This window comes from Etheostoma spectabile, chromosome 16, assembly GCF_008692095.1.
Source record: "Etheostoma spectabile isolate EspeVRDwgs_2016 chromosome 16, UIUC_Espe_1.0, whole genome shotgun sequence".
NCBI lineage: Eukaryota > Metazoa > Chordata > Actinopteri > Perciformes > Percidae > Etheostoma > Etheostoma spectabile.
The window spans coordinates 27,857,706-27,998,752 of record NC_045748.1 but is presented as its reverse complement, the minus strand read 5'-3'; the positions used below and the strand labels follow the sequence as shown (position 1 = coordinate 27,998,752).

Genomic DNA, 141,047 nt, shown 5'->3' with positions numbered 1-141,047 from the left:
GGGTTGCTTGGAGGGAGAGCGTTGGTGGGGGGTGAGGCTGTATGCTCTGATCAACAAACGACTGGGTTCACCTCTGCTGATTTTTCTACTAAGTTGACTTCAGTAACTGTTTTAGTCGGGGTGGCGGCTCCCCTCACTAGACCCACGTCCCCCCCCCATAAACCCCTTTCCAATGGTCCCCTGAAGCTGAACAGGCTGTTTCTGTGCTTAACCCTTGTGTTGTCTTTCCCTCAACATGAAAAAAACACTTTTGTTGTCCCTATCTCAATTTTTTTGTTGCTTTTCAACATAAAAGGTATTATGTTTTTTGCTTTTTTCATTTTTATTGTTTTTTATCCCCAATGTTATATCCCTTTTGTTGATGTTTTGTCACTTTTTTGACATTTTAGCCAGTTTTTCCAAAGTTTTTTACACTTACTTAGTGTTTTTTTGTCATAGTTTTGTCAATTTTTCCAATATTTTTTCACATATTTCTAACGTTAATCTTTTTTTGAAAACGGGTCATATTTGACCCTAGGACAAGATGAGGGTTAAGGAGCTGTTTTCAACCTCCCCTGTATTAATACATCCTGACCTCGCTCTGCAGTTTATTGTGGAGGTGGATGCTTCTGACTGGGGGGGGGGGAGCCGTCCTTTCCCAACGCTCCCCCACAGACCAGAAGCTTCACCCTTGTGCCTTCTTTCCAACAAATTGTCTCCCGCAGAAAGAAACTACAATGTTGGAAACTGAGAACTGCTGGTCTGGACCGACCATAAAAACTTGGCATTCATCCCAGTCCACCAAAAGACTCAACTCACGTCAAGCCAGGTGGGCCCTGTTCTTCAGCAGGTTAAAAAAAATGTTTTGACATACAGACCCGTCCAACATGTATTCCGTCCCCATGGAATACCTGTGGACATTGTGTCTGATAGAGGCCCACAGTTTACTTCTTGTTACTGGAAAGTTTTTTTTACTGCTTTGGGTGCATCTGTAATTCTGTCCTCAGTCATTGCATTTCTGTGAGCTATTTTTGATTTTTAATTTTTTAATTTCAAATTTTAATTATTTTTTCTTAGGTATGTGTGATATATGTGCAGACCTAGAAGCATCCCTTTGTTGTGTGTCTGCTCAGCGTCCGTCCCCCTGGGCCAACATCTGCCGTGGATAGAATGTGCCCACAACTCCCTGACCACCTCCGCCACTGGCTTCTCACCTTTTGAGGTCGCCCTGGGATACCACCCCCCCATGTTTCTTGCTCAGGAGAAGGAACTGGCTGTTCCCTCGGTTCAGGAGAACCTAAAGTGCCAGATCACCGGCGCCAGATCGTTGCACCTACCAGTGTGGTAACTTGGCTTCCAGTTGAACTTTGTGCCATTTTAGTCTTAGTGTTACATTCCTGGTGCTTTTGTTAACGTGCTGTTTTCCCTGTCCAGACCTACGCCTCCAGACCTACGCCTCCAGACCTACGCCTCCAGAAGCTCAAGCCTTCCTACCTTCCCGCTTGGATTCCAGAAAGAAAATTTGGATCCACCACTGCCTGCCCTCCTCGGCCCCTATCCAGCTCGGAGTCCTCCTACCTTGTTTTTTCTGTCCTCGGCTGCTATAAATACAGAAGTTACATTAAAAGGTTTTTGAATTGTTACTCTGTGTCTGTGTATGTTTCTCTGTGTTCTGGGTCAGAACCTCTGCCTTAACCCTCATGTTGTCCTTGGGTCAAATTGACCAGTTTTCCTATATCAATGTTCTTTTTAACATTATTATATGTATGTATGTATGTATATATATTATTATATATCCTATAACTACCCAATTGTAATTACCCAAAATAACATGATTGATTCTACACAACGCTCTTTGGCAAGTACAAATCTCTACTTTCATTAATTTTGGCGTGTCTTATTCAAATTTGTAGCATTTAAAAAAAAAGGTGGTTAAGTGGTTTTGAAATACTATTGTGTAAAAGTCCATCTATCAAGATACCTTCTTTTAATTTAGTCTAAATAATTCCTAATTTCTGCTTTTTTAACTCAAACAATAGGTGTAATTTCTTATAAATGAGGTTCATTGACCATAAATTCCAAAAATAACTAAAACTAAAGTTAATAAGTTGGTGTTACGTAGTGTTGAAAATGTCAAAAAAAGTGACAACATCGAAAAAAAGCATCAAAAGTGTTGAAAATAACAGAAAAAAACTAAGAAAAAGTTAAATGTAAATGATTAAAAGTGTCAACAAAAGTATTGATTTTCAATTTTGACGGGAAGACCACACATGGGTTAACAGAATTGGTTAAAAATCAATATAAAAGTGTAAAGATTACAAACGGTTGAGATGGAAAACTAATCATGATGCAGTTTTTAAACATCCTAGGATGTAATCTATCCAAGGGTGAGTGTAAAGAGATCTTGACAACTGATATGACAACTGGTCTTGTTAAAACATCAAATTGTTGGCTGTCACGAAGCTGAGTTAATGTGATTTTATCATACTGAATTTGTGATTAAATTCTGCTTTCATGAGCCATAAGTACCTAATTGCAGCTTGCGATCTTGTGCAATGTCTTTAATTAGCTGCTGCACATAATTTACTTTTTCCTCCAAATCCAAACAACTGGTTTTAAAATTCAATCCTCAGCAACACCCGATTGTCCTTTGTAAGTAAAGGTATAGACACATTTAGAATCCCTTTTTTTGACAGGTCACTAGGGATTTACTAGATGGACTGGTGTCCTCAACAAAACTTGTGATAAGGAAAAGTAAAGATATTGGCATTGTTACATAAACTCTACCCAGTATAATACCGACCCCCAATGGTTGATTCTTATGATGTAGAAGACAAATGTCAGGCTCAACATGTCAGGCATGTAAACTTGTGTTAAAATGTGACTTCAACATATACAAGTCATTAAGTTTAAAGATCTGGTCAAATCACACTTCAGTCCTACAAACTTTCTTTCAGTCACCCATTCATTTCTACTGAAGCCTGCATGATAGACAAATTCAGGCATTCAATGCCTGCCAATTGGAAGGTTGGTGGTTCGATCCCCGCCCCTGCAGTCATTGTCGAAGTGTCCTTGGGCAAGACACTGAACCCCGAGTTTCCCCCGGTGCTGCGCATCGGAGTGTGAATGTGTATGAATGTTTATCTGATGAGCAGGTGGCACCTTGTACGGCAGCCCCGGCCCCAGCGTATGAATGTGTGTGAATGGTGAATGTTTCCTGTAGATGTAAAAGCGCTTTAAGCAGTTGTTAAGACTCGAAAAGCGCTATATAAATACGGTACATTTACAATGGTTTAAAAAAGAATAACAGTACATACAGTGGAATAGTCTTTTCTCAAAGGTATTCATGGTGTTGTTTAGTGGTCCCCTAATACTGTATCTGAGGTCTCTTTTAAATAGACCTGGTCTCCTAATCCTGTATCTGAAGTCTCTTTCCCAAAATTCAGTTTGGTGCCATTTCGTAGTATGTAGCTTCTGAGGACTCTGGTTTGTTTAGTGCTAGCTACGTTGGAGCTGTTCTTGGGAAACTGCCAGGTCTTGTAGTAACAGCAGAATCCTATAGTAGTAGCCTAGTAGTAGTAGTAGTTGTAGGCTTGTAGTAAAAGTAGTAATTGTAGGCTAGTAACGTTAGCAGTCGTCGTAGAAGTAGTAGTAGGCCTAGCAGTAAGAGCAGAAGCCTACAGTAGTAGCCTAGTAGTAGTAGTAGTAGTAGAAGTAGTAGGCTTGTAGTAAAAGTAGTAAATGTAGGCTAGTAACGTTAGCAGTGGTAGTAGAAGTAGTAGTAGAAGTAGTAGTAGGCCTAGTAGTAAGAGCAGAAGCCTATAGTAGTAGCCTAGTAGTAGTAGTAGTAGAAGTAGTAGGCTTGTAGTAAAAGTTGTAATTGTAGCCTAGGCTAGTAACGTTAGCAGTGGTAGTAGAAGTAGTAGTAGGCCTAGTAGTAAGAGCAGAAGACTATAGTAGTAGCCTACTAGTAGTAGTAGTAGTAGTAGTAGTTGTTGTTGTAATAGTAGGCTAGTAGTAGTAGGACTAGTGTTGGACCGATATTAGCCTGGGATAGCAGTAGCCTAGCGTGCTAAGTTCGTGAATAAAAGCGAAGACGGAAGTAGAATACGTGAATTGTCTCTAGCTCTACTAGCTCTTCGGTTCCGTGCTCTGTCCCTTTAAAAAATCTCGGTACTTTCCGGAGTTGCTCGGCACTGCTCGTCATCCCCTTTCACTGCGGCTCCATCGCCGAGCGGACTGGCCCGCTGCTCTCATCCGAGACCTCAGTGCACATTGTCGGATCTATTAAACCACCGACGCCGGTTCCCTGAAAGCCTTCGGCCCCTGTAGAAATGCAGGCTATCAAATGTGTGGTGGTGGGCGACGGGTAAGAGCATGCATACAGACACAGAACAACGAGACATTTTGTGTTTTCGGCGAAGCGTCCACGGATGGATGGATGATGGGAGGATGCTATGTAGGAAAAGGGGCTGGGGCTCACCGATGTGTCGTTTTTTTTGTGGTCTGCTCCCTGATGCTCAATATATTTCCTCAGTTATATGCTTTGTAATCGCATTCGGTTTGATCACGTCGTGGCCTCCGGTTCATTGTGTCGGTAGGAGCGGATGCGGGAACACCTACACGCCTCGTAGGCCACTGGAGGCAGGCTGAAGTGCTGATGCACGCTAAGGAATTTGTGGCCCTGTCAGTAGAAAACAGGCCCCGCTACCATAATTCTGCAGACACTGTGCCTTTCTTACTACACCCGGCTATATAGCTTCATGATGACTGACATTTTTTAACAGGATGTTCTTCATTGTCGTGTTAAAACCTTAATATCATTACTAGAATTAGCCATAAGTGTCAATGGAAAGGGAAAAAAATAGGCCTGAGAATGCTGAAACTAAATAATGTTGAATGCAATTTTTTGCATTCAACCTTTTTTTTTTTTATCTCGATATGTGCAAAAAGAGGTTGGTAATTGGGAATTCTCAATTGTCACAAATGACTTAAAGGAGCATTTTGTCCGATTTCACACATCAAGCTCAGTTGTTTTTATTGTAACAGGGAGTATACTACTCTGTTTGCTCTGGAGATTTCAAAAATCTTTAAAAAAAACAAAAACTGATGATGTCATCACCTTGGGTTGTGAAACTATGAATCTATAACAGAAAGCATGCAATTACAAACTAGGAATGGCATGGGTGTTTATCTGGCAGGCTTTGCGTTATTCACACACATTCTCAGTTTTTATCAAAGAAGAGCCATTTCATAGATTGTACAGATTGGTGTAGAAGATAGGCTACATGGAGCTACATGGAGCAAAATTGACCACTGGACTGCTTGTGCAGTTCATATTCACTAGCTTCAAATAGAAAATGTAGTATATATATATATATAAATATATAATCCTTTCTATGGAAGACATCTTTACACGTGACAGGGGCAAAATCACAGGTGGAAATAAGAAAAATCAATGATGGCTGAATTCCATTTAGCTGCTTCAGTTTCAAGGGTCCTGCTATTTTTCACGCTGGTTCACTGTTACACTGTCACGGTTAGTTCGCAACCATGTTATTATTATTATTATTATTATACTTTTCCAACCATGACAAGTCAAAAGGTCTGCGGTTCATAAGGCCTATGCTCCAACTGCCCAGATATTAGCCGCAGCTTGCAAGCAGAGTACACACTGGCCATGAATGTGGAGGCCATCTGTGTGTGTTTGTGTAACAGCTCACACTCCGACTAATCTCAGAAACTCCACTTCTTTTTGGTATTTTTCTCCAATTTCTCATTTTCTCATTAAACATCAATCTACTGGATTTATAAAGCCTTGGGTTGAAACACTTTCGACTCACGTAGCCTATTTTTTGTTGTTTTCAGAGCAAATCTGCGACAACTTGCTTCTTTAAAATTATTCCGACGCTCTCCTGGCTTAATGATAAGTACAAAAGATGAACAACTGTGTTAGAAAATGTCTGGTTATTTGAGAAAAAAAGTCACAGATACAAGCCTGTGGACATAAAAACAAAAGTGGAGAAGCTAACCACGACTACCAGGGTGATTTTCAGTAAGAAAGGTTTTTTTACAGAAGTTAAAATTGCAACAGCAACGTGTTTACAATTTTCTTACAGCTTTGAATTGCGCCTTCTCCATAGCAACAGCAACCAAGGCTGATGGGAATAGTAATAAGTAGAGCCAACCACTGTGGAAAGCTAATTAAGGAATTAAGGGCCATAACATAAACCTATAGCATTGTTACATTATCAGACTCCTGTGTTTCTTTATTGCCATTCGGAGGTCATTATTCACAACTCTATTGTTTTTGAAATAACATTGCAGTCAATCTGAAGACACTTTAAAGAATAGATATACAATATCATGTTGCATTGTGGGAAGTGTAGGATCCAGTGTTTTTTGGAGCTTGACCCTAAACTGGGACTGAGGGTCTCTGCTGCACTGTTTTTGTCCATTCTTTTTTACAGTAAATCTGTCTTTCACTAGTACCCCAACTCTATGGAAGTAAGGCTAAGTCCCTAGAGACATAAAGACATTAACAAAAAGTCTTGTTGTACTTTTGTCTCCTTCCTTCTTGTTATTTTGTCATCCTCTGTCCCTCTCTGTCCTGCTCTCAATCCCAACCAGAGAAACTCACTGACCTCAAATTAGCCTAATGGCACCCTCACACACATTGGCACTGTGTCTCACCACCATTTTCTGGGTCTACATGCACACAAAATTGCTCATTACTTCATGCACGAGCACACAGCCAATACCGATTCCATGCTACCACCAATCTGGCATCCTGCGCCTTGTGTCAGTACAGTACTGTACAGTATAGCACGGGAGGGGTGGTGTGTGTGCTGAATGCTAGCAGGAGAGACAGGTTAGTGAGTGAGTGAGTGAGTGAGTGAGTGTGTGAGTGTGTGTGGGAGGGGGGTATCATAGAGGTCTACTGTGTCCCTCAGGCAACATGAATGTAGGCCAGTGTATGTGTGGCCCAGTGAAAGGGAGTAGCAGCATTTCTTCTTCACACTCATTCGGACAATACAGTCATACATAGAGTCCTACACAGATTTTTGGTTTTTGTGCGTACTAGTGTGGAACTGTTGTACACATTTGTACTCATGTATCTTCTTTTGTCCCTCTCTCTCAGGGCGGTGGGTAAGACCTGTCTGCTGATCAGCTACACCACCAATGCCTTCCCTGGTGAATACATCCCCACTGTGTGAGTATACCACCCTCTGCACATGTGCTCACGCTTATTTGATATAAGCTGGGCTTTCATGTTATAGGGCCATACCATAATTAAGGGTTGAGTGCTATGATAATACGTACAAGCGTGAGTGAGATTTTGCCATAGTGTTTATACTATGGTAGCTTTTAATTTAATATCGCTGGATGTCTTGGACCCTATTTGGCAATGTCATTGACCAGGGCTGATTTATGGCAATATCGTTATAATAAGATTTTCCTGACTGGTTAAAAGTCATATAACCATTTCAATGACTCCAAAGCTGTTAAGTTAAAACAAAAAAAAGGGTTTGACTCAAGGTTGACTTCCTAGCTATTTCCAGGAATTCCAACAGTATGGCTCAGTTGTTCTGTCTCAATGACTACGTCACAACGCTTGTGATATCTATAATCAGTGGCGCCAGCAGGATTCTATTTCACTCGTTCACATATGCAAACTTCTCAGTGAGCAAGTAGGCAAGACAATGAGAAATTGATTCCTGTTTTTTGGCACAAACGTTGTCGATACAACGACACTAAAACACTCTGGTTAGCCCCCTGCATGCATTTCAAATGGGGTCACTGTAACGTTTTACCCAAACCTAACCATAATTTGTCATGACAAAACTGACTGACACTTACTAAAAGAAGTGTTATGTTATGACCGTTAATGACTTGTTTATAATGTTTATGACACGTTCATGACAGTCATGTCACTCTTATGTAGATACCTTCAAGTTAAGTGTAACCAAAGCTACTAAATGGACCTTGATTTACTACAAATATAAATATACTACACTACCTGGTAGGCCTGCAAGATTAATCCTTATAAAATAAAGTAGTGAACTGATCACTTCACTTGACGAGCAAGTTACTTTTTTTGTGACAATTTGGTTGAAAGAAAGCTAAATTTCAGATATAGAACCTTTTTTGAAAATGGGTCAAATGCGACCCGAGGACAACAGGAGGGTTATGTACGTGGCCCGTGTACGTGATTAGAAAGGTATTTGTGATTCGTCAAAGACAATAAGTACCCTCGAAATGTAATTTAGAATGCTGAAAGGCATTGTAAAGGCATGTTAAATAGTACACAATCAAACAATTGTTTTTCCTTTAAATCAACCCCTTCTTAAGAAAGTGTATCATCCTTCCTGTCCAGATACATAGGACATAGTAATACTATTGATCCGTAATTAGTGCTGTTGTGATTTAAAATGAGGTTTTCTCACTTTTGGAACAGAACCTAGATGTTTTGTTTTTTCTTGATCTCTATCCTGGGTATTCAATTCCCAAAAAATAGTTTTGGAAAGTGGATGCACCCTCTTTTTTAACCACATTGTACTCAGTGTAGTATCCGCCTTCCTGCAGCTTTGACAACTACTCTGCCAATGTGATGGTGGATGGGAAACCAGTGAATCTGGGCCTTTGGGATACAGCAGGACAGGAGGACTACGATAGGCTCAGACCACTGTCTTACCCACAGACGGTATTCAAACCACCACACACACACACACACACACACACACACACACACACACACACACACACACACACACACACACACACACACACACACACACACACACACACACACACGTTTCACTCTCAACTAGCCATCTCTCTGGTTCTCTCCCAGGATGTGTTCTTGATATGCTTCTCCCTGGTCAGTCCGGCCTCCTTTGAGAACGTCCGAGCTAAGGTCAGTACGCTGACTGACCACCCCTTCCCTTTGCCCCCCCCCCGTCCATGCCGAGTCTGACCACAAGGAGGCACATCTATGGCTCCACCTGGCTTATCACACTGCTTCCACCAACCTGTTCAGACCTTGGCTTAGAACAGTCTGGACTTTGACAGACGTGTTGTAAGACGAGGTCTGAGCGAGTTCAGACACTCTACAGAGGGAGCGTGACGGCCGGCTGTGGTTTGGTCTGCTGAGCATCATGAGACGCTCTCATATGAAACCACACTTTTCCCAAAGGTCCAACCTCCCTCTGCAGAGTCTGTGTGCTTTATTGTCTGACAGGATTTTATCATCATGTGATGTGAATAGCGGCTACTTTGCCTGAGCATGTGTTAAGCTTCTATCAGACATATCTATGAAAAACTTATTCTAGCTCCACAACTCACAGAGTCTGCTGTATGTCACAGTGCAAAGGCGTTCATTGCTCTGCTTCTGTATCTTCTAACTGTTGTCTTTCTCCTCTCTCACTGGCTTTGTCCTTTTGTATATGCAAATGTCCACGTGTGTTTGTGTGTGCGGTGCACTAGTGGTACCCTGAGGTGAGACACCACTGTCCCAACACGCCCATCATCCTGGTAGGCACCAAGCTGGATCTGCGAGATGACAAGGACACCATTGAGAGGCTGCGGGACAAGAAGCTTTCCCCCATCACCTACCCACAGGGCCTGGCCATGGCAAGAGAGATTGGTGAGGCTGTGTGTGCCACATGCACAACTAGATATGTTTTAGAAAGATTTAAAGCTGTGTTCCATAATTTCATGAACCATTGTACTCCGAAACAATAACAAGGACCCCAAAGCACTTAACTCTCATGTTGTCCTTGGGTCAAATTGACCCCTTTTCCTATGTCAATGTTCTTTTTAACTACCCAAAACAACATGATTGATTCCACACAATGCTCTTTGGCAAGTACAAATCTCTACTTTCATTAATTTTGGGGTGTCTAATTCAATTTTATAGTATTGGAAAAAAACAATTGAAGTGGTTTTGAAATAGTATTGAGTGAAAGTTGACATATTCCAGTCTGTGATTATCCATCAACATCCATTCCTTTAATTTTAGTCTAAATAATTCCTTACATTAGGTAAAATTTTCTCGAAATGAGGTTTATTGACCATAAATTCCAAAGACAACTGTAAAACTAAAGTTAAGTTAGTGTTACGTAGTGTTGAAAATGTCAAAAAAAGTGTCAAACATTGAAAAAAAAGCATCAAAAGTGTTGAAAAAAGGGACAAAAATGTAAGAAAAAGGTAAAAACATCGGTAAAAAGCGTCAACAAACAAGTTGATTTTCAATTTTGAAGGGAAGACAACACAAGGGTTGGAATGCAACTGTAGGCCTGTACTACTGACTCACTGTGTACTTGTACACATTGTAGCCTACTACTGCATTTACCTGACAGAGAACGTTGCAGATACAGATTCTACTCACAAAATAGCACAATTAAAACATGATGCATTAAAATACCCAGCCATTTATCAGAGTTGAAATCTCCACCTTGAAGTAGCCTACATTGTCCTGATTACACGCCTCTTTTTACTTCTACTAAACATTTGAAAGCAGTACTTGTACTCAAGCGTCCACAGGCGGTTTTACCATCCGGCATAATTAAAGCGCCTTGTGATTGTGTTTTTTTTTAAATATATATAGGAAGAAGACATACTTTATTAATCCCACGGGAAGGGAAAATATTAATTTTTTACTCTGTTGCACACATTACACACAGGCCTGAAATACACAAACATGCCCAGGAGCTTCCTATGGATTGCACTACTGCTTCCTTACCATTAATTTAGCTTAAAATAAGTATCACAAATCAGGTGAAACAGGGTGAATCAGGACAGAAATGTGCTGCATTCTCAATTTCAAAGCAACTGCAGTTCTTATTGAAGTAGGACTGATGAGCTGAAGAGGCTTAAGACTCAAAGAAATGGATACACATTTTTGAAAATGAAGAAGAGTCAGGACGTGGTTAGCCTAGCTTAGCATAAAGACTGCAAGCAAGGGGAAACGGCTAGGGGGATTCTGTCTAAAGCGGGGGTGTAGCAGACTAGGTAAACCCAGCCCAATCTGCCGGTGATTTGATTTCGCCCTGAAACCTGTACATTTTTCTACCCTGCTTCCGTTACAAATCTGCAGGGACCAATCACAAACTAAATCATCCACCTGGAACGCTATTGGTCGGGTTTAACACAGCTTTTTTTTCAGATGTCTTTCTTTTTTTTTAAAAGATTACTTTTGGGCTTTTGCACCTTTAATGGACAGGACAGCTAAGTGCGAAAGGGGGGAAAACAAACAGGAAATCGTCACAGATCAGACTCAAACCCTGGACCTCTGTATCAAGGCATAAGCCTCAAAGCATATGTGTGCCTGCTCTACCCACTGAACCACCCCGGCCACCTTCAGATGTCTTTCAACATGGCGGCCACCGAAGCGTAACAACCCATTGATATAGTACATCACCTGGATCGTTGGTCTGATTGGTTGAAGGACTATCCAGTTGAGTAATTTGAACTATGCCTGTTGATCACACCTCTTGTGCAGAGAAAATACAAAGCAGGCTCCCCAGACTAATCAATCTTAAAAGATTGAGCTTGGTCTGGTGATAGCCAGACTAGAGGTGAAGTACTGTGGGAGCGCACCGGAACGACACTCCAGTACTTTTTTATGTTTCCAAGTAGGACTATAGAATATTGGCTGTTTGCATACACCGACTGCCATTCATATACATTTCTTAAAGGGCTTGGGGATCCAATAATCACCCAAGTGTATATCATGCATGCACTGAGGAACATGCAAGAAGACCATTCCACCTTAAAAGTTAGCGGCAGTTCTTGAACGCTCCTCTAGTCATAGAAAACGAGCCGAACAAAGCTGTCATTTATCTGGCGATAGCAATATGTTCTGTGTGGAAGCATTAAGTCATGACTCATTTAACAGCTGGCTCTCTGCCTCGTTATGTTATCTCCTAATGTAGCTCGTTTGTCTGTTACTGCAAAACCTAATTTCCACGAATTGAAGGAAGTTGGCTTATACAGAAATATATACTGCGACTGCCATGGCAACTGCACACACGAAAAACCCATAAAACTGCAGCTCTGACCATACTGCTACATTGATTTGAATGGGAATGCCCTTTTTTATTTCTTATCTAGGCTATGGAACAGTGATTGCATAACCTTAAGAACGAGCCTCAACATCGGCGTGCAGGGGCGTCGGACTGGGGGCAAAAAGGGGGACTGAGTACCCAGGGGAGGGCCCAAAAAGATGCTAGAAGGAATAGCTGAGGATAGCTGAGGGGGGCCATAGGAAATGCCTTTCTACAGGGCCCAGAATTTTGTGCTACGCCCCTGTCAGCGTGCATGTAAATGCATGTGTGTCATAAGTGCGCTCCCTTACTAAAACAAATAGCACTACACCCCTGGTGTAAAGGTAAAAACCATACACCTACCAAGACCTCTAAAGCTCACTAATTAACATGTTATATCGCTGTGATTTTATCTGCACACACAACATCTTAAATTCCCAGTTTCTGGTTTTAGTGGGAACTCAGTGCTGAAACTGTGTCTGCGTGTAACTTCCGAAAATCTTCATTTTTTGGGGCTTTTCCATCTTTAATTTTTGACAGGACAGTTAGGTGAGAAAGGGGGAAGACATGCAGGAAATCGTCACAAGTCAGATTCAAACCCTGGACTTCTGCATCAAGGCATGAGCCTTGAAAGTACATGTGCGCCTGCTCTATCGCTCAACCAACCTGGCCACAGCTTCTGAAAATCTTGCCATGAAAGTGAGCTTGTCAGGCTTGTGCCTGTACAGAGACCAGAACCTGTGCTCACCAACCATAAGGTTAAGATAGTCAGAGACACTGCAAGTGGCTGATACGTCCAGAATGTAACCCAATAAAATACAACAACAAATCAATTCGTTGGGGGATTTTTAAAAAAAATTTCAGACAGAAGAAGCAAAATTGTTGAAGCAGTTCTTGCAGCAAGTTAGTCAAAGACCTTTGCTTACAATAAAATTAAAGCAAAAAAAAAACTAGAATGGCAGGTGCCTTTTGAGTGTCTTTGTACTCTCAATGCAACAAATGGTAGTCATGGGGACAAAGGTGCACATTTTCAGTCTCTTCTTGAATTCCTTTGTGATGTTGCATCAGACCAATTGTTGCAGAAAGTACATGTGCTTGTCAGATTTGGAGAGTTATTGTTGGTCACTCCCCCCAATTCCGATGACGGAAAAGGTTTTGGGGGGGGGTGGAGGTTTCTGACGCTGTTAAAGGATTCAAGAAACACTTCACTTGAAGCCTACTGAGGCCCTAAGCTTGATATATCTGGTTCTTTTTAACCGTCTCCATTTGAGCCCTGAGTGTGACACTGAAAAAAAAAACCTTTTTCCCATCATCCCCTCTTCCTCCCCCAGGGGCTGTGAAGTACCTGGAGTGCTCTGCACTGACCCAGCGAGGCCTGAAGACGGTATTCGACGAGGCCATCCGAGCCGTGCTCTGCCCTCCGCCGGTCAAGAAGAGGGGCAAGAGGTGCACCATGTTCTGAGGAGGAAACATTGCTAAAACACTACACCACATCACCATATTACAACAACCACTACTTCTCTGAGAGGATTTGAGAGAAAACTAGCAAGAGTGAGTGTACACTGCTGAGATTGCTTTCTTTATATTGATGTTTTTTCAAAGCGGTCTATTGGTCTCGTTACCAATATTTAATCCAGTTTTTTTACCATTACTGAATAGGCTCATAGGTTCTCTGTGAAAGACATTGACTGTCCACCTACTTTGTACTCATAGAACCACATCAAAGTTGCCACGAGGGCTGACAAAAGGTTTCTATTACTCGTCTTCATACTGCAACATCTCTTCTTTTTCAGCCATGCTTGCTTGAATTAATGCAGTGTTGACTAGATAGAAAGTAAAACTATGAATACGCCTTCAGGTCTGAAGTTACCCTCAGCTCCTGGTCTAAGATCAGCATGTGGAGACCAAATGCATACTACTGGCATGCACACAGAAATCGGTTGCTACAGACAGTAAATACAGAGTACTACTGCCCTCATTCACTAAATTTCACAAATAGAGCGCGGTGTCTTAAATGGAAATGATGTGGGTTTTCTACAAGAAATGAGAACTCTGGATGAGGAAATTCTGGTTTTATTACAACCTGGGTGTCCTTGTTGCAGTTTTAGCCTTCATTCAAATCAGTAACAATGTTGCACTCACCAGATTTAGGAAGACAAAGTCAGATGAGTAAAAAAAAAAACACAAGAAAGGGCTTTAACGCAACTCCAGTGAATCTGGGACCAGGTAGTGTTTCAGTTTAGAAAAGATGTATCATTGGACAGAGTCAAAGAAATGGGGGTTTAATGGGGGCCCAGTTGCCTTTTTGTTGTATTTAACCTTAGAGGTTAAGATGGCCATGGCTATTTCAATGTGTGCAATGTAATTGATACTGACAGGAAAGACGGACAAAACTATGAACATGTTCCACTAAAAGGAATATGGTAGAGACTTTGCATAATATTGAAATAGCAGTTAGAGAGTGTTAACTTTTAACTCCGGTGTCTCTGAGTTCACCACGCTTTTGGCTTTTTTTCATTTAGCCAAAAATTAATTCAGTTGCCAAGGCAAAACTTATATTTTTTTTGCTGGAGCTTTCAGCCACACCTTGCAGAAGAGTTTGCTCAATTCAAGATTTCACTATGAGATGCGGCTGCTAGACTTAGCTGTGCGAAAACTAGTTCTGTGGGTCATTCACTGGGTCGCTAATGAAGGCCCATAAGATGTGGTTAAAGGCTCTGGGGGGGAAAAAAACAACTAAGTGAACCTTAAGTTGTTTCTACTTCCGAAACATTTCACTGTTAGCAAGTTGGAAACGGTGCATGATCCAATCTGTGCTATCCTTTTATGGTGGGGAAAAAAAAGAAGAAAAAAGATCTGTTTCTTGAACACAGTTGTGTTCTTACTTTGGACGAACATCTGATCTTAGTCAAGTGTCTTTGGGTAACTTCATCTAACTGTGAACATGTGACAGACAAGCATGCCAAACATGGGGGCTGTACAAACCTTGCTGCCTGAGTTCTGCCTCTGGGGGTGGAGTAGAGCTTGCATGGGTCTTAAAATATTCTGTCTTAATTTATCCCATTGTTTAGATCTTGTCTCTGTTCCTGTGTGTGCGCGCGAGAGAGAGAGTGGGTCACGGGCGTGCATATGTACGCTGGTGTGTCTGTGTACGTGTGTGTGTGTGTGTGTGAGTGTGTGTGTGTGTGTGCGGACGAGCATGTGTCGGTATCAGTGAGACAGCTTTGTTTCACAGTTTGGGGTAGTGCATAAAAGACAGTATTGTTTTAAGCCAAGTTTTTAAGTGTCCCGTTTTTTGGTACTATTTCATATTGTATTGTAGTAATACACAAGACTTTTCAACAATCTGTGGACATAAAGAAAGAAAAAAATGGATATTGATGACATATAGTGATGTACAGAATAATCCTTAGAGAAAGGAATGCGTTATGAATATCTATCTACATGTACCTGAATATTTAGCTCTTAAAACTAAAACAATTGAAACTAAAGGGATTATAGTTGCTTGTGTTGAAGTTAGAAATGTTGCTAACAGTGTACAATAAAGGGGCCAATCTTTGTGGGGGTTTGTCGTTGTGGCAAACAGTGCGGATTGCACCTTTATGAAATGCATTTCTGTATGGCTCCAGGTCTGCAGTGTGTCTGTCTCCCTCGGGTGGTGAGACGCAGCACTGCAGCCCGCCCTGTCACGCTGTCTTTGGTTGGCATAGCAAACTGTGTGGTTGAATCATGTCGTGTGGTCCTGCCTAGCTAAGGTGTTGAAAAGTAGATGAGAAAATGCAGCAAAACCATTCTAATCTACTATTGCATGGAAGTTCTCTGGTTATTTGACACACTGTAATTCTTAGGAGAGGTTGTATGAAATGCATTGGCCATGTACGTATGTAATGTAAGCTGACTTGTATACTTGTTCCGACGGTTTGTCTTATTTTTTATTACTTCACGTCTGTGTGGTGAAATATTTCAATTTTTTGTATACTAAATACAAATGTATATGTATGGTACTCCGCATTCTGTCATGATTTGTTCTTCAGTCTGCCTTTTCTTTCCCTTTACAACCCATAACAACATAATAAGTAAAGTACTTATTGCCCAATAGGCTAATTTAACCCTCCTGTTGTCTTCCCGTCAACCATGAAAAAACAACAACCTTTTGTTGTCTAGCTCAATGTTTCAGTCACTTTCTCCAAAGTTTTGGATTTAACATTTCAGTCTTTTTTTACATTGTTTTGGTCAGTTTTTTTCAACATTTTAATTGCTTTTTCTGGCATTTTTGTCACCTTTTCAGTGTTTTGGGTGCTTATTTTTTACGTTTTTGTCACTTTTTCAATGTTTTGGGTGTTAATTTTTTTTTACGTATTTGTCAATTTTTCAATGTTTTGCGTGCTTATTTTTGACATTTTTGTCACTTTTTTCATGTTTCGGGTGCTTATTTTTGAAGTTTTGTCACTTTTTTCAATGTTTTGTGTGCTTAGTTTTGACATTTTTGGCACTTTTTCAGTGTTTTGGGTGCTTATTTGTGACATTTTTGGCACTTTTTCAGTGTTTTGGGTGCTTATTTGTGACGTTTTTGGCCATTTGAACATTTTGGTGTTTTTTTGATTTTGTTTCTACATTTTTGGCGCTTTTTCAACGTCCCATGCATATATAGGGGCCTGTATTTTTTTTAAAGTTTTATTTTGTGCATTTTAGGCCTTTATTTGACAGGACACCTGGAGACTGGAAAGGGGAGAGAGGGGGGAAAAGACATGCAGCAAATGGCCGCAGGTCGGAGTCAAACCCAGCCCGTAGCATTTGGGCATATGGGGGTGCGGGCTACCAACTGAGCTATCTTTGGGCCCAATGTCCCATTTTTCTGATACAAAAAAACTTTGAAAACGGGTCAAATTTGACCCGAGGACAACATGAGGGTTAAATCAAATTCTGGGCAAATACGATACAATAAATGAGAATCGATAGGCTAAATGAAAATTATGCAAATGAGCAAACAAAAATACTCTGGTAAATGTTAAATAGCTTATTACCATTTAAGGTAGGACGTCTTTGTTTGTTTTTTTGTATTTAGCAGTGCTTATGCTATAGTATTGTTTTAATTAATCTGTTTCTTCAAACTAATATATAATGTTACTAGTCATGCGACTATCTTGTCTTTTAAATTGGTAGATTATAGCTTAATTTAAAAAAAGTTTTGTTCAATATATACACAGAGCTGACACAGTTAGTTGATTGGTTGATAAGTGGATCAACAGAAAATACCTATTTGGATAATTACATACCCCAAGTCATTTTTCAAGCAAAATGACCAAACACTCTCGTTGGACTCTCTTGTCCAACGTGAGGCGTTGCTGCTTTTCTTCTGCCTATGTGATTTAGATTGTTCCTTATAGAACAGGCCATTTAGAGACATAACCTGAAAATAAAGAAAAATGTAACAGACTTTATCAATTAATAGAACTTGATTAATCCAAAAAATAAACAATTAGCTGCTGCAAGTCCTGGAAATCCAAAGCTCTGCGTGCAAGGTTTACCTAAGACTGATTTTGGGCACTACTTTTTAAATGCACCAAAACATTTTTACAATTGTCAGCTGGGATCAGCCCCCCCCAAGACCCTCTAACAAGAGGTTACAGGTAATGGATGGATTTTTATATCCATATATCCAATTCTATATAACACACACTGCGTTTTTTCGGCTTGTGTTCCCTACAAACAAAGCAACGTCTACAGCATCTCACATAAAAGTAAAAAAGTGAAGTTTTGTAGAAACCCTGCTATTTGGCATGTGAACCCTTTCAATTGTGACATCTTTTAGGGGGTCCCGACACTGTCATACACGGGATACAGTTTGCTGTATTTTTGTGTTCTTCCAACAAACTATTCAAACTAAATTATAAATCATATGTATTAAGTCAAGATTATGAAAACCCTGTATGTTGCCTCCTATGCAGGAGGAGTTCCATCTTCAGTAACCTCTGCTTGAGTTACAGAGCAAACCCTGCCCTCCCTGCTTGTTGGACATGTTCTGCTATTGCTTTATCAAAATGGCCGTTCTATATATTCACAGTCAGAGGAAAAACTCCAGTAAATTCCTATTTTATTAACAACCATAGACCTAGTATTAGTTAAATACCATGTTTTGCTAAAGTGATACAGAATCCTGTTGGTGCCTCAGCCATTATGATTGTATCCTCTGTGTAATGCAGTATATGTTAAATAAACCCCTACATCATCAGTTCTCGGAGTCGTCTCTAAACACATGTTCAGCCCTCTGTAGATACCAGTAACAGTCAAAATCATTTCCATAAATAGCAAGGAAACAAGCTCCAATATTACATACAAAAAAAACGAGAAAAGATGAGTTAGAGGTTGGCTGAGTTTAATTACTGGATAGCATTGACCTCTATTTGTGTAATGCAGTGAGGTGATGAGACAGGAAGTTGTCGTTCTTTTTCCTCAGAGCAGATGGGGGATGTGTGCCGAGACCAGGCTGGTGTTGGTCAGCAGGCCAGGAAGCCTCCGTCCACCGGCAGAGTGACTCCATTAGTCATGTTGCTCTTGTCACTCAACAGGAACAGGATACTGTTTACGACGTCCTCCACCTCTGCACACAGACACACAAGAACACATCTATGTAGAAAAAAGTGTGTGTGTATACACTAGGGGTGCACGATATATCGACTCAATATCGGTTTTGCAATAGAGATAATAGAGATGCTCCAGCGGCTGCGTGTTGTGATTCATTTTGAGCCTGAATATTTCATTGGCCAGTCGCCCTGTCACGGAAGAAGCAAAAGGACAGAAAAGATAGAGTGCGAACAGCAAAGCGAGTGTGTGGAGCGAAAGGAAAGAGGAGAGAGAAAAGACATGAGTGTGTCTCAAGGAGACGACGAAACTATGGAGACTGAAGAGAACATGTTATCAGCCAAAAAGTAACGCCTCCTCGCCAGCGTGGAAGTACTGTTGTTTTGATGTTCTTAAAATCTATTTTGATGCGTTTTCCCATTACTTTTGTGTTTGCATACAGTATATGTTTAGGACATCGCAATATCATTATTGTAGTATTACATTTTTTCTGTATGGTACAACCCTATATAGTATAAACTGGAGGCATTTTGTCTATACCCATTCTGACAATATGATAAGATAAAAAATAAGATTAACCCGTTGGCTGCTGACTGTCGATGAAAACCATGATCAGAATTGATGAGTCAGTCTAGTTGGAGTGTAACACTGACGCAGATACGCAGAACGTGAACACAACAGGTCTCTCACCGGTTATAAAAGGACATAATGAACCCTATCCAAGTCCACAAAACACATATAGACTGAGGGTGAATCCACATTCCTGAATCCACATTCCTGAATCTGAATCAACCATCAGCCTCCTTTTCAGTACCATGGTATGTATTGGACGGGTGGGCGTGTGGGGGTGTGGGGGTGGGGTGGGGGGTTATAGGTTGGGCTTCCAATCCCTATCCCATTCATTAGCACTAGCACACAGAAACTATTCCTTACCCATCTTCCACTTAAGGTATAAAGATTTGCTGCACTGTTCCATGTAAAATGATGAAAACTATATTTTGAGAGTGATATCCATCTTCTCATCTCACTCTGAAAAAGAAAGCAAATGGCTGAACCCCCCCCAAAAAAAAACAATCTTTCTGATCTTTCACTCAATGCATGCTGGGATAGGCTCCAGTTGGTATAGATAATTGATGGGGATTTTTTTTGATCAACCCTTGTGTTGTCTTCCGGTCGACCATGCATTTCTTTGTTCTTTTGGGTCAAAATGTAAATTTATTTATTTATTTTTGAGTTTTTTCCAACATTTTTGTCACTTTTTCTCAGTCTTCTAATGCTACATAATTGTATAAAACACCCAAGCTAAATGAAAGTAGTGAACTGATTATTTATTTTACCTGGAGAGTAATGGTTGTATAAAATTGTGTACAAACTGCCCTAAACAGAGCTGCTAGGTTTTCTAGTTCTCCACCACTTTTCTTATATAATCAAATTGTTAGGTGTGATGAGGTTCATTCTCTGTTGACTAGGTCAGCTGATGATGGCCAGAGGATGTCACCACGCCCAAATAATGTTATAAAGAGAACAGTTATTTTAGTGCAATCAATCATTAGAATAATTGCCCACTGAATATCAGTAAAATGAATAGCACAGTACCATCTGAGAATTGTGAGTGAGGAATAGACATATTTATGTATGAATGATTAATGAATGTTAAACTTTAATAACCTATTCTGAATAATTTCTGATAATGTTTAAAATGATTTCTACAATGGTTAACTTATTTTAGATTGTCATTTCAGGAAGAGTAGTTCGTCCCACTATGGTAACTAATGGGGATCATTTCAACAATAAACAATAAACCCTCCACCTTTTTTCTTTTTGATAATTTGACAACTTTCCAAAATAGGTCAAATGGAACCCAAGGACAACAGGAGGGTTAAAAGAAAGAAACGGCAATAACCCAAAGCACGTTTTTCTCCCATACTGGAATGTTGTGTGGACTGGCCAGACCCTCCTGCACAGCCCCGTAAAGGAAGGTCTGGCAATGCAAGACTATATCAATAGTGATCTGAAATGGCATGTCGCTGTATTACAGAAGGAAGAAGACCACAATCTCCTGAGATCAGCTGCGGCCTCCTATTATACGTGGTGTCAACATAATGTACTGTATATATGCAGCCAAAGTGTCTGACCTGCGAAGCGGCCTAGAGGGATGCGGGACGTCATGGTCTTGGCTTTTTCGGGGTCACTCCAGCCCAGGCGACCCATCTCAGTCATCACCACTGTGGGGTTCACACTGTTCACACGGATCTGATCAGAACACAACACTGGAACTTCATTCAAGAACACATAAACATATCTTCTTCTTTTTTTTTGTCACAATTTTAATATGTCAAAAAACACATTGGACAGTCAAGGCTCTGTATACGTAATATAAAAACATACATGTAGGCCTATATGTGCTATAATATGCATGCTAAAATAAAAAGAATGAAATGAAAAAAATGAGGATACAGCTGCAACACATGACTGAATGAAAGTGCAGGGTAGCAGTAACATTATATCTATACAAAAAGATGCATTTGCATGAGAACCCTTGGCTCCTAGATAAAAAAAGTATTTTTTAGTGACAAAATCATGTTGTTTTATTCTGCACCAGCAATTACATGGATGTGCACAACATTGTCTCTTTTTAAACCAGTTGACTTCATAGTCACTCCTTCACAAGCCTGCTGTGCTGAACCACATGACGTGAATATAAAGCTGACATTAAACATACACTGAAATACATTGAAGTACTCAAGTACGTAAAATCAGGGTACCTCAAAATTGTAAAGTACAGCTCTTGAGGGCACTTAGTTACTTTACATTAAACAGCACAAACAAGTAAAAAAAACGGATTTTGGGGCATTTTTAGGCCTTTATCTTAACAGGACAGATGAAGACATGAAAGGGGGGGGGAGAGAGGGGGACAGGCAGCAAAGGGCCGCAGGTCGGAGCCAAACCCACGGCCAGTGCATCAAGGAGCAAACCTCCATTTATGTGCGCCCGCTCTACCAACCGAGTAACCTGGCCACATTAACCGTGCTCATTTAATATTCTTCATTAATACTGTTCACTGCTCAGTCATTATAAAAGAGACTCTATGTGACTTTTGCTGTGGCTACGAGTATTTGAAATTCTGGGATTATGCTAAATGCTGAACCAGTGTAGCGGTAGAGAACAGACCTCCACATGACCCTGTATTAAATTATTTATTTTTTCGCAGCAAAAAGCGGATGCTTCTGTTTTTTGTGTCATTATTTTGTACGCTCGCGATGACGCTATCACGTTACTTGACATCCAGTGCAAAACCTTGTCAAACCGTTCTATTGCAGATGAAACTATCAAAACGCCTTTAATAAACAGCCTTTAAGCCTTGTGTGCGCTGACTAATTTGCCATGCAGTTTACACACACTAGTCAAAATTGTGTTTTAATGAAAACTCAACTCCTGCCAATTGCCCCTGGTGTTCTTCACGTCTTTTGGAAGAAGGAAATTAGTCAGTAACAGGTGAATCAGCTTAAAAAGTGAGTTTTCTTAAAGTGCTGTGTAGCGGATAGAGACTTTAACCCTCATGTTTTCTTTGGGTCAAATTTAACCTGTTTTCAATTTTTTTTTAAATCTGAAATACGGGATGTTGAAATAAGCAGCAAAAATGTTGGAAAAAAAAATGACAAACAGTTGGCGAAAGCGTGAAACAATGTTGAAAAAAGCAACGAAAAAGCAACCAAAACATCTGGAAAATGCTAGAAAAACGCTGAGAAGGGACAAAAAAAAGGGCCTATGTTTTTTCCGCTGTTAACGGGAAGACAACGACAGCTTTAGTGCGTAACTTTTTGATATAAATGAACGTCCGTTACATTCAAGTCATTGTTGAATAAGTTGCTACAAAGCTAATCAAGCCTATTAGCTCCACACAACTCTCTCTGGATTTCTCAGTATGACTATTTTCAGAAGAGTGTGTCAGCCGGTTACCCCTTCAGGTTTTTGGTAATCCTCCGTGTCCTCCTTGGCTACTAGCAACTGCGTGGAGGAGGGAGGGGAGGTGGGGGGGCGCGTTCACGGAAGGCTTGTATCATGTGGACGTGTCAACAGTTTTCAGTAAGTGTCCTTACTTAGAATTCCTCATAGGGGCGACAGAAACTACTCTGTTTGAGCCAAAATATAGTCCAAATTAAAGGCATTTGTGATGCTGTGTACGCGTAAAAGTACCTGGTGGGGTCCCAGCTCAAGAGCCATCACTTTAGTCAGCATGTCCAGGGCTGCTTTAGTGGCACCTGAACAATGACAGGAACACAAAGAACACAAAAATCTCTTACCCCATACATAGATCTAAGAACTGAAATCCCTTTTCTTCTCCAAGGAAAGGCTCCAGGTGAATGTTGGCACATTACTCACAGTAGACAGCGTGGTCTCGGAGGGCACACTGTGAGGCCTGGCTGGACACGTTCACGATGGAGCCTCCTGATCGTCTGGCCTTCATACCACGAGCCACTATCTGACCACAGAGACAGAGATCGGTTTGATTCGACAGAAGCAGTTAGATGAGGCAGTAGGGGTGCATGATATATTGACTCAATATCATTATTGCGATATCACGTGCAAAATTTTATCGAAAGTGTCGCGATGAGTATGCAATATTTTATTTTGTGGCGTGCTGCGTCCCGTCCGTTAACTGTGTGGCTTAGTTGTGTTGGATTTCATCATTTCATTGGCCAGTCAATGTGTCACTTGCGCAAGTTAGTACACGTCAGTGCACGGCGCCGCTACGTGACAAAGCCTATGGAGCGTACCACTCGTGTGCATATTTCGACAGAGTGACGGCGTAAGTGAAGAAATACATTGAGACGACAAAACGGAACGAATCATAGAAAAGAAAGAAAAGTTGTGTTCTGTTCTCTTTATTTTTTTATTTTGTATTGTCCAACCAGTACATGTCCTGTTCTTTGGACGTGGTCCTTATTTATTTATTCATGTTGGACCAGTCCAATATGACAGCCCGTTAAAATAAACCTTGTGTTGTAAGAAAACTTGTTTTGTTTGTTATGAATCTATTTTGGTGCGTTCTCCCGTAACATTTGGAATTTTACATATGTTTAAAAAATCAAAATGAATATCTACTGTATATCACAATATTCATAATCAATATCATAATATAACATTTTGTCAACCTGTGAGGCAGATATTTAAATTGATGCAGGATGCTCAATAGCTTGTTAGGATTGTAAAGAGACAGTAGATACACTGCTCGTCCATCCCCTTTGTGTTTGATTGCTAGCTTGTAGCTAAGCTAGCAGTCATTTAAAAAAAATGTTTTAGCTATCTATGATAGTTTAATTGCTAACGTTAGCTCAAAACGTCATTCAACTGACAACCTTTGTTGTGTTTGATGCTTACGTGTAGCCAGCAGTGAACCAAATTCGTTAAGTAGATTTATTTTTACTGTGTTGACATTACAGAAATCTCTCGTTAGCATCTTGTATGCTACTTGTCGCAAAGTGACGCACTCACAACTCAAATCTGCACTCGCCTCACATTGGGCAGTGACAATCAGAACGCCCTAGCTTGGCTCCGCCCTCCTACATACAGTAATTCTGCTCAATTTTCATTTTCAGTACAACGTCTGGGTTTGTGGTATATTTGCGGGTTTTCTCCGGTCCAATCAGCGAACAGACTGAGAGTGATGATGTTGAGGTTGTGCGTTAGTTTGAGTTGGAGTTTCTGTAATGAAAGATGCGAGCGAAGCCATTGGGTCCATGGTGGCAACGCTGCCGAATATCCAGAAGTCAAAGCCCGAGCAAGAACAATATTTGCTGAGTTGTGTTAGGGGCCATGATGTTGGGTCCCCCCTCACTACGGGGCTTAGGAAAAGTTAGATTTTCCATCTCACTCCGTTAGTGGTGAAGGAGTTGGCTAAGGGGAACGCTAGCGATGCTAAGCTGACGTCACGTTGGCTGTTTTTTTTTTATTTCTGTAATCTAATCAAATTAAAGTGCAAACCGTTGGTCCAGATGATAACATACAGAAAAGTACACTAAACACACACCGAAAAAGGCACAGGTCACCTTTTCCACAATACTTCCTTGTAATTAAATGTCTCATTCCAAAACAAAGAGAGGAAATAGGGCAAGGAAGGAAACACGACTAAAACAACAACCGCAAGAACAGTGTCCGCAGCTCATAAACAAGACACACACAAACAGACAAATGCAAACACAAACAAATAAGATTCATTGACAGGGAGACCTCATTAACATTTGGTTATGGCAGATCCAGAGTGGCTCTGGGCAGATCCAATAGTTTGAAACTTCAACAGAGGACCCACCTTCAAGGAATTTAACACTTGTCAATAGAGAGACTCTCTCTCCAGACTCTCTTGACAAATAAAATGTACCAGAGTCTGGTAGGACCGGGATAATGGACCATAGCCTGGTAGGACTGGGCTAATGGACCAGAGTCTGGTAGGACCGGGCTAATGGACCAGAGCCTGGTAGGACCGGGCTAATGGACCAGAGCCTGGCTTGACCAAGCTGAAGCATTGACTTGAATGGCTGTGCTCAGAATGCAGCGCAGACGGGCCCGGTGGAAAATAGGCGTGAGGTTACCAGTAATGTTTAGATCAGCCAAACATCTATTACAACCAAAAGATTAAAAAATAAAAATAAAAAATGGAGCCAAGAAAGCAGGGCATGCAAGTGTAGTGATCTGAGCCGTTATTTTACCTGAGACACATGGAGTACAGCCTTCACGTTCACATTAAATGACCTGGGGATGAAAGACATCTTAGAACATATATTGTAATAAACATAACAGGGTGCCATATGATGAAGTTGTTGATTGAAATTGTTTTTTTAGATTATTTTTAGGGGGGATGTTTGCCTTTGTAGACAAGAAAGGGGGGAAAGAGAAGGGGGACGACATGCAGCAAAGGGCCGCAGGTTGGAATCTAACCTGCACTACTGCGGTAAGGACTGAGCCTTAGTACATGGGACGCACTCTTAACCAAGGGAGATACCAGGTCGCCCTGAAATTGTCGATTCTGATTCATATCTAATAATAATAATAATAATATATTTTATTTATAACGCACTTTTCATTCCAAAGAATCTCAAAGTGCTACACAGGAGAATAATAACAATAAAAACAATCAGCACAAAAATGCTTTCCTGAATAAAAAAGTCTTCAGTTCAGCTTTGAAAGTGTCCAGGTTCTGTACTGCTCTCAGGTCACTCGGGAGCTGGTTCCAGAGCCGTGGTGCAGCTGAACAAAAAGCTCGGTCACCCATAGTACAAAGCCTTGTGGTGGGGACCTGAAGTGTGTATCTTCTACATTGGGTTAAATCCCATGACTATCTGCTTTGTCTTACTGTTCAAACTGGTCGGGTGTAACATCCAGAAATGGCTGCAGATTGGCACAGGCGGCGTTATTCACCAGCAGATCGATGGGCCCGACCTCCTGCAGGGCCGCCTCCGTGGCCCCCCAGTCTGCCAGGTCCACACACACCGGGGTGATGGACGCACACTGTGAGAGGAACCAAGAAGCAGACATGTTGGCGCAGATAACAGAGGAGACAGAGCTTCCATTGTTGATATTAAATTCCAGATTGGTGCAAAATAAATAGATAGCGTCTGAAAACTCTTCCTTAAGACATGTAATAGAAGAGTAGAGTGATAGTGCTTAAATACAAATCATGATGACATGATGATCCACAGCTGTTTTTGGAGGTGTGTCCATGACAGTGTTATAATGTAACAAAGTGCAAATATTATGTTACGTTATTGATATTTCTGGAAACTTTCACTTCATTACATTTCACAATACATTTCCCATAAGCATCCTCGTTAATAAAGCAGTTTGGCGAAGCATGGCTCCTAGATTACGAGTTAATGCATGCTCCATTCCATGACATACATTCCTTTAATTTTAGCTTAAATAATTCCTAATTTCTGCTCTTCTAACTTAAACATTAGGTATAATTTCCTATGAATGAGGTTTATGGACCATAAATTCCAAAAATAACTGTAAAACTAAAGTCAATGAGTTAGTGTTACATAGTGTTAAAAATTAAAAAAAGTGACAAACATTGAAAAAAGGGACAAAAACATAAGAACAAGTTAAAAACATCAATAAAAAGCGTCAACAAAAATGTTGATTTTCAATTTTGACGGGAAGACAAGACAAGGGTTGAACTACTTAAACAGCTATTCTGTATGGATTTGTCTCTCCGTATTTATCGTTTATTCTTATTATAGTTTAATATGTTTGTTGGTATGTACGCACCTAATCACCGAGGCAACTTCAATGTACTCCCACTACTGTGGCAATACCAGCTTTCTGATTGTGATGCTGATTATGAAATTACCAAATGTCCTCTGAATTGAAAAGGTCCTTGTGACCGAAATGGCAAGTGTGTGCGGGAATGTTCTTTCTGTTTTTCTTTGAAAATCTCTCTCCTCCCTACCATCCATCACGTAGAACTTGAAGTCAAAGTGAGCGGAGTACCTCTTGCACCAGACTGTTGAGGTCAGCCTGCGTACGTGTGAGCGCTGTGACCTTTGCCCCGCAGCGTGCCAGAGCCAGAGCCGTGGCCCGGCCGATCCCTGAGACACAAAGCATCCATAAACACAAAGACTCATTACAGCGTGGAGCTGCTGCCGTGACACCAGAGCTGACGTACACACACACACACACACGCACGCACACACACACACACACACACACACACACACACACACACACACACACACACACACACACACACACACACACACCACACACACACACACACCACCCCACACACACCACACCCCCCAACAAGCTTTTTCTATTCCATTTCTCACTGTGTTCCCACTGACAAGACTCTTTGAGGGTCTGCAAATTCATGGCATGCCTCGATCAGTCTTCCAAAGTTCCCATGCAATGTCATTACAGTTTTTAATTGATTTTTTTTAATTGACATTCATTTTGATAACCCCCAGCTTTCATCAGGTAATGTTTTTCATGGTGAAACTTTGATTTAAGTCCCAATATTCAGCATTTATAAGTAGTACAACTAAGGGCGTCACTTTGGTTTCAACATTGGGAGGGGGGTTGAGATGAAATTTTGAATGTCAAACACTTTATTTTCTGCATGCTAGTGGATTTTCCTACAGCAATTTGTGCCTTTTTTCATTATCCATTTAAGGTGTTAATGTCTTTATTTATTTAAAGGAAATCATTTTGGCTTTTTAAGGAGGGATGCCCTGGTCCGTTTTGATTACTGGGGGGGGGGTTGTAACCCCCCATCCCCCCTGTAAATTACGCCTATAAGTACAAATAGTTGACAAATGGTTGATAACATTGTAAGCAACCGTAAGGACAGTTTGAGTGTGTTTTACAGTACTTTCCACATTTATAACTTTGAAGGACATGTTTTCTTTCAATTACACTGTGTTTTATTTTGTTGTCATTCAATTCCTTTTTTTATCAAGCACCAATCATAACCATTGTTTCTCCAAGACCGTTACAGATAGGGAGTTCAAACCACATTCTAATTACAAAGACCCAACAATTCCAGTAATTTCCCCCAAGAGCAAGCATTTAGTGCGCGGGGTGAGAAAAACTCCCTTTTTGGGAAAAACCTGGGACAGACTAGGCCTTTTTAGACGGAGTCTGACAGCGCTATTGATCTTTTGGTTGTCCCTATACGTATTGAGTCTTTATTAGACCTTTGTGGTCCCCAAAAATGATCTAAGTTTTTTTTATAACCTTTTGGGCCCTACTGTATCGAATTTTTTTAACCTTAGTGGTCCCCTAATATGTTCTGAAATTTCTTTTTAAACCTTTTGGTCCCCCAAAACTTATCTGTTCTCTTTTATTTGACCTTGTATCCCCCAAACGACGAATTTCTTTTTATGACCTTGTAGTCCCCAATAGTTCTAAAGTCCTTTTATATAACCTTTGTATCCCCCAAAACTTACGAATCCTTTTTCCTTTTGCCCCCAACGAGGAAGGGGGAAACCTTGCCCCTTAACCTCAAAGGGGAAACCCCCGCAATCAGACACGGGGCGCAATGCCAAAAATGCAAAGCGAAAGGGCGTTTCACAGTTGAACTGCAAAAAAAAACTTTCCAGTCCCGCCTGGTCGGACAATTTGGGGGGGGAAAGGCCCCCGTGTGCAAAGCTGCGATATGTTCCGTGTCTATGAGATGCTGGGTCTCAAAGCTCACCGGGGACACCCAAAAACCCTTTACTTATTACTTGAAAAGGTTTAAAGAGATATTTATTGAAGCTGCTTTTGAACTACACAGAATGTCTTTTTAAAAAATTTTTTAAAATTTTTATATAGACCTTAGTAGTCCCCTAATACTGTATCTGAAGTCTCTTTTATATAGACCTTAGTAGTCCCCTAATACTGTATCTGAAGTTTCTTTTATATAGACCTTAGTAGTCCCCTAATACTGTATCTGAAGATTCTTTTATATAGACCTTAGTGGTCCCCTAATACTGTATCTGAAGTCTCTTTTATATAGACCTTAGTGGTCCTCCAATACTGTATATGAAGTCTCTTTTATATAGACCTTAGTAGTCCCCTAATACTGTATCTGAAGTTTCTTTTATATAGACCTTAGTGGTCCCCTAATACTGTATCTGAAGTCTCTTTTATATAGACCTTAGTGGTCCTCCAATACTGTATATGAAGTCTCTTTTATATAGACCTTAGTAGTCCCCTAATACTGTATCTGAAGTCTCTTTTATATACCCTTAGTGGTCCCTAATACTGTATCTGAAGTCTCTTTTATATAGACCTTAGTAGTCCCCTAATACCATATACCATAAGTCTCTTTCCCAAAATTCACCCTTGGTGCAGAATTACAACCACTAGAGCCAGTCCCACAATGAGCTTTCCTTAATATGTGCAATTTCTGAGTCTGTAGCTTTGGAGGATGAGAGGGGGGGGGGGGGGGGGGGTCAAGGTGGAGGCTGGGTGTGTGGCCTTGACCAACTGCCACTTTGCTCATTTGAAAGCCATGATATCTCTCTCTCATGGGTGGGCCAAATTCTCTGGGTGGGCAAAGCAGAGGAAGGGGAGGTAACCTTGCCCCTTATGACCTCATAAGGGATACCCAGCAGATCAGACAGCGGAGCAGCAATGCACAGAAAATGCAAAGCGTAAGGGCAGCTTCACAGTTGAACTGCAAAAAATAACTTTCCACGTACCGTCCTGGTCGGGACAAGTGTGTGGCGGAGTGCACCGTGTGCAAAGCTAGCGCATATGTTCCAGTGTCTAATAGAGATGCTGGAGATCTCAAAGCTCACATGGACACCCAAATACCTTATCTTATTACGTTGAAAAGGTTTTAAGAGATATTTAGTTGAAGCTGCATTTTGAAGCTGACACAGAATAGGTCATATTTAAAACATTATTTAACATTTATCTATTTATTTGAAAAGAGCTATTATTTTGTCACAAGTTGTTGTTATTCATTACATAAGTTAATGTGTACCACTGAGGCATAATAAAGCATGTTCATTAACCTCTGAGAAGCCGGTGTGAATTTGTGTTTCGAAGCCTGCCTAGTGTCTCTTTTTTGGAAATCATATATGGTCACCCTAATTTATTTCGGCCTTTATTTATATTTGTATTTATTTACATATTCCTGTATTTGTTTAAACATTTATTCATGCATGTCTTTATTGGAACTTTTCTCATGTTCTGTCCTCCACAGGGCTGAAGAGGATGGGATTTTTAAAAGCAGCCTGGTGGTGTCAGTGCAAGCAGTGAAAACGTCGTGTGTGTGTGTGTGTGTGTGTGTTAAGTGGAGGGAGCCTTTACCTTTTCCTGCTCCGGTGACTAGAGCTCGTTTCTCTGCAAATGAAATCTCCATGGTCGGGTCGGGTCGAGTCGAGTCCGCCGAGATCAGCTGCAGGGTTACAAGCAACAACACAGACATGTTACAGACCGAAGAGAAGCCCTGCAGCGGTCAGGACTGGTCGATCTGCCGTCAACTGCGCTGCAACTTCCTGATCTTTCTCTTAACTCTGCATCCATTACACTAAGTATACTCAGCTTGTGTTTTGGGGTTCTAAAAACAGCGTGGAGGTGGTTAGTTACCAGAGCAGCAGACAGAGCGGCCGCCGGTCCGGGCTAAAGGAAGCTGGGTCTCGGGGTTTCGGTGTTCCGCAGGGCTCAAAGATTAACAGGAAAGTTATTGGTTTATCTTCCAGGTCAATCCTGTACAGGGTCCAACATTAGCACCATCTGCTAGCCAAATGCTGGTAAAACATGCAAGTGGCTTGTAGATTTGCTTCACTCACCAGCCATAAATGCTATGGTTATCTGTTGAGTGGCAGGTAAAATTTGAAAATTCACTATAGATTTGGCTGGTAGACAAAGTTTTGGACCCTGGTCCTTTCTAAAGAACAGTCCACCCAAATATCATAGGCTAAATGATCTCTCTCATATAACAAAGTCTGTATTTTTTAAGTAAGACATCGGAGTTTGTGTTTTAAAGTACAGTATATATTTTATTTTTACTTACTTTAAAATACATATTTCACATGTGGCCCTAATCCTTTTCTGTACTACTTGTATTTACTTTTGGTTTATTTGTCCAGGTAAATTACGACCAATACAATACAATGGAGGAGAGGGGGCTTAAATCACCACAATAATCCAGAGGCCTCACTATTAACATTGGGACTAATTCTTTAGTGAAAAGTAATGATGCTTCATCAAGATTCATCTTCATCTTCTTGTTTAGTTATGTAGGCCTATTGATCTGATAGTTTCTAATTTTACTCAAAAACATTCAGATTATAAATTGCCACTGTAAATGCCACAAATAGGAACTTTATTTACTTTAAGTACCTAAGTATAATTTTCCAACAGTGCAACGTAAGAAAAACCTCGTCAGACATACGTGCTGCAGATAGACATGTATGCTTCAAAACTGAAAAGAGGACTTATCACACAGCATACAAGTCAAATTATATTGACATTCCCCATATTCTTCATATTCAAACCTACAAGATACTGATATGTTTCCTATTTAGATATTTTATGCAAAAAACATTTACATCCTATTGGTATGATGATCTAGTGACTGAGAAACACGGTTAACTTGTAACACACACCACACACACACGCGCACACACACACACGCACACAGGTTTGGTTACATGGTGTTGTGTTCAATGACCCAAACAAAACAGATGCATACATTAACTGCAATATGCTAGCAATTCAACAATAAATACGATTGACAATGCAGAAAGGGTTTATTGTTATTGGAACAACACAGTAATACATAAGTGGTAGGGGCTTTACAAAAACACTCCCTCTCAGTCTCACCCACTGACCTGCAGTGGAACACATGCTCTGGATTTTGGATTCTAGTCTTGTGTGCAAAAGGTAGAAGAGTGTTTTACACAAATGCTTTTTCACAGGCAGAAATACTGTCGCTGGTTGGTGTAAACAGAGTGGGTGGAGCCAAAGAACCAGTCTATTGGAGGACATGTCAGCAAAAAATCCAAATAAGGAACAGCGGTCTTGATATTTAGTAAAAACAATTGTCACAAGGACTTCCTTTTACAATTATTATTATTATAGATGAGTATTTTATAATTTGGAGGGTCAGCCGAGAATACTTAAAAACCTACAGTATGGCTGTGACTAGTAAGGCATTTCTGCACTTCATGTCTAGATAAGGCATCTTTTCACATGATACTGTAGCTAGAAACATGACTAAGCATCTATGCTGAGACTGAACTGCTTGCGCTAAATGCTAACCCGCTCAAAATGACAATGCACCCTATTCATAAACCAGACTAAGAGTCTGGAGAGTGGTTAACACTAGGACTGCACAAATATCGTTTTGTTTTAATCATCATTGTGATATCAAGTGGTGCAACAAACACATTGTGAAAGGTTGTGACCTTGATTGTTTAAGTTGAAAGAAAATATCAGTAGAAAATCCCCCTTTAAAATATATCCGTCACTTTACTTTAGGGATGCCTCAAATGTTCAATTTGTTCAATAAAAGAATGGTGATAATGATTTCCTTTCATTTGTTTAAAATGTATTGCAAGTAATATCGTTATCGCGATATTCAACGTTATCCTATTCCACATATTTTCCTTATATTGTACAGACGCATGTGTGTCAAATTGAAGGTCATAAGTTGTGTCAGATAGCATTTAGGTCTTGCTTGTGTGTTACCGAGAAATTTAATCTCATTTTTGTAGCTGGGCACCATGACTTATTTTAAGATATTTCATGTGAAAATAACTTACTACACTGGCCGCCACATTTGCTTGCAGAAGAATGCCAACCCCCCCAAAAAACAGGACATTTTGACCTGATGGCGGTGTTAAACAAAAGTCCAAAGGCCATGATGATCATCAACACTTCCTGGGGACCATGAATTCACACACCAAATCCCATAGCAATATGTTTGAGATATCCTTTGGCTCCACTAACACACTGCCTTTCAGCGTGGCTCTGCCTTGAAGAAGCATGTCGAGCTAAACTACAACCTATCTAAAGAAAGGATACATAATGAAGTTCATTCACATTTACACCAACATTGTTTCATGTAACTAGTCGGTAACATACAGGAAGTGACAAGAACAAAGTAGTGCAAAACCATAAAGATGGGCCTGTTAGAAGTAGGCTAATATAAAGAAAAAAGTATTTGGCTGAGAATACGAAGACATCAGAACACTTACAGAAGACTGAAATAACTGCAATACAGATTCAGCATACAAACCTTCCACAGAGATTTTCTGTTTATGGTCATATCAAAACATCGATTCAGTTCATAGACAGATCTTAATCACAATCTTTAAAAGTACCTCAACAATCTTTTATTCTAAAGAAACAATCTTGATTTTATATTGACTTTGGGGAAACCTGTCAAAAGGAAAATAATAAAGTGGTGAAAGGACATTAAAGGATCTGACACACCAACCAGACGGCCAGCCGTCCGCAGAAAAGTCAGACTGAACAGTCGGCGCCCCGAGGTCAAAAAAAAGAAAAAGTGCCTCGGAACACACCGAAGCGGCGCCGACTTGAGCGTACGCTCAATGTGTTCAGGAGACTTAATACGTCTCCATGACAGCAGGCGGGGCTAATCTGTATTGTCGCCCAAAAACTGAAAACCAGAAATGACGGAACATCTGTCTAGACCTCGTAAACACAGAGCATGCGGTCGTCAGTCACTGTTTTCATCAGAGTGTGTTGATAGTGGTCAAGAAGGATCGTTGTTGTCATTAGTTGCTGAACGGAAGAGTAACAAGTAATGGCCAGTAATAGGAAGATACTGTCAACTCCGGTTTTCTCATGCACTGATTCGCTAGTGAAGGGCTAGCACTCCACCAATCAGATTGGTCATTGAGTCTGACCGCCCACCGGCCGATTCAACGGGTCAAATCGGCCAAAATGAACCCCGACGGCGCAGAACACACCGAACAGATTCGAGTCACCGACCTCGCCAGACTGTCCGACGGCCGATTATCGTGTTGGTGTGTCAGAGCCTTAAGAGACGGTGGTTTGTGACAAAGGACAGTGAGGCCTTTCATTAAACACTCAAACATCTATGCCTATCTCATTAACAGAGTAGGGAACTCAGGGCAGTGGTTATACTGCCGGGTTCTTCACACTGTAGCATTTGGCTGAAGTGGTTCTCCACTCAGCGGAAGAAGCATGACACTGACATGCAGAGTGAAGTTTCAGAACCAGTTTTTGTAGACGGGTTATTATTGGTTGCGCCAAAGAGCCACTAGATTCTAAAGTACTTGTTAGCTATATGGCTAACATGAATGTCAAAGCAGCAACTTATTTTTATAGTCATTTAGAACTACGGGGAAGCTTCAGATTTTTAGGATTATCCCTCCTGTAGCCTTGGTCACTAACCTAGCCCATTTAAAGTTAAAACACAGTGGATGGACCCAAAGGATCCAATATTTCCTTCATTGAACCTATGATAAAAGGCAGGAAGTAGAAAAGGTTAAAACTAATTCTTTGACATGCATCACTATAACTGTAGATATGCACGCTATTTTTGAATACTTTATATATATTTTCCTATCCTTTAAGACAACTAGCTTGCTTAGCTCGAAAAAGAACTTTACATCTACCTTTAGCAAGAGTGCTAAAGTACTGGCTTCCATTTGGCCTACTTCCTGTCTCCATCCGCTGTGAGTTAACTTGACCAGCAGAGGACCACCATGTGCTGGTATACAGTCTGTTGGGTGGTCAAGGGTCCAGACGGAGACACTATTTGGTGGCGGCTTAGCTGGGCATGGATTTCCCCTGGTTGAATCATGAACACACAAAAAAAACTGCCTCTCTGAAAATAGCTCAAAGACAAAGGACGTGTCCTTTAACTTTAGGAGAGAAGTTACTGAGTTCCACAGAGCTTTGAGATAAGAAACATCCAACTGCAGTGAGCCTCAAAGTGAGCCGTCACAACACACCACATACACAATAGCGGACGCAATGCAAAAGCTGTTTTTCAACATTTGGCCAATTCGGCAACTAGGGTGCAGTGCTGGATCCTGACTACAGTGGCAAAGCCTATGATAGGATGTCGAAATAAAAAAAATAAAAAAAATTGTTTTCTCAAAAATTAAGTTGAAACATTTCTACCTGATGGCCATGCCAAAACCCTTCCCAATTTGGAAAAACATTTAACCAGATCCCGGGTATCTGTTAAGAACCATTAAAGGGGTTTAGTTTTTAAAAAATTTTTAAAAGTAATTTTTACTTAGGGGTAAAATAGGGCTCTGGCCACAAAAAGGATTCCCCCCCCGGGGGAACGCCCCCCGGGGTAAACCGAAACTAATCATTCTTTGGGTTTTCCCTTTTATTTGGATTGGGGTTCGGGGGTTTTTACTTTCTTTTTTGGGCAAATGGGCTTTGCCTTTGAGGGGTAAAAAAAAAAAAACCCCCCTGGCACGGGCTTTTGGTAAGGTTAGGTTGATCAGCCATCCAAAAAATGACAAAAATTGCCTGGTATATTTTTTTTCAGCTAAACCCAAAACTTGAAAAAAACCAGGGCCCGGGCGGAAGCTTTGGAAATACATTTTTAGCGGGTTTGTGAGTGCTGCAGGATTAAAAACCCAGCGTTTTCAGTTTTTATGGGGCGATTTTTCGGTTTGGGGGGCCCCCATTAGTATCGGGATACAAAAGGCAGGCACCGTCGTGCCCCTGGAGGGGAAGAAAAGGCATCAGGGAAAAATAACTTTCTCCAGGAGCAAAGGTTCAGTGCCCCGGATAAAAACCCCTTAAAAGGGTTTCCTCGCACCCCAAAAAAAAAAAAATTTTTAAGAATGATCTTTTAAACAACAGGGTTTTAAAGGGTTTTTTAAAACCATTTGTGCCCTTTTGGACTTGCCTAAAAAGGTTTTAACCCCAAAAATAAAATGCAGAGAGCCCAAGTTTCCCTTTTATAAGAAAAATTGTTACATTTACACTAAAAAAAAGGAACGGCCTACTCTTGGATTTATGAAATGTTTTTGGATCTTTTCCCCCAAAAAACCTCATTTTTTAAAAGTTAAACGTAACTCTATGGGGAAACCCTCCCAAAATATGCAAAGAGGGAAACGTAAATTTGTTCAGACCCTTTTTGGCATGAAGTGAGTCAATAAAAGCGATGTAATTCCGTGATACCGCACGGGGGACCCGGGTTGGCGCTTTTTTTACTTTTGCGAAGAAGCGGGCCCAACGGTCACAAAAAAAGGGGCCTCGGGGGAAACCCCAACGCCACTATTCGGTCGGTAAGTAAAAGGGTTTTTCTAATTAAATCTGTTGATAAAGTCAGCCAAATGTTTTTAAATGTTTTGAGAGTTAAAAACGTAACTTTAAATAGGCACCGTGAGTTTTCTTTGCCGCGTTTTTATCCCCCTTTGTTTTATTTGAATTTTTTTGGGTTTTTTCGCGGGACCCTTTCCTTTACATTTATTTTGCGGTTTTTCATTTGTTTTTTCTTTTAGTTTTGGTTTCCCAAAACTGATTTTTCATTTACATTGGGTGAAAATTGCACCGGACCGTAGCTTTTGGAAAGTTTTGGCCTTAAAAAGCGGGCCTTTAGAAAAGGGTATCAGCGACTTTAAATTTGCACGACGACAAACGACGACGACCGGCGCCCCCCCCCCCCACCCCCCCCCCCCCCCCCACACACACAACACACACACACACACACAAACACCTTTTAAATTTGGGCCCAAGGCGCGGATGGGAAAACAAAAAACCCCCTTTGGGGGTCTGCCGTGTAAAGCGTGGTAAAGGCCCTAAAAACCCAACGAAGTGAGGGCCTGCCACTACTTGACATGCCTCCCAAAAACCCCCCCCCCTTTTTTTTTTGGGAACCCCAAGCTGCTGGCTTTGCCGGCCCGCCCAGTGTTTTTGAACGGGAAAACTTTGGTTGCCCTTTTTCCCACATTAGAAGGCAATAATCCCCTTAATTTTTTTAAATTTTTTAAAAATGTTTTGTTTCAGTGTACCTAAATAAAGTTGCCAGTGAGTGAAACCCCAAATTGTTTTTTCCTTGAAATATATTTTTGGTAATGATAGATTATTTTTTTTTCCGGTTTTTGCTTCCAGAGTAAGGGACCTCAATTTTTTTAAACCGGATTTTATTTGAATGGATTCTTCATTTTTTTTGGGGTGGCCGGAAACCGTTTTTCCCCTTTTAATTTTGTTTTTCCATTTTTAAATTTTTAAAATTTTTGGTTTTTTTTTTTTTTCCCTTTTTTTTTTCCCAATTTTTGTTTATTTTTGTTTTTTTGCCAATGAATAGGGCTAGAATTAATGTTTTTTTTAACGTGAATGTTCTCGGTTTGAAAAATTTCAAAAAACCGCCCTTTTTGTTTGCAACGGAGGTAAAAAAAAAATTCTCCCTACTAAGTTTTTTTAAAAATTTGGTGAAAGTAATGCTTGCTTTTTAGGTTGGGGTTTTAAAATTAATTCCATAGCAGACCCCAGATAAATTAACCATGAAACATCCCAGGCCTAAATAGGGCGGGAAGGTATAGTTTTGTTTTAAGAAATGTCTTCAAAATTCTGTGAAAAATTTTTCCCATTTTTCAAAAAACCGCAGGGGTTTAAAGGGAGCACCCCAGCCATCCCTTAAAAAAAAAAAGGGGTTTTTGCAAAGGGGCGGGGGACCCGGGAAAAAAAAGCAAAAGTCTACGCCATGAGGACAGAAAGAACCTTAAACCCTCTACATTTTTTAACTAAAAATGGATCTGCTTCCCTTTAGGCCCAAGTATAAGTTTTTGGCAGGAATTGCAAAGGCAACTCCCCTTTACCTGTGAGTATGATTACTGAAAATTTTTAAATCATCCCTTCCCTGCCCCACTTTTGGAATTTTTTTTTTTTCAAATATAAAAAACTTTAATGTATATACATTCACCCCTGGAGTTTATAAAAGTCCAGCCCCAAACAGGTGGGTCCTGTTTTGTTTATGGTTATGGGGTTCCCTGCTAAACTAAAGCCCGCCCTATGTCCCTTTTTCTGTGCTATTTAAAATTTTGAGTTCAAAAAATCTTATTTTCTTTTTTTTAAAATTTTTTAAGGATGACTTTGGGATCCCCAAGAAGGGAGTCCCACTTTAAAGGACTGTTTCTATCTGAAGGGGAATCCCCCCATTTTGGGGGGGTGGATTACCCGGTGAGATTAAAAAAAAAAGGGGGAAAAAAACCCTCCATTTTTTTTTCCCCAAAAAGCCCCCCCCATATAAAATTTGGAAAAAAACCTTTTTTAAAATTTCGACACATTTTTCCTCTTCCATTAGGGAAAAAGGGCATTTTTTTGACAAAAAATTTCCCAAAATTTATTGAAAGAAGGAAAATTCCCACCATCTTCTACACAACACTGACCCTCCCGGGAAAAGGGGGCAAAAATTTGGGATTTAAAAACCCGGGTTTTAATGATAAAAATCCAAGAACATGAAAAAAATTTCCAGAAAAAAAGTGATAAAAATTCAATCTTTAAATTGTTTGTAAAGTTTAAAAGGTCCTCTTCATTTAAATTGGAACCCTTTTTTCCCTTAATTGACCATGTTTGGCAGCAGCAGGGCATTTTTTGGCTGTAGTATTTCCCCCTATGCTGCTTCATGGGTAAAAATAAACTAGCAATTGCTCCCTTAATTAAACCCTTTTTTATTTTTAATTTATTTTTAAAGCTTCAAGAAATTTTTTTTTATCTTTAACCAGGACTGACTGAGGCCACTGGCTGAGTGCAAAATGAAAACGACAGGGGGAAATTTGGGCCCCCAAACAAGGGGCCCCGGCCAAAGACTTTTCTTTATGTTGGCATCAAACATCGAGGGGTGGTGGTTTTCTTCAAGATTTGGACCGGCATGGCCAACAACAGCCTTGTTTTTTGGGGCTTTGGTTTCTCTTTGAAAAAGAGGGGATCCGTCACAGCTCCGTACACTTTTTGAAGGGATTAAAAAAGGGTTTTAAAGGAGTTTTAAGGGACTTAATCTCAAAAAGGAAAACCCAAAATTAAAGGGCAGAACCTCCAGTAAAAAAGAGCTCACTGTTTTTGGCCGTGAGGGGGGAAGGGTTTATTTTTTTTTACGCCTTGGGGGACGGACCCCCTTTTTTTTCCCCTCACAAGACTTTGATTGGAACATTCTTCCTCTTAGTTTTTTATCTTCTTTTCAGTGAAAGGGGTGGAAAAAAACCCCGACACAGTTGAATACTGCCCTCAGGGCCCCTGTGAAAAACCCGGGCCTTTAGTTTAACAGTTGCAGTAAAGATTTTTTTAAAACTTCTGAATACAAATCCGATTTGGTTTTATAGGGAAAATTTTTTTTTGTGTGCCAGCCCCCATTTTGGGACCAAATGATGGTTTTAGTTTACTGTGTAATTTAAAAAACTTTTTAAAAAAACCCCTTTTGATTAAATTTTAAGTTCAACCAAAGGGTTTCCCTTTCCACAACAGTATTGCTTAGATTTTTGACCCCATCCTTAATTTTTATTTACAAAATTTTTTTCATTCACAAAAAAAATTGGTGGGCCTTTAAAGGTTTGGGTTTTTTTCCCCCATTTTTTTTAAAAACGGCATTAAATCAATTTCCTAAGAGTTTTTTTAATCCTCTTTTTTAAACAAGCCAAAAGTTTTAGGGTTTAATTCATGGGGGGCGAAGCAGGCGTAACCCTTTTTTAAAATTTACCCGGTCTGTTTTGACACTTAAACCCTTGAAAGTTATTAATACCAATTTTTTTGTAGTGTTGGGGAAATTTGGCTCTTGAAAAAGGTTTTTGCAAAATGCAAAAGTAAATGGTAAAAAGGGTTTTTTTAAAGATTAAAAAAAATTTTAAAGAGACGGGATTTTTACCTTAAATAAATGGGTTGCCCGGAAAAGGAACTCATGTTTTTTCATTTTAAAACCTTTTATGTTCCTTGAAAATGTTAAATTTAAAAATTTTTACTTAATTTATCTCGACAATTTGAGACCTTGACCCTTTTGTTTGTATTTTCCCTCAAAAATGGTTTTAGAACCCCTTTTTTAAAAAAAAAATGTCCCGTTTCCATTTTGACTGAGTTGGGAAAAAACTGAAAAAAATGACGTTCTTGTTCCTGTTGGTTTGGTTTTTCAGTAAAACGGTTTTGTAAGGGTTTCAATTCTTTTTTGGGCACGGGGAGTGGAAATTTAACCTTTTTTGTGAAAGGTTTCCCATTTGGTTTCAGGCCCAACCCTCTTTTGAGAACAATACAAAAACTTTTTTAGTGCCCAAAAAAATGTGTAATTGGGAAATAGAATATATATATATATTATGAAAAAAATGTGTAGTATTTAAGTGACCAAATAGTATTGGAGTAAAAATTATTGAATAGTGTTGAAATAACGTGATGAAATTGTGAAGGATTAAAATGTTCCAAGAGCACAAATTACTTTATCAAAACATGTTTCAATCACCTCGGTATCAACACAAAATACACAGGTGTATTGAACATGATACCTTGTGTTATTTGACTCATTGTTTAATCTGCTGCCAAAGCAAAACAACTGTGTGCAACCAATGTCACACTATTGAATTAAGTTAATCCAACATGTTATTTTTTTTCAGTGTAGCTCCATCATAGTCCAGGTTGATGTGGAAGAACCTGACTTCAACCTCATCCAACACAACTAGAACGCTGACTGTGAAACCGGCCTATATATATTTTTCACATTCTGCACTCAATCCATTCAGCTATTTGTATCCATTTGTTTTTTTATTCTAAATGTTTAATAGGTTTGTGCAAAGTGCAACCTTTTTTTCTGAATCAGTTGTCCACATACTCCACATGCAGTGTACACTGCAGAAGGATAAACTAAAAAAAAAAGAATTGCCGGTGCAACACAGATGTCTTCTTAATTTATAGTTTTTTACATTTTTTAAGGTGCATAACTGACTAAAGTTTTGATGTAGAGTTACATCTTCATCAGAGTCCTATCATGAAAACCTCTTACAAATATAAAAACAAGACAAAATGTTACAAAAAACTAAGTGCCAACTTAGTACCATTAAAAAGCTTTGATCCCTGGTGATACCAATCCTTAAGATTGCCTCAGAACAATGCTAATGTTCATGGTACCAGAGGTTGATCACCTCTGTGAATCACAACTACTTTACATCCTTAAATATGTTAAAACAAATCATCAATATTATAAATATTTTGTATTTTTAAATTACCTATCGGCCGATGGGTAATTACTATGTCACTTCCGGAGTATTCCGCTGATTTTTTTAATACGTTATTATGGTGCATAACTTACTGGAACAAAACTGAACCGATTCTCTGATATTAACACCTGCAGTGCATTGTGGGATATCGGCTTTGAATGCGCCCTGTTTGAATAATATCTTAGTGTTCTGTCTTACCGTAATATTTCACCGGTAATAAGACCGAAATAATAATATAAAGAAATGAATACCACGATAAACATCTACATAAATGGTGATAGATGTAACATAGTTTTAAAAATATTAACAAACAACAAATCAAACCAGCTTCCCTGGAAATAAGACAAAAAAATAAATAAAAAATACATATAAACCATGATAAGATCTCGTGAATAAATGTTGATTATAACAGCGGTTATTGGGCTAAAAATACCAATAATAGCAAAGCTGTACAGCTTCTCTGCTGCTGACTGGTAGAAGGAATCGTGATGTGATCATGAAAGATGCTTCCCATTGAAATACATTAGTTCAAAAAACGTGCTGACCATTAGGCCTGCACGATTAATTATTATAAAATCACAATCTCGATTCATCCTGTTCACAATTTCATTATTAAATAACTTCTATTTAATTTTACGAGCCGACAGCATCACAAACGCTACTACGTTCTTATAGGTTTTAAAGTGCTCCAAGCGTTGCAATGCTCCCCCTTCCCTTCATTGACTGCCGTGAGTCTGGGTTGTTTGTTGCTTGAGGAACAGAAGGGCCATATTAGTAGTATCGGTAATAGTTATTAATATGCCTACCTCGTGGGGTCCTCAACCAGGGAAAAGCCTCCAACAATGCTGACCACATTTCTTCTGTTTTTAAAGCCTCCGAAGCTGAGAGTCACCTGCCAAACGAACAGAAAATGCACACCGTTAACTTTGGAGAGAGCAAATGATGAAAGGAGCTCAGGAAAAAACACAAACAATAAAAAATAAATTTAGATGCAGACATTTTCATATGAAAAGTGCCAGGTAGTCAATCAATTAAACGTAATTTAATGACAACACTTAATTTATTTAATGGAAAGGATGACAGACTGACATGTACTGTAAGGGTGCCACCCATGGGGTGGCAGTAGCTCAGTCCCTAGGGCGTTGGTTTGGGAACCGGAGGGTCGCCGGGTGCTCTTGAGCAAGGCATCGTAACCCCCTGCCCCCAACTGCTCACTCTGACATCTGTCCATTTGTGCATGAAGAGGTCCTGAGCATGTGTGTGTATTTCAGGCCTGTGTGTACTGATTACTAACAAAACAGTGTGTAAATTGTAATTTGGGGATCAATAAACACTATAAATTATGACTTATTACATGTGCTGGGATTAAGCGAGACGGGTATGGCTGCAGCCTGGAGCGTCCCATGTCATGCCGTCCCGTCTCATGCCAAGGTGTGTCCAACGGTAAATTCAGAGGGTCAAAAGTACGAAGTCGCGAATAATTTTCCAGATGGAATCACGGGCAAATTTGTGACCAGTATTTTATTCTGAAAAGTAGAAGCTCGGGGACGGGACCAGGTGGGATGGCAGAAGGATTTTTTTGCCTAGTTTGCCTATAATCTGCATTTATTTTATAGCCACACATATATTTATTTATTTATTCATCGCATAATAGTCGAAGCGAATTTATTTTATTCCAGATGCGAGCTTTTATTTTGAAAAGTAGAAGCTCGGGGGACGGCATGAGACAGGACGGCATGACATGGGACGCTCCAGGCTGCAGCCATACACTCTTGGATAAAGCCTGACATCGGATGTCCCTGACTTTCCGCTATCTATTTCGTGGTCCACCATGTGGGTTAGCAACGCCCAGGACGGTTGTGATTGGTTAAAGAAAAACAAACAAACCGGAGTAGTTTTTTTACTTAAGCGGTGGACCAGATCTGGCAATCAGAGGCTATACTGTACACAAAACCACACACTCACCTGATCCAGCACCGTGTCTGTGGGCAGCTTCGGTAGGTTCTCCAGGTGAGAGTGGAAGAGGTGTGTGTGTGTGAGGGTCACCTCCAGCAGCGCTTCGATGATGTAGCCGATGGTGCAGTCGTCTGGCAGTCGGATCTTCTCTGCCGTGCTGATAAAATTCCCCAAACTGAAAGCAGGGGACACAGTTTCAGCTTGCGAAGCCTTTCAAAGTGTGTGTTCACACCAACAACAGCCGTTTACAGCAGCCTGTCTTAAACGTAAAGGTACCTTTAAAGGATTTGGGGCCTATTTTTAAGGAACCAACAAGTCAGATAAGGGGTTCTTATATTTACTATGAAGCCACACAGAGGTTTTGAACCAGCAAACAAAGAAATTGTTCGAGTCAATGAAAAGTGTATTTTTGGACTCTGTACGACTGCAAAATATTGACAGTATCATGTCATATTGACAGTATTATTGACAATTGGGGGGTAAGCATTTTTTATTTTCCTATATCTCTTTCCGTAATTTATTTTTCAAATGGTAGCCTATTATAGGCGCCTATACCTGGTGTTCCAGAGCTGCACGTGTGCCAGACTGCCAGTAGACTACATCCATTTAAATTTAAACCTTGCAGTTGCTGCTAAGTGGAGCGTGTGAGCGCTGATCGCGGTTACGTGTCAGTTAAACTTCTCATCTCCAATCCTATCTGTATTTGTGAGAAGTGGTGCTATCCCGAGTTTGAAGATTATTATTGAGTCAATAGACGTGTGTGTTTGTGTTGGCCACTGTCCATTTTTTAAGAGGGTCAGAAGTGCATACATTATTATTATCATTTTTTAGCTCTACGTGGTTGATTTCTCGCGTGAAAAAGTCTCAGAAGTGAATTTAGATGAATTAACAGACGGACAATGGATAAAGTTTCCAGTTGTTGCTGCGTAATGCACGCCATCACAATTGAATTTTCTGATGATATCGTCCGTTGGCACAGCCCTACTATCTATAGGAACACATCAGGGTAAAATGTAGGATTTTGTTGTCTTATTTGGGGTGTTGCAAATTAAGGATTAGATGGTGATATTCTAGTGTGAAGGCATTTTTGGGATGGTCCAGACTTTTGGACCAAATACAGCTTACAGACAGGGTGGTTCTTACTTTTTTTTTGTTTGTTTTTTAAATCACAAAATGCAGCGAAGAGAGTACCCTGGCATCAGAAGGTATAACAGTTTGAATTAGTTCAAAGACCAGGTGAGTGCCTGACCTACCTGGCCCATGGGCTCATTTTTAGTGCCAGGCCTCTGCTGATACAGAAACCTGCTCCACCTGTGGCGAACCAGAACTTGACAGACACCTGAAATGAGACAAAGACAGACAGCTGTTAGGGCTGTACTTGCCTAAAGAAGTTTGCTGCTTTTGTGGCATTGCAAAGATTTTGCTTCATTGGTTTTAGTATGTGAAGCCAGAATCTCTTAACAAGGTACAAGCAGACCAACCGAGCCGTCACTCTTGACCCTCTCTGCAGCCTCTATGGGATGATCCAGGCTGGGTCGGCCCAGGTAGACATCCTGGCTGTGGTGGTAGGAGGAGAGCAGCCGCAGCAGGCTGGGCAGGATCACATAGTTATCATCATCCACATGGCAGAACCACCTACAGCACACAGGGGGACAACAGAAGATACATGAGTACAAATGTATACTGCAGTTGCACACACACACACACACGCACACGCACACGCACACGCACACACACAGTTAAATGTTTACCAGTTTTTTGCAGTTTAACTAGTCTGTTCAGATCAGGTCCAGATGGCATTTAACTCACTTTTTCTGAGACTCGATGAATTTATCGTACTCCACAGACATCTTGCAGCACAGAGCCTGTCGGGTGTGAGCTGCTGAGCAGTTAGTGTTGATGACGTTAGCCCCTGGTAAAGAGACAGCAGAGGACAGCACAGTTCAGTTCCATGCTGTTGTGTATCTGCACTTAAATGTTGGTAGCAGATGATTCACATATAGTACATAAGCACTGGCGATACAGTACATCATAAATGTTTACATTCTTCTTCTGTTTGCTTGGTTTGAAAAATGTGTACTTGCAGTCAGCTTGGGCAGTGTCCAGGCATTATTAGATAGCAGGTTATTAAAGACATCCTCAAGGTATGATTTTCAATACAGTCATAAATACAGACTTTCTATTAAACTGATACGGAGATGCTGTAATGAGGCTGGGTTTCCGTCAGTGTATTGTATTGCAAGTGTGTGTGTGTGTTTATATATATATATATATATATTATAATATATATATATTATATATATATATATATACACACCCACACACACACACACACACACACACAAACAAATACTATATACACACACACACACACACACACCACACTTTATTTTTGAAGTGTCAAATCTCAGGACACTTCACAGAGTACATCTGATACACAATTACACACAATTGTGTGTGTAAAAAGTAGTCAGCAAGCAAACTCTAAAGAGTAAGCTAAAAGTAATTGACAAGCCAGATACTGTTATTGGCTAGCTTGCCCAAAATGTTAAAAATAAATAAATAAAAAGGATTTTTGGTGCCCTACCTATTTCCTATTGTGGATTATTGCAACAAAGGGTTGTGCATGTTTACTCTGATTTGCTGGGTTAATACATAGCATGGCTACACTAAAACAAAGGAACATTTTGAACTCAACACTTTCATTTCCTGTTAGGATTGTCGAGCTTCTTACCTGTTCTCATCCTCAGCTCCTTGTCCTCAGCGTCAGTGAATATGTAGGTCTGAAACAGACAAAAGATGCTCTGTTAAAAAATGCAAGTACAAGCACAAATACACACACACACACTCATGCTCTCCTACTGGGACACAATAAAGTGATCCATTATTTTCTTTTAGATGAGGACACGTGTGCAGTTGCGAGATGAGGAAGCCAAAATCAGACACACAGACAAACACAATAGTGCCAGACAGTTGCAATAAAAGTAGTAGAGGAGCACATTTTCACCGCACAACGCTTAAACTGAGTGTATCTTTTTACCAACAAGCGCGCCGTCGGCAAGGAAACAAAATAAGTTGAGAATAGGGCTGCTATTTGCTATTACGGTATGTTGATTGGTCAAAATGTCTTGACTCAAAAGGTATTTAGTTCCCTGTTGTAAAGGAGTGAAAAAATAAGAAAATATTCACATTAAAGAAGCTGCAGTCAGAGAATTTTGATGTCTAAGCGAGTCATCTTTGCTCTGGTTAAATGATAAGTGAATTGCATGCTCATTATTTTTGCTCTCGTTTGTCTTTAGGTCCTGTTGTGCCAGAGTTTTTACAGAGAAAAGACAGTTTTGGGCCGGTGTGTTTGTTCAGTGATCATCACTCTCATTCCATCTAGATGCCAGTTTATGTAAGAGCCTCCGATAGTGAAGGGTTTTCCACAGACCTCTATATGGACAGTTAGTCGTGTACAGTGTACATCCGACAGAGGTAGACAAGCTCAAGCAAGGAGGCAGGCATTAACCTTCACTCACACACACACCACACACACACACACACCATCTTATGACACGGTCAAGGCTGGTTTAACCTTTGGCTTCTATTAAATAACCACTAACTTTTTATGTGAACGCACAGTCTCTACACAAACCACACAGACTGGTGGAGTGGAAGTGCTACGCTGACATATTTACATGAAAGCAGCTCTCAGTTTTACAGGCAGTAAACACGAGGGGCAGACTTTACTGACCTAAGAGCAGTAAAAAAAAAAAAAAATGGGAACAGGCCTGTACTGCCTGCCAGTAGTGGATAGTACATGGTTAGTTAAAGTTGACCACTAACATAGAACAGACTCAGGGCCAATTCACTGTTTTTTGCAGCTTAGGGGGTCAAAGTTCAACACGGTTCAACTTTGACCGCAGCACGCGCAAGAGCTGCCGCGGTGCGCTATGACATGCATTCACGTGGCGTGAATGTTTGAGGTCATACAGAGACCTCGGACGCAAAACTATGCTGGGGTGCATATATCCATCATAATAGGCATGCCAGATGTGTAGCTAATTGTAGCCTTTTTAATTTAAATCATTCAGGTTTGTTTAAGCTATGCAAAATCAACATGGACATGTCTTCACTGAAATAAAATCAGAACATGTTGCATTTTTTTCCTCAGTTACTTTGGTTCAACACTTGACGCAGATGGGATGTGCATTCAAATATTGGCTCATGTATGATGTAAATGTAGAAAGTCCTGCCTATTTTGCGCTGAACCCGGCGGCAAGCACAACAAATACGTTTTGGGAATAGGACGCAACCTAGCGGCGTGTGAATCGACCCTCACAGTGGAGCCCTTTCACTGCCGACCTGGCCACAGAGCCAGTATGAGCCGAGTTGCTGAGCACCAACTGAACTGGAACATCTCCATCCTCTCTGACCGTAGCATTTGTGGGTGAAGTGGGGGCAGAGTGCTTCTGAAGTTAAACCTCCCTCTCTCCAAACTGAGGCTCTTTGTCCGGCAGAAAGACTTACTAACTGCTTTTAATAGCTCTCAATACAGAGCTGGTCACAGTGCGATCTGTGATCGGTACTTTAAACTTCATATGAGGTACTTAGGACTTCTTTAAAGTACAGCCTCTGTTCATTTACATTTGACTTGGTTGGTTAAACACCTTGAAACAGGAAAACTGGCCATGGAAAGCTGGCTGACTCTTTTTGTGGTGGACAATTTATTTTTTCCACCCCAACCGCTCAAAATACAGCAGAATCAGTTCACTGAATTAATTTAATGGTTGACTGACAGAATTAACTGGCCACTATTTTACTTACTACTGCCCTACTACAACCTTGGGACCGTGGTTGCACATCAAAGCCTTCTATCTCCTCTACGTCATCTGTCAAATAAAGGTGAAAATGCCCACACACAACCTACACACACACAAGTTGTGAGGAGTAGCTGTTTTTTTCTTGTAAGTGATAGTGAATTGCTATTTTTTTACTTCAGTTTAAATATTGTTCACTGTTTTCTGACCTTATGTAGACAATGACTGATCATTAAAACTTTTATCCCAGTTTCCCGTAAAACAAATTCTCAGTGTATGGACGTCTGCAAAGGTTGCTGCACCACGTTAAAACAAGCATATGGATTGATACATATGGAGTCCCAGAAATGTAACAGACCAAATTCCATTACAGGCTCTTAAACCACCCATAACGTCTGTGAAGGTGTGGTGATGTGATGATTGATTAATATCTCCCTGGCTCCTCGGTTAATTCATTTGGGCGCCCTGCTGAAATATGTTGTGGTTTTGGAAGTTGGACGACGTAATGCCTATTTGCTCTATTGGTCGCTCTCTGAACAGTGAGTTCTCGAAGTTATTTCAAGATTCAAAGTTAATTTTAAGGTTCTCTGCTTAAGGCTAATGCTTTGTCATTCAACACACAGGGTTGCACAACAAAATGCCAGTCGTAGTCCCCTTATGCAACACAAAGAATAAAGAAAAAACATGGGCGGGTTGAAGAGTCTTACAGGCTGAGGAAAATGGAAAAAGGTTGATTTGTAGGCTGGTGGTATGACAGTTGATAATTCTCTATCCTTTGTCAGAAGGCCCCAGGGTGAACAGTAAGTGTTGTTTTTTGGTATTCTTTGGACTCTGCGCAGGCACCTCACCTAACCTAGATCACTGATGCTTGGGAGATGGGTACCCATAATGTTCTAGGTTGTTTTAGTCACCCGCTGCAGAGCCCTCCTGCTCCTTTAAGTTTGAGTCCGACCTGTGACAATTTCCACTCCCTCCCCACTTTCCCACCAAGCTGTCCTGTCCATTAAAGGCGAAAAAGCCCCAAAAAATAGTGGAGGTGTGAGATAATCATGTCAGGTTCTCTGTGATGTTGATTCCCATTGATGTATACAGGGGTGTGCAAAAAAAAAAAAAGCATTAATTTCAGCTCACAGAACACAGGAGATCCTGGTCCACCTTTAGCGTTGCCTCACCAGTTATCTGCAGCTGTAATGTTACGCTGCTTATCTTCTGTGACTGTAAACAACTTTAATAGGAGTGGATTCTGACACAAGGCGGTGTCATAAATGTCCTGTGGTTCCACTAAATGTTAGTGAGGAAAACCTAACGGCATCACAGTGGAATCTTTGATGGAAATGTGGCAACACCCTAAAAACCACAACAAACACAGGGTGAATGCAGGCAAGAGCCAAATCCATTAGCACTAGCATCCCTGTATAAGCCTAAATCCATTTATAAAGTGGGGGACGTTGTCGTGAAGCCCTGCTGCTCTCTGTGTCTTGCCTCTCCCGGTCACCACAGGAGCCGGTACATGCTGCAGGAATGTGTTTATATGAGAGGTGCTTATTTATTTAAAAGATGTGCTTGGAATTTTATGACCCGCTGTCAGTATGCAGCTGATAGCTTTAATGATCACAACTTATGAACTAGAACTGCAAGCGGTAACAGGGTCCAAGCCTCCTTGCGCCAGTCACCCCCAATGACCCAGGGTGCGTGCAAAAAACGGGACCCAAAGAGTAACAGTGGGAAGGCAAACGTCTGTAAATATTTACAAGTGTGAGTCGCAAGGTCTGCGGTACATTGTCGTTGCAAATAACCCTTTCACACTGATTGAGTAAAAGGGACGAAACTGGTCTATGTTGGCTAAGGCGCTCCCTAATGACCGATCTTCGCCAAATTTTATACAGTGCCTCAGAGCAGCATGCCGAACACACATCACACGTTTCATGTTGATGGCATTTAATGTGGCAGAGATATCACAATCACAAATTTCCCATTTAAATGCATTGAGTTATTGGCTAAAACAAATATGTTGATTATAACGGCCCACTATGTTTAGAACAGAACATCGTAGTGGGATGGTGAATTATGATGTGCTGTATTTATATAGCTACTTTTCTAGTCTTGACGACTACTCAAAGCGCTTTTACATCATACAGGATACATTCACCATTCACACACATTCATACACTGTGGCCGAGGCTGCTGTACAAGGTGCCACCTGCTCAACAGATAAACACTCACACACTACACACACTACGATGCGCAGCACCGGGGGCAACTCGGGGTTCAGTGTCTTGCCCAAGGACACTTCGACATGGGACTGCAGGGCCAGGGCTTGAACCACCAACCTTCCAATTGACGGGCAACCGCTCTGCCACTGAGCCACAGCCGCCCCATGATCTTGAGTTCTTTGCAGATAACATTTAATTTGGCCGAGATATGATATGATATGATATGCATGTGGTAGCAAGCTAGGAAGATTTGTTTGGTCGTCAAATGCGCATACATTAACCTAGCAAAATTCTTTCCATAAGTTTTGGTCAGGTCCATCTGGAGATGCTATGTACCTGGTTTCGTACAGATCGGTCACACGGCCTAGGACGATTTTGAAAAAGTTGTGTTTTGCGCATTGCAAAAAACATTTAAGCAGACATGGGCGTGGCCTATATCATGCTGTTCAGCTTGATTCAAGGAACACGTGAATGTAAGGTTTTCTAATGTGCAATGTGTAATGTGGGAGTTAAACGCAAAAAAATAGCGCCACCTAGGTCCATGACCCATCTACCCTATTGACTTAAGTGGTGGATTCAAATGTGGGTCCCATATGCCATGCCCACTTTGACCAATCAGTACCCCACTGTAGGTGTGGCCTCAGGAGTGGCCCTAGATCATGGTCCTCAAACTCGTGGCCCGGTGGCTCATTGCGGCCCCGGGGATGAATATTATTGTGGCCCCTACTTGCACATCAAGTTAAGTGTTATGCGGCCCGCGTTTGAAACTTTTTGTCATTGCGCATTGTCACTTATGGGCTACCGTAAGTTAGTCTCGTAGACAGCGGCGTAACGTTGTCAAGCTATCTAATACCCTTTGTGGCAAATGCCGAGGTTTGACAGTGTGAGTCTGTTGTTGTGAAATGCACCAACCATATCAATCTAGGGGCTTAAAGCACCGGCAGTTCCGCGCCCTTTTTGGAGAAATAGAGGTTTTTTTTGGAATACTTGATGCGGCCCAGCCCAACCCAGACTCTACTTCCAGCGGCCCCCAAGTAAGTTGAGTTTGAGACCCCTGCCCTAGATGGTACCCTCCAAATTACATTTAAAAACAAAAAAATCAGATGAGCCATTGATAAGATATATTTTTTTTGTACTTGTAGCGCCCCCTAGTGGCCAATTTTCCATAAATGTGTAGGGGACCTGGAGGGTCATGGCAAACAAGAATCTTAAGTTTTGCGTATTACATTTATTATGGTCGACATATGGCAAAGTTGGTGTTTTCATAGTTAGCGACACACATTTGTCAGCGCGTTATTTGTGCAATTATTATCCTATAAAAATTATTTTCGTAACTTTGTGTCAGATCAGACTAGAGATGCTACGATCTAGCAGAAGTTTGGCAAAGTTGGATTTCAATAAATCACGACGTTTCACACAAAAAAGTCTAGGCAGGCATGGGCGTGGCCTTTATCAGGAAATTCAGTTGGATCCAGGGAACACAAGGATTTGTGGTTTTGGGAGTTATAGGGCCTAACACGTTTTTACTTCTATAGCGCCACCTAGGTCAATTGTTGCGTCTGAGGTCCTTGCAGGGTTCTGGACCAGTTCTGAAAATGCCCCCTCCATGTAAGGTTTAGGCTGTAGTGAGAGTTTTAAGCAGAGAAGAAAAATGGTGTGAAAAAAACAAAAACAAATTCCTTAGGAAATTCCTTGGACCCTAATTGTTAATGGAGGGTTTATAGCTTATGTACTGTACCACACCCCTGGAAGCCATATTAGATGGTTCAGCTCTTGTGTAACAGTGGTTATGAAGAGTTATATTTCTCATCTAACACAGAATTTAGCAAACGCATTTCTTAAGGTGGAGTATATGTAGGAATCCTCAAGTTAAATGCAATACCTTTAAGACTTTTTTTTAAAGCCATTTCCATACATTTTTAGGTTACATCCCCTCCTTTGTCAGACCAAGTGAGTGTTACATATAGGCATATGAAATTCACACTGTTGAGCCAAAACAGCACAACACATGAGCTGGCGACATTGTTTGATACAAACGTGATGGAAAAAAACGCAAGAGGTGGAGGCATTATTCGGCAGAACTAATTTTATAGCTGCTGAGATTTGCATCCCCTGTTATTTCAACCCAAAAGACAAAAGAAGTTTGCCAAAATATATAGTTAGTTGGGTTTCTTTTTTTATCCGCCGAGAGATGCATGTTCTCATGTCTCAGCCCAGGCGAGTTGCAAATGCCTAAAGCTCACACACACACAAGAATAAATTGCCCAAAATATGTGTGCCTTCTAGGCCTCGAGAGACAAATGTTAGGGTTAAGGTTAAAAACAGCAGCTATTAATACTATTCTGCTGAATTAGGAAAAATATTTTTAACACTACCAATTGTTTTGTCCAACAAACAGTCCGGCTCTCTAAGATACACAGAAGCAACAATTTGAGAAGCTAAACCTCCTAATCCAATATTGTTCTTGTTAAATTATTAAAATTATGAATTGATTATTGGCAATAGTCAATCAATACCGGCAATCAACGTATCCTTTTAGCACTATGGTATTTGATTCACTTTGTATAACTGTTATATCTCTTGAGATAGTCCAGCCCTACTGTGAGCACAGCTCAGTTAAGGCCACATCATACATACATAAATAAATAAATAAATAAAATCCAATCTCCTCACCTGGTCTTTAGCTTGGGAAACCCAGGTCTGAATCAACAGCTCCAGTCTGGACTTGTGGTATTTCCTGGTTGTCTTCACTGCAATAAAAATGTCCTTAACCTCTAACCGGTCCCGTGACTTAGACCCTGAAAATTGACCACCCTTTCCTCCAAGGAGAGGTACCGTTTTGGAGTCCATCCCCCTCTTGGGACTATGGATATCATTCCTGGTACCTTGAGTGTCAAAGGATCTCCCCTGCTCCGCTGAGTTCACGTTAGGCTCTGTGGCAGAGTCAGTTTCACCTGCATGGACAGACACTCCAGGAACCTCAACAAGGTGTGATGGGACTGCCTTAGCGGGTCTGACTTGGGGTCGGGGCTGAGGCAGGTCCACATGCCGCGCCGGGGGCTGGAAGGCAGGGATGAGCAGAAGCAGGAGGCCGCAGAATGCGAGGGAAAACAGGAAGCAGAATTTGCTAACACCCACTGAAGCTATGTGCATCCTGACTGGCCAATGGAGCGGGTTCATCAGCCTCCAGGGCTGCAGTCACTTCCAACACCTCCCTGTCCCATCCTCACACCATCACATGGAATTCTGCACAGAAAAAGGGAACGTTTGATCAACATACAGTACAATATATAGACCTCCAATCATACTCTTAGAGCTGTTACAGAGTCAACGCGTCCGTACGCATACGTGTCCGCAGGCTAGCAAACTGTGTCGTCACAGTTTTTGTTACGCGATGCATGCAATACTATGGGTTGTCGGTGGGGGCTACATTGCAAGTATTGTAGATTATTTCAAGTATATGTTATATTTACAGAAGAAGGTTTGAATAAATGTAAATGTAAATGTGCTGTATTTATATAGCGCTTTTCCAGTTTTAACAACTGCTCAAAGCGCTTTTACATCTACAGGATACATTCACCATTCACACACATTCATACACTGTGGCCGGGGCTGCCGTACAAGGTGCCACCTGCTCATCAGATATACATTCATACACATTCACACTCCGATGCGCAGCACCGGGGGCAACTCGGGGTTCAGTGTCTTGCCCAAGGACACTTCGACAATGACTGCAGGGGCAGAGATCGAACCACCAACCTTCCGATTGGCAGGCAACCGCACTACCACTGAGCCACAGCCGCCCCATACAACAGACCGTTTCTGCAGTTACCTCATCGTATTCCCCTACACCCCCCCCCCAACATCATCAGCCTCCCGTGGCAGTGAAAGGAAGCTAAAGCGTCAGGCCGATTATAGATCCAGGATCTAGGATAGGCTGCAGGAAATACGGCAAAGAGAGGGAGGGAGAGAGGGAGATAGAGCAGGTGAGGGAAAGAGAAGAGTGACATACACACCACTTTTTCTAATTACCTGTGCCATTTTTCTACAAAATCTTACTGGCGTTATTTGTTATGTTCACAAAGTTCAGTAGCCTTCATATGAAAATGATTATACCACTGTCACCATCCAATGTTGGATAGACTTTAAGTTCAGCAAAAAATAAGCAATAGGACACACTTCTCTTCAGTTGCCATTTTGAACGCAATATCAGCGATCTCTGCTACCCCGTTGCGTGAGCAGTGTATTGCATTCCACACGTCGCCCGTGACGCTTGCGTCCACTGAGTAGACTATGAAAGGAAGCGCGTCACTCGCGTTGACTCTGTAACGGCCCTTAAGATTAATTCAGCACCTCAAACAATTCTATTCTTTGCACTTCAGCAGAGGGCAAATACAAGTTTGTTTACACGCTCTGATGTTGAAAAAATATATATTTTGTTGTCATACTGTGCTTCTGAATATACCTATAGTCTTGACCTGCTCTATTATCAAAAAATATGGCAATCTCACTTTTGTCAATAAGGAACCTTTCAAAAAGAGAGCGTTTCTAAATATATGTGCCCTGACTTTTAACAGGTATGAGCAATTGACCAATTGGCCTGAACCAAATTATCCGGGATCAACCGGTCAACACAGAGACATGATGGAGTTTCATGCTCCATTGACCTTATTCTGATAGCTTCTTCACAATAAAATAGTATATTTATAGTGAAACTCACTATAAAGCTCTGTAAAGTCAGGGAACTGCAGATTCTGCCTAATTCTGCTTTAAGCAGCTATAATAAATTTTTATAGAATAATGTGAAGTCGGAATTGTTGGTTTTAATTCACGTGTGGTCTTCTTTAGCCCCCCACAAAATGAAACGTTTCAGTTAAGATGTGTGTAGTCTATATCCTTGACGTTCCACTTCCGGGAATGCTCCGGTGCCATGTGTCCTGCTTTCTTTGTTGAGGACTATGGTTACCTGCTCCTCAGATCTCTGCAGGGTAAATCAAGACAGCTAGTTAGACTATCTGTCCAATCTGAGTTTTCTCTCACACGACTATTTTGCAGTGGCTCTGTGGGGAGCTTAGCGCCGCCCGTGACGATTCTGATTGTTTAAAGAAATGCCGCTAAACCAGAGCACGCTTTCCTCCCATCCCTCTGAATACCGTGTGGACTAGCCAGACCCTCCTTCAGCGCGCTTTGGAAGGTCTGGCAAAGCGAGACTAAGATGTGTGTATTATGTGAGTGGTGATCAGCGCAATCACAAACTGTTAACAGTTAGTCTCAACTGTGAAAGCAATGCACCAGTTTCTAGTCTATGATTTGATATTTTTATACATTTTCTCACTGTGTCCACTTCGTATCAACTCCTTTTGTTTTTGAGAAAACTTTCAAACACCCCATTTTACAACTCATTGGAGCTTACCTGCTGTTACGTTCCCCCCAGAATAACCCCCACCACATATCTGTTTCCAATACTGGTTTCTGTCCCCTACAAAAGGGCCCTGTTCAGTCCTGAAATGGATGACAGGAATCCCGATTGACCCCCCCACCAGCAGACAGGCTTTACTCCTGCTGGTTAGTGTTAATAGATTTATTTCACATACAGTCTGGTTTTGTAGGAGTCATCAGTCAGAGCCAGCAGTTTATCAACGAGTTCATAAGAGTGACATCTGAGAGCCAGGCCTCCACATCGACTGGAGCATATGAACCGGTTGCAGCAGGCACACCGCATCAACAGGGAGGCTGTCTTTCAAAGCTCAGGCCAGTGGATGAACTGACTTGAGAAGTATAAATATAATACTTCTTAAAGTGCCCATATTATTCTCATTTTCAGGTTCATAATTGTATTTTGAGGTTGTACCAGAATAGGTCTTCATTTTTATAAAACACCATATTTTTGTTGTACTGCACATTGCTGCAGATCCTGTTTTCACCTGGTTTTTTTAGGTCTCAGTTTGAGCTACAGAGTGAGACATCTCACTTTTATACTATCTTTGTTGGGAGTCGCACATGCTCAGTAGTTAGGTAAGATCCCATCAGCTAGATAATTCTTTCTCCAACTTTGGTCAGTCCAAAGCAGGGTTAGCTGGGAGACTTCTTCTAGACGAGGGCCACTTGTGGAATACCTGCAGATCAGCGACAGGAAGTAGTTCTTTTGGAGATTATGGTCAACTAGTGGGTGTTGTAGCCGTGGTTTGCCATTGAGAATGCGCTAGTATGCTACGGTTAGCCACCTCGTCTCGGCTAGTTAAGTAGAAATCCGTGCAGATTTTGAACAGCTCACACAGAGACTGAAGACAGAGGGCATTCAGAAACCGGATCTCACCCGCATGGATAGTTTTTTTAAGTCAGTTCTGTGTAAAGTCTACGCTGTTGCTATGTACGTAGGTACGTGGAGACACAAACCTACGCCGGACTCTACGCTGTAGCCTGACGCACACTTCTCGAAAAATATAACTACACGTCGCGGCGACGCACATTGCTCGGCCGTGGCCTGGTGGCGTTGCATTTCTACCGACTCATTGCCTGTTTTTCCTTCTCCATAAGCAACATGAAATCAAGGAGAGAGTTAAATTTCCCTGCTGCAGATTTCCCAACGAGACACTTTGTTTCTCTCACAATGCCTCTAGAGTCACTGCTCGTTCCAAAGCTTATTGCCATCACTCTCTCCCTTTTCCCTCGTTCCACCACCCACTCCCCACACACGTGCCGGCTCAACGCACAAGTATAAAGTTCAAGCCACTTCCGTAGGCTACGGCAAAAGCTCTGCATTAACCGGGCACAACCGAAAATCGCGCTTTCGTCCTACACGTAATGTGTTTTTTAGGTTGTTTTGCTAAAGCTCTCTGTCCACACTGAAACGCTGAAACAATGTGAAAACGGTTCAATCTCTTCTCTACAGCCTATTTAGATCAAACAAATACTCAATTAATATATTAACAGACAGAGTACCCAACTGAACACATTTTATTGGCTTAGAATCGCTATTGGCAACAATTGCTAAACACACTGCAAACTCACGGTCCCTTCTTCAATGTGAGTACACAAATGTTGAAAATGCCCGTCCCTAGTAGCCGTGATAAATTAACCTGAAGCTAATGCTTAGCTACCTGTTGAGGAGGAAATTAGCCACCTCTGCATCCTTTTGGGCTCTAAGCTGTCTCAATCTTTCAAGTACATCTCCAATATTTACCTATCTCTGATGGTCCCGTTTGTGTGTTTTCTGCTTTTATCCTACTACTAACGTTACAGCTGTAGCGCACTGGGTTTACGTTTCTACAGGTAGATCTGGCAACCCGGCCTGGCTGTCAAACTGGCTAACACACTGGCCAAAACACAGACAGAAATTCCCGTCATGGAATGGAAATTACAAAAAGGAGAAAATACTGGCAATAGCGTTGTTGTCAGAAAATATAGTATTTCAACTTAGCATGTTTCCTTAATATCTGACTGGGGTAATTTTTTGATTTATTACAGTAAATTTATTACACATAGGACCTTTAATTCCATTTTCCTGATAATAATTACATACTTTTCAATGCAGGACCTTTACTTGTAACAGAATATTTTCACAGTGTGGTATTGGAACTTTTGCTTAAGTAAAGGATCTGAATACTTCTTCCCCCACTGAAAACAGGTTTAACAACAACTGTGCTGCCACATTGGCTACACTGACAATTACAATGTGTAAACACAAAGAGAATTAGAGCCAATAGAAAGTTCCCTTCTTTTTTTTTACTGCCACAAGTTCACATTCATTGTTTCCAATAATCAAAACAGTAAGAAAAAATGAATTTTTTAACCCATTTCGTGGACGTAATTATGTTTTCCTTGAGCAAGACACAGATGTTTTAAGTTTTTTTAAGGGTGCTGTTCTGTAGCTGACCTATGACCTCCAAAATAAAAAGGATATGGAATTGTGAAAGGACTAAGCAATAACTCATAATACAAATTATACTAAAAAAGAAAATTATTTCTAGTGTGCCTAGTGCACAATCAAAGTTTATTTGAAGTGCTTCTAAACTGAGCCAACATCTAATTGTTATCCCATTGTAAAGACCACATTCTCCTTTACATACAGATTTCCAACAGTTTTTAAAGGGCACCTAGAGATTTATACAAGCCAACTATGTCTCCTGATACTTTAGCCATTGCATTTAATGGCAACCTTAAGATAGCTCTGGAAAACTTGCTTATTAAACAGCTGTGTTACTTCCATTTAAAAATGCGAACATTTAAGATCGCCTTGTTTATAGGCAACGTTACATACAGTATTATTATGTCACAAGTGGTATTAAGAGTCAAAGAGACATACTATTGAATTCGGCAGACGTATTTCCCAGGTTTTCTCATGTTATCTGGGTTACTGCTTGACTAGCAGCGTAACATTGAAAATGTGAGAACTCTGAGAGAAACCGTTCCAAAAGTAGAATTTGCATTCAATTAACGTATATTACATCTATGACGAGTAGCATAGTTTTAATTCCTAACGTTATACATGTTATCGTCTTGTTATTCGGGACGCAAAAAGTCAGTCTTTGACGAGCGCTATCTAAATAGAAAGATTTCCAAATGGAGTTTGGCGTGGTGAAACAGCTTTGGAAATAATGGCATTGGGACCTCGCTGCAGCACTTACCATAACATTCTGGAGGACACATTTGACGTTATTTTCCATTATGACGAGGACGGAAGCATATAGCTTTTACTGAAAAGCAACTAGCTTACAGGAAAAACAACCGTTTCGAATGGTTGAATGATAACCTGAATGCCACCGGATCCACTGCTCGACTCGCTTTCTTTTTGTTCCGACGTGACTTTAAATTTACCGTTCGGCGGTTTTCGTAGGTCCTATTCTGCCTTTTCGGAGTAGGTCAAGTAGGTTAGCGTTCAGGAAGTTATTAAGAAGCCTTAAACCAGCATACGGTTACTTTCACTGCCAGCCCTTCCACTTCTAGTTAACCAAACATTCCACAAACCACTAAAACTCATGTCGGAAAGCCGTGTCAAGCTAGCCATGATAATAAAGTTGCTATTCTGGTCACATCTTTCAAAATAAAAGATCATCGTCGTCAGAATGGCAGAAGCCAGGCGGCCTGAGTTTTATACGGTCAAGAAAATAAAACTTAAACGGTGGTAACTTTTTATAACAGCCTATTGGTAGGCCCGTTACAAATAAAAACGCGTAGGTCTTATTTAGTAAAAAATCTTATGATAATTCACAATGTACAGTAGGCCTAGTCTTTGCACTTTATTACATTATTGTTACAAAATTGTAATTAGGCTACATAACTAAATTATTTGTTACAATTTGTTACAATTTCACTCAGTCGTATTGCCCATTTATTTAACATTAGGTTATTTTCTTTCTTTTATACGTTCATAACCACCATTTCGGCCAATACGATACTGATAATGCCATTGTTTACAAATTAAATGTCAGACCGCGACCACGATTAGGCTGCAATGCCTAACGTTTTAATGTTGCGAAAGTGTAATGCTTTTATTCTGAAAACCATCCATGTCTGCTATTGATTGATATTACTTTCGTCAACTTGACGCAGCCTCAGTCACTGCTGTATTCCGTGACTAGTGTTTGTTGCTGAAGTCAACTCCTTTCAGTCGTAGCTCAGCGCTCTCTGCCGGTCGTCGTAACCCAGTGTCTGCTCGGATTTTGCTTGAATGATGGAAACAATTCCGACCATTCTGGTGCCTCAAGAGCAGGACTAACAGATTTAAAAACATCTTCTTTACCTGCGCCATCAGGTCCCTGAATTCATAAAGTGTGAGCGCGTTATAATGTGTAAATGATGAATTGCTTACTTCTCTCCTTTTATTGTCTATATTTATTATGCACTGCAATTTCATTGCAAACCTAATGTGCAATGCCATCTAAGACATCTAAGAAGATGAGAACTATATCACAAATCAATGAGACATTTTTACTGCACACATGGGTTTTAAAGTAGCCTATATTTAGAAGTGTGTGTATATATAGGCTAGTGGCACTTCTACTAGAAAAAATCCATTATGAAATATTTATTTGATTTGTTGCTTTCCAACAATACTAACATCATCACAAATACTACATAGGGCTATAGGCATGCATGTAACATTTTGTAATTTTCCTAGTAACATACTCCATGTGTTGACACAAACGTCAATATCTACCAACAAGTAGTGTGTGTGTGTGTGTGTGTGTGTGTGTGTGTGTGTGTGTTGTGTGTGTGTGTGTGTGTGTGTGTGTGTGTGTGTGTGTGTGTGTACATTTCATGCCTGTGTGTAAAGATTCCTAACAAAGTCTAAATTGTAATGTCCCCACTGGGCATCAATTGAAAAAAGAAGCATAAAGTAAGTATAAATTTATTGATGAACAGTTTTTTAAATTTATTTCTCTTTTAATCTGATTGTAGATTACTATTCACTGTTTGTGAGGTATGCAGCATCATTGTGCCCAAAATGAATTCCTCCTCAGGGACAATAAAGTGTATCGTATGTCTTATTTCTCTGTGCCATATGCAGCTCCGTTATTGTCCAAAAACCATTCAAAACACATTGCTGAGTCACACTGTTGCACTGGGTGACATGTTCCTTCCTTACCATGAATCCTTAGTGTAGTTTACTTTGACTCAATCCCACATACAAATACTCATTGGAGTCTCCCGCCTTTTGTACCTGTTGCCTCAGGTGTGTGTTTCACTGTGTCTAACACTTGATGGGATGCATGCAGATTTTCTAACAGCTCTGATCACATCATGACAGTGCTCATTTTGACCACAGCTGCTTGTTAATTGGTGAAGCATTATGCTGCCAGCCAGCCAATTCCTGGTTTCCGCAAGCGTCCACGTGATTTAAAGTACTGTCTGAGCAAGGATTCAGAAAAATCTCTGTTTTGGTCTGTTTGGGTGGAAAACAATGTGGGATTGGCTCTAACTGTCCTTGAGTCCCTTGCAAATTAGGCTTCATTTTTTGAAAATGATTTCATGCAAATGAAGTTTGAGTATGTTTTCCACTAGTCTGTGTTAGATTGGGACCAACATTAAAAGACCTCTACTGACCACTACTACATCGAAGGATAAAACCATTCCCCTTTCCACTAAGCAGCGCACATCAGAAAAAGGTGTCCTCATGTCCATTTAGCTGATGAGATAATCACATTGAGATTAGTCTATATCAGCGACATTCCACTTCCGGGATTGCACGTTTTTCTCCCATCCCGGAATGCTGTGCGGACTAACCTGACCCTCCTCCGCAGCACACAATTAACCACAGTCATTCTTCCAAAGCTGACCAGCCAGCCTGATCTGTATATGAAAAGATTTTCAAAACAGAATAATGTGTGTCCATTTGGAGCTACATTCATTCTGGATATCAGTACATCACATCAAGATGGAAGTACTGGCAACCTAGTACTAGCTTGTTGATTCCAACATCTGGTTGGCGTCTAACAGCTTTCACCAACTCTTATGCAACACAGAGTGCAGCTGCTCCCAGGCCCAAAGTATGGAGTCAAAATGCATGAGTAGTTGGTAAAGAGAGTGGAACAATAAGCACTCAAACAATATATTTTGATTTGGTTGACCAAATCAGAACTTAAGGAGCATTAATAGTTTTTTTGGGTAACAATTTACTTGTTTTCTACATAAGAGTGACATGACACAGTCATGAACACATGATCCCTAACCATAACCCATAACTTGTCATGACAAAATCGAATAACACTAAGGGAAAAGTTATGTTGAACATTTATGACTTGTTTAGGTTTTATGACACGTTCCTGACAGTGGCATGTCACTCTTATGTAGATACCTTCAAGTAAAGTGTAGCAACAAGCTGTAAATTGTAAAATAAAATAAAAAATGTTGACATAAAGTTGTAATAGTGAACGTGTTAGTTGACCGTTGCCTATTCACAAAGCGGGTGTTTTCATAAAAAAATAAAAGCTGCCTACTGTCCTTGGAAGTGAGTCATGAGACTGAAATAGAAACAGTTAAGTTGTGAAGTGTAGAACCAAAACAATGAGCTGAAAGACACTAAAAAGCTGGGAGGAACTCCAGAGTTGCTGATAATTCTGTGCGTTTGTCACTATGAGCAACTTCTTACATTAGACAGTAATTTGATCTATTGTTAATATAAAAATATTGATTACTGCAGCTATAAAAATCAATGAATACAATGTTTGGATTTGAGACAATTGAACCCAAAAGTACAAATCCCAAGCCCACTAAAAGTAGTTCTTTACATTGAAGCTCCAGGCAGGCAAGAGTACAAAAGCCATAAACTAGGTAACAATCCATAGTAAAGATAAATGCTGGAAAGCTAGGCAAAAGTACTGAGACAATCTGGCAGGAGGCTAGTGGAAATGAGAGGTTGATATACTCTGGAGCCAATGAGAGAATGGAAAACAGGTGTGGGGAAGATGGAGCAGGTGATGTGAAATGATGGGTGATTGATGTTGAAAAAGCATCTGACAAGTTATGGAAAGCAAGACTTCTCATTTGAACTAAGTCATTTGGGTATAAATAGAAGTAAAAGTTGGTACATAATATCTTAATTAGTACTCCGTTGCAAATGGAACTCCGCAAGGTAGTGTATGAAGACCATTGTTGTTTAATATAATGATCAATGACATCTTTGAACAGGTTGAACATAATGTAGGAAAATCCCTTTTTGCTGATGACGGGGCTCTTTGGGCTAGTGTTCGAAACCTGGAGTATTTAAAAAACAAATCTATCTATCTATCTATCTATCTTCTATCTATCTATCTATCTATCTATCTATCTATCTATCTATCTATCTATCTATCTATCTAGCAGTACTGTGAAATTATTGGGGTTTTATTGGATGAAAAGCTGACTTGGTGTCAATGTATTAAAGTGAAAAACAGCCGATTGGGGAACAAATTGGGCATCATTAATAAATGTATATAGGGCGCATATGAGAGCAGTACCTAGGTACTGAGCAATTATGGTTGCACAGCACACGTATCTGCAGCAGAAACTATCTCCAATCACCAGTAGCTGCATTACAGATTGAAATGGTGGACATGCCACTGCGGATTAGGAGAGTAAAGTTTACAATGATGTATTGGATTAATTTACAAGGTCATTGAATATTTCATCCTACGAGGATCATTTAGCAGGATTATTGGAAAAATAAGTCCAATTTGTTTTGTTTTGGGTGGACAGGAATTGTAAAAGCAGAAAATATAGGAAATATAAAATATAGTCCAACAGTTCCATCATCAACTATTCCTCCCTGGTTGTTTGTGATGCCATTAGTAGATTTAAATATCCAGCAATTAAGAAAGAAGTCTGTGCAGAGATTATACAGGGAATATAGTACAGCATTATATTGAGCAACACTTAGCAGAGAAGATGTTGATATTCATAGATGGTTTGGAGGATCCTGATCCTGGACGTACTAAGAAGAGACCCACAGGTCATTTATCAATTTATACTGATGCACTTCTAGTTATTATACTAGCATTGGAATGGTTGGAAGAAAATAACAAAAGGAATGCACTAATTGCTTTAGATAGTCTGGCAGCGCTTACAAGCATAAAAACAGTAAACTCATGCAGATCTAATTTTTGGAAATACGTAATTTATTATACAGAATGTACAATAAGAAAGTGAAGGTTTGCTTTGTGTGCTTAAGCATCAAATGGAATTAGTTTGGCAAGAATACTGGGACATAAGAAGAAGAATACATCTGTATAACATTCAAAGACATTGAGTGAGGAAGATATTGGGCAGAAATAGAAGAGAAGTTGCCATTTTTACACGTCTCAAGATAGGACATACTGGACTATGTAAAACCCCTCATAATAGGTCAACACCCAACTGGTAGATATATACAGATGAGTTTGTGCAGCATGTGGTGCTGGACTGTAGAGGCTATGAAAAGGAAAAGAAAAAACTGAGACTAGCATTAAGAGAAGCTAAAATAAGCTTTACTTGGAGATGCAGCATGGGGAATGCACGCTCATACTATTACATATTTGAAGGAAAAAGGGCTGTTAGAGAGAATTTAGTTTAGTATATCCTCATTCAAAAGTGCCCTCTAGGGTGCCTTTAAATGGACAAAACCTGATCTAGGGTGCCCCTCCAGTAGAGAAAACATGCTGCAATGTCCTCTAGCCTGCCCTTAAATGGAGACAGCATAATGCAGTGCCATATTTCTGCACGCGTATGCCCCACTGCATGCAGCTGGTGCCCGTTTTAATTTTTTTCACCCCTTTCCCCTCAGACAGCCTCAGACTGACACTACTGTCAGCCACAGAGAAGAAATCCTAAACCAAAGCACATTTTCCAGAGAAAAGTGGAACTGCATCTCTTCATAGTTTTAGATTAATCTACCAACCCTGCTGGACCAGCTCTTAATTATGATGTTATAGTTTTAGACTGCCAGGGCACTTCCTTTGACACACACAAGTGTGATCTAGACCTACTTTAGCTATAAAGTGTCTTGTGATTTGATGCTATAAATTAAATTTTATTTAAATTGAATGGAAATTGAAAGCTGTGGAGAGCGTAGGTAATGTTGATCTGGTAACAGTACACACAAAAGCATGGCATTATAACAGCAATTTTTCAATCTTTCCATATGTTGTCAGACCCATAATAACAATCTGAGCCTGTCAGTGGCACTGGACCAATTTCAAAAATTGTTGTTCCCATTATTCACAAAAGCTATGGTGAAATAGGCTTCATGTTAAAAAATATGCAAGTTTGAGGTCCTTCATTTTATGCCATGTAATGCCTATTTTCCCCACAGTTTTTTGGAAATTTTAAATCATTTATAATACAAACTAATTGGCCACAGAGTGGACATGTGACCTCTGGCGAGAAATGGAGAAAAAATAAGACAATGGATGAATCCCCAGGTCTTTTTTTATTATTGATCACAAACACGTTACCTTCAACCCGTTGGAGGGGTTTTTTTTTGCGACTTTTTCTTTAAAACCCTTTTTAGAATCGGGACCGAAATAAAAAACTTTTCATTTTAAAACACTTGTAACACGCAAAAATTATAATTATTCCCAAATAATTTTTTATCAGACGGGACATGATCTTTTGGGGGATCCAAACGGACGTGTTTGGGCAGCCAGCCCCCTTTCCCTCTTGCCCTGAACCTTTAATGGGGGGTAGGACCAGATGGGAGTAAGTGGTGAAAAACTATTCCCAAAATGATTTTAAAAGGGTAAAGCAAAGGATTGGGGGAAAAAGTATTGTACAAAAAAAATAAAAATAAAAGAGGAAAACAGTTTCAAAAATTTCTTTAATGGGGTTCCCTTTATCCCCCAAATTTTCGGGAAGCCATGGAAGGGTTTTTAAAACAATTCACTTTTATATATTATTTTCACCCCGAATGGGCGGGGGAAAGGGTTCCCAATCCACAAAAAGAGGGGAAACAGGGTCCTTTGACTTTTTAGTGATTCAAAAATGGGTTTACGGGAAAAAAAAAATTATAAAAAAAAAAAAAAAAAGGGACAATAGGAAAAACCGAGAAATGGGAGCCTGTTTGCCTTGGGAAAATGAAAGCTCAGGGGCCGATCTGGAATTTTTGGGCCCCTTATGAGGCCAAAAGGGGAAATTTCCTCTTAAAATTTCCCCAGACTAAGAAAGGCAATACTAAGGAAAGTCATTAGGGACTTGCTTAGGGGTTTTGTAATTTGCCCCAAGGCTAAATTTTTGGGTTTTTTAAAAGGGGGCTTCAGTTTTGGAAAAGGGGTTTTTTTAGGAGACCTAAGTGCCTAAAAGTCCACTGAGGTTATATGAAAAAAGCATCCAAAGAGACCATGTCAGGGACCTTAAGCATGTGCATAGGAGAATTTAAAAAGTTTCATTTGTCATTTCATTTTCCAATAGTTAAAGGGGTTTTGTCCAGAAAGGTTTACAGGTTTCTTTTAAAAAAACCCCCCTTTATTTTTGCGCCCTTTTTTCCTCGGTGGGGTTTTGAGCTCCTGTTTAGCTACAGGGTGTCATTATCTCACATCTATTTGTCTGACTCAAAAAAGGGAAACAGGGATAGCCAAATAGATAATATGGCCATAATTCATTTTATTAATACTTGGTTTGATTTAAGTAACTGCGGGATTGGGACACTGTAAGTCAAAATTGAGATAGTTGGTCTCGAACTTTAATAATTAAGCTTTGTTTAAATTTTCCCTTCCAAAACATTTCAAGACGTTATGTTTCAGATCCCTTTTTGGTAATGGCCTACAATGAAATTTTTTTAAGCCTTTAAAAAGACCCCTTTAAAAATATGGTTAACAAGAAAGGGATTTAAATGACACCAATACTGGTGGAAGAGTTTTTGTATTTTTTTCAATAGTTAAGATTTGCAATTTTTTGGCTGGAGAAAAGAGGGGCAGTAGCGAAGTAGCTTAGGTAAAACAGAGTTTTTTAGAGGTTTGGGTGTAGATCTCTGATGACAGGTCCCCAGTTAATTCCCATAAGCAGGTGGACTCTTTAAAGTTTTCCCCCCGCCAACGTTGCGTTAAATACTGGGGTTCTTTCACAGAACTCAGGATTTTGGTTCCGTTTGTCTGAATAAACTCTGGTAGATTTCTGTGGACTATGGTGAACTGGTCCTCAGATCTCTGCAGGGTAAATCCAGACCGCTAGCTAGACTATCTGTCAAATCTGAGTTTTCTCTCGCACGACAGCGGCTTCATGACGATTGTGAGTAGATTAAAGAAATGCCATAAAACCAGAGCACGTTTTCCTCCCAGCATGTGGATGGTCTGGCAAAACCAGACTAGTCTGAACAGACACCACTGAACCACACTGAGAAAACTTGGTTCCTAACCCTCCAACAAAACTATAGTGCAGTTTCTTAGGAGAAGACATGAAACCGAAATGCTAAGGTTTAGGGGTATAGACGAATCCAGCAACTGATTTATGTTATCAATCACCTCTGGAGCTGCCGTTACCGCGGTGACAGAGTAGAACTGAATTCACTGACAGTGAAAGCAGAGATGGGTTCATCCCAGCCAGCAGTCTGTGTGAATGTGGAAGCTATTCAGTCACAAAGCACTGGCTGGCCAGTATTTAAATAATCAAACTCCGTAATTTCTTGAATTGTGATCAGAAGAAATGTATAACTTAATAGAAATCGTAAATCCTAGATAACTTAATTTAATTTAATTTAATAAAAAAGGGGAATTTTGTCCAGGAAACATTACTAAGCTGCCAGCGAGGTGGCGGCTCACCAACGGCCCATTGTAGGCAGATCCCTCGGCCTTTTGATGACAAGCTGCTTAGACCGTGACCCAAACATGAGGATTTAATAATATTGGAGATTTAGAAAAGTAAAAATAACTTCATGGTTGGAGCATTTTAGTTAGTCTTAGTTTGTTGGAGCGGTGATTAAAGCAAAGGTGTCTAGTCCTGTGTTAAAACTGAGCTGAACTTAAATCTATATTACAGGCTCCACTGGACAGATTTTATGGAACAAGCGCCTAAAAAGTCCAGTCCTTTGCATATGTTACAGTGTTAAAGCCGTTACTATATGTTAGGTGTCATCGGAATAGTGACGACTTGTCTACTTCTGCCTACAAACCACATTTGTCTACAAGAACACAGACCGTGCCAAATGTCTTTGGTAATGGATGAATTTGAAGGAAAGCTGGCAGATGTTATTATAGAGAGGGGAACATGCTAAATGTTGAATACAGTGGTGGTACTGTGCCACAGCAATAGAAGCTCCAGTATGGGTACAGCTTGGCACATGTGCCTTGGAAAAACCCTTTACAAGGACCACATTATAGCTCATACACAATACAAGTTTCACAAATGACCACTAGAGGGTGACAGAGGGCTGCATTTGGGCTCATGCACACAGCGCACGCACACACAAACACATACACAGAGGAGGGAAGGCTGGGGACCCTGCTGAGGTCTGATCACTCGTCGAACCGTCCATCCAGGATGCTCTCAAACGAGAAGGGGAAAAACTTGAAGCCCTGGCCGCAGTAAAACTTGTTCTGGAACTCCACCCTGAAAAAGGAGGACACAGGAAGAGATTGGTGGTGAGAACTGTGGTTTAACAAGTATGGTTAAATATATCAACTCACCCGCGTATTAAGTGTTTCCGTCAGGAAGTAACAAATCAATAGATCCATTTGACCCATACATTGATTATATAAACAATTTTTTTTTTGTATTTTTTGTATTCTCAACTTGTATATATTCAAATATTTGTTCTTGTATTTTTTCCTATTATTATTATTTAATGTATATTGTATGTATGTATATAGTGTCCTAGTTTTTCATTTATATTTATATTCTGTGCTGTGTGACTGATTTTGCTACTGCAACACTGTAATTTCCCATTTTATTGGGATCAAAAAATACCTATCTATCTATCCATCTATCTATCCATCTATCTATCTATCTATCTATCTATCTATCTATCTATCTATCTATCTATCTATCTATCTATCTATCTATCTATCTATCTATCTATCTATCTATCTATCTATCAAATGAAATAAAAAAAAAAGTTTTTTCTCAATATACAGATCAAATACTGGGGGGGGGATTATATTGCTTTGTAGTCATAAACGTTGTATCATGCCCTTACAGCTCCACATTTTTATCATTTTATGGCAAAAACTGCCCTTTACAACACATGGAGTGTTTCTAAGTGGTAGATATAAGACTCTATATCTACCACTTATAGGGCAATAGGTAGGTAGGTAGGTAGGTAGGTAGGTAGGTAGGTAGGTAAATTGAAGCAGAAAGTTTGTAAAATGATATAATCTGACCTCTTTTTCTCTACTGAAAACCAACATTGAGCCCTACTACTTGAGCCGTAATCGGCCAGGTGTGGTAGGTAGGTGAGAAAGTAGATGGGGGTTGAACACAACTAACACTGTCAGTTTTCATGTGTACAACCAAGAGCAAAACCATGAGTGTTTTAAGGAGTAACTGCCTATGTGTACACAATTATCCCCATTTGTATATGTGTATTTGCACTTCTGCCTTAAGACATGGTTCTGTGAGGCTATGAATCAATGCGTTCATTGTAAAAAAGAAAACTGAAAGATGGACAAATGTTGAGATTGAAAGCTTGTTTTTGTTGATTTAAGCAGGTATAATGTCTACCGGCCTCGACATATTGTATTGTTTTCACCTTGTGAGTCTGTGTGTGTGACATCATGGCAAAATGTGGTCCTGGAGGCCAATTTTATTTTCCAGGATGGCAAAGTCATGACCTGCTTTACTCTGTCTCTGACTGGCTAGGACTTGTTGTCTTTGTTGGTTGGGATGGTTAGGTTTAGGCATGAGGAGTGATATTGGTTAGGGTAAGAATACAAACCAATCAGAGACAAAGTAGGGCGGGTCATGCCTTCGCCATCCTAGGAAAAGAAACTTTGCATCCTGGAGACACCTACTGAAGCTCAAACTACCATAGCAGTGTCCTTGCCAGGTGTTTTCATTCCTGTCTGTCTGTTTGACACATCTTGTCACTACAATTGGTAGGTAGGTAGGTAGGTACTACATTGAGATCAAAATGAAGGCAGAGTTTGAAGATGGGTGTGGTCCAAGCATGGGTGGAAGCAGGGAGACTTTACGCCCTAGGCACAACTTGGCGTCGCAGCTGTTGTGATCCCATTGCAAGATAGTCTCTAGTTTAGCATGTTAGCATGCTAACGTTTCCTAATTAGCACTCAAGCACAGCTGAGCTCAGGCAGTAGTTTTGCAGATGTTTGGTCAAAAACTAAAGATGGACAAATTAAATGTTGACCCGATAATGGCGCTTAATGAAAAGTCAAAGGATCCCCAGAGGTATTGCAAGTTATCCTGAGGGAATATTACATTACATTCATGTCATTTAGCTGATGCTTTTATCCAACGGGACTTGCATTTGGGTGCTTTCAACCTCGAACGTGCAAACTCCAGACAACAAGTAGTAAGTTCAAGTACATTACCTTAAAATAAGCAAAACTAAAAAGAGCCATATGAAAGTGCAGCTGTAAAATTATAAATAATTCTTTTTGGTGTAGTGGGATGAGATGTGTTTTTAGCCTTTGGCGGAAGATGTGTAGATTTTCGGTCTTGATGTCATTGGGGAGCTCGTTTCACCATTTAGGAGCCGGGATTTTGTTGAGCGACACAAATGTCTGAACCAGATTTCATTTCAATTATCCATTTTATTTATTGATTTAATTATTTAATTTTAAACAAAACTGGTGGAGCAAACAATTGACCAGCATTGTCATCCCCTGAACCAGGCCACTAAAACATTTAAAGTAACTATGTAAGATTTACTACAAGAGGACAACAAAAAAAAAAGTATTTTTCCAAGCTTGGGCTGATATTGGATACCTACAGCTTACTAGTTCGAAATACTGTTACCTTACAATGACACCCTGGGTGAGCTGACTTAATGTCTGACATGCCCAAAACTCTTTATTCTGATCAGGTAACTTTACTTATCTGTACACTAACAGACCCACAGATGTGCTAACGATTCTTTTATGAATTACTTTGACTTTTCGAGTCAAACCAAAGACAAAACAAGACAGGAAGACACCAGCAGATGGTCTGCTAAAAACCGGGAGAGTTGGCATGTAGGATTCAAGGCTAAAGTTCACCTTCAGTGATAATATTCTTATTCTTGCCAGGGTGAAAACAACCAAGGTTGATAAAAACGGTCTCTTATTTCTTTAAGGCAGGGCACATTCCATTAAAGTAAGTCAAAGTAAAATCCTCCTATACAACAGTGGAATTATTCTCTGCTCAGCCCTGTGAAATGGCTGATAGTGTATAAAAAATAAAGATGAAAACAATACCAACAGATCTGTCTTATCAGCACTCCATGACTGTGACTGGCTGATATATGTCTTTAATTAAATACCACTGACAACCTTGTTTGTCAGTGAACTCACACCCATAGAACTCACACTAGTACAGGTTGTACCGCAGAGTACTGGTTCACTCCAGCAGAAACAGGAGTATTGTTTCCATGTGTTGTCTGGGCTCTGAGGCTCTGAGCTTGCTTGTTATTCTGCTGATGTAAGATTTTGAACATATTTTGTTCAGCGAGACTCATACTATAGTGTTAATATAGTTAAAGTCACACTCTTTTGAGATTAAAAGTTGCAACTGTTGACAGGGCTGGACTGGGGTAAAAAGTCAGCCTTGTACTTTTGAGACCCAGACCAGCCCACCAAAATCGGTCGGACACCAATCATCCATGCCCTCCCCTTCAACACATGTTCATACCCGCAGGGTTCAACATCTGTAGAATGGTAGATTTGCTTGACTCATCAGCCTTTTACATTCACTAGCCATTTGGATGATGGCCAAAAAGTTCACTTTGAACCCTGCATACCAGCCCCTAGTACTCTCGATTAGCTCAGTGGTAAGTAGGAGAGTATGACTGAGTCAAAAAGGCTGCCTGGCTCCTGATGGAAAGATGGCAAAAGTTTAAGGATGTCCACACAAATTCCTGGCCCACTGAGAAATCTCCCAGTACTCCCAATGGCCAATCCATGCCTGACTACTAACTATTTTAATCGTTAATAAATCACAGATCATGAATCAAAACTCAATTGATCAGTTATTAGCATTAATGAAAACAACTTTTTGGCTGCCAGTGGCAAATGCCATTCACTGATTTGGACCGATTGACCACTTAGATTGGACCAAAATCCATTTAGCAACGACTTATTAATGACTCAATAACATATATAGCTGGATATTTATTGATTAAAAAACCTAAATAAATGTATTTTTAACACTTCTAACTGTAGACTCTTTAGATTCTTAGGAAGTGAGAAACCCATGGAAGTCTTTCTAAATGCAGGAACACACATTTCAGGCTTTAACAAGCTTCATGTTCCACAGTGAACAGGCTAAATGCTAACCAATAAGCTAATAGAAAGCTCAGCATGTCTCAGAGTCAGACATTTACATACACATACCAATCAGACTGCTTCATAGAGGCTTCAATAACGCGTCACTGATACCTCTCCTATGTCTCTACCAATAAAACTAGACTCTGATGTGCTGCCTGCTCATTTGGGAAAAGTTGTTTGTTAAATATGTGACAAACTTTATCAGTTTTAGAAATGAAATCCATTCTGGGGTCTTTGGTGTTTTAGATAAGAGGGGAGTTGGAAACACATGCAGAATGCTAACAGCACTTACTCAAGTACAGTTTTTGTTCATATCCGCCCATTTCCCCCAAATTTGATTATGAGGTTTTTAAATTAAGGGGTTTATATCTTAAAATGAAAAGGTCATCCCACAGAGACATCAAAGTTATTAATATTTCACAATGATATCCTTTTTGATAGCAGCAATAATCTTTCATGAGTGTCCACTATTTTGTAAAAAGGGTTAGTTAAGTTCAAGTTGAATTTGATTAAGTAAAATCCAGTTACAGGTCGTAATAAAAACTCTACCAGGGAGCTGCACTTCATGTTCTGATTTATTTGCTGATTTATCTGCCAGTGTCATTACATATTTATTTCTCTGACTTTCTTCTCTGTAGAGCACCATGTTTTCAGAATTTTCCTCAGCACACTAAATTTACTTGCATCCACAGTTAGGATACTGTAATTCCCAAAATCCAGACAACTTCTGATGTCTTCATCTAAGAGGAAAAAAACTAAGGGTGGATTTTCAGTTCCTGCTGGTTCCTGGCCTCTGTGAGTGAGGGGAGTGCCCAGGAATGTCTCCCAGTTGTGGCAAATATTTGGCCTGACAGAGCTGTGAGAGGGCAACACTTAAAAAGAGGAAAGAAATGAGAGATCGCTCATCTGCCTTTGCACACAGCTTTGGAAGTGGAAAAAAATGCTCGTACCTATCACACACTAAACTTGACTTACTCTGGTGTTAGTGTATGTGTTTGTGCAAAAATCTCATCAGCATGTGTGTGCGAAGAGCAGACAGCAGAGCAGAGGGTCCAGGTTGACTGCTGTTTACTTTGAACATGACTATTTTCCATTCCCTCACCTCAGTGAAAAATACTCCACTAGTCTTTTTAACCTTAGCGGAGACCTGTTGAGCCGACACACTGCTGCTTTATTAACCAAGTGCCTCACATTCATACAGTGGAGCCTGAGAGCTGCCCAGTATAATCACAGCTTCTTTCTGTGGGCCACTGGACACTTAAGCATTCACTTATGTTAGAAAAGATCATTGATTGAATCACTTTTAGTTCTATTCATGTAATGAACTTTCTAATTTGAATTCCCTGTCAATGTTGCAGCTAATTTTTAAAGTTTCCCTGTGTATAAGAACTACATCCAACCAACATTGGATTTTTAAAGGTGATAAGAATAGCCCGCGATTCTTTACATTTGTGTATTGTGTATTAGTCCGTCTCTCAATGCTTTCTGACTTCTCTACTCGGTCTATAGCTCTCAGCCACATGCCCCATTGGTTCCCACTGAAGACATAAATCATTATAATAGATTTAAAAAAAAGTTGAGTAAATTCCTAAAACCGCTGGTCACTGTTTTTTTTTTAACAAACTTTACTCTAACAGAAGGAATTATTGAGGACAATTTTCAGCGGTGGATTAATCCACATTTGGTGCGGATTTGGAGGGTGACAAAAATTTGACTGATTTATTTCTTTTTTAAATATCAACTTTAGATGTGGATTTACAGTTAATTTTAGCACGAGGACATATGAGAAAAAACCTCAACCAAGAATTGATGTAATAACTGCTACAAATGTCAGGGTGACATCAGTTTAGGGCACTCAAATACTTAAATAAACTCATCGGATCAACATTAAATGACCTATTTTGGCTTCATAACTGCGTGTTTCTGCTTAAAGGTGACACTTTTGCACCCCTGAAATAAATCATTTATTATTTTCTTTGTTATAAACAAATATGCAGTGATGATTGCTGGCTAATATGCATGTTGATGTTGTCCATTGTAAAGTCTAAATTTGTTCATGTGATGAGAGGATACGATGTATGGCAGCTAGTTTAGATGCAAAATCTGTCAAGACGGACTGAGTACACCGAATGCCTAATGGTGTGTCTGCTTGTTTCATAACTAGTAACTAGCCTGCACTGGGGCCCCTCGTAACTATCTTACGCCACTAGCAAGAAAGCTTTGTACAACACGACCTCCGGCCTGGAACACAAAGCTGGCCCATGTGTAAGGCAGATAGGTGGGATTATACAACACATAGTGTAGATTTCTTGGAAGAACAACACAGTCTAGATAAAAGACAGCTGAGATCATATTTGAAAGGTGGTCAGATCACTTTCCACCAGTTTACATGAGCAGTAGACAGACTGAGCACAGACGGCGAGTTCTCTTTAAACCTACTTACAACAATCAGTGGAGAGCAGCATTAACACCATACCTCTGTCCAACAAAAACACACAGGATATTCTCTCCCTGTTTATCCATCTCATAATCATGACGTAAGGCTCTGTGCTCTGAGCAGGAACCAGACCAGAAGGATTAAAGGAAACACGCTTGTTGCTTTCACTTAATAGATTAAAAAGGAATGGTCTTTTAAACAGAAATGCAGCAGGGTACACCTGATCTCCACTCTATTTTGTCACACATGAGCCAATATTAAATGGCTTGTTAGTGAGAACAGACAGAACTGTTTCAATGCCAGGCAACAGACAGACCTCTGAACTATGGGAGGCCTGAATAATATCCCTCCTTTCATTCCACCCTAATATATCAAATTGTATTTTTGTGCCACTGTAAAGCAGGACCAAACACTCAATTCCAGTAATAGATAAAAAGGTACCAGAATTGCAGGACCATTTTTTGTTGTCAGTATCAATCTCATGTTGCATGGACAAGATAAAAAGCTGAAATTTTGGTGACAAGTATTTCACTGTGAAAAACCCTCACTCCCTCACAGTCTGAAGCTACATTTTAAACCTGACACATAGACAGCAAAGCTGTCCCTGTGGGCTTATAACTGTGGAATCAAACAATTATCTACTCTGTTCTGAAAGGGATGTTTCTCTTGTGAAATACTGAGAGTTTATGATGACGGGCCATCTGGGACATTATTTACAATTACCTCACAAACATACAAATGAAATGCTCTTACACACTATACTGAAACCTCTCACACACACAACAGTGTTGCTCATAAACACTACTGAAATGCTTTGATAAACACTACTGTAACACCTTACCCACCACACTGAAAAGCTCTCATAAACACTACTGAAAACCTCTCATGTGCAATACAGAAACGCTCTTATAACCGCAACTGAAACATTGTCATAAATGTTACTGTAACCCACTCATGCACAACACTAAATTGCTCTCATATACACAACAGAAACGGGAATTCACTCTCACTTAGTGTGCATTTCAGTATGCTTTGCACTTTTGCTTATTTGTTAAAATAAAAAAATTTGATTGCAAAAATAAAAGTTAGGCAATTCGGTGTAACAGTAAGGTGGCTGGGAATTCATTGTCCAGAATTCAAACTTGGATCTCCCGCATGAAAGTCAATGGTATTACTTATTGAGCTATTCAGATATTGTAGGTAGTAAAAGGGGATCTTAAATTTATGTATCTAAACAAGCCCTTATTTTATAGTAATACAGCCACTTAAGAAACTGTTTTGCTTGTTTCTGAATTCCTCCTTAATTCAGAAAAACAGAGGCAGAAATACAGAGCTCTGTATTTTTGGAATTAATAAGCCAATGACTCATTAATTTAGAAAGACAGGGCCTGTTTAGATACATGAATTGCAAGCTCACTTGCAACGAACAACAACTTAATAGCTTAATGGTTAATATCACTGACTTTCATGTGGGAGGCCCAGGTTTAAATCCTGGGTTGGGATTTTTTCCCAGCCACCTGTTCCACCAAATCACCTTCCTGTTCAACATAAAATCCTCTCACACGCAGTACTGAAACAGACTCATAAACTCAACTAAAATTCTCTCATAAACACTACTAAAACACTTTCATAAACACCACTGAAACGCTTTCATGAACACCACTGAAACACATTCATGCGCTGTACAGAAATATTCTCATTACACTATTGAAAGGGAATTCCTGTTTCAGTTGTGTATATAAGAGCGATTCAGTATTGCGTGTGAGAGGGTTTCAGTAGTGTTTATAAGGGCCTTTCAGTATTGCAGGTGAGAGCCTTTCAGTGGTGTTTATGAGAGTTTCAGTACCATTTATGAGAGCATTTCAGTATTTTTTAAGCAAATCATTTGTGTTTGGGTGTGAGGTATTAGTACAGTTTGTGAGAGTATAATCTTTCACTAATATGTATGACAGCATTTCACTAGAGTGTGTAAAATCATTTCACTTGTATGTGTGTGAGTTAATTGTGAATAATGTCCCAGATGGCCCCTTATAATTTATCATCCTTCATTTTCACAACAATGTCTTAAAACACTTGTTACTGAGAAGAAAATGTGTTCATTACTGTAACATGATCCATGATAACTGCTGCTATTTTCTAACATGTTAAAATGTATCCTAATAGCTGTAAATACCTGCTTTTTATGGAGTATAATTACTTCATGGCTGTATCTTACTATGGTAATCCTATAGTGTGGTCCTGTGGGTAATCAATCTTGTGTCAGTGCAGTTTACACTGGTGCAGGCTGGATAAGCAGGGTGGAGGTGGTGCTGGGAGGCGATGGAGCTGGAGGATGTTAGCTTATCTCGAAGCCTGTATGCTCACAGTTAAGTAAACCTGATTGAGCCAGGAATGATTCATTATGCTAGCATTCCTCATGTGCATTTAAAACTAAAGAAGTGCCGTTTTGGCAGAGATACCTGGTTTAAGAGATGAACAATGACAGGCTGCCGGGTGTATGCTTTCTATAATGTTCTATTAACAAGAGGGTTTCTACATGTGATGTGTTCAAGTGCTCACTTTGCAAATACACACATATACAGAACATGTGGAATGTTTGTGTGTGGGTATTTCATATACAGTATACACTGTATATATTTATGTGTGTGGTGTGTGTGTGTGTGGGTCTAACCAGTGCAGACGCAAGGCATGCAGGAAGGCTGACAGCCCCTCCATGATGAGCAGGATGGCAACAGTGAGGGTAGCAAAGGCCGAGAAGATGATAGACAGGCCGAAGAACCCGCCCCCGCTCCGAGAGGCCAGACCCAGGTGCATCACCATTGTCCAGAGCACCTCTGACAGCTCTGCACACAACACACACACACACACACACACACACACACACACACACACACACACACACACACACACACACACACACACACACACACACACACACAAACACACAAATACACATACACAGACAAGATATGACAAAGATAACAACAAGTTTTAGATCCAAATACTCATGTCAAGCATCTTTGAATTCATTTATTGAACCGATGTACCTACGGTATATTGTCAAATAGGGTACAAAAAGGGTCTGTATCTACAACCCCTTTAAATAATGTTTTACAGAATTTGTATCATACAACTGTGTGTGTTTGTGTGTGCGTGTGTGTGTGCATTCATGCATGCTTTTACTCACGTGCATGAGCCAAGCTGAGGGCCCAGAGGCGCAGGTAGGATGCTGTGTTGGAGATGCACCCCAGACAGTACTCTATGGTGTGGATGGCCTGGTTGACAGCTACATCACCAAAGTCAAACTGTGATGGAAAGATCAGCTGGTTAGCACACACACAGCAAGGGTATAGTATCATGGTTGTATAAATTTTTTGTTGTTGCTGTTTTGACATCTAGTGGCCTTGAGCCAACAACTTCCCTAACCTCCGGGCCACCACTGCATCCACATCCAACTTGAAACTAACTTCTGTCTCTGCTTCTTTTAGTAGCCGATGTATCTGTATTTTCCATGGTCATAATAGGAGCCTTAATGAGGCTCTACTGTGTTTAAGTATTACACTTGCATACATCTAAAAACATTCAAAAGTGGTTGAAATTGGTGCAGCAGAAGCCAAGCACCAAAAACACTGAAACACACAAGCAACTCAATAGTATTTTTCATTAGACCCTTCTTTGACAAATAACACCCCCAGTTGGTAGCGTGTAATAAATGTGTTTTCGGTCTCCAAAACCCAAACCAACATACCTGGCTTATGTCACTTCTCAGAGGTAACATAGCTTCTCCAGAGCCACAGAAGACATTGCGCAACTGTTTTCACAGGCTAGGTAGTACTAACTGCGAGTAATTTGACTTTGACATTTAAAATTGATGGACAGCCCCTTCAGGGATAATGTTCTTTTGTTTGCAACTTTGGTGCAATCACTAAACTATCTCCCTTTAAGAATGCATATTTCTGTTTAGTTTAGCTTTCACTAAAACTACAATTATCTGTTTGTCTAAATCAATCTTTTAAGATCCTGTGATTGTTTAAATATAAAATCAGTATTGATTTCGACATATTGACTACAATAGTAAACATTGCAGGAAAAAAGACTAAAACAATAGAATTTCCAGGATGTCATTACTTACAGGGCACATACTTCATCACAGCTTATCAACTGACATTCGTAAAACGAACACATTACTGTCTACTTAACATTGAGTGATGACCATCACCCAGCTGTGCTATTCAAACTGTGTCCAATAATAATAACTGTATCGTCAGCATGGCATGAACCATGGAAACGACTTGGAATGGAAATTCCGTTTTCATCCTAATGAGCGGCTGTTTTGACCTTTGACCCCAGCCGGCGCCTTTAGCTCTGATCAGGCAGAAAACAAAGAGCAAAGACGTCTGGCTTGAGCAAGATCACAGCGCAGGGACTTGTTTGTGTGTTGTAAAGCCAACACAGTACCTCCGTTCTCCCCTTCCTAGAGCAAGACTAGCCTTTCCTGTATTATGTGGGCAGGGAGGGGAAACATGGGAGCCTATTCCTCTAAGTTTCTCTTGTTGGGTTTGGCTTTGTGCTGGTCCGGCTTCCTCTTTCCATGCTTCTCTTTTGTCCTTGGAGCTGTGAAATAGAGTTCATGGAAGCAGCGCTCATTGTTTCCATTCAAAGGGCCTCCGGCAAAAGTGGCTAATGAAAACAACACTGGCTAACGTGCCGTGATGGCAAAATGAACGGAGGCCAGTGCCTCTCATCAGAAAAGTTGTGAACAAAAATTTCAGCTGAGTAGAGTCATGTGATTTCCCAACGTACACTTACATTGGACAAGACTTAGACTTGATGAAATGGGTAAACAACAACAAAGACAAAATACAGTTTTCAGCATCCACACATTTCTTTCACACTGATTGCAGGACAAAAGAAAACTCAGGTGCAAAGGTAAATTACAGGATATATATGGACTATTTCAAGAGCAGAGCGGTTGAACTTGGACTTGTGTCAGTCTCGAGATTGTTATGACCCAGACTTGTGTCAGTCTCATTGGCCTTGGTCTTGTGGATGTTTTGTTGCCGATTTGACTTGTCTCCTGGCTGTTTTAAGTTGGACTTGTCTCCGTCTTGTGGGTATTTGCCTTGTAATTGTGTTTTGACTCGTACTTGTTTGGATGGAAACACACTTTAGAACCGCCTAATCGGACACAGTGACCATATTAAAAGGCTAGTATATAGTAGTATGATTCGGTCATTAAGGATTTTGAATGGACACTATTTTGTCTATTTTGTTTTAGACTCATTATGACTCATACTCAACCCTGATTTTGACTTGATCATCTCTGGATCTTGAAACTGCTCATACTTGGATTTGTCTCAGATTCTACTGGTCTTGGCATCAGCTCTGTTCAAGGGTACCCTCCAAAAATGTGTATAGTAAAGGCCTTAACCTTAACCTTGTTTTAATAAATAAATGTCAAGAAATTCAAAACTGTTGTCATTTTTATTGATACTAGAAGAGTGATTTAGCTTATTCTGTGTTGTTTCAACACATTGGACTTGCCACAAGACATCTTGCTACCAATTAAAACTGCACTGAAAACAAATGTAACTGTTGCATCTCAGCAGTTCTTTTGCACTTGTAAAATGTGTAGAATGAGTCTCTGACTAAATGACCCATAGTGGGACTTTTTACAGATTTACAATCACACACATAAACATGCCTGGTGCCTGGGGGTGGACAGTGGTTTAGACAGACCAACCAGAGTCCAAAGACAGAAAGACCACCACTTGGTACTAAAGGCACACACAGATCAGGCAAGAAAGCATCCAGACATGCTAATGAGATACCAAAACTCAGGCTCTTACCGGCTCTTCTTCCGCGTGCTTAAAAGTAAGCAAAGGTCAAGGGTTAGTAGCAGAATTCAGGAATTGAATCGACCCACATGGTTGCATCCTAATTTTACCATCATTTTTTTACAGTTTATTTCATTACTTGGATTAGATAAAGCTTTGGGCTCAGGTTGGGCTTCCTTTTCGGTAGTTTCAAATGTATGATATGATAAGAAATTTCTCTCTTTCTTTCTCTGACTGTTACAATCATCTGCATCCATTTGTGTCGTGTGTGCAAATCGTTAGCCTGGTAACCTAAGCTAACAGTCAATAAGGGATGAAATAAAGCAACGTAGAACTTTAGGTCTTCGGTCAGGCTCGTATCTCTAATATGGCACCACCTGGTGTCAGCTGGTTGGATCTTAAAGACTAGGTTCAGATGTTCTTGTTATTACAATACCATGCCATACTGTATGTATGCTGAAAGAGTTATGGATCACTGTAATCAACAGAAATCTAGTGTGTATTTTCTAATGCTATAGTCTTTTAATACTATATTTCTCCTTTGCATTTTGTTGTTGAGCCACAAAGGATAGTGTGGATACAGTACGCCCTAGATGTCACATGTAGGTTTGCTGCCAAGACACAGCACAATTACACGGTACTGCCAGGATGAAGATTAATTAATAGATTAATTAGACTGAATCAGATTGTCAAAGCCATATATTACCTTCAGCTGAACTTCAGAATGTCTTTTTAAACTAAACAAGGGTTGTGGATTTTGACCCCCTCTCTTAAGGTGTAGTCTCATTACAATGGTACCTCTTCATAGCAAGTATGAACTGGAGGAACTCTAAGGTGCTGATCTTATTCAGTGCTACAACAGCTTAATCTGACTATGAATGGAGGAATCTCTGTATGTATGTTTGCATGTGTGTGTCTGTTGTCTTCCAAATAATACTGTATATTCAATCTACTCCGCAATATGCTTCCTGGGTACCCAATTAACTTGGCGTTTAAAATTTGGAGCAGTTTGGACAGCGTTGGATATTAGATAAACACTGTGTGTGTCTGTGTATTGACTCTGTCTGTGATTACTTCACATTTTAATTGTAATATTTTGTGAGTAAAATCTCTGTCTGCAATGTTCTCTCTAAGGTAAATGTAGCCGTACTATGTTTTCCTCTGAAGTAGAAGTACACAGTAAGTCAGTAGTATACAGTGTGGTTGCATATTAAGTGCTTTGCGGTGCCTTTGTAAGTCATTTTGGGATACAATGGTTCTGGAGAAAGCTGCAAGCAACAATACAGGAGGCCAAGCAATCAGCCCGTTCCAAAAAGGCACATTTTGAACGGGCACTGCAGTAATTAAAATGAACAGCCAATTAAAATTCCCAATAACTCATTATAAGTTCAAATGTCAGTGTATTTAATTACACAATTTGAATAAGCCAGAAAAAACACAAGAGAAAAGGAGAAAAGACAGACCTTACATACATGCATCAGTTTACCTGGATATAAAATGCCTAGTATTTACTAGTAAATTGTTTGACCTGATGCTCTTACAACTTACTATTCAATTAAACATTCTGCAATACAAAGATGCATAACCCTCTTGATAAGTCATGGAATATCATACACTTGGAATTATAATTACAAAATGCAGTCTTACATTACAGTTATGTAAGATGTTATCGCAACACTAACGCTCAAAGATTTATGATGCAAGGAGAAACCAAACCTCTGAGTCACAGATAGAAAAAATCTAGGGGGTATTTTCATAAATTCCACTCGCTGGTTCTCATGAAAACATCCTCACTGTTTATGTTTCTGAAATGGAAAATCCATCTCTTATGTGCTCCCTCCCTGCCTTGCCTTTCCCTCTACACGCTGTTGTGCCCCATCGCCCTCATCTCTTTTTACTAGTAGGAGAAAAGCATGACAATTGTGATTCAGCATGATTTTAGATAGTTAGTTAATTTGTTAGTACGTTAGTTAGTTAAAATATCCATAAAATGTCACTATTGACCAGGTTTTTTGTTGGTCAATGGCGCAATCACTTCCTGCTGCCTCAAGATAGCAATACGCCAAGAATTCACCTGAACACACCTTCCCTGTAAGACCAGCACGCCCATGGGCGTACAGATGGGCGCAGGTGCATTTGCAATTTAAACGACGTGGGCGCTGGACGGTCAAAAAAAAATAGCGAAGACACTTGCATTGGGCTTTGGGCCGCGCTGCACCGGGTGCAAGATAAGGCCTAACAACTAATGAAATGATCTCTGGTTGCAGCTCTACACCTATCACTCCCTATTTTTACCTTTTGTAGTACATTTGATATTGTATTAGCATACTAAGGGAAATATATAGTTCCCTGAAAAAAGTCTGTTGTTTCTATAGGTTTGGAAAACTGTTCATTTTCAGCAAATAACGTAAAAATCTTGGACTATCTCAGTGCCCTTCTTCATCTGTAACATACAGAGAACACAGCAAATAGTCCATATATTATAACAGAGCATCATAATACTACTAAAATCAAAGGAAATCTCAGGTCTGGAAGAGGGTGGAATTAGAATGAAGTCATGTTTGGTGATATTGAATGAGCTCACCTCATCTCCTTCCTCTGAGTGTTGGGAGAGCTGGTCATGGTCCATGATGCCAGCCTCGTCCTCCGTGGGTCCGTTGCCCACCCGCACCCCTCCGAACTTCTGCGTGCCCTGTTGGGTGAGTCCGGTGCATGATGAGGACACGCCTGTTTGCTTTAAAGACTGCTCTAGATTCTCTGCAGCGGTTTCTTCCCTCTTCTGGGACTAGATACAAAAGCCACAAGAGCTGTGTCTAGCTTAAAGCAAGCCTTGGAACGCTTTCTTCTTCATTTACTTCTTTTTTTTAAATAAAAGGGCACCCAGTACAGTAAGTGAAAAATAAAATTCATCCACCCCTTTTGAAACAGGACACTCCTCACTGGTTGAGTTGAGCCTCAACAAACACTGTTAAAGACTCTATTTATAAAGTATAGCTTGTAACAGTAACTATATAACTTTAAATGGCTAAGATTACATTCTGGTCTGAATTTGACTACATTTCCGGTTGGGTCATTGAGCTACCAGCAACATCCAATCCCTTCTAGAATATGGCAAATTAAGGTAAGCAAACTATTATTATTAATTTTTTTTTTTAAATTGCATCACAACAATATTAATTGACAACCCTTTTTTGAAAATGAAACAAAAACAAAATAAAAAGTATCTTTGAAATCAAAAAGTATAACAAAAAGTATAACAATTTTCCAACAACTATAATATTAAAGACAAAATAATTGACTCAATTACTTTTAAATACAAAATCGGACCTAATCTGCATGCATCGTTTGCTGCTGATTGGTAGAGCAACATACTGAACCACCCAAAATCCTAAAAGGTTGGTTTGCTTGACCTGCTGCACTGAAGCGTGTTCAATTCTGTAACATTATCTCTCACAATGTAACGCAATGTCAGCTAATGTGAGTAAACCACAAATGCGTACGTGCAGAAAACAAGCATTATGATAAGCATAGTAGGAACATTAAATGTTACATAACATACAAATGGCTGTGGATGTAAGATTATGTGGATGCTTAGAAAACTTTAGTCATAGATCTATTAGCGGTATTGTGACTATTATTGCCGCTGTTCATCGTACCCCCAACCGTCAGACAACCATGAGCCTGGGTCGGTCCGAGTTTTCTGCCTAATAGCCGTGACACACCAACCAGAGGGCTGACCGTTGGCAGAAAAGGCAGTCTGACTGACTCCCCGAGTTGGCCAAAAAAAGTGCCCCGGAACAAACCAAAGCGATGCTGTCGGCAGCTGATTGGACGTCAGCGTCACGTGGGTCTGGTTTCACTGGAAATTCAAAGCCAGACCGTCATGGCGGCTTGTTCAGACTCCAACCTCATATTTTCCTGAAATTGTTCACCGAAACGTGTTTTTGCCGGCAGTGGCCGCCTTCCGACTGAGCATGTCAGGTCTGCCAAAATGAAAACCGCCGCCCCTCCAACGGATGATTGCAAAGAACACACCAAACAGACTTGAGTCACCAACCTCGCCAGACTGTCCGACGGTTGATTATCGGGTTGGTTTGTCAGGGCCTTAAAATAAGTTTTTCCTTACCACTATAATCAACTTACTAAAATGTAACAAAAGCTAATACAGTTTTGTCAACAGACCAGGTGCCAATATTTACAGTAGTCGTGTTTCCATCTAATTGTAAAACAAATTTTATAATATTGCAAAAAAGAAAGAAAAAGAAAATGTGAATTAGGAGCATTTCTATCAATTGGCTGTGAATAAACCACACTACGCAAAGCGTAGTTTTGTCACACGTTGACATTACGCATGGTTGCAGATTGCAAACCGGCTTACTAAATCAAAACGTTTAGAAGCTAAGTTCTTTGGCTAAATTGAGAGGAAAAGCATTGTACAAGGTGGCCACCTGTGCAGAATACAGGGTTGTGGCAGCGTGACAACCGTTCACCGCTGTTTATACGCTGTGTGCGCGCCGTACGATTCAAGCAGTTGAACAAATGCGTCAATTTACCCGAAGTGGCTGTGGCACAGGCTGTAGACTTGTATACTTGTGCCACAAATGTGCGGCGCGCACTAGATGGGACCCATATCCCGGCATGTGAGTTACATGTTCGCTAAGTCACAACTTATTTGGCAAAGCTCCCATTTTGCGTAATAACTGTTTTTCAAAAAAGGCAAAAACCACCTTGAGCGAGAAGTTTTTTTCCTCAAATTTTGCCATTTCCATCAACATTTTCTAATGTGATACTTACAATTTGCACATAAAAAATACGTTGATGGCAACATGACTAGTGACTGGCACTCTACTTACAAAGTTAATATGTAGGGCTGTTCTCATGAACATGGTAAACACAACCATGGATTATAATTAGTACTAATCTTTAGTCCGATAGTTAGTCTGATAGGACTGCAGTTTTTTGAAGTTTAAGACAACCAGTGAGAGCAATGAGGCCATGAGGCTTATTCATCAGTTATTTCGAGTACTTCATATTTGCTGGCTGTTCAGCATTTTGGATAAGAACTGTATAAATATATAAATTGAATAAAAGTGTACAAGTGGTAGAGCTTTAGCTGTTAGGGTGTCCTTAGTCTGTGCATTATTTCTATAAAACTTTTTACTACAATATGAGCGTTTCCAAGGCAGGCTTTAACCATTTTTCATGGCAACACAACCAACCACATTACACAATACAATGCATTGAAATGAATGGCAGAATAAGAGTAGAAAAAAAAGGTTATACCAAAGGTTATAAATGTTATTCATCAAAGGTGGCAGTAAGGTTATAGGTGGGGTCAGAGCCACATACCAGGTGCTTTTTCCACATGTGCTGACGCCGAAGCACCATAGTTTTCACAATCAGCATACAGGGTACACATGCAAGGGCAATCAGCACCAACAAAATCTGGATCCCCATCTACAGATTCAAACAGAAAGAGGTTAACAAGGTGTTGGTCATGTGTAGCAGTGACCAGACAATGCTAATTTCCTAAACATATCCTGGTGAGGGCTAACTCTCAGCTGGTACGGAAAAAAAGACAGCACTTTCTTTTGTTTGTCTCATTCTCAACTTATTACAAGCAGTTACAGTTACATTACAGTTATTTGTTGTTTTAAATATAAAAAGTAATATTCTGATCTGAAGACATAACATACAGTATATATGAATAAAGGCTGACTGATTACCTCTATGCTTACAAATTCAAGCTGTTAAAAGGAGACTTTTATGCAAGATTGTTCTCTGTGGATATAATCTTCTCATGTATACATGCATTTACTGTTCATAACCATGTACTTCACATGTTGATGGTATGGGGGTGCTTTGTTGGTGCCACTGTTGGGGATTTATTCAAAATTGAAGACATATTGAACCAGCATGGCTACCACAGCATCCTGCAGCGACATGCCATCCCATCTGGTTTGTGTTTAGTTGGACCATCATTGGACCATCATTTAGTGCTAAGTGCTAAGCCTTTCTGAGAACTCCTTCAAGACTGTTGGGAAACCATTTTTGGTGACTACCTCTTGAAGCTCATCAAGAGAATGCCAAGCGTGTGCAAAGCAGTAATCAGAGCAAAGGGTGGCTACTTTGAAGAAACTAGAATATAAGACATGTTTTCAGTTATTTCACACTTTTTTGTTAAGTACATAATTCCATGTGGGTTCATTCATAGTTTTGATACCTTCAGTGATAATCTACATGATTATTGATTTCATAGTCATGAAAATAAAGAAAACGCATTGAATGAGAAGGTGTGTCCAAACGTTTGGCCTGTACTGTATATATAGTAACCTATTATTTGAATCATTTAATATCTATTCCAACATAACGCTGATTCTGGTTTATCTGCACAAACAAGAGCAGGACATAAACACTATGCTGGTAAATTGTTGGTCTGACTAAATGGATGTGGTCCTTTGGAATAAACCTCCCTTTGGCTGACTTAGTTTGTTGTCATTTTTCATCGTTCATTCTCCTTTCCAGTTTATTTTATTGCTTCAAGGGAGTGTGAACAAGAAACCTCTTGATGAGGGCTGGGGGATACCTTAATAACTATAAGTAATCTTACATGATTCTGAGAAAATTTACTGATGATTGCGTGATGGTATTCTGTACCAACAGCCAATCACATTTCAGAAACACAACTATTTCTAACCAATCATATCAGGAACTGACACCCGTCATGCCAATATAGTCATAGTAAGGTTGGTTGAGTTAGCTGAAGACGCCACATGTTTTTGTTTTGGTATCAAAAGCCACACAGATGGAAGAGATAGAAATATTGTAGGTGTCAGCACAAAAATAGCAACAACAACAGTACAGCACCCTAAAACGTTGAGAGCTGTTGTGGATAAAAAGTTATTGGGAAATTGGTGGTATGGTAATATTTTGCCCACCCCCCATTTGGCCACACAATGGTTGAAACAATCCAAAAAAAAGGGCTTGGTGACTTAAAGTCCTGTTTGGAAGTGGAAAAGTTAAACATCTGTTTTCTAAATGGAACACTTAGTCCAAATCCTTAAAGTCTTTTCTCTTGTAAAAGCAAAACACAATAAAGCATAATTCTGACCTTTGATTAACTTGTCAATTTTAGAATGGAATTGAATGGCATATTGCCGACCCTTGTGGCTGATGGGAGAAAATAACCCACTACCACTGCAGTTGAGTGGTGTGTACAGCTGGTAAAAAAGTAAGAGCAGTTGTCATCAACAGTAGATGTATGGGTGTTTTATTGCCATCAGCCACAGAAGCTGTAAGACAGAAACAGAGTGGGGCTCAAACGATGCACTCGCAACTCACTTCAGTAAAAAGGTGAGATTGATGAAATGTTTTCAAAGCTGTGTATTACATTTTTTACAAGAGAAAGGTTTCATATGATTACCTAATCCCACCTTTCAAAAAGTGTTGCGCACAATGTAAAGCATCAATGTGAAGCTTTTGTCTACACACGAAGATGAAATGGGGCTAGGCTACTCATAGTCCCAATTTGGAAATGATTTTGATAAAAAATAAAAAACGCCATATCACCCAGCCCTAATCTCGACCTAGAAAATGAAGATGGAAAACTTAGACCAAACTAGGTAGTATGGTAACTAGCAGGTAAACTAGCTGTGCAAATGAGTTCTCCAACAATATCTCCCTCTGACTTTTATATGTATCAAGAGCCTGAATGTTTTATACTCAAAGCTTAACTCCAGCTGGAGTAGAGCCAACAAAATGTAAAACATTCCACTGTCCTAATACTTTGCGGCTGCACTGTAGGTCTGGTTAGCAGAGTAAATGACATCACGGTAGTTTGAAAGACTGCCCTTTAACTGAACATTCTGAGTTTATGTCTGCAAGAATAACTCCTATAACTTCCAGTGCTACTGTTTTATAGCTGACCTCTGACCAGAAGAAAAAGTAATGTATACAGTATATGTAATTACTATTACATAGTAATATATACAGTATATGTAATCACCTGATGCGTTCTGCAGCTATGCATGGCTTACAAAAATAAATAAATAAGGAAGGCTTGTATTTCTGTGGCTGTGTGTGGTGTCTTTTTAATTGCTATGTGTATGTTTTAACCTGTATTGATGTTTTTTATTTATTTTTGTTGCTTCATCTGGCCAAAAGACTAAGGTTGAAAATTAGCTGACACTTGGCTAACACTGGCACATTTACAGAAATGTTGATTAATGTGTGTTGTCCTTTATAAATAAAAAATAAAAAATACTATATAGTATATATATATATATATATATATATATATATATATAGTATATATATATATAGTATATATATAATATGCTATTATTATTGTTTGCTATGAGGGAAGGGCAGGAAGCTAGGAGAGGCAGAGGGGCGGATGATGGAAGGAGCACCTGTCCCCTGTAGAGGGGCTTGTTGATGGGGTCGTTGTAGTTGAAGAGACACATGTTGATGAAGTGGATGAGCAGGCTGGGTGCGTCCTTGGAGGTGGCGGCGTCATAGGCTGTCCACTTGTAGAAGACCAGCAGCGCGAGGTAGCCAAACAGGCTCGCCATAAACACGATCTCTGGGATGAAGCCCAGGAAGATGTTCAGTGGCTTCTTGAAGTACCTGAAGTCAGTTAACAACACAAACAAACAGCTATGTTGGTGATGGAGAGTCTAGTGTGGCATTTGTCGAGCAGTTTCACTGATTGGCCTGCAGTGAAAATATAATGAAACAGCGGGTGAATTTTTATATAGTGTAGCACTGGAACTGTCAACTGTCAGAACAGTTTCCATCAAGGGTAATCGTTTCATCACATTCCATCAGTGTTATTGTATGCATTTGTATTAATATCATAACAGTCTTTCCTATGGAATGAGAGGTTTGTAGTGGGGGCAATGTGGGCATTGTTTTCCTTTGGGATTTTTTTCTTTTTGCTTTAGCAGATTTTGCCATGGTGTAAAACATTTTCATCCCAAATGGAATTAAGAAAATAGAAAAATGGAGAGAGACAATCCAAGAATATTATCTGCTTGTTTACACCATCCTTTTTTGTGGACATATAGGCAAAAACCTCAAACAATTTCAAACTACATAAATCCTGGCATAGAACATGTATGGTACAATTTGCATGCCAAGTGATGGCAGGTCTGAGTAGTTTTAAGGCCTCAGTGGACTTCAAATGAAGTTTGTTTCAGATCGTCTTCCAATAGCATCTGCCCATTCTTTGTAGGTTTAAACTTCTCTCTCAAGCTTGTTTTTCTCATTCTTAACAGAACAATTTTCATCACTTTTTGTGCAAACAACCGAGGAGAAGACTGAAGCGTGCACCATTATCACTATTTGTATGATTCATCATCTCGCTCCTTTCTTTATTTTATGTCTTTGAGTGTGGCCATTCAAATCAGCTTCAAACCCTTTTGCATGTAGTAACTAAGTAAAAAAACTGAGAAAGACCCAATGGTTTAGGTGTTCATTTTCAGCATTCCCGTTGAGTGTAATACTTACAGGTGGTTGAAGAGACTGAGAGACACTCCAAACAGCATGTGGATGACGCCCAGGATCACAGACATCTTCATCTTGAATGAGTTGAGGAAGGTCAGCTTGTTTGAGGCAAGATTCCAGATCTGCAGATATTACACAACAAGCTCAAATTTTTGAGACCAACCAAGGTGTGACTGTCCCTTATTGCTCTTTTCTTTTTGTGTTCTAACATTATGCCAAATATATAATTTTCTCCTTTTTGTTAATTATTTTAGTCATTAATGCAGATGTCAATCTGTAAAAACAGCTCACAAATAAGTAAGTAAGTAAGTAAAATGTATTTATAGCATTTATAACAGAGTGCTTTACATAAAACATATGGGATGCTACTTTTTTTAAAGGCTCATTAATGTCCTATAACAGAACAGCAGGGTACTGTAGCTTTTTAGCATCCATTACTCAAACAGGAGGAAATGCATTTGTTGGGGAATATTTTCAGCGTAGATTCATCCACATTTGGTGCTCTAGTGAGTATTTGGGGCCGCAGGGCGGTGGATTTGAGTTTCATTCAAAATAAACTACAAACCCAATTCCAGTGAAGTTGGGACGTTGTGTAAAACGTAACAAAACACAGAATACACATTTTCAACCTATATGCAATTTACACTACAAAGACAAGATATTGAAAAACCTCACGCAGTTGTTCACAAAGTGGTGAACCATCCTTGCTTGTGAACTTTTTCTGTAGATGCTCCTTTTATACCCCATTTACCCGCTCACCTGTGGAATATTCCAAACAGGTGTTTTTGAGCATTCCTCATTTTCCCCAATCTTTTGTTGCCCCTGTCCCAGCTTTTTTGGAACATTTTGCAGGCATCAAATTCAAAATGAGTGAATATTTGTAAAAAGCAATAAAGTTTATCAGTTTTATCATTAAATGCCTTTGTAGTGTAGTCAATTGAAATCATTGTATTCTTTTTTAATTTTGATTTACTCAACATCCCAACATCATTGGAATTGGGGTTTGTACGCTAACATGTCCCCCAGTGCAGCAGTGTGGCTGTGATTCTTACCAGAGCAACAACTGCCAACTACTGTTTTTGTTATTTTAGTGAGGGTAACAGATTTTACCGGGTCAATTCCAAGAGGATAAGGCCCGTTGAAGACACCAGGAACTGCTGGATCTAACTGTAGAACTGCATTTTCATCAAGTGTCTCATACCTAGAACAGATCAGCAGGAAATGAAAGAATGTATTTTAATAAAGCAGATTATTTACTCGCTGCAGGTTTTAGAGGGAACAGCAATACATTTTAGAAGATGAGTCTACCACACAGAGTATTTAGATTAATAAAATCACATGTATGTCAATAGTATGTTATATGCTTAAAGAACAGAGAATGGGTGGATAACACCTGAATGGATCTGAGTGGTGTAAAAGGATCCTACATTATCAAACACAAATTAATTTCCTGACACTATCTGAATATTTTGGTCAGTTCTCTATATGCTCAATCTGTGACAGTTTATTTTACAGGTGTATAATTTCCAATTTTTTTCCTAGGAAGTTTCTTTGAAAATTAAGTCAATGTTTAATTTAGTTTCTAGCATAGCTTAAAGACAGAGCACAGCCAGGAAGACTGACTATGCAAAACTGTGCATTGTTTCTTGACAATCGACAGTTAAAGGGTAACTAGTGTTTTTTTCAACACTATTTTCCTGTTTTGGTGACTAGGTGACTTATGGGAACAACAATCTTTAACATTAGTCCAGAATTAAACTAGACTGCTGCAGTCCGCAACAAGCTATAATGCAAGGTAAAAGGCCAATTGTCCAGCTAGTATTTACGTCCACAAAAGTGCTTGTTTTTTCCACTGACAGGCTCAGATTGATATTCTTGGAGCCTGACAACATTATGGAAGGATCAGTTTAGATTTAGACCTTTAAAACCTCTTTGAGACCTTTCTGTTTAACCAGAAACTGCTCTGAAGTCGCTAAACCCACCAAACTCCATTTAAAAAAGCAATACTTTTAGCGTGTATAGAGCCAGCACATTTTCACATGTAAATTAGTAACTGTGTGTTTATTCAACCAAAACTAGAGTAGTGATGTTGGAAAAGTGGAAAGACTAACCAAATGTGGCTTTTCATAGTTTTATTTTGTTTCTGTTGACTTTAAATGACGTGTATTTTACATAGATTGCATATATTAACAGTCTATGGTATTTTACGATGTTTATTTACATGGAGTCTGATGTTTTTATGCTTAAAAAAAGGATCTTACTCTTTAACTAAAGGGTTGACCTCCATACAAATCCTTTCCATAATGTTGTCAGACACTTAGAATATTAATCTGAGCCTGTTGGTGTCAAAACAAGCACTTCTGTAAAGGTAAATACAAGATGGACTTACGTACATTGTAGCTTGTTTAACCGCTGACGCTCAAGGTTGAAAAAAATGTTTTTTACCCATCCAAACAATTTTTTTCTACAGTATCTTTCTGTTTTTGTAAAGGCATAACGGTGCCAAACCAGGCCAAACTCACTATGACAACACGTCAGGTAAATGTTGTTTTTACATTTATGTTTGTGTTCAGATTAAACAAACATGTAACATGTTCATTAGTTTATTACTTTATGCTAAGCTAGAATAAACACGCCCAGACTCCAACCCTGTACATGTGAGATTGATATGGGATACATGATAATATATGATAGATATTAATATTTCCCAAGATGTTGAAGCATTCCTTTGATATTTTTTGAAAATTTTCATGGAAAATTTAAGAAAATACCAACCTTAGGCATGGTGCTGAACTTCATCTATTGATTTGTGGTAGATAAAGTAGACTAACTTTAAGAAAACATTGGTAAAAAACAGGGATGTGGGTAATCTCAAACAGTATCACTGCAAGCAGAGCTGGTGGCTGACTTACGTCCAATTTGCTCCTTTGGGGCCAAACATGGGCCTAACGCTCCATCCAGAGCCGAACATGTTGAGTGACTTGGAGAAGCAGTCGTTGTAAATGATTCCGGTGTAGACGGAGAACATCCCCATCAGGAGGATGATGTAGCGACCAGCAAACACCATGTTGAACATCTACAGAGACACACAACAACTTGGAAATATAATGTGTTTCTAATTGTGGAGTTTGAAAGTTTTAATCAAGGCTTTTTTTCTTTATATCTTACTGTACCTCGTTGTCACTCTTCTGGGCGACGAGGCGACTCTCGCGGATGACCAGGTAGAGGGCAATACAGGTCATCAGCAAGCCGTGACCCATGTCTCCAAACATCACCGCAAACAGGAAGGGGAAAGTAATGATAGTGTATGGAGCTGAAACAGGTGACACAGAAAGGGACCATCACACAATGAGGCTACAACAATCAAAACCACTCAAATATTCAGTAAGTTGAATATCAATCAGTATGGACTGTTGAAGTGTCTACAAAAAGCTGAAAATGTTTTGTAATATCAAGGACTTCTCTTCTCAGGTGCCGAATGTCTGGTTCATTTTTTAAATAGCAGTTGAGCTACTGCCAATGAACAGAAGAACGGAGATAGGAAAGGTGTGGAGCAACAGTTCAAGCAACTGCAGCAGCTGGTGAGAGACGAGTCGACAATTGATTCTTCCAGCAGACATTTCACAGCAAAAGCTTACCAGGAAATGGAGGGAGTATGCACTTATAAAGAAGCTGAAAGGTTTTTAAGCGGTTGTATTATTCATGGTAGCCTTCATGTTTTCAAAAAACAACAAAATGGAAGCCACTTCAAAATAATTAGGGAAAAAAAACAGTATTACTGTTCAAAAAGAAAAACTGAGAACAGAAGGGGAACAGGGTGAAATTAGAAAGAAAGCACAAACATTCAGAATATTTTCATAAAATAAGATCTTTTTGCTGCTACACTATTACAAGTGTCTGTGATCATTAATTTATATGTTAACTAATATGAAGAGTAATTAATTAAAATAAAGATAAACAAATTCCTGTATAACCTGGATTGATTTCCCGGTAGTTCCCGATGCCGTAGGCATCCACAATGTTCTGGAAGCCGGATGTGAACTTGTTTGTCTTATTGAAGGTAGGTGGAGTTTGCTTGGTCTGCATCCTGTTGAGAATGGACGGCACTGTGGAGCCGCTCCTCTCCTGTCAAATAAAGCCCTCACTTATCAGTCAAATACTGCCCATGTAAAAAGGGTAAGACCAGATGAATTAAAGAGGCCACCACTCAACCTCATGGCAATAGAAGATAGAATAGATTTTCCCACTTTAGCGTGTAGCTTAACATCGGCATGGCCGCATCATTTGCCCCTGGTTGACGTCACGTATGCTACATCTATTAATTTTACGGTCTATGCTCATGACCTTAGAACATTCATGTAAATTAAAAAAGTAAGACTGCAATTAATACTGTATAAATACATATGGTTGGGTTTTTGTTTTGGCTTTGGCACTTTTCTATTCAATTTTACCTTTTTTTTTGCAGTGATAGCACCTGTACACGCATTTGTATGACTGATACATGATTGTATTGACTGTGGTGCAGTTGTTTTACAATTTAGTGGCAGGAACTACAGCCTTGTGTGTTATCAATTCCAACAGCCTAGCTAGACCTCTCACCCTTTGTACTGTGTGATGAACACAGCACTTGGTGCCAAGGATTCGGCAAGTGTTGAAATAATATAAAAAGGATTGCAACTTTGTGTGCTAATTTTTGCAAGCTAGCCTTCCCAGCTTCCACTGTCTAAGTGGAATACAAACTTAAAAGCACAATGGGTCCTCACAAAGGCTGAATGATGTAAAAAAGACAGTCAGCTTAGATCAATAATTGTCATCATTCATAAGAGAAACAGTATAATGCTCTCTCCAGTTTGCACTCAGAAGATCTAGGCTTAAAAGCTAGCTAAAGAATTATGTGCAAATGTAGTATATCCTCTTCTGAAATGCAAAAATATGCAGCTATAGGATCAACATCATTTATATTTGCTTTTTTTTTTAAAGTGAGGAGAATTGACATTTCAGTTTAGCTTTATACCCATATTTCTCCAGCAGCAGCCATATTTATATTATTTTACAAAGTTGCTGTTGTCCATACAAATAAGACAGTGTTTCTTACAGTTTCATCACAGAAAAGGAAAAGCCAAAACATACAAGTGTAAGTGTATCACATTATTGTTCTATCTTGCAGTACTTGGTGCAATTTCAAATGTGTCACAACATTGTAATTTCCCCTTGCGGGATTCATAAAGTATACATTGTTATTATTATTATGAGTGTGGAGTGACAGTTCACAACAACAGGAAGCAGAGCCACAGGGAGCTTTGGATAGACAGAGTCAATAGAGTCTGCATTTTACTCTGGTAGAAGTAAAATTGCTGGTAAAAGTCAGCCAAAATAAAAGCATACGATAGGTCAATAATATCTAAAACCATTTTTTAATTGTTGCCCATGATTTTACAGTTGCAATGTGTAAAGCAGTGGTTCTCAAACCTTTAAACAGCAAAGACCTCTAAACTGACACAAATTAGACCGTGGGCCCCCATCTGATAAGACTTTGTCACAGGGTCCCCCACCTGATAGAATTTCTGCTTTTAGATGTTTTATTACAGAAAGTGAAGAAACACATGAGCAAAATAGTCATTAAATCTGTCATTGGGCTACTCTTGGATGAAATTATAGTGAAAACTAATTATATCCCTTTTTCTTGGGGACCCCTGGAACCGTTCAAGGACCCCGTTTTTGAGAACCACATGGGTGTAAACAACAAGAAGAGAATAATATGTGATACTTACACCACACAACAAAAACAAGAATATTAAATACGCAACCAAACCAAAAAAACAACAACAACAACTTACCGTCCCTCTTCGCAGAGCAAACTGGATGGAGTCCAGGTCTGAGACAGGACACCACACCTCAGCAATCAGACACTTCTGGGTCACGTCGATGTTGCACAGGTTGAGTGTGTGGTAGATGGCCTTCATCTTCCTCACCTTGATGAACCACACCCGCATGGTCTTAGAGGCGGCCTGGAGTACTCGCTGACGGTGGTCCTCTGTTTGGTTCAGCACCTACAGTAGACGTGTGAGCGATTTGTTTTAGATTGTAGATCCTGGTCCAGTCAACACAGGATATATGGATAGTGTAATTCTTGACAGTGTCATAGGTTCACCTGAGGTAAAATGTCATAATGACATGAGTGGCAACCATAGCACAAAGCCTGCTGCTTTGAAATTTTTTATAGTTTTTTAAAGTTAAAGTTCATTTTTCACATGCTGTTTTTTTGTGTTCCACCTGTGTGTGTTGTATCCAATGGCCTTTAAGACTACACTTTTTGCTTATTTTTTATTTTGTTATATGAACATAATGTGAGATACACATCTGGAATGTGTAGTATTTGTGATGTATTTATTAGATCAGAGTAGTTTTTCTATGTAAGCCTGAGTAAAATTCTCTATATGGTATAAGAGTGTTGCCTTTGGTTGGAAGGCTGAGCCTACAGCAGACCTTTCAAGCAGAACCTGGCTTTTTTCCAGGCTTAATAAGGGCAAACTTTAGGAAACCACAACACTATGAGACGGGACTAAGGTCTTTCACAGATAAGAACTAATGCACAAGAAAACACCAACATCTTATGTAATTTGGAACACTGACATCCTGTTGTGTAAAGTTCCTGATTAATTTCTTGTTTAGTGAGCAGTAGTTTAACAAAGAGTACAAAGACCCATTGAAAGAATGAATTAATTAATTGAAAAAAAGAACAGAACTGCTAATGATAATTTGGCTTAAACAATAAGCAGACTTTACTCCAAGGTCAACCATCTCTATAAAAACTGACTCTTACTTTACTCGATTTACATTTTTTGCCAACCTGTTTTGAGTGATATAATGTGTGACGGGAGCTAAAGATCAATTATAGCGACAAGCGTACCATCTGGAGGTCTTCGATACGGCTGTTGACTCCAGCCAGCATTTCCTTCCTCTCCTGTGGGGTCTCTGGACATGGGTAGAGTGAGGCACGGAACCTGGAAAAACCAACAGAGTCGGCTCACAACATCTAACACATACTTTACTGTACTTTGTTCATGTTTCCATCATGTTTCCTTCTTTCTTACTCTGTTTATTTATGATGCACACATGAAAGGGTGCACATCTTGCATGGTGGAATTGAAAAAGGTACTCCAGTGATATAGTTGAGCACTTCAACAAAGTTGGGGACATGCAAGTGACAGATAAAAGAGAAAGAACTAAAAAATATCCTTACTAAAAAAACAAAAATAAAAGGGTCAAAATCAAAGCAGCAGAGGCTGAAATAAATCGATTTTTTCTTGACATGACTCAAGTTCCAAATACACTGGATCCTTTATTTATCATTGCTAGAGCTTTTCTGTCTGGTAAACACTAAGCTTGTAAAACAGACATTATAAATACGTAGTCTCTAAGCCCAACCCAAGATAACCACGTGTTAAATCAATTGCCCTGTTGTGACATCAAGCAAAAACCACCAAAGCAATACTGGGAACCTCAATTCGTTAAATGGCTGGACGTTAGCTCCAAGAAAATGTTGACGATATACCATTGGTCAAAGTGTAGACCATTCTTGTCCCTTACTTTCTATGGTCTATTATGGCACCATGTCCCCTTGTTTGCTAGTCTGGATAAACAGCATTTGTATGGATCCCCCTGTAGTTGTGAACCAATATAGTCCTTCCTATTTCTATTCAGCTTGAAAGTATTGTAGCCATCTTCTTCAGTAACACCCACCCCTCACAGATCTTCTTCACCCTGTTCTTCAGCTGGTCACCTTGGAAGAAGATTATGAACACTGATTTGTGGACTTGGTCTCCCTGTTGGGAAGAGAAGAGGTTTTTAGAAACCTACACCAACTTACACAACTCACAGATGAGTCGTGTATCTGTTTCTAAAATGTAAAAATGTAGGACTGATTTTAGCTTGCTTCTTTTTTTTCTTCTTCTTAAAATGTTACTTTACTAGTTGCTATGATTGTGTGTCATGTGTGCTGACCGTGGCGGGGTCTTCCAATGGGTCCTCAATCTCTGCCTTCCTTAAGAAGACGTTACCGCGACACACTCTCCACAGCATCCTCTCAAAGGTCGGAATCCTCTCTCTGCTGATAACTCCAGCCACAAACCTGCACAGACAAAAAATACAAGTTCTCCAAGTTGATAACCCAAAACAAACGGACAACTGTATATACGCAGTCACACTAAACGGTGGCAAGAAGGACAGGTTTTTGTTAAAAAGAGTGATAAATAAATGGAAATGACCATTTTGAATCATACTTGATCAGCAGGCTAGCTAACTAGCTTAATTGGATATCTTCCTGATATTATGGAAACCCAACACAGTGGTAACATAGTATATAAAAATGGCAATGTTCCAAATAATGTTTGATACATCATAGAGCACAATTCTATCTATCCAGAAATGCACAATGGTGACCAGTGTTGGGCAGTAACAAATTACTTAGCAATATATTACTGTAATATTAATACAATCCAAATTAACGAGTAGTGTAAGGGATTACAATTTCCAATACCGTAATTATATTACTGTTACTAATCCAAGTAATACTGCATTACTGCATCACACAAATGTGATTTGATTATTGTCCCAGGTCGGCTTTCTTGTATGATGACGTGACGTGTATGCTTGTTGTAAGGCAGGTCAGGGCCAGGGCAGGTCACGTCATGTGGCTAGCCAAAAAGCTATTCAAAGGATGACAGAGAGAGAAATACTTGCAAGAGCTGAAAGTAGTGTCATTATATAAAGGCTTTGATCCGTGTTGGTTACTTTGATGACATCCACCATGTCACTGTGAGCAGAGCAGGGCAGCGTCCCTCACTGGAGTTACTATGGTTATGGGGATCTGCGTTAGTGCTGTAATCAGGCGCTAAACGTTAGGCCCGACAAGGACTGAACCCGACAAAAGTACATTTTGATTGACAGCTTTTTAAAAGCCCAAACCCGTTTACAGCCCTACATTATTCAGATGTACGCACGCACACAGCTCTTTTGCCTTTTGTCAGGAATTAGTCATTTATACATTTATACATTTTGACATCAATTAGTTTAAAGTTTTCCACACCAGACTTGGCTTTCTTTGAGGTGCAACCAAAATGTAATCACCAGGGGCCAGCCTCCGTTTCACCTCCTCAGCATTCATTTTTGCGCTAATCACCTGAACGCTCATTTACCGCGCAACCCGGAGTGCAAGCCCAAGCCTGGCCCGAGCTTGTGTAAAATGATAGAAATTAAGGCCGAACCCTTCGGGTCCGTTGGGTCTTCCTATATGGGTAATTATTGTTCCAATAAAGTAGAATGAATTCTTAAAGAGCTCGAGGTTGTGCATTTGTTTTGTGTGTTTTTATAGGGTTTTGTTTTGTTTGTTGTTGTTTGGGGAGAAGTAAAATAGCAATGTAACAATTAACGCAACTAATTACTTTTAATACTAAGTAACAAGTGTTCTTGAGTAACCTGCCTAACACTGATGGTGAAACATTATATATTTACATTCCTGTCAATGGTTTCCCTTTGTTACACAAATCTACATGTGGTAATAAACCAAGAAATGCACTAATGCACTATAGTCATTTTTCATTGCTAGTAAATTTTCAAATTATTTGAAGTAAAACACTGTTATCTGAATATATGGCTGCTTCATCTGCTGAGGGACAATACATCAGGACAAAATATGACAGATGTTTTAAATAAATCACTAAGTAGTTGAGGACATCCTAATGACCCCCAAAATGTGTTTTTATGTGATGTAATGTCTCATTTGAAATTCGTGTGAGTATTTCAGTATTTGCCAAGAGAATGTGTATGAAAATGTAAAATATGCCTTACCCCAGTCTGAGCGGGGCCCCGCGGCCCCCCTCACTGCCCTCCATCAGAGCTGATGACTCCTCCAGCAGGTTGGGATCCTCCATCTATCAAAGACATTAGGATGACCCCTATTACCTTATTTAGGGAAGCACATTAATTGTGCGTCTCAGAGGGTGAAATGAGCAAACCTCATCAAAGAACTGCTGTGTCCGATGGAGGATGTGTTTGAGCTCCGTCAGCTCCAGGAAGTTCTTCTTCAGGGCTTCCTGGTTGGTGTTGATTTCCTTCAGTTCGTTCTCCAGCTTCTCAAAGGTGGCCTGCCAGTCACAATCAGCAGTATAAATCCCACATGCACATTGTGCTGTAACATGTACGCATCATCACATATACTGTACACAACCACCAATTCATGTATAGCCATTCAAGATTTACTTATTTATTTGGACTACTACATATTTGTTTACAATTTACATAAGCACTTGACTTATTTCAACTGGAAGTGTGTGTACACTATGTGTAAAGTATGTGTACACATACTTGACCAATAAAGCTAATTCTGATGAGGTGGAGAACATAACAATCCATACAATTTGAGCTTTGAATTTCTATCCCATTATCTCTACATGTTAGGCCGGCCCCTACACTGCCTGTTTTTAAATCCCATCTTAAAACACATTTTTATTCTCAGGCTGTTAACACACTATGATGTCCTTTTGTCTTTTAAACTGGTCTTAAGTCTTTCTATATGGGCGCACACTCTACCAGGTGATCTTGCTAGCTGCCCATGTTTTGATTGTACAGCACTTTGGTCAGCTGATGTTGTTTTTAAATGTGCTTTAGAGATACATTTGGATTTGGATTTTGATCCTCTTAAATCAAAACCACAAGTTATTTTAAAAATGAAACCCTACGCTGGACACTATGTGTGACACCTCCAAGCTCAGTTTCTTTGGCTACTCTCTTTTAAAGCCCTGGCAAGGGCCATATAAGCAGTACGTCAGAAGACATACTTTACAACACAGAGCCACAAGAGTAGAATTTGGCCTGTCTTGTCATGCTGTGGGTTATTCTGTGTGGGGGGTTTGTGGATTATCGACCATGCAATTGTTTTTTTACCTTTCTACCAAGTCATCAGTATACATGGGTAAACTCAAAGTCAGAGGTGTCAAGTAACTTACTTAAGTAGAAATTTTGAGTTCAGAGTTTTTACTTCTACTCCTTATATGTTCACACAATTATCTGTACTTTCTACTCCTAACATTTTAAAAATAGCCTGGTTACTTCTATTTCAGTTTGACTTGTTTTTATTCCGGCTTGTCATCGTTCAAAAAACACCAACCATTTACCCTCCGAATAGAGTGAATTTGATTGTGGTTGAATATGAAGTATAAACATCTACCATTCCAACACCCTATTGGTTTGTACGCAATCCAAACACAAATCATGTCACACTCCAGCAAGGAAATATTTTTTCAAATTTTTGTTGATTTCTTTCCTGCGCTTTTTGACATTTAAAAAAAAAATCTTTTTCCTATATTTTTGTCACTTCTAATTTTTTTCAAATGCTATAAAATTAAAAAAAAATAATAACAATGAAAGTAGTGAACTGATCATTTATTTTACTACATACATGCAAATTGGTAGCTGGAGAGATGCCAGTTCACCACCTGGGCACTGCCAAGTGCACGTGAGCAAGGCACCATTCCCCCCCCAAACCGCACAGGGCGCTGGTCCAGCACTGGCAGCCCACTCACTCTGACATCTCTCCATTTCGTGCATGAATAGGTCCTGAGCATGTGTGTGTGTATTTCAGGCCTGTGTGTAGTGATGCTAACAACAAAACAGAGTGTAAATTGTAATTTCCCCACTGGGGATCAATAAACAATTTAAATTATGATATTATTATAATTAAATTATTATTTAAGTAGTTTTGTAACAGTACTTTTACGCTTTTACTTGAGTAAAAAGCTTGAGTTGGTAGTTCAACTTCTACAGAAGTCTTTTTCAACCCTTGTATCTATACTTCTACTTAAGTAATGAATGTGAATATTTTTGACACCTCTGTTGTAAGTCATAAAATACATGCTATCAATATAGTAATGATTTATGATTTGATGAGCGATAATGACTGATGATGTATTACCTCTAGATCGATCATGTCCCTGGGGAAAGGGACCTCTGGATTTTCTCCAGTGTCAACAGTTGGGATATTAGCTTTCTTGATCTCCTTCTCCACAAACCCTGTTCAGCGAAGAGAATCAATGATTCAATACCTTACCAGTGTAAAACTGAGTTCTTTACATTTTTCTATATGAGATGAAAAAAAAATCATCATTTTCTCATTGACACCGCTGTCATTTAAAAAAATGTTTTACAGGTGTACTACAGGTTCTCAGGCCTGGGAGTGGTAAAGTTCACTCAATACATACGTAAAAACAAGTATATCCAAATCACATTTACGTGGGTTTACGTAATCTGAAAGGAGCAGTAAATTGAAGATGGACTGAATCATTCAGTTGGTAGGAACTACACTGTGAGTTTGGCTGGGCATGAATGTTACACGCAATTTGTCTCATTACTTACTCAGTTTCCTGTCCATCTCCTCACATCTCCTCACTTCATTCACAAACTTGCGCTGGAACACGTTAACGTCTGGATTCAGCTGTGGGTGGACAAATGTATCATTAATACATGTGTAATTTCATTGAAAAGAAAGCAAACAGGTAATGCCACATGTCCTCTGTGGCCTGTAACACTATCCCTGGCTTTAACTACCAGCTGCAACAGTAACACTGATATGTGTGTGTGTGTGTGTGTGTGTGTGTGTGTGTGTGTGTGTGTGTGTGTGTGCGTCTGCAGGGGCGTCAGACTGGAGGGAAAAAGGGGACAGAGAACCCAGGGCCCAAAAAGATGCTAGAATAAATAGCTGTTGATGCAGGGAGGGGCCCATAGAAAATGCCTTTCTACAGGGCCAGGATTTTGTGCTATGCCCCTGTGTATGTGTGTGTGTTGTGAGATTAGTGCAAAATGTCCTGGAGACACCAACTATAGGGGGAACTACCACAGAGGCAGTTTTGAGTACTTGAGCCAAGTGTTTATATGTATGTCTGTCTGTCTGTCTGCGGTCAAGTTTTGTCACAGAGATAGCGTCACAACTGTGCAAGATGCATTCAAGAACCTTTACAGGTTAAGATCTTAGTAAGGAAAGAGAAATCTTCTCACCGCAAGATGGTTTCTAGTTTAATTAATGAGATTATTTCTGCCTTCAGAGGAGCTCTACCACCAAGAAATGGCATGATACTCACATCTCTAAACTGGACCATGCCCAGTTCTCCCAGCTCACTGACACAGCAGTAAGCTGCCTCTGACTGGAGAAAGAGCTGGGCCAGGGTCATCTCCTCGCTCCTGAACAGTTCCCCCATGATGAGACTTGCACTCCACCACAGCTAGAACAAAGAAACAATGCACCTATAGGAAAGGAAGTCATTAGTTTTAAATATATTTTTTTTAAAACTGTGTATTCATACATATTTTACACAGGAAAAAGGTCAGGTTGAAGAACATCTACAAAACCTGTATTTTTCTTAAAGAACTGTTGTAATAATTCAATACAAATATATATACAGTATACAGTACTGTATTGTAGTGTCTACAAAAAAGGACAACACATACTATACTATACTATACTATACTATACTGTACTACACTATACTGTGCAGTCCAGCCTGATGTAACAGAGTAGTGAGGGTGAGTAGAACATACAATAATATAGGCCTACTATGCTATTATACCACGCTAAACTAAAAGTATGTACACTGTGTTGTATTGTAATCAAGGCAAGATCAAAATCACAACAAAGTAAGCAACTGTACTGCTGAAAATGGCAATCATCTTTTATAATCGATTAATCTGCCAATTATTTCCTTGATTAACGTATTACTTGTTTTATGAAATGCCAGAAAACAGTGACTCAAAGGTCACATCTTCAAATGTCATGAATTTTTTGAATCTTTGCTTGAAAAATAACTGAAATGATTTAATGATTGATTACAAAAATAGTTGAAAATAGATTTATGTTCTTTAAAATTGACAATGATCAGCTAATTATTTCAGCTATAGGCAACTGCTCCAGTGCTTCATTATTTTTTTAATTACCTGATGAAGATGCCAAATTGAAGCTCCTGTAATTTTTCCTGATCTTAAGACCCTTTCCTGTAGCTGTGCCCTTTTTTATTCTTAGAAAATTAATTGACAATTGACAATAATTGACATTGACATCAATTAAAGCACCAGAGACATTAAACACCATAAGAATCTAACACTGGTCAGAGAAAATAAACTATTGAACATATGAAACAACACAGTACGATTAAAATATATTTATAGACTGGCAATTGATATAGACGAACAGTACTGCTCTCATTATACAGCAGTCCAATATCCACGCATTACTCATAGGCTACAGTAGCATAGGTTTAAGAAGATGCGTAAGCTAAATACGGAGAGGAATATGGCGCTTATGGCCAAGTATATGGACAAGCCTTTATAGAAATAACTCATACACAACGCAGAGACTAGCCTAGATATTACGCTACTGAATTGCGAGCCATTAATATCATTATAAAACAGTTCTGCGTTCTAAAATCGAGCTTCTCGCGAGCCTAAGCTAGCACGCGGAGCATCGCGGATGTCGCAGCATCTCCTGCTGCCGCTGCCCTTCACTGCTCAAGGACGCCATGATGCTGCTGCTGGAGTCCGGCCTACAGCGACGTTCAAATAACCTATCTTGAATCGTCGAATTAAGGTTCATAATTCCCTTACTGGCACAAGGCTACGTCTGAAACACAGAAAGGACTAGTTTTACATTAAAGAGTCTTAAAATAACTATTTAGGCTACTCACCTGTGTAAGATGCAGCTGGTCAGCTCTCCGGCCTCCTAAATGATGGATGCTGAGGACTAGGGCGGTGCATCAAGTTACATACAGTCGGCCGGAAACATACCCCAAAATAAAGAATTCCAAAATAAAAGCAAGGTTTATTTACTTGACATACATTTTCTTTTTAAATGTGATCCAAAACAATAATCATATAAACGCATATCAAATACTTTGTATTAATAATCACTCGCTGTGGTGCATTAGGTTGCTCACAATCATGATTATAGAATATTTTGCATTGTCCTTTACGTTTTGAAAATCTAAGCGGAAGCTTGCTTTAAATAATCGTCAACTTGACAGGTTTGGTCCAGGACTTTTAATCATTGTATTTTGATTTTTTTCAGCTTTGTTTATCAGAGACAATGCACACAAATAATGCATAAAAGTAAAAATGTGCCAGAATTAGCCTGGAGGTTATTTTACATCAGCTGTCCCTGGACTGTGACCCCTTATGAGAGGGTGGAACAGAGCATAAAGCCCCTTGTGGTATATTTGTGATAATGGGCTAGGCTATATTGATTATACAGTATATTATATATTTTATAAATAAAATAAACTATAAAGCACACAGGAAGTACCCTGGAAATCCAGAGATCCCACGAAAGCACAATTTTTTACAGTTTTTTACAGTCTGTACCAAACTCTGATTAGATGATTATCATGTACTAACTTGTGCCTGTGGGATGCTTATGACACCTCATTTCTTATTAGTACCACCTAAAATAAAGTGCCACCCAAACCACTCGTCTAAGCGTTCTGAGAATAAGGTCTACCAGATGTGGTGGAATAGTCCACAATTGGCCAAGCGTTGAGTCCGTACAAACAAGATCCTGTCTAATTTTTCCCCTTGCAAACAGCCACAGCAGAGTTTCACTCCCTCTAAGTTCCACATGGTGCAGGGTTTAAACCAGGACACTGGCTGGCTGCCAGCGAGCAATTTTGAGAGCATGGAACTCCCATAATGCACATAAATTACTGGGGCAGACTTCTATGAGAAACAGCTTTAATAGCTTTCTGCTTCATTCCGGGTTGCCATGTGGTTTTCATAATTTGTACATATTAGAATGTTTTTTCCAAGTGTTTGCTTGCTGTGCAGAAGGAAGCAAAACATGCCACTTAGATGCACATAGAGTAAATATCGAGGTAATGACTGGTAGGTGCTCTTCAGAAATGGCTTTCCATGGATTCCAAATAAGAGATTGACTCTTTAAAATCTTTTTCCAAAAATATTTCTCTCCTGCTGGATACACTGACCTTTGATACTACTAATACATAAAAAGACAGTGCTGATAACCCAACAAACAAACAATCACTTTTTACTGTCCATTTTGAATCAATGCCATTGTCCAACGGCTTAGTAAAGTGGTTATGTTGAATCTTTTTCTTTCTTAAAATGTATAAAGCAGGGGTGTCAAACTCAGTTTCCCTAAGGGCCACACTGGAAAATCAGAATCACAACAAGGGCCAGACATGGAGTTTATTGACATGCTTGTTTTTAAGTGAAAAAGTCAAATATTTTGACTGTATTATTGTGTGTCTCATATACTGTAGTTATCTCACTTACATGTTGCGCCTCATAAAGCCCAAAAAAGTTTGGCAAAAAAAGTTCAAAACTGTCAAAAAAAGTGACAAAACATCAAATGCGCCAAACATTTCGAAAAGTGGCAAGACATTTATTAAAAGTAAAAAACATTAAAACAAAGTGCCTAAAGTACTGAAAATAGCACATAAACCGCCAGAATTGAATCAAAGTTGTCAACAAAAAAAACACCAAAAATGTAAAAAAAAAAAAAAGAAATTGGAAAAAGAAAAAAAAAAACAGTGGGCCCGAATTTATTGGGAACCTATATTGAATTGTGGGCTGGATCAAAACCTGCGAGGGGCCGGATTTGGCCCTTGTTTGTTGACTAAAGTACTGTACGCTCACTATCGAGTAAGTCTAGCATTGGTGAGGTTGTATTGGCTTCTTTCATGCGCGCTAATGCAAACAGTTTACAGTACGCCTGTTTTGTTTTTTCAAAACCTTTATGTATTAATTTGTCAGTCTACATAACGCATACACAACGACACAGCGCTATGTCAACGCTGGAGAATGAGCTGACTACACCAATTTATCATTCTGGGCCAGGGGGAAAATTCTCTAGCTTGTTTGCATTTCTTTAAACAGATCACAATCTTCTTGGGCGGCGCTAAGCTAAGACAGACGATAATAATTGATAATGATTGATAGCACAGTGCCCCTGCAGCTACATCTAAATCTTTATTCATTCTATGAGTTGAGGCGGCAAAAAAACTTTTGAGGCAAAAACGTATTTTTAGTAGTAACATAATTCTTGATTAATGCATTACATGAAACAGTAGGAAACCTCCTACACAATTTAAGGTCAGTGGGTGGATAGAAAAATTCTAAAATGGCGTTTTAATTGTGCTTTGCCAAACTATGCATGCACGAAGCCTTAAGGATTAACCCTCATGTTGTCCTTGGGTCAAATTGACCCGTTTTCCTATATCAATGTTCTTTTGAACTACCCAACTGTAATTACCCAAAATTACATGATTGATTCCACACAATGCTCTTTGGGGTGATTTTGATGGGTTATTTTAGGGGGTCTTATTCAATTTTATAGCATTTGAAAAAACAATTGAAGTGGTTTTGAAATAGTATTGAGTAAAGTGACATATGCCAGTCTGTGATTATCCATCCTGTAATTTTAGTCTAAATAATTCCTAATTTCTCCTTTTCAAACTCAAACATTAGGTAAAAATTCCTATAAATGAGGTTTATTGACCATAAATTCCAACAATAACTGTAAAACTTAAGGTAGTAAGTTAGTGTTACGTGTTGAAAACGTCAAAAAAAGTGACAAACATGGGAAAAAGCATCAAAAGTGTTGGATAAAAAAGACAAAAACGTAAGAAAAAATTAAAAACATATGATAAAAAGCGTCAACATGATTGTTGATTTTCAATTTTGATGGGAAGACAACACGAGGGTTGAAGTCAAGTGGGGCAGCTTGCCTGTCGGCCTGCTGCAATTTGACTGGCTGTTTGCCAAATACTCGTAACTTGCTCAAGGTTGCCAAACGTTGTAATATATGTTTTAGAGAGGATAGTAACTGGTCACCATGAATAATAGTGACAGTTCTTTGTTGACATTGGAAATAGTAGTTTGACAAAATAATTTTAACTCAAGGTCTACTTATTAACTTTTTCCCTGAACTCATGACCACATTTCATGGCCTTCATCAGTGAATGGCTTGTCATGATAGCAACTCCATGACTACTGGAACAACAACATTCGCTAATGAAGATGTAGTCAAAAACTAGGAAGGACTTTAAGTTATTATTTTTTGTTATAGGTCCCATGACATGGTGCTCTTTGAATGCTTTTATATAGACCTTAGTGGTCCCCTAATACTGTATCTGAAGTCTCTTTTAGATAGACCTTAGTGGTCCCCTAATACTGTATCTGAAGTCTCTTTTATATAGACCTTAGTGGTCCCCTAATACTGTATCTGAAGTCTCTTTTATATAGACCTTAGTGGTCCCCTAATACTGTATCTGAAGTCTCTTTTATATAGACCTTAGTGGTCCCCTAATACTGTATCTGAAGTCTCTTTTAAAATAGACCTTAGTGGTCCCCTAATACTGTATCTGAAGACTCTTTTATATAGACCTTAGTGGTCCCCTAATACTGTATCTGAAGTCTCTTTTATATAGACCTTAGTGGTCCCCTGATACTGTATCTGAAGTCTCTTTTAAATAGAACTTAGTGGTCCTCTAATACTGTATCTGAAGTCTCTTTCCTAAAATTCAGCCTTGGTGAAGAATTACAGCCACTACAGCCAGTCCCACAATGAGCTTTCCTTAGTATGTGCCATTTCTGAGTCTGTAGCTTATGAGAATGAGAGAGGGGGGTCAAGGTGGAGGCTGGGGGTGTGTCTTGACCAACTGCCACTTTGCTCATTTGAAAGCCATGATGTCTATCTCTCATGGGTCGGACAAATATTCTGGGCGGTCAAAGCAGAGAAAGGGGAGGTAACCTTGCCCCTTATGACCTCATAAGAAACAAGATTCCAGATCGGCCATTCCAGAGCAGGATACCCAGGGCTCGGTTTACACTTATCACCATTTCTAGCCACTGGGGGACCATAGGCAGGCTGGGGGAACACATGTTAATGTTAAAAAAAAACTCATAAAGTGGCATTTAATGCCATGGGACCTTTAAACCAAAGGTACTAGTTCACTTCTAGCAGCAAAGTACCCAGATATTTCTCTGTGTTTGAAAGAGAGACATTCCAAATGTTAATTTTACAGCAACACCGTAGAATTCATCAAAAGATAATTTTGATGCCAGTTGAAGCTTATTTATGTCCTTTTCCTTCCTGGTGTCTTTTATCCATTATAAATCTGACAAGCCTTCAATGAACTGAACATGCTCTGCATAGAAGGGGGAAAAGAGTGGAAACAGGAACAGATCCTGTCTGACATTCCTCCTTTTGCTGTGCCTGAGCTTGTATACAAGCAGATCAGTGCGGCTCTGCTCTAACTATTCCAACCATGCCGATGGGAAAAGGCTGGACCAAAGGGGTGTGTTACTGAATCATCGAGGGGCTGGACCTACCAGCTGGAGTTGGAGTCTCACTGGTATGTGTGTGTGTGTATTAAAGGAGGAGATAGGGAGGAGTTTAAAGAGAGGGGGAGAGTCCAATGGAAAAAGAGGGGAGTGGAGAGAAAATACCCTGCCAGCTGTAGCTTGACTGGAGGGTTTCTCTGCCTGGTGTGGGATTCACATCCTAACGCTCATGTGGTAACATCCAGCATCGCTTGGCTCCCCCTGCACGCTGGCCTGATTCCAGGGATTTGAAGTAGACAAGAGATACAGACAGAGATAGAGAGTGCATACACGCTGGAGAGAGATAAGTAAGAGGAGGGGTAAAGAAAACTGTCGAAGAAGAACCAGTGGTTTATCAACTGACTGAACACTACAAATCCACTAACATGGCAGCCATGGAAGCACTCCAATCCACAAGTGCCCTGCTAGAGCCTCAAACCCTCACCGAGATCTCAGACGATGAGGTCAACCTTCCACCCTCAGACGACGAAGACGATGCCCTTGCCGCAGTCAAGAAAGAGCTCTCCATCATGGGTACGGATGGGGACGCGGCGGAAGACAAGGACGACGCAGTGAAGCTGGACACACAGGTGAACGGGGTCATGGTGCTGTCTTTGCTTGATAAGATCATCGGGGCGGTGGACCAGATCCAGCAGACCCAGAGCGGGCTGGAGGCCAGGCAGCAGGAGATGGAGCGCTCGGTGACCAACATTCAGGGCGATCTGACCAAACTGTCCAAGAGTCACAGCACCACGTCTAACAGCGTGAATAAGATGATGGAGAAAGTGCGCAAGGTCAGCATCAACGTCAAGACGGTGCGGGCCACCCTGGAGAAGCAAGGAGGCCAGATCAAGAAACTGGAGAGCAACGAGGCTGAGCTGCTCAAGAGACGCAACTTTAAAGTCATGGTCTACCAGGTGAGAGAGTGAATGTGTGTGTAAACACACGTGTCAGTGTGTGGTTGTGGTTTGTCTGTTTGAGGTGTAAGGCAGAGTATGTAAATGATATGGCACCCTATTGGTTCAGTGAAGGGTGTGGCCCTTGGGTGAACGTTTGGGCTCTTGAATGGGAATGAAAGTCATCTCAATGCCACATCCCTTTTTTTAAAGACTAATTAGTGAACAGGAAAGTGTTTGCCAAAGATGTTTCTCAATTTGCTGAGGTGCAGAGGATTTCAGGGAGTGGCTAGAGTTACCTCAAAGTGTTGCTAGCAAGTGCTCAAATAACAGGCTGGACTATGTCTCATCACTGAACCCACAATACCAAAAACATACCACTCGGAAGGTAATGCCATCCCAGAGTGGATAATATTTATCAAATAGGAATTTTTAAATTTTGACCTCTCACTTTTATACCTTTTGACTTTCTCACATAAGCACCCATGGTCAACAAGAATATTCCATATATTTAACCTTTGTATTGTCTTCACTTTGAGACCCTGTTGTATCCCTCGGGTCAAACTGACCCGTGACTTTAACAATTGAGATAACACATATGTTTAGGGAATGCAATCAGTCTCTACTAGAACACAATTAAAAATGGAAGTATGATTCGTTATTTGTCATAAGGTTATGATTCATGTTAAAAACCCACCATGTGATCATTCTTATCTTGGAAAAAGTGGTCATATCCAGAATAGTTTACTGAATTGAGTCAGAAATACATGTTTATCACAGAAAATAAGGTTAGGCCATTAATTTTCAGGTATAAAAAATGTATACTTACTCACTTATTTTTCTTCTTGTAAAAATTTGAAATGGGTCAATTTGACCCAAATACCATATAAGGGTTAAGTTAAGCTTTGATTCTTGTACACTTTATGTGAAAAATATACCCGTACCCATAACTAAACTCTTACATGGCAACCATCCGCCCTAACCCCCTCCCTATGATTGCTGTAAGGTAGGAAAACTTCATTGATTGGAATAATGTCTGTGATCATAATCCAGGCAGAAATTACCTTCAACAAATTAGTAGTAATTAACATGTATATAAATTGATACACATCCACACATATGGTAACAATTACTGGATACATTACTCATGTTTGTATAAAGGAAAACACTTCCAGTCATTTTCCAGTTTGGTATGTAATACCTTTACCATACCTGTTAGAAAAAAGTATCTAGATACAAACAACGTCTGTTTTCACATTAACTCTTTGTGGCTGTGTGTAGAAGTACAACCATTTGTTTTAGCCATATCTTATTCTTGTTAACGTAATTCATTATGTTCTTTAACAAAATACCAAAACATTGATCATGGGTGTATTTCTGTGACTGTAAACCTTCCAGATGTTGCTCTGTGCCAACCCTGCCCCACCCTAAATCTACTGTACATTGGTTCAATACTCAGTATACACTAAAGGTGGCTTCCAGATATTTTCCTTACAAAGCACACTATATATAGGACTAAAGAATTCAAGCCAAGCTCGCCGGCTGCCTAAATCATACGGAATCCATTCGCAAAGTCATTTCACTCTTTTTCTTCTTTTTTTTTTTTTTTAAACATAGATGGAAAATACCACAAGGACGCTCAAGGACCTGTTTAAGGCTGAGGGGTGGTAGCAGAGAGGAAGGGACAGGAGAGAGGAAAGCCCTGAAGGGCAGATGTTTCATTTGAAAAGACAGAGAGAAAGCTTTTTATTTGAGGGGAGTTGAGGAGAGCCCCTGTTTCTTTTTTTAGCCTCTGAGGCTGCTGTGTGATGTGTAATAGCTTGCAGCTTTTTGCACAGTGGCGCGAGACATTCAGAGTTTCCACTCTTGACTCAGACATCATGGCTTAGACCGACCTCACTCTCTCCTTTTTCTTGGTCTCTTTTCCAGTTGGGCAAAAGTCAAATGAGAGCTCCATCTTAAGCAACCCAGACTGTCTGACTGTGAATGCGTATGAGTAAATGCTGTGTTTACACAATATATTTGGCTTCCTTGACCTGGCGTATTAGTTTCCATTCATAATGATCTGCAGATGACCATGTCACAGCTTTTAGCAAGAACATTCTAATCTCTACCATCACATCTGAAAGAATCTGATGATTCTCAAAGATGATAAATCAACATTTTAATGAGTATCTTAAAGCTGAGTGTTGCAAGTTTCCAGTACAATCTTCTTGGAACACCACAGAGCGAAAAACAAAACGGGTTGGGATTTTGATAGTGTTAGCCAACTGCTTAGGCCCTGTGGCAAGAGAAACTCCCCCTGAAATGCCTATCTCTGGCTCCCTCACTAACTCAAAACACTGGCTTAGTTTATTGTTGCCAACTATGACATAATGTCAGATTCATCTTCATTAAAAAAGCAAACCACAATGTGTTCTGTTTTCAATTTTCTGTGCTCCTCTGTTGCCCGTCAAGGGCAGATTCTTTCAAAAGCAGCACCAGACAGTGAAAGACTCCAACACCCCTTAAACTGTGGCATTATCTTTTTAGTTTTTTGTTAGGATTTATTAGTAACGTTGACTTATATCATGAACAATGGGTCCATCATTGCCACCCACAACAACCTTGTAAACACTGTGGATGTACAAAGATGTCTGTAGCAGTACTAATAGTGGTAGTCAATCAATCGAAATTGAACGAAAATCAGGAACCATGAAATACAGTAAAATACAGTAAAATGTATTCCCATCAGCTCCTTGATCTTGTGCATGATTCAGGTCAGTTCAGGTCAGGTCGGCATACATAAGAAGAGTCACCCGGTTGAATGGCACCTGCACGCCAGGATCCTGGGAAAAGGACACCACAGCTCCCGACATCACAGCTCCTGAAATCGGTGTTAAAATCCTCCACGCTTGCCTCTGTAGCCCTGTAGAAAATCAGAAATCTGAACATAGTTTTTTTGAATACACCCTTCAGTTTCAAAGCAAATGAGCAGCAATTTTCTTCTTTTGTTCACACCGGCTGTGTCTACCTTAGCTAAAGTTTTCTTATTAGCAGAGTAGCAATGTAGCAGTAGTCGTAGGCGGACCGGCTAACTGGCAGTTCTGGCGAATGCCAAAAAGACTGGTGAACTCAGTTTGGGCCACTGAAAAAAAAAAGAAAATGCAGCAATATTCATATTTTTGACAAAAATATGTAAAAGACGGCTGCAGCAGCCTGCAGCCAAGCGTCTGGTGAATGTCATAATACGTTTTAAATTTGCAAGCATTTCCATTCTATTCTAAGATGGTGCCATGGTAGTTAATTCGAAGGTTTTAGGAACTGCTCCAGTGTGTGTATTATTTTATTGTGAAAGCCTGTAAGTGCGCCTCATGCTCACGGGCCATAATCTCACATGAGCCTGGTTTTTGCTATTATAAAGCAAATAATGTCCTCGGCAGAGAAGGGCCGGAGAACAAAGTGTATCTTTTCCATAGCTCTTTGAGGCTTTGACCAATGTCTTTTCAGGGACACTGGAAGCATTATATTACATTTTGGGCAATTAGCAGATGCTACTTTCAGAACAATGTAAAACAATAAATAGCTGTATGTTTGGCCTTACTCCAGCAGCATTTTATTTGTTCTCAAAATGGTCTGGGGATTTTCTGAGGCCTTGATGTTGAATGTGTTCAGGGGGGATAGGAAAAGCGGGATTAAGGTTACATAGTTTTAATTCACATGGTAATATTAAAAAAGAACTACTGAATACATTTTCATTCCCACTAATAGGATCTCCCATTTACAGTGTTGCCTTTTCAATAAAAAATAAAAAAATCAAATTCCCATTTAGGGGTCCCTTGGTAATAATCTTATCCACTGGGGGTTCATTAGCTAATATCAGTCTATTTTCATATGTTTGTGACACATAGCAAATCATAATATTTTCTGATTCCAGATATTTTTCCCAAATGCTTCTCACTTTTCACCTTGTGTCGGGCAGGAAATGAGTTTAGGTTCAGACAATCCTGATTTACACTCGTGCTGTCTGTGCCCCGAGGAAAAACCCCGCCCGGGTGCTCTGCAGATAATAAAAACACAATGTTACTGAATCATGTTTATCGTCACATAGGGCCAGCTCACACAGGGAGGACACAGCACGAGGGCTTTGTAGTCTAACGTAGGCTGTTTAAGCTCTGCTTTATTAGCGGCTGTTGGCCCACCAGTCTTCCCTCCCCTCCCTCCTGGGCCCCCTTCACAAGTGTGGTCCTAACCAGGCGTAGACTGATGGGACACATGACTTTGTTCAAAACAACTGTACATATGTATATATACATTTGAATACATAGTTCTAAACGTTTTCTGGTAGTCTACGGCAAGACTTAGTGACCTGATTCTACACAAGCATTGTTTCTCCCTGGTTTCAATTGAGTTTTTTTCATTATAGGATTTTTTTTATGGCATTGTCATATATCAAATTACATTCAAATCAGAACCAATTGTGATTGATGCCATCGAAGCAAACAATATCACATAATGCCACTGGACAAGCTACTGTATGATGTGTAACACAGCAGCAGATCTGTCAGCACATCTGTTGGAAGTGACTCTCTCCCTGTTAGCATGAGCAGCTGTCCTCCTCTGTGGATTATGTGTGTGTGTGTGTGTGTTTGCGTGTGGGTGCATTTGTGTATGTGTGTGTGTGTGTGTGTGTGGGTGTGTTTGGCTCATTTAAGGCTGAATATCCAGTAAGCCTGTGATCTACTCCCTTACATCTGTGTTCACTTCCTTGACAGCTGAGGCCATGTGTTGCCAGATAACAGAGCTTACAACACGTACTGAGGATCCAACCTGGAATGTGACAACTCTACCTAACAGTGTGGGAGAGAGAGAGAAACAGAGGGAGCAAAGCAGAGAGATAAAAAATTTAAATGAGCATTAAAGACCAGCTAAAAACTTTCATTAAAGAGAATATAAAAACAGCTGAAATAGAAAAAGACAGGTGTGCAAAACAGGAATAAAAGGTTCAGTGCATGGTATGAAATGATAAATGACTTAAGGCAGCATCAAATGGAAAAGTCTTCCAGATTGTTCCAGATACTGTATGTGGTGCTTAAAAACAGTAGCCAATACGCTTTGACCCAGGAACAGAGAGCAGACTTGGGAGGTCTGGATGGTTTCTAACGTAACAGCAGATCAGATATGTGTTTTGGCCCTATCCGTTAATATTTTGAAATCAATTCTTTGAGAGACAGGAAGCCAGTGTAAAGACCTCAGAAGAAGGAGAGACTGTCCGACAATGTGTTCCATCATCCATGTCCGTGTCTTCATTGCATCTTCTCTATAATGGCATTTTTTTTTTTTAACCCGCATTCGAATACATCCACTTTGGAACAGCTATGAGCACTTTCGCCGTCGACATGTCATTAGACATGTTGTGTGACTTGGTTCATTTAGGGACCATACAGTATGGGGACAATTAGTGTGTAGATCAGGTACATGCCTGTTTGTTTTGTCCCTAGTCTAGCTTTGCCAGACCTTCCTTGACAGTGCTGTTGAGGAGGGTCTTGGAAGAAACAGTCTTTACTTGGACTACATACTTTGTAGTGAGAATAATGACTAACTAAATGACCCATGGAGCATCATCCATCTCTGTGAGGAGGGTGGAATGACTTATGTGGGTAAGAGCAAAATATGAGAGAGAAGTTCATCCACTTTGTGCAGGGAGCGTATGGGTGTGTTGAGACGAAGAGCAGGGACCATATTTAGACAGCTGATTCATTGCGCAGGCATCCCGGGCTCCCCATGCTAACCTCCTGCCTCCTCCTCCACAGTCACAGCCCTGTTCCTCCCTCTCCCTTGCTCATCCACCCACCAGGAGAATTCACTCCACTTTGTGTCCTCCTCACCCCGCCCCACCCTAAACACCATCCCTACCACTTTTTCCTTTTTCTCCTCTCATTTGATTCTTTTTCTTTTAGAATCCGTCCCTTTTGATAAATCAGATCTTCTAACTGAGATCAAAATGTACAATTAAAAATAGATTTGGAATAAAATATATGTAAAGATCAGCATGTTCATGAGATGTACTGTATGTGTTTAGAAAATAAAAGAGTGGATTATTTAACCTCTAAAATATAAAGGGTCCAGTCAGCAAAACCTTAGCAAGGACGTGTCATTGTGTGTTTAAGTCATTTTGATATTTCCCTGGTTTGAGCGAGTTATTTCTTAGTCTGTTTAGGCAAATAACTCTTATTCCAGGGTTACACTTGTTGTGTGACTCTTTAAAATCATAATTGGCATTTAACAGCAAAATTAACCCATTTCACATAAATTTAAAGTGTATAGTACAGCTTTGGTAAACTTTGTCAAGGGGAATGGCTCTGAGCTAGGATAGCCCAGTAGCACTGGTCCTCTGGCCCTCCAACAACATTTTGTGGTCATTGGCTACATCTAAATCACTCCAAACTGCAGATCCAGTCCAAGTAAATCCACACTTTCTGTGTAGGGTACAACTTTACAATTTGCACTGCTGACCAAAATGTAAGCCGTCTTGGTATTACATGGTATTTATTTATTTATACTCTATATTGAGCATCTATGAGGAAATTACAATTCACACTCTGTTGTTATTACACACTGTTGTTATTAGGCCTGAAATACACACACTTGCTCAGGTCCTATACATTCACTAATGGTGAGATGTCAGAGTGAGTGGGCTGGACAGGCGCCCTGAGTGTTTGGGGGGGTTTTGGTGCCTTGATCAAGGAGGTGAACTGGCATCTCTCCAGCTACCAGTCCACACTCCCTACTTTGGTCCGAACGGGGACTTGAACCGCAGACCTTCCGGTTCCCAACCCAACTCCCTATGGACTGAGCAGATGAGAGGGTTACTCCACATCAGAAATTGTGTGGAATAGCAGTCGGTAGGCCCACAAATAGACCTTTGGCTCTTGAATGAATTGTGTTGACTTTTTGTCTGGTTAGCTATCAGGCAGATCGCAAGCTTTGCTAGTGGGCTATTGTGACTAGGGTTGTCACCTGTCCCTTATAACATGGGATTGCCCTGTTTTGAAAAACAAAAAGCACTGTCCTTTACTGAATCAATACCGGACACGGTTTGTCCCAAATTTTCAGAACACCCTACTCTATTGCATACACTATGTTTTCACATGGACGCAAATGAGAAATAATGAGACCAAAACAGTTTCACAAGACACAGCGGTGAAGTAGGCAGCTATAATCCGGATGGCAGGTATGTGCGTCTGTCACCCAACGTCATCATAGCCCTGGTTATGAAAACTAAGACTGCAAATATCTGTACATAAAAAACAAAAATAAAAGCGTTGCCCAAATACAAGTACTTAATGGAAGACAAGTGGGTAAGCCCATTAGAGGAATTAAAGCAATGACCAGTAAGCCTAAAAGGGCTATTTTCTGTCCGACCTGAATCAATATTCAGCAAGGGACCACTAAAGGTACAGCGGCATAAGCAGATCCACGAAGGGTATAAAGCTTTAGTGCATAACTTTTTTGTATTATTAAACGTCCGTTACATTCAAGCCATCGCCAAATGAGTAGCTACAAAGCTAATTAAGACTATTGGCTCCACACAACTCTGTCTTTATCAGTATGGCTATGTTCAGAAGATTGTGGTGTTCGGTGACAGAAGCTCAAGTAAAGATAATTACCTCTCCTGGAGAGTCCATCATGTTTTTCAATCCTCCGTGTCCTCCTTGGCTACCAGCAACTGTGTGGAGGAGGGGTGGGGGTGGTGGCTTGTATCATGTGGATGTGCGTTTTGCTGTCATTAATTCCTCAGCAGGGCAACAGAAACTATGCACTATAGCTTTAAAGGTTGGTTTTGCCAAACATGTTATCATTGCGGTCAGTAAAAAAATGTTCACTGACTCACAGATTAAAAATGTGAAGTACTGAGGATAATTCATACATGGGGCAAGTAGCCCCATTTAGCCAATAACCAATTAGCTCACCTGCTAACTAGGCTTTCAGGTAGTTACTAAACCACCACCATCTACAGCATAAAGTGCCGCTTTCTGGTCTCACTGGAGCTCAAAGCCATTTTTTTATCAGCAAAATGCTTAAAATACAAATATCAATATATATTTTTCCCCTTATTGTACCACAACTTAATTATTTTGTCTATGTCTCCTGACATTCAAAGGAATCAGGATATTGGACTGTGGAAATTAACATCCAACAAACAATCTGTCGTATTCTATACTTTTCCTCCAGGTATTATGAATGTTTTGCCCTCAAAAGACCCAGATCTGGAACACTATAAAGTACACATTTCACCAAGAGCCTGAGAACAATAAGACTCCAAGTAATGAATTGTGTGTGAAGGAATCAAGAGTGAACCCATTCTTTTCACACAGGTCCATCCAGGTCCATATAAGGACATGTGAGCCAGAAATGTTCCCAGCCCAGCGTACATATTGTGTGTAACATTGTTTCAGCTGGGAGCAGTGCTTTTTTTGTGGAGTGTTTTTGGCTTTGGTTTATTTGGTAGGGGGGGGGTGAATGTCAGGCAAGATGGTCAGGGCATTGATGATAGCTTGTTGATAAAATGGGGAGGTGGGTAAATAAAAAAGGAGAGGAGGAGCAAAGATAAAGGAGACAGAGGGAGGTAACAGAGTGCTAATGGAGATGGAGAAAGAGAAGAGGAGAGCCATCTAAAAATAGCAACTATCACATACTTGTTTGATTGTGAGAAGGAAAGGACCTTTAGGAGATTGTGTTCCTGTTTGGTTTTGAAAATCAGAGGTCGGGCCAGGACTGTGTGCTGACGTTCAGGCCACAACATCAGCTTGTTTGTTATTTCATGTCGTCCAGACAATTGTCATCCGGTCATGGACACATGGGTGTGTTATGCTAGTAGAGGCTAATGCAGCTAATGGAACCTCTAGCCTTCAGCAGAGATGAGGAGGGGGCTCGAAAGGTCTAGTAAACTCAATTCTTTCAAACTCCACACCGTCATATTATTTATAGTATCAAAGGTGGAGTTTTCAGCCCCAACTCATGCTGACTCCATTGACATCACACAGCTCCTGATGGAGACACTAAAGGTTTTATAGTACTTTCTTGTTTTACATAGAAAGTAGTATTACACACTTTGAAATTTGTCTTTAAGAGACAAATCAGGTGCATAATGAACCTAGGGGTTTATAACATGTGTGCAGAGTTTGACCGTTCTCTGGGATATTCATGCTAATCGAATGTGAATGTTACCTTGTAACGCCAGTGCGCTACAGGTAAAGTTAAAAGAAATTGCTATTTCTTTATCACTAACAAGGCTCAAAACAGCAACACACTTCCACGGTAGCATAATGTAAACCGAAGCACTGAGAACTTTGTAAGTATACAGACAGTTTGTTAAAAAGATATGGGAAAACGGTCACGACCAGTTGAACGACTAACGCTATGCAACCAGATCTGAACTGTCACTTGAAATCTCCCATGGTCCATGGTTTGCCAATGGGTTGATGGGAATTACGTTTGTGAAATGTAATTACATGGAAATGCATGAATTATATCGGTTTGTTAAAATATATGCTCATCACCGGATTGCGCATGTGTCCTAAACTGCAGTTCCTCTAATAACCACATCATGCTGGTTCCAGGGCATGTTTGCTTGACAGACAGGTGCCTCGGCCTAACAGGATTAGCTGTGGTGGTTGCTGCTTGCTCTGTGAACCAAACTTGAATTTCCTGGCAGCAGTAACTTGGTAATGTTACAGACATTACTCTCTTTCAGTCTGTGGTTTCAGGGCAGGTTAGTTTATGCCACCTGATTTGAGACAGGAATCAAACACAAACATGCAAAACTGTAATTGGAGTAGTTTAGTTTTGCTTCAGGGGGTTAAAACTGGAGTGCCTTCCCCTGGTTTGGAAACTGAACAGTTGCTGATTCATCCCGGCATTCCCAACATTTTCAGGTAGTGGGCACACAATGTTTATGTTGCTAGCTATTGTGGCTCAGGGCCCTGACCCCCACCCCACTTAGCCTCTCCAATTATATCCAAATACTTACATTTTTTTGAAATTCTCTCTCTTTGGATCCCCTCTTTCACACATACACTACAACTAAGGACCCAAACCGGGATGCAATGTTAACCTGCGGAGCAAAAGCAAAGGTCAATGAATGTCCACTAAAAGTGCTTGTTTTTGCCACTGACAGGCTCAGATTGTAAAAGTTTTCTGACAACATTAAGTTTTATTACAAGATGTCGTTATCCTGCAATGCTTTCGTGCGTGACTTACCATATCCACGACGTTCCACTTCCAGGATTGTTCCGCTGCCGCAGGAATATCCGGATGCATGTTTTTTCTCCAATGTCTGTTTCGTTCCGCTTTCTTTGTGTTGGAATTGTAAATTCAGGTCGATTTATAAGGACTATGGTTAACTGCTCCTCAGATTTCTGCAGAGCTAGCTAGACTATCTGATCAATCTGGGTTTTCTCTCGCACGACTAAAACCTTTGAACGTACACTTGATGCCAGGTCAACACATTAACTCCAATAGAATCAGGTGGCCCCTAGAGTGTGTTCTTTCTTTTGGCAGGCAGTAGTCAACCTTAGTCAAAATGGCCACTGAAGGCCGCAGTGTATATTAGAATCCAGGACCGGACCGGAATATTAGAATCCATTTGTCATAATAACAGTGCACAATGAAGACAAATGGAGCAGGCCATTCAAAAGACACCTTTGTCCTTTAAATCTGGTTTGGATCTAGTACATGGATAGCATTACACTGGTTAAATCTTTTGTGTCAACTAAGTGCGCCCCCCTACTTGAGCTTGTTTACAATTTAGATTTAGATTTATAGTATAGTACAGTATGTCTTACCCACTGCTAGTACCGGCTCTGTTAGGCTTGATTCGGCTCAACTGCAATGCCCCATCCTCCATTTTCTATTGCAGATTTAGTACCACCTCATGTGTGAGGCGAGCGTGGCTGGTTGTCATAGCGACGCCGCAGGAAACTGCGGACCTAATTCGACACACGCGCAGAACGTTGAAGCTGTGTTGTTTGTGATTCTCGGCTCTATTGCCGCAGCCAGAAGACACATTTTGTTTTAAAAGAAGCTGGAAGACACAAAAAAAACACTGCTGGCTACTCTACTTAAAAATGGCGGGTTTGTTCAGGACCCCCCCTATCTGTCACTAGCGCTGATGACGCAGTGATTAGTGATGATTCTCTCTAATCGATCAGTAGTCTGCCGGTTTGCACGTCACATTTTGGTATCGCCTCAGCTCGCTTTGAACCTCGATGAAGGTGATACTAAATTTTCACAATGGAAAAACAAAAAAAGTCGAGTAAAGTCAAGGCGAGTCGAGCAGGTACTATGTAATGGAAAGACGCCATATAGAGGGTTTTCTCGACGCGTCATCAGACCGGAGGTCGCCATATTGGAGATACTCCACATCACAACCATGCACAGGCACTGAAGTACCTAAATCCCGAACATCTCCAAGGAAAATGGTTATTATTGCCGTGTTTTAGGTTGTAACCATAGGTCAGACTGAGAAAAAGCACTTTTATGAACGTAAATACAAGCTGGACAATTACCATATTAACTTACAGTACATCGTAGCTTGTTTCTCTGCTACCGACTGCAGCGATCTCGTTTAGTACTGCATCAATGTCAAAGGAAACTAGTTCCTCAATAGTTTTGATTGCATCCGATACTCAATGAGCTGTTGCAGAAACAAGCCTAGTTCAGTAATCATTACAACGTTCCACTCTGAGGTGTAGTGGAGTACAAGTATGAAGTAGCAGCAGGGGTGATTCTAGGATCAGACCTTTAGAGGGGCTCAGCCCCTAACGAGAACAGCTCTAGGTCTAGTGTCCCCGTTTTAAGTTTTACAAAAACAAAGACATGACGTGTTTTGGAGGTATATGAGCTTCTGAGCTGAAAATGTCCCCGGATTTTGTCTGAGAAATGTGGTCACCTTACTATATCGGAATATGCAACTGAAGTTAGAATCACCAGGTCATCATGGATCTAAGAAGAGAGAGCCCACTCGTAGGGATCTGCACCACCAATAAACCTTTTCTTGTGGTCCAAGTCCTTCCCTATATGCCTTTGCATCTTGGATGATTTTCTGTTGTTTAGACATGGCTACATTCACTTAAAGTATCCAAAGTGCACAATACTCCACTGTACTCCGTTCAGTTGTTTACACCGAGTGCCTCCAATGTGCAGGTTACTGCCCAGAACATGACGTCGGTCAAATCCCTCTAAGGTTCCGGTCCCACTGCACTACCTTCAACTTTACATAGCTTGTTTATAACTTGTTGTTGCAAAAATACCATGATAATTTTTCAGCTGTGGTGAAATGCATGACAATTTTTTTTTAATGCTGCTCACTTGACATTAATAAAGCAATTATCTCCTTCTATCTTTCCGATCCTTGTCTTGCCCTTTTCATTTTTAATTTCTAAGTAGAAGTAGAAGCATGAGTCAGACGTCAATGTAAAAATCAAAAAAGAAACATTAGTGTGTTTTCTCAAATGAGTCACTCCGTCATATGATTCCAGCTTTGAATCCTTTCATTGTTACATTATTGGCTCTGAATAGTGATAAGGTTTGTGATGATGAGTCACCAAATCATCTAGTTCTACAATGATTTAAATCCTAGGATGACTTTCTTAAACTTTAGTATCCACAACATTTTTAAAGTTTATGGCTTGTTTAGTGACAAGAAGATCGGACAGAAAAATCTGAATCATTACTCTCATCAGGCTAATATCATTTAATGTAGGCCTACTTTTGTTTCAATCAATGAATTTTTACTTTACACAGAAAGATTTAATATATTTCATGTATTACGTCCACTTACCAGATTCTTTTTCCTAGAGTGTACATGTGTTGGTCTTCATCAGCAGATGGAGTTTGCTCACATTAGTTGTCATAGAGAGTTACACCCGGTGGAAAATCGGGGTTAAAAAAAAGTGACTTAATTCTGATGCATTGGTCATGTGATGCAAATTATTATCTTTAATCAATCCCCAGTGGGGAAATTACAATTAACACTTTGTTGTTACAAAGCTCAGGAAGAAAACTTGCAAGTGGATCTTGAGTTGAGAATCTTTGAGGAAAGTAATAACTTCAAGGGTGAAGACGAACCTTCAAGTATTGCAAATTATGTTATAGTTACATTTGTGTTTTTTTGTTGTTGCTTAATTCTCTTCTGGGATGCCTCTTTGTAAAATTACATGATCATCTCTATGATATAGTACAGATGGATGTTATCCTGCAATTATGCACACACAGACACAGTCATGATTCCTGAAAACAAAACTGCGTGTGTGTGTGTGTGTGTGTGTGTGTGTGTGTGTGTGTGTGTGTGTGTGTGGCGGTGTGTGTGTGCTTGTCGGGTGTGGTGAGCTCGTGGAGCTGGTAACTAAACAAGAAGAACGTGGAAGTGAGGAGACAAAATGTGCACATAAATATAACTAGAAGCAATGAAATAACTATAAAATCAAAAATCAAGAGCAATAAAACATAAAAAAAAGATGAAAAGAGACAATAAAAAATGACAATAAAAAGAGATAATTAAAAAGAGCCAATAAAAAGGGACAACGTCACATGAAAGCAAGTCTATAAAAATGGGTTTTGAGATGTGATTTAAAAGAGTTCACTGAGTCTGCGAGCTCTATCTCCTCGGGCAGGTCGGTCCAAAGTTGAGGGTCCTTGACGGCAAAAGCACGGTCACCTTTAGATTTCCTCTTTTTTTTTCAAATGCAGCATCGCCTTCCCAGGATGCTTTGTTAAAGTGGCATGACGTCACCCATGGGAATAAAGTGGAGCGCGGGGCGACAGAAGTGTTGCCCGGATAGGTGGATCAGCACTGTGAGGGCAGATGGTGATGCTGTGTGGGTGGCGCCATGGGGGGTGGGATAGGGTATGTGCCTCTGGTAACCCACCGGGACTTCAGAATCAGAATCAGAAATACTTTATTGATCCCCGAAGGGAAACTCTGTGTTGTAGTTGCACAATATTATAAATAGAGTAGAAATACAAGAAATAAAGAAATATAAGGAATTGGATACGTACGGTATTTACATAAAGGAATGTTATTATACATTATTTACATAATTCACATAATTAAGGATTTGGAATGGTGAAAAGTTAAATAATAATAATAATAATAATAATTGGTCCATAATAATTGATAATAACTGGTCCATGCTTTCATCTTCAGTAGACTTGACTACTGTAACGGGGTCTTTACAGGTCTCCCTAAAAAAATCAATCAGACAGCTGCAGCTGATTCAGAACGCTGCTGCTCGAGTCCTCACTAAGACCAAGAGACTGGATCACATCACTCCAGTTCTGAAGTCTTTACACTGGCTTCCTGTGTCTCAAAGAATTGATTTCAAGTACTCTTGCTAGTTTATAAATCCCTTAACGGTTTAGGTCCAAAATACATTTCTGATCTGCTACTACACTATGACCCCCCCAGACCTCTCAGGTCATCTGGGACAGGTCTACTTTCTGTCCCCAGAGTCAGAACTAAACAGGGTGAAGCAGCTTTCAGTTTCTATGCTCCTCATATCTGGAATAAACTCCCAGAAACCTGTAGATCCCTGCTACTCTCAGTTCTTTTAAATCAAGGCTGAAGACCTTTCTTTTTGATGCTGCCTTCTTTAAATTAATGCTCATTTCTTTCTTATGCTGACTGTAGCTTTTATTCTGTGTTTTATGTGTCCTAATGTTTCTATTTTGTTTTTAACTGTCTATTCATGTGTCTTATTGATTTTTAATGCTTATGACTTTAACTGTTTGTACTTGTGTTTATCTGTTTTAATGATTTTGTGTAAAGCACTTTGAATTGCCCTGTTGCTGAAATGTGCTATACAAATAAAGCTCCTTGCCTTGCCTTGCCTATTTGAGATTGCACACATGTCAGGCCAGTGTTATTGCACAAAACAGATAATACAGATAATATTTTGCCCGCAAAGATATGGAACCCCCTACTGTAACAAATGTGGTGCCTCACCCTGGCCATCCTCCACGCACCTCCAGGTACCCAAGTCTCGTGGTACAGATAAATCCATTAATTTGAGTAAAAGCAGGCTTGTTGGGTGTGAATGCAACACAAAAAACTCAGATGTGGAGGTGGGGGGGGGGGATTTCTAAATCACACAAATCCCCAGATGATACTAATTGTGTGCAAATAGGGTTCCTTACAAGACTTTTTTTGAGCTAGTCTTTGCTGTATCTTTTTAGTCTGTTGCACATGTCCCAGAACCTTTAGATTAGATAATACTTTATTCATCCCACAGCGGGGAAATTCCTTTGTTACAGTAGCATTCTCTGCAATAAGAGCAAAAAAACAAACAAACAAACAAGTAAACACACAAGGAAAAACAGGTAAACAGTAGACAACGAGCAGAAGGTAGACATGGGTCTTAAAAGTGCGGGCCAGGGGCAACAATTGCGGAAGTAGGATTAAACTATTTATGTGGCCCATTTCTTGACATCAAATAATTTAAAGGTAGTGCGGCAGCGCACGTCGAAAACTGTTTGTCATTGCCTTGTCCTTATGGCCCTTCGTATTTAGTTTGTACAGCGGCCGTAATACGTTGGTCAAGTTGGCTAGAAAGCACCCATTGCGGCAAATGTGGAGGTTTGTGAACAAAAAGAAAGGTCTGTTGTTGTGGAAGCACAACACAATAATGAGTGCTTATCTGTGAAAGACGTGCTCAGTCCGCCCTTTTTTAAAGCGAAAAGAGGATTTTTTGGAATGATGCGGAGAAAAACCCAGACTTCATTTCAGTCCCCCCCCAAGTAAATCGAGTGTTGAGACCCTGGGTGACGAAGAAGTGGCGTCTAATAAAGGTATTGTAAAGTGCGGTTGCCATGGTACAAAAAAAAAACAATGTTGCAGTGTAAGTAAGTGACCTTAAACTTAATAAAAAAAACTTAATGTAATGAAAGTAATAACGCAAAAGTAGGTAACCATAATATAAGTTATATTCACCTGTGACCATAAATAATATTAAAAAAGGAAAAAAAGTTTGGGAAGTGCAACACAAAATCACTGTACCCCCTTAACCCTCAGGTTGTCCTTGGGTTAAAAATGACCCATTTTCAGTTAATTTTATTTTTTTGTCACAAAAAATGGGCCGTCAAAATAAGATCTGGAAAGAAAAAATCAAAAAAGTTGGAAAAAGCATCAAGAAAAGCACCCGCAACATTGGAAAACGTGACAAAAATGTGGGAAAAAGCGATATTAATGTTGAACAAAAAAGACCAAAATGGTTGTTTTTTTTCATGGTTGATGGGAAGACAACACAAGGGTTAAAAATGAGTGGCTTTCATACACTGTGAAAGACTGTGGCCATCAGTAGCCGAACATTCCTGTTATCTTAAAGCGAAGGATGCATTTTGCAGAGGACAGGAAGGAAGAAAACACTTTTTCTGCAGGCTTCATAAATCTCTCTCCAACCTCCTCCATTGTTAGTGGAAAGAGTAACACAGGGTGGCTATGGGAACGACCACTGTCATCCCTCGCTGTCTGAGTTCATGTTAGTCAAGCATGGGGAACTGTATATGGACCCAGAGCAGGCCAGCGAGGTGGAGTACAGGGCTGCAATGCTTCAGCTGCTCACCCCACAATAATTAGATCCCCTTTGACTAGAAGCTGAATGCTCAAAGTGTGCAAGGAAAATTCAAGATTTCTGAATAGTAAGCTCATCTTGTGGATTTGGATATGGCACTGGAATGTTATTTTCCATCGGGATGGCATCACTTGCATTAATAATGATGGGGTTCTGTGTTTACTCACTACAAAGGATTGTGTGTCTATAAGACTGCATTTGTATGTGTGTGTGTGCTTCTACAGTACATGAAAGTACTTGATCAGAATACCCGCAAACCAAAGGTATGTCGTAAAAACAACTGCCACTGATAGTCGACAATGGCAAGCTGTGTCTTGCAGTGAGAGCTGAAAGGAGTGGGAATGGGCTGCCTCACACACACGTGTCTGCAGCCTTGGAAACCCTTCAAGAAATCATTATTTGTGCTAGATTCATGTATGTATCCTTACAAAGCTCCTCTGTTTAACCAGAAAAGAAGGTCATAGCTGCTGAAAACAAAAAGAAACATGCTGTGATGGGAAATGTCATCAGATGTTGGCCACAAAATAACACAGGGAGACACATCTAGGCCACGAGAGGAGAGGAAAATATTAACAAATGATGAGATGGAACTATATAAAGGAATAGTTCAACATTTCAGAAAACTCGGCCTATTTGCTTTCTTTTTGAATGTGAGATGTTCCGATGTTAATTTCAACGCTGTGTGTGTTAACCTTTGTGTTGTCTTCCCGTTGACCATGCAACTTTGTGTTTTTCTGAGTTGAAATTTCAACCCTTTGTTGTTCTTTTTCTGCACTTTTTGACGGTTTATTCCAATTTTTTGGCGCATTTTGGATGTTTTTTTAATCATGTTTTAGTCCATTTTTTAACATTTTTTTTGTTGCTTTTTTCAACGTTTTTGAGTTTTTTTGTCACTTTTTTGATTTTATGGTCACTATTTCCGCATTTAAAAATAGAATGATTTTTTAAAATTTTTTCCCTGCATTTTTGTAGTTTTTTTTCAACATTTGTCAATTTTTTCAACGTTCCTTTGTCAAAGTTCTGGTATAGAATGTTTTTGTAAACATGTCAAATTTGACCCGAGGACAACAGGAAGAACAGTTATGTACAGAGCTGGAGACAGGCTGTGGTTAGCCTGGCGTAGCACAAACATTTGTAAAAAGCGGAACTACCAACACCTCTAAAGCTCAATAATTAACGCGATTTATCAAATTTATTTAATTCGTACACAAACAGAATTGTGTGGAGGATGATGAGGGAGAGAGATGCAACAAAGGCTCACGACCTGGACTCAAATCATGGATGTTGCAGATCTCCGTTGGCATCTTAACCCCCAAGCCACACTGAGACTTAATTAACTAGGACCAGGCTATTTCCAGGAAAAATTCTGAAAGTTACATTGCTGATGCCTGACATGTTTGAGTTTGTTACAATATAACATCTCCGGTCTTTCTTTCTTTATCTGTTTTTTAATGTACTGTAGCAAGCAATGGAGAGCGAGCTGTACCCAGCATGCCATTTGGTGGTATCATAGGCTCCACTCTTGATACACTACATAGTGTGTACATAAATCCCAAGAGCTTCCACTTGACGCTTTCCTGGGTTCCAAAATTTAAGGACAGACGTACAGTGTTACTCACAAAAAAGAACCCCCATAACTTTAAAGCAAAACTGTGATGTGCAGATGGGAGAGCAGTCTATGAATTAGGATCATTTTACTAATTTCAATGCAAACGGAACTGAATAGAAAACAATCGAGATTATCTGACACACATCTGGCACAGGCATATTTTGGTTTCCCTTTGTTTGGTTGCCATGGAGCTGTGACGCTGATCTGTCTCATTCCTCAGGGATCTGAGAATCTAAGTTTACTTTCCGACCACTCACTGTAAGGAAACCACGTCAAGTAGAAAACAAGGAAGGTAGAGAGAAACGAAAGAAAAGGGGCAAGGCCCAGGAATGAGGGGCTGGAAGGAATTAATAGAGAATGGAAGGAAGTGAAAAAGGAGGAAAAAGGAAAGAAGAAAGGTTGTCGCTGTGCTCCATTGCAACAACAGGCCTGGTGACTCATCCCTCTCTCTCCCCCCTCAGGGACCTGTGGCATGCCATCACTTTATATAGCAATCTCTCTCCTCTCTCTCTCTCTCTCTCTCTCTCTCTCTCTCTCTGGTCCCATGTCTCTGATTAAAGGGGACGAGTGGAAAACAGCAGGAGAGTATGGAGTTCTCTAGAGTTTTATGCTGTGTGCGACCATCACACTCTTTCCCATGGCACTCACATGAGAAATATACTGAAAAACACACAGTCCCTTGACTGTTTGGAGCGATGTATGGCTTCCCATCCATCACCCAAAGGAGCCAGTCTGACAGGGCGAGCATTAAGATTAGACTGATATATCAGCAAGTTGATATTGGCTTGGACAATGTAAACCATCTCCCATACTGTAATGACAGAGTCGGGTTGGTGTGTCGGACCCTTTCTTGGTCTGTTCTGAACAGCAATTTACTATGGCTAATGTTGGACAATGTACCAGCGCTTACTCATTCACTTGAATGGGAAAGTGTGTCTAAACTTTTATCTGGTACTGCATGTGGTTGATTTATCAAGAGCTCCAGAACAGCTAAATGGACCTTGTGTAAATTGGGATTTGTAATTCCATTAAAAAAACAACCAATGTATTCATTTGCTTCTTAGACTTCCCCAGTCCTATTTTACACCAGCAGTTATATCATGAGGATTCCCTGTTTTTGTGTGTCTGTGTGTATGCGTGTGTGTGTGTGTGTTTGCAACTGTCTGCGCAACACATATTAGACTAGTAGTATACTTTACCGGCTTGGAATAAGTGAGTATTCTATGGCACACACACACACGCACGCACATACACACATGCATCTGGCCTTTCCACAGCAGTAGGGGACTTCTTTGTGGACGTTGAGTTTATACAGGAAAACAGAAACAGAGAAGGGTGTGTTGCAGCGGGATTCCTCTCTCTCGCTCTACATAAGTCTGTTGAGTGGTTGCAGTGTGGGCTGAGAGTGGAAAGCTTCCATGGTGTGCTCCTTATCCTAACACATACTACACACCAACACTCACACACACATACAGTCAGCGAACTGCACAAATGCACACATACAAATAGAAAACAATACACAAACACATAGTCATGTACAGTAATCATACCTACTTGAACACACCAATACACACACACATTTCCACAGCTGTACAAGCACGTGTTCGTACAAGTTAACACGCACACACAGATACACAACTGTGTGCATGCTTGCACATACAGACCTATGGTGCACACACACACACCACACACACACACACCACACACACACACACACACACACACACACACACACACACACACACGTACACACACAGGCTATGACTCTGACGTAAAAAATCTCTTTCCTTTTATCTGGAAACTTTACAGTTCCTGTTAGGCTCACCACTGTTACCATGGAGACACAAGTGAATGTTTTTGACTGCTAGTGGAGGCAATACAATTGAAAATGGTTAGTTCTGGCATGAGTTTTATTTGTAGACTTTTTTACAAAAACAGTCATCACAAACTACACTGTAAAACCAATGACATGAATTACACTTACTTCACCCTTCCGCTGGAAGTGTATACACACTTGGCACACACTTGGCTAAGGCAACTGCTCATGGCATTGTTGCTGCTGCCATGGTTTCTCTGTGCTGGTTAATAGTCACTGTGGCTCACCACTGGCTACGCCCAGAAAATCCAAATATGCCTACATGAAACATCCCCAACATCTTTGAAAGGAGACTTCCAGGAAACACAGACAGAATAACAGGCTTAGTGATAAGTGTTAATTGTACAAGAAGGTTCATGTATTATGATGATGAAAATGAAGAACACATTAAACTCCTAGGACAAAACTAAATGCAGACTTGGCTTCACTTTGATGGACTACGCAACTGAAGCAAGTTTCATATGGGACAGAAATGAAACAAAACTAATAGATTCTTGGGGAAAAATGAATCCAAGTAAGCTTTAAATCATACAAAATTAAAACATGCAAACCTCTCATATTTGCCTTTTCAATCCCCTTTGAGTAGAGTTTGAACATGTCTGACTTTGACTCTCCTAGTGGTGACTAAAAGTAAAACCAACTTTGTGTGTGTGGCCCAAACGCTTGTGTTGGGCTGTACAGCAGCAGAGTGGACGGTCACCGTACACACTCCTCATGAAAGAGAAACACTGTGTTGTGCTGACAACACACAGCATCTGCCAGCTGATCTCAGCAACTCACACACGCACACACACACACACCACACAAAATGATATGATAGGCTTTTGTAAGAACTATCACATATTACAGTTTTTAACAACTGCATACACACGTTTTTAAAACTTTTTCCTTTTTTTCAAAAAGTCTACGGACAATTCCCAAAACTGCACACACCAAATGTAAAATAACTTCAAAATGAAATATATTGCAATAATTGATATATTGACATTTTTAACCTTTTTTCCAAACTCTAATTTTCCCCAATTTCAAATGATGTCCCCCAAAAGGAAACTTTGTCAACATCTGTTTTATCTAAAAAGATAAATTTCTCTGTTTGGTCATATCACTTCAGTTTTTATTACTTCAAATTGGGATTGTCAAGCAGACAAACGGACCAACGCATGTATAATAAAAGATCCTTACTTGCCTCTACTACTCCTCTTACTCTCAACAAATCTGATCTGGTAATCTGACCTTTGACCTGTTCACAGGCCACCTATGTGTCTGTCTGTCTCTCTATCCCCAACATGTTGACATATAGTGTAATTACAATAAAATGTATTATGCCAGAGAGGAAGAGCGCCACAGTAAAATCAACCACCTTTCAAATTAATAACTTTTCCACTAGCCATGAGTCACTGCATGCAGCAATCTGTCCAACCCTGACAGACTGAGGACTGAAAGAAAGAAAGATCCGACCCTCTCTCCATCGCTCTCGCTTTCACTCCCTCTCTTCCACACACACACACGCCTGCATTCACCAAACACACACACACATTGTGGTTCAATGTGTTTCGCAAATTTCTTCTCTTCTGACTGTCATTTTGTAATTCAAGTGCGAACCAGATCTGGAACTTATCTCCATGTGCATATCTTGCAAAAGCTAAAGGCAAAATGTAGTCACTGCCACACACAACACACACACACACACACACACACACACAACACAACACACACAAACACCACACACACACACACACACACACACAAACACACTCTATCTCACCGAACCATTACATACCTCATTCGTCTATTTTCCATGGAGTGTACTGAACCTTCCTGTCTTTTGTGCGGCAGCCTCGTGGAGAACAATGTCCCATTAAATTAGGAGGGTCAGGAAGTCAACACACTAAGGTGAATGCCTGAACTTCCCCATACCCTCTTTCCATGTACTTGGACACCCACACACACACACACAACACACACACACACACGCACGCAGCACAGAATTCCGTGTTGAATACCTCTGAGTACACATTAGCCTGTGACTTCCTACACTCTGAACTGACAGACTGGGCTTTCCCCAGCACACACTGTATCTAGGCTCCAAGATCCAGCTACAACTAATTTTACCGTTAAAGCTTCTGGGATTCAGCTCTTTTGCTGGCTTACAGAGTAGCTAAGTTTGGCTTACAGAGTAGTTAAGTTTGGTAAAAAAAAAAGTCATGTGAATAAAGCTGGTGAAAGTGTGTTTCCATCCAACAACTTTAAAGCAAATGAAAACTTGCGTAATGACGTCACATGCTGTTTTCAAATTAGTTTATTGAGTTGATTTGAGACATTTTAAGGTGTTTCCATTCATTTTCGCACCGAATCGCAAACATTTAAGCAAACTTTTGGGAACAACGTTTTTTTAGACAAAAGGGATCGCGCCGTCTACCAACACATGATCAATATTGGACAAAATGTCATAAGGCTTATGTGCCAGCTGATAGCAACATATCAAGCGATAATAGGAAAACAACAACACATTGCTATGATGATCCATATACTTGGCTTTTATTTTACCTCCAGCACCACTGCGAGACAACTCTTTTTTGAGACATGTCGCTCTGTTTGAGCGCCTTCCATTCACTGCGAGTTCCTGATAAATTATGGAATTTCTTAGATTTTTGAACTAAAATGTCTTCTTCTTTCGCACTTCATTATTTGTTCGGCAAATAACATTTCCATCAGCGTTTATCACATAAGCCGTGTATTGATCAAGAGAAAATCTGAGGAGACCGATGTATTTCCTTTGAGTCGATATTCATGAAATTCAATCAAATTTTACTGTTTCCATAAGGCATTTTTCATTCAATGTCACTTAATTCGGATAAAAACGTGTGGATGAAACATAGCTAGTGTATTACTGTAACTAGTAAATATTCCTTTAGGCCTAAAATTACACTTATTTATTTCTGGTTTTATTTTCTGGGCTCCAAGGTTTCCGTTCCCTAAGAACCATATGGATCTTACAGTATTGAGAATGATTCCAATAAGATCCATGTGAGACAAGGCTGGACTAACTATTGTAATGTGTGTGTGTGTGTGTGTGTGTGTGTGTGTGTGTGTGTGTGTGTGTGTGTGTGTGTGTGTGTGTGTGTGTGTGGTGTGTGTGTGAGTGTGTGTGTGTGTGTGTCATCATGGCAAAATGTGGTCCAAGAGACAAATACTACCACATAGGTGGCTTTGAGTTCTTTTACAGGTGTTTATGTGTCCCTGAAAATGTCTATTTGTGCACAAGATGTATCAAAGTTGCCATGACATGATTGACTTTTACCTTAATGGTCTTACTTTTGTTTTGGACAAGTCCTTTCTTCTAGCAATACTCCCAGGACAAGATGTCAACTTTGCATGTAAAAGATCTCATACTCTGATGGGCTGATGTTAATGATATTTGCAATTTTCCTGTTTCCATTTCACTTTGCTGAACTATTCCTTTAAGATATGGTGGTAAAATCCATTCTCTGTGGAAAAAAGTGAAATATTCCTGCAAGAAATAGCGGCATGCAAACATTTGAACCTAAGGTCCACTTTCAATAAATGCTCTTTTGACAAACTGTGAGGCCATATCAGAAACTTGGACCACACGTTGCTTACTGTAAGCGATTTACAACACTCACTGCATTGTCTTTGAGATTGAAACAAGATGTAATGAACTTTAGCGAGGCAAGTATTTTCCAGCACCCATGCCTGTGAACACATCTGTTCAGGAAAGCCAAGTTCCCTCATCCAAGGTCAAGTTTACCCAAGATAGTACAATACCTTCATAAAACCACCATTACACTGTAACACAACACAATAGACAGGAGCCCCCCGCCCCCCCCAGCTCTCATACCTCCACTTTCCAGCCAACACTTTGATGCTATTATCTTCCTGCAGAGCAGATGGTTTTCCAAGACTCTGAAGCATCATCCCCCTTGTGCTATTACTCGATTCATACGACAGAAGACAAGAATCTTCCCTTTCCACACCTTAACCCCCCCCCCACCCGTGGTCCTTTGTTCTGGCTCTGCTGTGTTCCTGTTTGAACATAGAGGCGGTGTAGAGGGAGAGGAAAAGACAATACGTACATGTATTGGCCCTCATGCAGACATTCAGGAGCCCAATTGGATTGGTTGATTTGCTGTGATGGAAAGAGGAAGACCCCCTCCCATCACCCCTCCTTCCATTCCTTTCGTTAACAAGCTGGAGCATTGTATTTACGAGGTGAACGAGGCACATGAGAGAAAGGGAAAGAAAGGTTTCCTCATCTGCAACGCAAACAGGGAAAGGCAAGAAAAAAGGTTTATGGTATGGGAGATGGAAAAGCAAGAGGAATGGAGGGATCGACGATGTTAGAAGGAGAAAAGCATACAGTGGTGCTGTGCAGCAATGCATTATCAGAGCGGGCTGGGGTCAGGCCTTCATACTTACTTGGGCTTTATACACATCGACCAAAGCCAAACTAGTGAGCCCTGAAGCCTGCAGGATTCATTACACAAGGAATAGGGGAACTGCTATTCTTAGACACTTGCATTTAGTAAGACTACTTAGTCCTCATGGGGTTATTAAAATCCAAATTTGCATGGAAATCGTGTGTGAAAAGTGGCGGCCTGTGGTAGACAGGAGTTCTCCAAAATGGAATGGGTCCATCTTTTGGGCAGTGGGAACCTGTTTCACGCTGTTCTGCCTATTACATTTTGGGAACAAGTTGACATTTTTAAAGGTGGCCCCATAGGGAAACATCAAGGAGTCACAAATCTTTGTATCATAAAAGTATAAAAACTGCATATATCCCGTCTACAATATTTGTTTAGTTTTTTTAACAATAACATGAGTTTCCCCAGCCTGCCTATGGTCCCCCAGTGGCTAGAAATAGAGATAGGTGTAAACCGAGCCCTGGGTATCCTGCTCTGCCTTTGAAAAAATGAAAGCCCAGATGGGCCAATCTGGAATTTTGCTCCTTATGAAGTCACAAGGGGCAAGGTTACCTCCCCTTTCTCTGCTTCCCTTCCCTTTGTTGGCCCAGGGAATTTGGCCCACCCATGAGAGAGAGACATCATGGGGCTTTCAAACAAGCAAAGTGGCGGCTGGTCAAGGTCACACCCCCAGCCTCCACCTTGCCCCCCCTCTCTTCTCCTCAAAAGCTACAGACTCAGAAATGGCACATACTGGGGAAAGCTCATTGTGGGACTGGCTCTAGTGGCTAGAATTCTGCACAAAGGCTGAATTTATATATTACATATACATATATATTAAATATTCTGGATGAATACAAGATATGGGAGAATCAGAGAATGTGTCAGTCTGCAGAGAGAAACATGATTAAACCACAAAACTTCAATCCTACCTTATCCCAATGGGAACATTGTGGACCTGTGTGTGTGTGTGTGTGTGTGTGTGTGTGTGTGTGTGTGGTGTGTGTGTGTGTGTGTGTGTGTGTGTGTGTGCGTGTGTGGTCTTGTTGAACTAAATTCGTGGGGTCCAAAAACCCGGATTTCAGTATACTAGTGGGGTCCCGACATCTTTGTAGGGGCCAGAATGCAGGACCCCACAACTTTAAAGGGCCTTTTGAGGGTTAAGATTTGGTTTTAGGATTATGATTATAATTAGGTTATGGTTAGGGTGAGGGTTAAGTTTAAGATTAGGCATTTAGTTGTTATGGTTAAGGTTAAGGTAAGGGGCTAGGGAATGCATTTTGTCAATGAGTGAGTCAATTAATGTGTATGTAGAAGTAGAAGGGTATGTGCAATTTTGTTGCGTAACTGTTCAACATTTAACTCACACACACACCCGCCCCACACACACACACACACAAACACACCACCACCACCACCACCACCACCACCTATTTCCATTTTAATGTTTCCATCCCTTTGTCTCTGAGACAGTTACATTTTTCTCTGTCATGTCTTCCTGGAGTCTTGTGTGAGCCCTGGAGTCCTGTTTCAGATTCCACTTGGTCTTGGCCTCCACCAGACGTAATCTACCCACATCTCTAATGTCTCTATTGTGTAGCAAACCTGTGGTGATTCATGTTTCTCACCACAGTTTACTTGTTTGTACCTGTGTGCACAGAAAAGAGAATGAAAAAATGCACAATATAACATGCATATACATGCAAAAATGTCAACTTTACAAGTTCAACTTAACATGTATGTGCATTAATTACAGCTTGTGCTAGCAGTCTGAGTTGCTGGAGATCTCAAGAAAGATCAGTTTCTCTGTGGCTTTCCATTTTACCCTACTATTATTATTTCTACATTTTGTGGCTTAAAAAATAATATGTATTGTATTTCTCTGTCTATATGTTCATTGACCATATGTAAAACTTGAATTTCATCAAGGTTCACTTCTTGCTGGCTTCATTAAATCACATTAACGTGAATTCTTCATGTTCTCTTCTCCATAGGATGAAGTGAAGGTTCCCTCAAAACTAAGCATCTCAAAATCCATGAAGGTTTCTGAGTCTGTGTCAGGAAGCAAAGGAGGCAGCCTACTGGAGCTCAAGGAAGCTGTGGAAGAGGAGGAGAGAGGAGACGGAGAGAAGGAAGACAAACCCCACATAGACCTCTCATCGGATGAAGAGGGGGTGGAGATTGAGGAGACCATTGAGGAGTCCCGTGCAGAGCGCATCAAGCGAAGCAGCCTTCAGCGCGTACAAACCCTGAAGACGGTCTTCTCAAAGGAGAAGATGGATAAGACCAGAGCAAAGACCAAAGAGAACCTGGAGAAGACAAAGCAGAAAACCAAGGAGAACCTGGAGAGGACAAGGCAGAAAACCAAGGATAATTTAGAGAAGACCAAGCAGAAGACCAGACAGAACCTGGAGAAGACACGTCACAACATTGAGAAGAAGATGGGGAAGCTCGGAACACGGATGAGCGTCAACCCTGAGCACAAACAGAAGATCCAGACATCCCGCGACAAGGTGAAGAAGGCCTTCACGCCAGACCATGTTGTTTACGCCCGGTCCAAGACTGCTGTGTACAAGGTGCCCCCCTTCACCTTCAAAGTCAGGAAAGTCCGCGAGGGCGCCGTTGAGGTGGTCCAAGGCACCGAGATGGTGGAGGTGTCCCAGGATGCTGATCCCTTCAGTGGAGTGGAGGATGAGGTTGAGGAGGGCGCAGTGGAGGTCGAGATGGAGATGATGAATGGAGGTGGAGATGAGGAAGAGGCTGAGGAGGATGAAGAGGACGACAGCCATGATGCTCTGCAAGAGAATGAAGACAGAGATAGAGACAGTGACTAGATAAAGAATAAGGAATTTCCTAACATAATCCCTGAGGTTCTTTTGTAAAAATTGAATAATTGTGGGGATTGGGAAGATTGCTACAGAGTAATTATGGTTGATTACAACTTGGGTCTCATTTTTTGTTATCATTTTGGCCATTATTCCTATCAGTTATGATAACTTTGTACTGACAAGTCATTGCTGAGATCTGGGAACATAGCCTCATCGCTCCAAATTTGACTGGTCATTCATACGATCATACAGGTGGTTAGCCAGCCATCATTTAGTCCAGATGATCTAATCACCTTTATTTGGACTTAACATTTAAAAGGGATGACCCAAACTGTCGGTCATAATCTTTCATCATACAGGAAAATAGTGTGCAAAGTACTAGTGTAAAGTGTATTGTAGGTCAAAGTTGAACCAGGATGTTGGCAATGTAACACCGTGTGTTTTCTCCTCCAATTAAGTTTGTTGTTTCCATCCCGTCTGATAGCCGGACTGTTAGTGTCTCTCAACTCGTCAGACTACTTAATAGCAAGGTCGCCTATGGCTGGATTAGCAACCAGGCAGAGCAGGCAACAGCCCCAGAAATACACGAGGTGTGTCAACTGATTTGTGCAAGTTTGCTTTGTTTGGGAATATACAATATCAAAGCTTCAGTGCATCATTCTTTTTACATTAAATGTCCCATGGCATGAATATTTCACTTTACTTTTTTAGTTTTTTTAACATTAATATGAGTTCCCCCAGCCTGCCTATGGTCCCCCAGTGGCTAACTGGCGCTAGGTGTAAACTGAGCCCTGGGTATCCTGCTCTGCCTTTGAGGAAATGAAAGCTCAGATGGGTCAATCTGGAATGTTGCTCCTTATGAAGTCATAAGGGGCAAGGCTACCTCCCCTTTCTCTATTTTGCCCGCCCAGAGAATTTGGCCCATCCATGAGAGAGAGACATCATGGCTTTGAAATTAACAAAGTGGCAGTTGGTCAAGCCGCCTCCTCCTTGCCCCCCCTTCTCAGAAATGGCACATACTAAGGAAAGCTCATTGTGGGACTGGCTCTAGTGGCTGTAATTCTGCACCAAGGCTGATTTTTTTTTCAGATACAGTATTAGGGGACCACCAAGGTCTATATAAAAACATCCAAGAGCACCATGTCACGGGACCTTTAATGAATGCCTGTTACATTCAAGCCATTGACTTCAAGCCATTTAGCCAAATGACTAAATGACAAAATTAATTGAGAGCTCTATACAACTCTCTCTGTATTTCTCAGGGTGGCTTTGTTTCGAAAATTGTGTCGTTTGGCAACATTCACGCAGATACTCGAGTGAAGATAATGACCTCTTCCATCATGTTTTTTCAATCCTCCGTGTCCTCCTTGGCTACTAGTAACTGTGTGGAGGAGGGGTGGGGTTGGTGCACGATTACGGAAGGCTTGTGTCATGTGGATGCAACAACAGTGGTGTTGTCATTACTTTAGTATTTCTCATGGGGGAGACAGAGACTCCGCACTCTAGCTTTAAAGCACACTATCAACTGACATGATGACTGACTCAAGCTTGATTTAGGGTGGTGCAGATCTTTTGCCATAGCCTACGTAAGTGGCCTGAAGTTTATACTAGTGCGTTGGTATAAATCACGCTTTATGGTAGGTCTGGCTTTATTGAATACTCATGAGGCCCTGTCTTGAAGAGGGTCCCTATATACAAATGACTCACATAGTTTGAACACTGTCGCTTGTAGTGAGGAATTATCACCTGTCCCTGCAATTCCCTGTGGATCTAGGCAAAGGTTTTGCATCTTCCAGTTCATTGTTTAATGGCCAAAACATAACCAAAGAGCAAAGCCAGGGCCAGGTACAGTTGTATTCTAGCGTATAAAAACTGTAGCCTACACATTGCACAGAGTTGGACCCTTAGCAGGTTAGCATTCCCAGATCTTCAGCCGATAGGAATGATGGACAAAAAAAAGACCCAAGTTGCGAATTCTTTTTAACAACTTAGGTTTTACTTTATTCGACTACAGATTGTGTGCTTAAAAGAAAAATCAGAAAAGGCTTCATTTAAAAGGGGCTTAATGAAAAACCCATCTTTGCAATCACACTTCAAGGGTTGTATACAGTCCATTTGTATTTGGATAGTGTAGATGATCATGACATCTGAAAGAAGAATAAAATGGGAAGAGGCAACTGAAAATAACACTATTCTTGGTTGGGAAGGGTGGCGGTCCAAAAACTGACATGATCAAGAAATTATTAAAAGGGGACACCATCATTCCCATTGTAAGAAAGTGTAATTTGTCATTTCCTTTCCTGTTTCACGTTTTGTTTTTATTAAAACCACAACCACTGACAACTAGTGGGATGAGCTAATAAAAATAAATCATCTCCTGTCACTGATTCTTCAGTAGTATTAGGATAACATAAAGAAAATGATCCCACAGACTGTAAAAAAGCAGATTCCCAAAGGCCAATTTTTTCAAAAACACAGTACATATTGGTGCTTAAAATATATAAATTCTTTCTGTATTACAAACCACACATGCATAATTATTCCTTCCACCCCTTTTTGTTGTTCAGCTGTTTAAATGCTGTTAAGTGTTATGTTACTCTGCTAAATTTACTCATTTTTTTTAGAAGCACAGTGATTTGCTTTGTAATTTCTAGGTTTTGATGAACTCACATTTAGGTATTTGTGTATGATTTTGTATGTGACCACAATTTACACTTGGCGGATGTCATCTTCTTTTCATTACTGACAGAATGTAGCTTAACTGCTGTAGTTTTAGCAAACCTTATTGCATGTTATACTCTTACGCAACGTTTTACTGCCAAAGAATAACCATGAAAATGAAGGTCTGCAAAATCTGCACCAAAAAAAGAAAAGAAGAAGAAGGCAGAAACAGCTCATCCATAGGTCCAATGCATTTCCCTCACTATTGGTATCCACTTTCATTATCTTCTCTTACAAATGTTCTTCTTAAAACACGCTATGTGCTTTTCTAATATGTATTTCATAAATGAACTCAGATAAGGACCCCTACTTGCAGCGAGTCTCACAAACCTCTGGTAGTTTAGATTCTTATCAACACTGTGTACACTGTGTACGGGAGCTTTCCATTCCCAGGGCTAAATTTCAAAACAAGAGTGTGTGTGTCTCCTGTGTGTGTGTGTGTGTGTGTGTGTGTGTGTGTGTGTGTGTGTGTGTGTGTTGTGTGCTGTGTGTGTGTCTGTTGTGTGTGTGCTATTGCAGCGGTCTGACACTGACCCCTAGTGTCCAATCATCTCACTATAATTTCCTCTGCTCCAGATAAATTGTGTATTTCACCAGGTCTCTAAGTGACAAATGACCATTATATTTTACATATTTCCCCACAGGTTTTCTCTATTGTCCACATTTACTTATTTGTAATACAAGTTATAAATATGTTTTATATATTCCCCGCTAGGCCTACTGCCGGTATTGAACGAGTGAGAATTAATTCAAGAAAGAATAAATAAATAAATTAACTCTTTTTTTTACCGAATGGGGCGTACACCCTGGACAGTTCAACAGTCTGTCAAATGG

General features: G+C 40.1%; 5 protein-coding genes and 1 long non-coding RNA gene across 13 annotated transcripts; 3 read left to right on the top strand and 3 right to left on the bottom strand.

The window, feature by feature from the left end:
* The first annotated feature begins 4,100 nt into the window (after positions 1–4,100).
* LOC116704619 (ras-related C3 botulinum toxin substrate 3) lies at positions 4,101–18,258 on the top strand. Of its 3 annotated transcripts, none has more exons than XR_004335723.1 (6): positions 4,101–4,348; positions 7,121–7,192; positions 8,566–8,896; positions 9,466–9,625; positions 13,358–15,169; positions 15,201–18,258. XR_004335723.1 is itself a non-coding variant. In XM_032540239.1 (6 exons), exons 1-6 carry the CDS (start codon positions 4,314–4,316, stop codon positions 13,486–13,488), a joined length of 579 nt encoding a protein of 192 aa, XP_032396130.1. In that variant the 5' UTR covers positions 4,102–4,313; the 3' UTR covers positions 13,489–18,258. The 3 variants fall into 3 exon arrangements, 2 of the variants coding, with proteins under 2 accessions (XP_032396129.1, XP_032396130.1); XM_032540239.1 differs by having other exon boundaries at positions 4,102–4,348; positions 8,566–8,683; positions 8,834–8,896; positions 13,358–18,258; XM_032540238.1 differs by having other exon boundaries at positions 13,358–18,258.
* Positions 18,259–18,385: 127 nt separating this feature from the next.
* On the bottom strand, positions 18,386–30,815 carry LOC116704618 (L-xylulose reductase). 2 transcript variants are annotated; one of them, XM_032540237.1, is made up of 9 exons: positions 30,687–30,815; positions 30,408–30,495; positions 27,096–27,193; positions 25,960–26,114; positions 25,316–25,358; positions 22,992–23,091; positions 22,806–22,870; positions 20,744–20,861; positions 18,386–18,627 (listed from the first exon to the last, which is right to left on the bottom strand). In XM_032540237.1, the coding sequence occupies exons 2-9, from the start codon at positions 30,457–30,459 to the stop codon at positions 18,524–18,526; spliced, it is 735 nt and encodes a 244-aa protein (XP_032396128.1). In that variant the 5' UTR covers positions 30,460–30,495; positions 30,687–30,815; the 3' UTR covers positions 18,386–18,523. The 2 variants fall into 2 exon arrangements, with proteins under 2 accessions (XP_032396128.1, XP_032396127.1); XM_032540236.1 differs by lacking the exon at positions 30,687–30,815 and having other exon boundaries at positions 30,408–30,662.
* Positions 30,816–35,538: 4,723 nt separating this feature from the next.
* LOC116704611 (beta-1,3-N-acetylglucosaminyltransferase radical fringe) lies at positions 35,539–59,233 on the bottom strand. Of its 2 annotated transcripts, XM_032540212.1 has the most exons (10): positions 58,856–59,233; positions 53,066–53,474; positions 52,902–53,026; positions 45,948–45,996; positions 45,023–45,125; positions 44,695–44,848; positions 44,467–44,552; positions 43,223–43,388; positions 42,064–42,149; positions 35,539–35,783 (listed from the first exon to the last, which is right to left on the bottom strand). In XM_032540212.1, the coding sequence occupies exons 2-10, from the start codon at positions 53,406–53,408 to the stop codon at positions 35,705–35,707; spliced, it is 1,191 nt and encodes a 396-aa protein (XP_032396103.1). In that variant the 5' UTR covers positions 53,409–53,474; positions 58,856–59,233; the 3' UTR covers positions 35,539–35,704. The 2 variants fall into 2 exon arrangements, with proteins under 2 accessions (XP_032396103.1, XP_032396102.1); XM_032540211.1 differs by having other exon boundaries at positions 52,902–53,474.
* Positions 59,234–67,125: 7,892 nt separating this feature from the next.
* LOC116704593 (V-type proton ATPase 116 kDa subunit a) lies at positions 67,126–104,693 on the bottom strand. Of its 4 annotated transcripts, none has more exons than XM_032540181.1 (22): positions 104,602–104,693; positions 103,006–103,168; positions 102,284–102,362; positions 101,844–101,941; positions 99,889–100,017; positions 99,722–99,804; positions 97,877–98,003; positions 97,616–97,698; positions 96,783–96,876; positions 95,710–95,922; positions 93,847–93,997; positions 93,046–93,185; positions 92,785–92,948; positions 90,983–91,073; positions 89,876–89,994; positions 88,777–88,993; positions 85,715–85,822; positions 82,950–83,150; positions 80,378–80,395; positions 77,716–77,833; positions 77,200–77,371; positions 67,126–68,222 (listed from the first exon to the last, which is right to left on the bottom strand). In XM_032540181.1, exons 2-22 carry the CDS (start codon positions 103,120–103,122, stop codon positions 68,129–68,131), a joined length of 2,616 nt encoding a protein of 871 aa, XP_032396072.1. In that variant the 5' UTR covers positions 103,123–103,168; positions 104,602–104,693; the 3' UTR covers positions 67,126–68,128. The 4 variants fall into 4 exon arrangements, with proteins under 4 accessions (XP_032396072.1, XP_032396074.1, XP_032396073.1 ...); XM_032540183.1 differs by having other exon boundaries at positions 82,950–83,057; XM_032540182.1 differs by lacking the exon at positions 80,378–80,395.
* On the top strand, positions 70,100–82,709 carry LOC116704639 (uncharacterized). Its single transcript, XR_004335730.1, has 3 exons — positions 70,100–70,203; positions 81,550–81,552; positions 82,699–82,709. It is a non-coding gene; the product is annotated as an uncharacterized LOC116704639 (long non-coding RNA).
* Positions 104,694–109,390: 4,697 nt separating the features above from the next.
* Positions 109,391–137,773, top strand: LOC116704609 (caveolae-associated protein 1-like). The gene is made up of 2 exons (XM_032540208.1): positions 109,391–110,169; positions 136,659–137,773. The coding sequence occupies exons 1-2, from the start codon at positions 109,639–109,641 to the stop codon at positions 137,496–137,498; spliced, it is 1,371 nt and encodes a 456-aa protein (XP_032396099.1). The 5' UTR covers positions 109,391–109,638; the 3' UTR covers positions 137,499–137,773.
* The last annotated feature ends 3,274 nt before the right edge of the window (positions 137,774–141,047 follow it).

Excerpts from the sequence above, each read along its gene's own strand:
- LOC116704619 (XM_032540238.1), top strand. The coding sequence starts at position 4,314 with ATGCAGGCTATCAAATGTGTGGTGGTGGGCGACGG. Across the intron at positions 7,193-8,565 it reads GGTGAATACATCCCCACTGT|CTTTGACAACTACTCTGCCA; the intron begins GTGAGTATACCA and ends GCCTTCCTGCAG. Across the intron at positions 8,897-9,465 it reads TTGAGAACGTCCGAGCTAAG|TGGTACCCTGAGGTGAGACA; the intron begins GTCAGTACGCTG and ends GCGGTGCACTAG.
- LOC116704618 (XM_032540236.1), bottom strand. The coding sequence starts at position 30,525 with ATGTCTGTGTTGTTGCTTGTAACCCTGCAGCTGATCTCGGCGGACTCG. Across the intron at positions 25,359-25,959 it reads ACACCCGACCAGTTTGAACA|GTCATTTAATGTGAACGTGA; the intron begins GTAAGACAAAGC and ends TTTCATCCCCAG. Across the intron at positions 22,871-22,991 it reads CCGAGACCACGCTGTCTACT|GTGCCACTAAAGCAGCCCTG; the intron begins GTGAGTAATGTG and ends GTCATTGTTCAG.
- LOC116704611 (XM_032540211.1), bottom strand. The coding sequence starts at position 53,408 with ATGAACCCGCTCCATTGGCCAGTCAGGATGCACATAGCTTCAGTGGGT. Across the intron at positions 43,389-44,466 it reads AAAATGAGCCCATGGGCCAG|TTTGGGGAATTTTATCAGCA; the intron begins GTAGGTCAGGCA and ends CCCTGCTTTCAG. Across the intron at positions 35,784-42,063 it reads CTGGTTGAGGACCCCACGAG|GGGCACGACGGTGCCTGCCT; the intron begins GTAGGCATATTA and ends CTTCCCCTCCAG.
- LOC116704593 (XM_032540181.1), bottom strand. The coding sequence starts at position 103,122 with ATGGGGGAACTGTTCAGGAGCGAGGAGATGACCCTGGCCCAGCTCTTT. Across the intron at positions 102,363-103,005 it reads GCATGGTCCAGTTTAGAGAT|CTGAATCCAGACGTTAACGT; the intron begins GTGAGTATCATG and ends GTCCACCCACAG. Across the intron at positions 91,074-92,784 it reads CCCAAAGGAGCAAATTGGAC|GTATGAGACACTTGATGAAA; the intron begins GTAAGTCAGCCA and ends GATCTGTTCTAG.
- LOC116704609 (XM_032540208.1), top strand. The coding sequence starts at position 109,639 with ATGGCAGCCATGGAAGCACTCCAATCCACAAGTGCCCTGCTAGAGCCT. Across the intron at positions 110,170-136,658 it reads TTAAAGTCATGGTCTACCAG|GATGAAGTGAAGGTTCCCTC; the intron begins GTGAGAGAGTGA and ends TCTTCTCCATAG.